The 127,440-nt window shown below is 47.0% G+C and overlaps 1 protein-coding gene across 1 annotated transcript; it reads right to left on the bottom strand.

Annotated features, from left to right (window-relative positions):
- Positions 1 to 14,108: 14,108 nt before the first annotated feature.
- Positions 14,109 to 84,864, bottom strand: ONECUT3 (one cut homeobox 3). Its single transcript, XM_054981722.1, has 2 exons — positions 83,802 to 84,864; positions 14,109 to 14,401 (listed from the first exon to the last, which is right to left on the bottom strand). Exons 1-2 carry the CDS (start codon positions 84,862 to 84,864, stop codon positions 14,109 to 14,111), a joined length of 1,356 nt encoding a protein of 451 aa, XP_054837697.1.
- Positions 84,865 to 127,440: the final 42,576 nt, after the last annotated feature.

Raw genomic sequence — 127,440 nt, 5'->3', positions numbered from 1 at the left:
GGGGATTCATACTGGGGATATGCAGATGGAACCAGATGCCGTTTCAAATTCCCTATGGAAAAGAAAGATACTGCCAAGAGCAGTCCAGAGTTCCCCAGAGAAACATTTCCCTTTGCTCTCCTCCGTTCAGAAGAATACATGCAAGAGAGATGATGTGAACAGACTTGCTATTAGCAGTGCACCAGATCTTGCTTTTGGGGGTAAATTTGACTCCTGAAAGTTTGCTTCTCTCCATCTCCGTGCTGAAGGCTGGTAATTTTTAAACTGGCATATTTTCACGGCACAGCTTTTGGGGTGTAAACATGAAATATATTTCCAATTCTTATTCAGAGCATAATTGTCTTTTCAGAAATACGGGGACCCCTTTCAGAACCATATCTGCTGTTGCAGGTTGGCCACACAATGCATATTAAACTAGAGGAGCGAAATTGAATGACAAAAAATAATTTATTGAAGAAACGGAAAGCAGTAGGAGCATACAACACAGTCATGGAACAGTAGATAACGACATGAACAAATAGAATTTCCCCCCTTTTCAAAAATCCCTTCAGAGGATGCAGCAGGGCGACCCGCGTGCTGGGGCCCCAGCTCCAAATGACACAGACCATTTCTGGGTTTTTTAATTTGATAAAGTGCCCAACACATAAGAATTCATCTTCCAAACAGCTATGAAGCAAACTGACATTTTCAAAAGAACAAAAATATAGAATTGCAAAAACGCAGGAGGAGATTTGCTGCCCAGTGTGACCAATAACGTAATACTTTTAAAAAAAGATATGAGAAAATGAGACCAGAATTCTCCCAGTGGGAGAAAAGCTGTGTTAAATCCAAAATTCAGAATTTTGGCCGTCCATATTCCTGCACCCAGCATGTCCTCTCCCCAGTAAAAAAAACAAATGGAATTAGCCAGCCCAGATTGGATGAAATGCACTTCAGTTAAAAAAAGAAAAGAAAAGAAAAGAAGAAGAAGGAACTCCGCACTATGCCACAAAACATCCTTGCTTGCTGGTGGCTGGAATTCCTTTGTCATCACCAAATGGTTCCCTTCCTCCCAGATAAAATAGGCATTGAAGATTCCACATCCCCCCTAAATTTGGTCATTTTGAATATGGAATATTTGTTGGATTGTTAAAGTGGATGAAAATGGCTCTCCATCAGAAGGACGCCACTCTCCGACCCTGACAATCCTGAATGGAAGGTACCTATGACAATTGCTCAAAATTGCTTGTCATGTGGGGAGCATTTGAAGCATTCCCCAGGGTACCCCATTCCCTTTTTGTGGCCCTTAGAGGTCCATTTCTCCCTTACTCCTTCCTTTTCTCCCCTTCTCCATCCAAAGAGAATCATTTTGTTAATGTATTTCTTATTTTATTTCCGCTCTCTTTCTTGTTCTCCCCCACCCTACAAAACAGAGTGGTCCAGAAAGCAGCAACCCCAAATTTCACCCTCCTCTTCTCACAATATGGAGTTACGGAAATGAGGAAGGAGATTTCATAAAGTTGTGTGTTTCTTCCTTCCCCAAGCACCGCAGCTCTAGCCACTTCTGTGACATTAGAAGAAGGATGGATAAGCGCAACATCATGTTGCCGGGTGATGATGACCAGAATTTTGGTAAATCAGCACCCTGTCAACATTTTCCTGTGGTAAAATCGTGGTGCTTATCAGAGCTTATTCTGCCATTACGGCTAGTGGAATGGAATCCTACCCTGTGGCTTGCACCTCTGATTAGCTGTATCCTCTAAAACAAGGGGAAGCGGTAGGATTTGGAGGTGGGCTCTGTTGGGGAGAGTCCACCATCCTCTTGAAAAAGCTGTCTGCAGAAGTTTCCCCTGGTTGCCTAGGGAATTGATTGATTGGCGCCAGGCTGTCTGCAGTGATGAACCGAAAAACGAACCAAATGATCCACCCTAAAGTTCGTAGCAGTTGGTCGAAAATGAGCTCCAACAAACCACCTGTTCACGAACCAAAAAACGGCCGGGTTGTCATGAACTTTGGTTCGTATATCGATTTGTGCCTATCTCTAATTACCATCTTGCCAACATAAATTGGTACAAAAAATAGAGGAGTACCGCGGTAAATCTACAATACAAAGAGAAACCCCACCGCAATAAGACTGGCGTCAAATAACAATGTAATGTACTTTATAGTGTTTACTGAAAGTGCTAGGTGCAAAATTCACAGGATACTAATGGTAATAATGGAAATAAACATTTCATTCCATCCATTTTCAATGTAAAAACAACACAATTCAAAGCATTTCATTCACCTAGCACTTTCAGTAAACACAATAAAGTACGTTATTTGTTATTTGACGCCAGTCTAATTGCGGTGGGGTTTCCCTTTGTATTGAACATAAATTGGGACCACAATACTTCTTGGCACCCCATCCACACAAACCTGCAGGATTTCTTACCCTTAGATTATGCAGCAGGCAAACTGATTCCCTTCACAAAGCCCTGTGCCAAAGTTCTATTGGAAATGTTTGGACCCAGGATGGCTGGTTTGCATAAGATTGCCCCGCAAAGAGTCATTCATGTGAGAACCAGCTCCTGGATTTTCTTTACCACTTTCCAAAGTACAACCAAGTTTGGGGCATGACAGGTGGGAAGGAATCAACGCTAAACAAACAGTTGGGACTTCTGCGTTTGGAAAGATGTGATTTAGATTCTACAGGCCTTGGGACAGACATGTACGTAACTACTTGTCCTTGTTTATCTCCTCCCATGCTTGCTTCCTTCACTGTCAGACTTGAGATTCTAAACCCTTTGGTGTATAGAGCCATCAGCTTGTTTACAATAAACACTGGAGCATTGATCGCTGTACGTGCTGCAATGCATTTTCACAGTTTCTGAGCTCTCCCTGACCGATTCAGCATTGGTGGCACCTCCGTTATTATTATTATTATTTCATTTTTATCCAACCATACCCAACTCTCCTTTTCTCCATTTTATTCTTACAACACTTTGAGAGAGGTTAGAGTAACTGGCCCAGGGTCACACAGTGAGTTTCATAACAGGCCAGGATTTGAATCTGGGGCTTTTCACCTCTGGTCCAACTCTCCAACTACTACGCTACCTGGCAGAGCATTGAACATGGATGCACGCATGGTCAATAGTGCACCTTCTTCCCATTGTATTGAATGAGGGTGACCTCTTGGCCAGGGGGAAACCAAACACCCGTCAGTGCTCCCCTACTCAGAGTAGACTACTGAACTGTAGCAAGGGTCTTCTGAACCCTCTTACTGATCACCAATGAGACATTTTATTTTCAGGCGCATCCGCAACTGAAGATCAAGTGCCAGAAATGAAAAAGCCCACCAAAGAGCCCGAGCGATTTTGCAGGGTCTGACCTGTTTGTCTCTCAAGATCCTTCAGCTTTCATCAGCCTCTCTATTCACCCTGAAGGAGCACTGCAGACAAGAGTCAGTGGTAAACCTTGCCGTATCTAGAAATGAACCAACGTTCCCTCCTGGGTTTCTTTTTAGATTTATATATTTTTGTCAGCCATTTTGTACACCTTGTTGGTACAGAAGATTGTACAGATTTGATGCACCGTGGATATAATACTTATAACTACCACATAGATTGCATGTATTTGTGCTGATTTTCTGACCTACAAATAACATCAGAAAAGGCATACAGTTTGTGATGGCACAAGGAAACAGGAAGAAGCAAAAAATAAAGCATCACAATTTCCATTTGCACCTGGGAAAAGCAAAACTGAAATGGCAGATTGTGTGTGCTTGCAGCATATCTTCACCAGCCCTGGAGTGCATCCAGGGCTGGTGAGGTCAACTTCAAAGCTTCACAAACAAGCTGTTTGTTGGAAGGCAACATTTGGCCACAATCGTTTTGGAAGTTTACACACAGCTCATCCCCTGACATGCTTTCATTGTTCGGTGGCTCCAGTTAAAAGACCATCCCAACCAGAGCTTTCAAGTTGCTTCTCAAACACAATACTTTCTTTGCCCGTTCAGCCTGTAATGGACAGCTGTGCACATGAGAACTGAATGACATACCATGCATGGAACTACAAGTGACAAAAGGCACAGGTTGGACACTTGTCAGCTTCCCTCAAGTTTTGATGGGAAATGTAGGCAGCTTGGCGGAATGTTGGACAAGTGACAGCTGAAAAGTCCATTGGACAGCAGTCGGAGAGCCAAGCTGCAAGACCAGGATGCCTACATTTCCCATCAAAACTTGAGGGAAGCTGACAAGTGTCCAATCTGTGCCTTTTGTCACTTGTAGTTCCGCTCCTAGAGATACTTCAAGACCTGCTGTAATAGTAGTGGGAAAACAAAGAAGGAGATCGCCTTTGGTCTTCGCATATTTCTTATTTTTCTGACTCCTGACTTTTTTCCTGCTGGTAACCTCAGATAAGAGCCATGCCAAATTTTCGCACAATTTGATGGTTGAGGGATGAAATGTGTCAGATCGGGGACTAGGTGCCACCACAAAGAGCCAAATGGCCTTCTGCATGCAGCCAAGTCCAATGCAAAGCACAGTATGATTCCACCCTCTTTCTTGACGAGTGCTTTACTAAAAGAAGTGCGGTTCCGTTCTTGGGGTGAGGTGGAACACTGCAGTTGCTACTTTAACGGAGGCAAATAATTTTGCCTTGATCATAACTTGAAAGATCCCCGAAACAGGGCCTCCATTTTCATGAAGAGGGAAAGAATCTCAGTTTCAGCTCCACACTGCCTCCAGTTATCCACTTCAGGTATCACCTCTGTATCTACCTCAACACAACTTGAGGTTTAGCCTTCCCCTGATTCCCAGGGATATGCTTACAAGGGATAAGGTTTAATATCTAAAACATCAACTAGTGGGGCTGAATGGGGGTGGCCAGTCTTCTGAACATCCAGAGAACAAAATGGAGCAGTGGGAAGTAACACCACACAACACTGTGACATTTTTCTTGTTGTACTTGGAAGGGACATTATGGCACTCTAGGAATTCCCCATTTCTCTATGGTTTTTATCATAGAGATTGGAGAAATCCTAGAGGGCCCTGACATCCCTTCTGGGTACAACTAAAAGTGACACTGGAAGGTTGTGTGGTGTTGCTGTCCCTCATTTTTGCTCCTGCTGGAGTGAAGTGGTGGCTTGCAACCCTAATCACAATCCATGTTACTGAATTGTGGTATTGTAGAAGAACAGTTTTAGTTTGTGAATCAAGATAATGGTTTAGTAGAGTTTGCTGTAGAAAAAAAAAGAAATTATGCACAAGTTAAGCATGGTTTATCTTTGTTTCTCTTCCATCACCATCCTATTCCCACCCCAACGTTTTATTGCATTGGAATTTGACCTTCTATAAATTCTGCAATCTTGTTGTCTCTTGTTAGGGGACTGGCTCTGTCTCACTGGTGGCTATTGACAAACCCTTATCGAGAAAAAAAAAGGGCTTCCCCTCTTCTTCCTTAAAGTTCCAAAAACGTGTACCTGAGGAACCACCCCACCACTTACAATTAAGAGAATTATCTTTAGGACAAGAGCTTATATTGTCGATACCTCAGTTTTAAACAATGAAAAAAAAAGGAATCTTTGGTCTGTTGAAACGATTGTTCTTGAAGCCAGGTTAGGAACTGCAAGGAAGAAGGGTAAAAGTTGTCAACAGCCAAGCAATGAAATTGAAGGAAGCTGTGATTGATGTTCATTTCATGAGTTCTACTTGGCTGGTAGCCAAACACTGTCTTTAGTCTCCAGGTCACCAAATTCCTGGGCATCAATGTTCAAAACTGATATATCTAATCTTGAGCCTTTCCAATATCTCCCCTTCTGTTGCAGTCACTTGTTTTGCATTGCGCTATAAAACTGGCTGGACAATCATCCTTGTGTGAATCTGTTTTGCAGCCTCTTGGTTTCCAGAGGCCAATGACCTGGTGTACTGTCATACAGTTTCTGGAGTTGCAGAAGACTTGGTACAAGGCTTATTCCAGACTTAATTCTGGTAAAGAGAAAATGAGCTTGGGTCTCAGATTGAACTGCTGGAATCGATAGTATATTCTGGGAAAGACCCAGAGAAACATTGCCCACCAGATCTAGAGAGTCATTACCAGGGCTTTTTTTCTGGGAAAAGAGGTGGCGGAACTCAGTGGGTTGCCCTCAGAGAAAATGGTCACATGGCTGGTGGCCCCACCCCCTGATCTCCAGGCAGAGGGGAGTTTAGATGGCCCTCCGCACCGCTTGGTGGCGTGGAGGGCAATCTGAACTCCCCTCTGTCGGGAGATCAGGGGGCGGGGCCACCAGCCATGTGACCATTTTCAAGAGGTTCCGGAACTCCATTCCACCGCATTTCTCCTGAAAAAAAGCCCTGGTCATTACCAAGCAGGTGGGGGTTAGATTGGGGGCAATGCTCTGATTCAATAGAAGACAGATCCAGATGTTCAAATTCACATTTGAATTTGTGGACGTTTAATTTTTTGGCCTCTGTTACTACTTGTCTGTCCCAGGGGTGCCATTCCTTTCATACCATATCTCTCTGGAAATATCCAAGCTACCCTCCAGTATGGAACTACTTGCCCAAGGCAAGGGGGGGCAAGCTTAGCTGCCCTACCACAACAGCTTCCACTTTAAAATCGCTTCACCTTTCTAATTATGAATACTTCTGGACTGAGGTTTTTAAAAACAAAACCAGGTTAAATAATACAGGATTTGGCATAGAGCGTTTTAGCGTTACTGGTTTTGCTTTGTGATCTACAAGATTTGGGTTTTCTGTTTGCCACATTTTGGGTTCAAACTGCTTCCTCCTCCCTCCTTCCAACCCCCCTCCCAGATTTTGTGAAAAATTTCAACTCTGCTTTAACATATGAATATAGTCCTTAAATGATTATTTTGTGGGCATCAGAGACCCCCCAAAGGTGGTTGAAAAGGATTGTCCCTCAGAGAGATAAGAGGAGGGATCTCCATTGTGACCAATCCAAAATGCCTGTCAAATTTCTTTCTTTCCTTAGCTGGGAATTTTCAATACATCTACAAAGGTCTAAAAGTATTATAGCATGGATATCTTTAAACAGGGTTTTTTCTGGGAAAAGAGGTGGTGGAACTCAGTGGGTTGCCCTCAGAGAAAATGGTCACATGGCTGGTGGCCCCGCCCCCTGATCTCCAGACAGAGGGGAGTTTAGATTGCCCTCCACGCTGCCGAGCGGCCAAGCGGCACAGAGGGCAATCTAAACTCCCCTCTGTCTGGAGATCAGGGGGCGGGGCCACCAGCCATGTGACCATTTTCAAGAGGTTCCGGAACTCCGTTCCTCCGCGTTCCCCCTGAAAAAAAGCCCTGCCTTTAAATGTTGCCCTGATACTATGGTGCAAGAGCCCAAGGAATTGTCTAAAAAATAGGTGCCGTTGTCTGAGATTTTTTGGTGGGAGATTCCCTTTGACAAAAGGTTGCCATTAGAGGAGACTCCTCCCAATGAAGCTACTGGATTAATTGCATTTTTTGCAAATGATTGTCTTTCTCTCTTCTGTATAAAGACACTTGTGATTGGATGCTAAAAGTGAACAAAGAGATCTGGATAAAATCACCAGTGATCACTGGCTGGAAAGGCGGAATGGATTGGGTTGGCTTTCACCAAAATCTTTTTTTTTTTGGTTGGTGCCCTGTGAGCATCATCATAGAGATCCAAGCCAACCCGACTCCTCCATGATTGCTTTGCCCCTCCGAACTCTTAGACAAGCATCTCCTAACACCCGCTGTTGTTTCTTACAACACAATGACGTAGAAAGGAAAGAAGACCGTGGAACCAAAAAAAAGTGACAAAAGAACATCTACAATCACAGGAAAAAAATACTGGCCCATGCAGAGACCTCCAAGTTAAAATAAAGTCTTATCAGACAAACAACATGTTTCCCCTCTCCTCCCGCCCCTCCCCTCCCCAATAATTATTACATTACTTCAAGAAAGAGTATATTTTTTCATGCATAAATCAAATTTTCATTTTGTCTATTTTTTTTGGTCTTTTTTCCTTCTTAAATTACATTTGAACACATAAACACATAAATACTCTTGTCAGACATGACTCAGCAGAAAAAGTAACACATCCCCAGAGCAATTAGTATTATTGGTGATTTTTTTTTAAAAGGACTTGTTTAAATATGAAATCTGTAAACTCCAAGGATCCTTCATTTCTCTCTCTCTCTCTCTCTTTCTCTCTCTCTTTTAAAAAATCACGAAACTAACCAGTTTCTCCTTGCCTAGCCAACATTCAATATGTCTCCCATTTGAGCACATCAATGAAATAACATGCCATCTTCTGCAAAATTATAATTTAACAGTATAAAGCTTCAAGTCGCAAATTCCAAAAACTAGCTAAGTAATTATTTTTTTTTGTCACATAAACTATACATTAAATATTTTTGAGGTATTTCAGAGAACATTGTCAAAACTTGCCAGGTTTGTGCTGGAGCAAAGGGTATAGGGGTGGTGGTTTTCCTCCTGCATGGAGAACATCTTTGGTATCAATAAGCCATTTGGGTACTGGGCCAAAGTGGTGGAGATGTTTCAGTTTGGGGAACAGTTTCCAGTAGAGAGATGGCTTGATCATTTGTGGTTTGAGGAGCATTAGGGATAGCCAAATCCTATTGGTGGCTTCGGTGGCTCAAATCCTATTGGTGGCTTCAAGAACCTCAAGGAGAAAACATGGCTGCTCTGCCCCAGAGTTTGGGGACCACTTGCACTCCACTCGATCAGACTCACGTGTATTCCTCCGTGTTCACTTGCACTCCACTTGCACTCCACTCGATCACTACGCGCAAGCGGAGTGCAAGTGGAGTGCAAGTGAACAGGGAGGAATACACGTGTGTCTGTTCACTTGCCGTTCAAGTGTAATTCATTGCTTCTAGCTTGGCCCTTAGTTGGAGGGGTGTTCCACATCTTTTGGCCTCACCCTCATATATTTCTCACTGATTTACTTCTGAAGCAGTGGGAAGGGACAACATTAAAGGAAAGCCTTCAGAACACCTAGCACCTCCCAGTTTCACAAACAACCAGTTGTGAGATGGGAAATTTGTGGCCATGTGGCTGGAGTTGCCTTTTCAAAAAGGCCGCCCAACTGGCTCTGCTTTGCAGGTTTCTTGAATGAATCTCAGGGTGGATCGAAACCCTTCTTGCCGCTGATCCAAGTGCTCAGAAAAAGAGAAGCCTGGTGCTTTCTTGGACATGGGATGCTTTGGAATGCAGGCGGAGGAAGGAACAGGCAAGGGTCTGAATGCTCCCTCCCGTTTCAGACGGAATGCTCTGCATACAGAAAGCAAACCTAGATGGGGAAAAGCAATTGTCATGTGATGCCCCCCACATCTGTATTTGAAAGTGGTCTGTGATGTTATATCGCTTCCAAATGATTAGAAGCTGTTTTAGATGCAATGTCTACAGGCTGGGCTATTTGGCTAATTAACCCAGGAAGCTTGGGCTGTGCCCTAAACTGGACCTTTGGGACTTGGGAGAGCATTACCGTAAGCATTATGCAGCATGCCGCTCACAGGTTGCGTGCTTCTTGTGGCACAGGCAGGTACTGGATTGGCACAAAAATGGGAACAATTGTCTGTGGAGATGGCAGGTGACCATCGAACATACCATGGTCTCCTTTTCAAAACTGCCTTTTGCATCCTTCTAGAAGAATGAAGGTATCTTATTACTCCAGAGAGGCAAGTCAAATGGCACTTAAAATTTCTTGTTTTTGTGAAAGGGGTGGGGGGCAGATCTCATTCTTGGTGAAGCAGAAATAAAATCTTTCACGCATTACAAAACAGGCAACCCATGTTTGGTACCAGTCTACAGAGGGGCAGAAGCAGATACTACTGACTCCGTGAGGATTGAAGGAGAAATGTATTTTTAAATGCTTGTTCTATTGCATTTTAGGTGCACGTTCCAAATATAACAGGTATGCACCATTGCAAACTAAATGAATAAAAGAATGAGGTTGGGTCCAAAACATCACACCAATTCATTTCATCCTCTCAGCATTTGGGGTTTCGAAGGAAGGAAGGACATTCTGAAAACACCAGGCTCTCCTTTTCCATACCTGTGTGCTTTTGATGCAAGAGGTTAAGGGCTGATTGTACCATCCAGTCAAGAATTCCATGAATGCCAGAAAGTCCAGTGCTATTTATTCTCAAAAACTAGAAATGTAAGAAGTTTCTCATAAGTAGTCCCCTCCCTCCAGGCAATGCTGTTTACACTGAAAGCTTCCCTAAGCTTGAAAACAGTTGCCGGCAGAAGCTGATCCTGTTTTAGATAGCTGTGCATTTTTTCTGCATTGCCGATGCTGGGCCCTCTGACCCATGCACCCAGAGGTCCATGTCGACTGAATGGTGCTGAATCAGACCATTAATCTCTCTAGCAAAGTAAAATAGCAAAGAGTCCAGTAGCATCTTTAAGACTAACTGACTTTATTGTAGCATAAGCTTTCAAGAGCCACAGCTCTCTTCGTCGGATGCATCATCTTTGCTATTTTGCTACTGCAGACTAACACGGCGAACTCCTCTGGATCTCTAGCAAAGTATCGTTTGCTCTGGTTGGTAAAAACATTCAGCGTCTCAAGAAGCAAAGCCCTTCTACCTGCTTTTAAACCTGGGACCTTGTAAAACAGATGCTCTGAGCCACAACTGATCACTTTGAAGGAGGGGCAACACCACATGCGCTCATGGATCTGAAGGGAGAGCATCGCCTCTACTGGCATGAACACCAAACCCATTTCTCACATGGAATCATTCTATGCACACAGTAAGACATGCATGGGATACCTCTGTGTGCAACAGGGTGTGCATGGAGCATTAGAGTGCTCCAGGGCAGTGATAAGGACACAAGACAGAGGTTGGAAAGATTGCTTTCTGTCCCATTACCCAGAGGCTATGGGAGTCACCAGAATTCACTGGATTAAGAGAACTGAGGTAAGATCATGTGAGTTTATAGGATAAAAAGCAGGAAGGAAATGGTTTTACACCTTTGGTACAAGGAAAAGGCACTCATCTACCACTCTCAAGATCATGTTCGCTTTCTCTCTCTCTCACTCTCTGGGGATGGAAAGTTTGGAAAGAGTTGGGAGATCCTGGTAAAAGGAAGGGGAGGGGGGTACTGGAGGCATGTTTGCAAAGACAGTGAGGGAACAGGACAAGGGTGTGTGTGTGTGTGTGGTCCAGCACAAACCAGGTAAGAGGAACAAAATCTTTGGTATCAGACGTGATTTTCAAATCACAAAAATCGAAAATTCAAGTGAGGTAGCCTATATTTTTGGGTTCTCACTAAAAATGTCTTTGCATGTTCAGGACCTATTGTGTTTTCGCACTGTTTCTCTTTCTGGCGGTGTTCTTCTTGCTCAACGTCAGGCCCTGGGTTCTTGTTGTTGTGTTGTTATTATTTTTTGGGGGGGGGTGGCTTCTCAGCCCTTAAATATTTCACAAAACCAGGTTTGGGAATCCACCGTCCTCCTTTTCTTCCTCCTCCATCGTTCGTTCGCATTGACACATCACGACAAGACAAGAAGACACGGCGGGGTAGGGGTGGGGGGACACTTGAGGGGCTGGACTGGGGGGACCGAACATTTTGTTTGGCTTCCTCCCCTTATTATCCTTTGGCAAAACATCCCTTGGCATTTGCTACATGTTCCTCTTGCAGCTCGGTTCTCTCTTTGGAAGCTGTTTCCGTTGGTCCAGCTGCCTCCTCCTGCCCTACATCCTACACCCTGACGACTGCACCCGATAGCCATGATTGGGACAGAATTGGTTTTCAGATAGGATATATTGGTACAATCATGTCGTATATGTATAGTGGTCTGTTTTGTTATTCCCTTCCTCCTTTCTGCTTTAGTAATAACATGTTGGTAGTAGTTTCCTTTTTTATTTCTCCTCCCAGAAAGTGCCTAGCAGTTGCTTGACACATTGTCTTCAGCGTAAAGTGAAATCAAGAAACTTTTGAACATGGATGGTACTCGTTTACCCGCATCAATTTGATATTGTACCATTATTATTTTTTTTAAAAAAAAGAATCCCATGTTACTTGGAGGGTGGCTAGGGTGGAATTCTCCCACCTGTGCCTCTTCTGACCTCATTTCCTCCTATCGTCCAAAGCAAAGTTGCTGTTCAAATGTTGGCAGCCAAGTCTTGGGAGATTTGATTGGTGGTGGCATTGCATGTCTGCCCAGCCATGTCATTTTTTTGCCTTGCAAACTCCTCGGACTCATAACTACAAGCCACCATCGATAACTCAGAGGAAATGCTGTTTCTGTCGCTGAAGAGAAATACCATCATGTATCCATTTTTCATTATTTAAGGCAGCCTGTTGATTGGCACACACACAAAAAAATCGGTCGTCTTTCATACATTGCCAGAGATTCTTTTGAGCATTTCGGAGAGTTTCTTATTTTGGAGAGTGAGGATGAGGGAGTGCATTTCCTTTCCTTCTCCTCCTCCATGCTGTGTGTGCGCGCACATGCATGTGTGTGTGTGTGTGTGTGTGTCACATATATGTGTGTGTATATATGAAACACAACACAGATTTAAGGTCCTGCCACCCTCCCCAGACTTCCCAATATGGATTCTTTTGTGTATATAATTTCTGTTGTTGATAACAGAGACAAGGAAAGGAGGCAGAAAGTGGGGTTGGTTGGGCATTCAGGGAGGAGGCAGACTAAAATCCAGCTTGCTTGAAGACTGGAACAAAACCAAAATCCTACAGAAGGTCAGCTGCCAACCCAGTGCCTGGGAAAGAAATCGCAATTCCTCCTTGTCCAATGTCTTCTTTCCTTTTATTTCTTTAAAGCAATTCTTTTTTTTTTTAATACCCGATTTATGTACCTAAAATGTGCTTCGTGACCCGCTTTAATTCTCGGTGACACAGTGCAACTTAGCTTGGATTCCCCAGGACTGATTCCAGAAGGGGGGAGAGCGGAGAGGGGGTTGGTTCCTTCGAGTGTCTGCTCCCCCTCCCCCTCCACACACTTTGGCTTGGAATTTCTTTGAGAGGAACGATCAAAGAAGAAGATATTTTCTCTTGGGTGAGTCAGTTGATTTGGTACCATGTTGGGTTTTCATGGATAGATAACACTTCTGTGAATGAACTAGAGATGCATGGGATGAATCGAGGCCCAGGTTAGATGTAGGTGTGAGAAGGCCATGGTGATAGTCAGATGGAGAATGCTTTTGGAAATGCCCATACTTTCCTCCATGGGTACTACAAATGCATTGGATCCTCTCCCCCTCTAACCCCCCCTCCTCATGCATATTTGGTTTGGAAATGGAAGAACGTGCCTGGACCACTCAAGTGCATGTTGCACTTGCCTCAAGATTATAAATTTATTCCCACACAACTCAATCAGTTGCCTTTTCCCATACTGGAAATGCATCCCAGCTCCCTGCTTGAAACAGAGGCTAGTTACTGGATATTTCAAAACCTGGAATGCAGTGCACACTTGATTCACTCAGGTGTCAACATGACCATTGTGGGAAAAAGTCTGACTTTAATGTCTGGGAATCAGGGGTTGGAAAGCTAGTTGATGTCTCCGCCTCTTGGCAAGCTGTGCTTGTTTTATGTGGAACCAGATCTTCCTATTCCTCGTCCTCCAGTGATCACTTTTGGGTGCTGGGCTGTTTTTAAGGCATACACCACCCACTGCAGATGCCCAAGACATCTGTCATCAAACAACGAGAGTGTCGCTTCTGTTGTGACAACTTCTGCACATGCTCTCTCGAAAGCATCCTCAATGAAATCTGCCCACCATATTCTCAAAGGGTTTGAGGAAGGAAGAATCCCACATATTCTAAAAAGTCAAGGAATGTTTCTCCCTCCCCACTCCCAATCAGAAACCAAAGTGAGAAGGCGCACATACTCTCGGGCACAGAAGCCACTTAACTTCCTGTTTCTAAGGGATTGCCTGCCCATGAGATGAAATGGAGCATCCAAATCACTTGTGAGTTTGGGTAGAATTTTAGATGGAGACAGAAGCTACATGTTTGCTTCCGATGCCCCCAAAGCATCCAACCGTGGATGGTTGTGAGGGGTGTTTTGGGTCCTGGTTGCTGTTTCAATGTGTGTGTGTTTGTGTGAGTAGAGAAGGGAATGGACGCTTTGCTTTGTGGAGTCAGAGAGATAGGGCATGTGTGTGTGTGAAGAGAGACATTATGCTTTGGAAAAAGTGCTTGTTGATGAAGAAGGGACTCCGGGGTTGGTTCCGGGCTCCTCCTGCCAGCGATTCATACACCGTCGGCGAGCATTCATGAAGAAATTGCTGACTGTGTTCAGCTCCAGACCGAGCTGCTGGGAGATGGTCATCTGCATTTCTTTGGAGGGCCTCTTGTTCTCCTTGAAGATGGCAATCAGGGTGCGGCGTTGGAGGTCTGTGAAGACCAAACGTTGCTTTTTGGGCTGCAGGTTCCTGTCTTTCTGCTGTTCCTGTTCTTTACGTTTGCACGCTATAGGTTCAAGAGAAAGAAAAAAATGTGAGGAAGAACATCACCATTAAATCAATACAGATTGAAGCTGCTTCCAAATTTTCCAAAGCTCCCACAAAATAGGTAACTGCAGTTTCCCTCCCCAGGTGTCAGACCCTCTCCCCAGTCGGCATCTCTTACTTCTGTGACCTTTCCTTTGGGAATCTGTACGTTATCTTTAAAAAAAAAACTTAATCCAAGAATTCTGATTTCTGCACCTTGGGGTAAATTTGTTCATATTTCTTTATTTCCCCGTAATCATTTTGCCTCCTGTTCTCCAGGGAGAATTATGTGAGGAACTCTGGCCACACCTTCTGACCATTACAAATCGTAGCAAACCTCATTGTGGCTTCAGAAGGCATGGCCGATGCACTTTCCCATTGATAAGGGCTGGAACCATTTTTCCCCTAATACAAAACACAAAATTCTCTCAGGATGCAGACTTCTGTTCTCAATCCCATCTTGATATGTCAACTCAGGGACTTTCAGTTCATCACACTTCTGCTAGATGATGCATATCCTATGGTGGCATCCTCTCTTTCTAGTTCTCCGCTGTGTCAGTTGCAATTAGGGTGCTTCTGAATTTTTCCTCCTGTAACTCTGTCCCTGGATATTGGGATTTTAAATTACCTGGCTCTGTTTCCTCTATTTTTTTGTTTTTTATGTCCAGATTTTGCAGTGTGCGCTGCACATGTCTTTACTTTACATTAACAATGTGCTTGTGTGCATTGCCATAAAGCAATTCTGATGTGTGCATATAACAGTGTCAAGATTCCTTGGATGCCCTCTTCTACTGATGCACACACTTTTGTGTCTTCCTAAAATGCCACACAAAAACAGCCTGGATGGGACTATATGGCAGGTCATCTCAAGATCACTTTGGTGCATGTTTCACACATGCGCAGGACCATTGAATGTCAATAAAATGCCACCCGAAAAGAACCATATGTAACATTGGCTCACAACCGCTTTCTTGGCAGTGATTCATCAATGTACATTGTTCAAAAATGCAGCAACGTGAGAAGATGCAAATTCATTACAAGCCATGAGCAAGCCATGTTCAAATACTTGAATTATCTGAAGACATTCTTCTAATTAAAGAGGTATTCAAGAGAGCTGGAATGCATGACAGAAGGATAAAGAAATAGAACAGGAGAAATCCACTCATCTTAAATTACAATAGAGTTTTTGTAATTTAAAAAAAAAGAGTTTTGATGAATGGTTTTGTTCTGTTTTCAGTTTACTTCCCAAATCTAGAACTTTCAGCTGGACATGGACAATAGATTTTTTCCCCTTCAGAGACCTGAAAGCAAATAGAAAGAGAGATGCTGTTGAATGCGCAAAATTTTGCCTCTGCTAAACAAGTTCAGCAAGTTTTCACACTGTCTCAAAAACCAGCAGCACCTGTTCAAACAGAGGGCAAAGGGAAAAAAAAGTGTAACGCCAAAAGAAGCAATCAACTTTCAGTTCTGTTCAGGGCTATTCTCCACCTCCAGCTTTCTTTACAGCCTTCTGAATTTTTGACTCCATTCCTCAATCAAACCCACAGCAGATGAATGAAAAACCTACCCTATGACCATCAGATGCTTGCAAAGGAAACAAACAAATATAAACCTTTTTGGCATACAATAGTCACTTGGAAAAAAAAAAGACAGATTTGCAAATTAGAACTTGGAGCATAGCATTTGCTACAGTCAAAAAGGTTTCATTTCACCCTTTCCCACCCCCTCCCACCTTCCCATAAACCCCTCTCACAAAACAATCTGACCATTGATTGACTTTGATGTCACAAGTGGTGGGGGGATAGAGAAGAGAAACCCCAGTCCAGAGCATGGCACATTTTGAGTCGACCTTCTGCATGCGGAAGAGATGATTGCCACAGAGATACTTCTGAATAACACTTTCTGTGTTCAGCTGCAGAATGCAGGGGCCAGGAACGCCTGCAGCTGAGCCAGGGCCATCCATCCATTACATGCATCTAGGTCATGGAGGTAAAGGGTGCCAAAACCCAGACCAGTCACCGCCCCACCTGCCCTGGGAATTGTGGTCTGCTGGGGCAAGCGGCAAACCTAGGCATCACCTCCTCCCCTAGAGGCACGCCTGCCCTCCCTGTCAGGGGGGAGGGGATGGACCAGGACTTCTTCTGCGTTCCCTTCCCCTTCCACCAGGGGGCAGGGATGGTTGGAGGACCGCACTCAAAGAGTGGTGGTCAACGGTGTTTCATCAGATTGGAGGGAGGTGTCCAGTGGGGTGCCGCAGGGCTCGGTTTTGGGCCCGGTACTTTTCAATATTTTTATCAATGATCTGGATGAAGGAGTGGAAGGGCTGCTCATTAAATTTGCTGATGATACCAAATTGGGAGGAGTAGCAAACACCCAAGAAGATAGAATTAAAATTCAACAAGACCTGAATACTCTGGAGAAGTGGGCAGCTGTGAATAGGATGCAATTCAACAAAGACAAGTGCACAGTATTACATCTGGGCCACAAAAATGGGAAGCACAAATCCTGGATGGGGGATACACTTCTGGGCAGTAGTATATGCGAAAGGGATCTTGGGGTAAGAGTGGACTGTAAACTAAATATGAGCAGTCAGTGTGATGCGGTGGCAAAAAAGGCTAATTCAATCTTGGGTTGTATCAAAGGGGCCATAGCGTCGAAATCGGAGGAGGTCATAGCCCCTCTCTACACTGCCTTGGTCAGGCCACACCTAGAGTATTGTGTGCAGTTCTGGAGGCCTCACTTCAAAAAGGATGTGGACAAAATCGAATGGGTACAGAGGAGAGTGACAAGGATGATCAGGGGTCTGGAGACTGAGCCCTACGAGGAAAGGCTGAGGGCCTTGGGAATGTTTAGTTTGGAGAAGAGGAGGTTGGGGGGGGGACATGATTGCTCTCTTTAAATATTTGAAAGGCTGTCATTTGGAGGAGGGCGGGGAGCTGTTCCAGTTGGCAGCAGAGGGTAGGACCCAAAGCAATGGGCTAAAACTACGTGCACAAAGGTACCAGCTGGATATTAGGAAAAACTTTTTCACGGTCAGAGTAGTTCAAAAGCGGAATCAGCTGCCTAGGGAGGTCGTGGTTAGCTCCCCCTCACTGGCAGTTTACAAGAAGAGGCTGGATGAATACTTGTCAGAGATGCTTTAGGCTCATCCTGCACTGGGCAGGGGGTTGGACTAGATGGTCTGTATGGCCCCTTCCAACTCTATGATTCTCTGATTCTATGACAGCCCAGGTCCCTTCTCCAGATTGTTTTGTCCTCCAAATTGACCCTTTTGGGAACTCGTGGCACTGCATCAAGCCACAGCCACAGCCTCAGCGAGGAAAGCATGAGTAGGAGCGGCTGCCTCATGGTGCAGGTAGGGGGAGGAAGGCAGCGGCTTTCCCCCAGTGTGTCTGGAGGGGAGAAAGGCAGTGGCAACTTCCCTAGTACATGGGGTAGGAGGGTAGGTGGTAGCTTCCCCCAGTGTGTGTGGTTGAGGGGAGAAGGCAATGTTGGCGTTATCACCACTGCATGATGTGTGTGTGAAGTATTAGGGTGCCAAAAATCTTTGCACCAGCCTTGACCAGAGCCAGCCTGCCTTGCCTGCTGCTCATACTAAGCCTCTGAGCCAGCCAGCGGATGCCCGCTTCCCATCCTTTTTCTTTCAGTTATAATAACTGTCCACCTATCACTCACCCTAAAGGCCAGTATCATGGGCACAATGCGTTTTCCAGCCATTTTTAATTTTATATTTTATTTTTATTTATTTGACTTTTAGTCTGCCCACCCTGTAAGCAGGCTCTGAGTGGATTACAACAATATAAAATTTAAAACAGGGTAGCGTAACAGTAAAATCACTCAATGTCAACAGTAAATTCTGCAAGGGATGTCAGCTTCCAGGTGAGACCTGGAGAACTCCCGGAATTACAACAGACTTCAGAGATCCATTCCCCTGGAGAAAATAGCAGCTTTGGAGGGTGGACTCTGGGCAGGGTTCCTTCCTGTCCCTAAACTCTGCCCTTCCCAGGCTCTGCTCTCAAATCTCCAGGCATTTCCCAACCCAGAGTTAACAATCAGACTGTATTGCTGCAAAGTGCTATATGGGAGACTGCCTTTGGAGACTATTTTTAAAAATCACTGGTTCAAAGCGTGGCAGGAATGAGGCATTTGGAATGAATCGGCTTGGTGCCAAAAACTCTCCAGGCATCTACATTTTCTTTCCAGGCCTGATTCAACAGGCGTGTTTGGGCTTCTAAATAGGGACGCGTGCGTGTTCCCTATTTTTTGTTGTTGTTGTCCGTGTTATTCATGCACAAAGATTGTTAAAGTGCATATGTTTATGGGGGAAAGCAAAGAACAGAAAATGTCACCAGAATCGAGACTCACAGGTTCAATACATGCAAGGGAGAAGGAAAATTGAAACGGGCATTTTTGGGTGACAACAACAGGAATGAGAAAGTTGAAGGCTGTTGATAAAATCCTAAGCAGCCCCATACCAAGGCGTCTCATGGGCCACTTGCTCCTATTCTTGTGTGGCAGAGTTTAGAGAGCAGGATTAAGGTCTCCTTGTGTGATCTGGGAACCAGTCACTCTGCCTAACCTACCTCACCAAATGGTTACTACGAGGGTTCAGTGGCGCAGTGTAGGTTAAGAGCGCCCCAGGCAAGGCAAGTATCCTGCCTTTTCTTTTTTGATCTCCTGTGTGTGCGCACGCTCCTGCGCAATGATGTCACTTCCAGTGATCTTATCACAGAAGTGGCCGCCCCCATCCGCAGCAGCTGCCTGCCCCACTGCAGCCAGCTGGGCTGCTGCAGGATGGCCGGCTCAGTGCCCAGCGAGCCGGCCACCCTGTCAGCATGCAGGCGGTGCGGGTGGCCTCTTCAAGGGTGCGGCGCAGTCTCTTGCACCTCTACGAATTTTGTGTCCAGGGCAACCACCCCTCTGGCCCCCCCATGCTACACTTCTGCGAGGGTTGTATGAGGAGGGAAGAATGATGTTATAAGCCACTTTAGGTCCCCACTGGGTATAAACATATAAGTGATAAATAACAAATAAATTTTATGTAATAGTCAACAGCTATGGCCTTGTGCAGATTTTTTAAAAAAAATATAGTAGAGCCAGTTATGGCTACAACGTAGGATTCGCTAAGTCCAGGATAATCCTCAGGTTAGGAAGGGGGAAAATGCTTTGTAAAAAAAATTGGGAGGTTTAAAAAAATATCTTCACACACACAAAGCCAAAATTGCAAGATCAGGCAGCAGTTTGGGTTTGCTAGTAAACCAAAATGATGCGCAACTTTTCAGCAGTGGCCACAAGTGAGTGTAGTGGTTAAAAACGGCCGGACTCTAATCTGGCGAGCCGTGTTTGATTCCCCACTCCTCCGCTTGAAGCCAGCTGGGTGACCTTGGGTCAGTCACAGCTCTCTCAGAGCTCTCTTAGCCCCACCCACCTCACAGGGGGATTGTCGTGAGGAGGATAACAACACACTATGTAAACCGGTCTGAGTGGGCGTTAAGCTGTCCAGAACGGTGGTATATAAATCAAATGTTGTTGTTGTTGTTGCTATTATTATTAAAAGAGACAATGGCAGGGAGCCAGAGGCAGCGTGGGAGGTACAGAGTTGGACCGGCCACATTCCCCTCCCTCATAAATCCTTTCAGCTCCCCTGATTGTCTTAAATATCTTTCCAGTGACCTTCTATGTTGAGAAGTGGGAGAATGGCCTGGTCAGTGGCATGCTCCCCCACCCCCAAATTGTAGCACCCCCTTCCCAGAGAGGTTCGGTAGACCCTCATTTTACTAAAATTCTCAGTCTACTGAAGGCAATAGGCTTAGAAAAATGTCACTCTGCTTCAGAGGCCACAGTCGGGTACCATGAAGAAATGATATCATTTTAATTAAGCAGCAGCTTCTTTCTTTCATTTGAATATTTTCATAATCAGCAGGGCTTTTTTTCAGCTGGAACGTGGTGGAACGGAGTTCCAGCACCTCTTGAAAATGGTCACATGGCCGGTGGCCCCGCCCCCTGATCTCCAGACAGAGGGGAGTTTAGATTGCCCTCTGCGCCACTTGGCGGCGCGGAGGGCAATCTAAACTCCACTCTGTCTGGAGATCAGGGGGCGGGGCCACCGGCCATGTGACCATTTTCACCAAGGGAGATTTAAACTTTTAAAAACTCCCCCCTTGTTCCAGCTGACCCAAAGTGACATCGTTGTGTGGTCCTGAGTTCCACCACTGAGTTCCACCACCTCTTTTCCCAGAAAAAAAGCCCTGATAATCAGCCATTTTAATTCTTACCATCAGGTGTTTTAAAACCTGCAGTTGGTGTTGTGATTTTATTGCATGTTTATCTTTCTCCAGAAGTCAATTAAAGAGGACAAAATGAGAAGGAGGTGTGGGGATGATCTCAATAAATCAGCAGAGATCTCTTGTCCCGTGCTCCTGAATTGGGGGTGTTAGGAGAGCGGATGCCGGCAATTAATTGAATGTTTGGGAATAGCATGGTGCGAACATCCCTCATTTCATTTCATTTCATTTCGTATTCATTTTTGGTTTTGACAACGGCTTCGCTTCTCTGTTGGTTTTGTTGATTTGCATATAGCGTGTACACTCATTTTCCCGTTATATATACTAGAGATAACAGAATACTGGGATGCGGGGGAGGGGGGGTGTTTTAATGACCAAATAATGTATTTGCTCTTTGTAAGAGCAAATGTGGTCTACTCTTTCCACCCATGTACAGAAGCAAATTCTGGGTTCTGCACAGTTTGTAGGAAGGGATAGTGTCATGTGGCTCAGTGATAGTGAGGACTCCTCAGGAGGAGAGGAGCCTCGTGTAGCCAGCCCTGACCCAGCAGAGGCCAGTGATCAGGAAGAGCAGCTGCCAGCTGATCAGCATCCACAGCCAGCAGCTGAGGCAGAGGCACCGACACCCTCCAGCTCCAACACCACAGGTGAAGCACAGCCCGGGACTCCTAAACCTCCAGCGTCACCCAGAGAGCGCCGCAGACAAAGGCAGCATATGGGGCTGCAGGAGAGGCAGAGAAGCGCACGCCTCGTGGGTCGACGCCAGTTGCTTGTGGATAGTGATGAGGAGTAACCACAGGATAGCTCCCAAGCAGCTGGCTGCAAGCCCAGCCTCACTATAAAACCCAGCCACAGAAGACCAGGAGGCGTGGGAGTGATATGGTGGAGTCTTGCTCCTCCTGTGGCTGGTCCCTTGAACCTGGCCTTGCTCCTGTAGCTCTTGGACTGTGCCCTGTCTCTAGACCTGACCTTACTGGTAACTGACCTCCTGACTTGGCTTTTGGACTTTGGACTCACCCCTGGCTTTGGACTCATGCTCTGACTTTGGACCGGACAGATAGTATCGCCTGGACAATGGAAGACTTGTAAGAAGCTCGTTGACTTGCAGCAATCACGGGGTCCTTCAGCCTCAGCTGCTGAGAGCCCCCCAAGGGCCACAGACAAAGAGACCATCTGGGCCCCCCCGTACCAACCAGATCCAAACCAAGCACCACGAGAAAACGAATCACCTGACTCACTGTTTCCATCAATAGCTTAAGGATTGTTCTTCTGGTTAAGGAGAAGGGGAAAGAAGTAAGTTTTGCCTAAATATGAATCCCACCAGCGATTTCTCACGATTGGAGGGCATGTAGCACCCCTCACCCCGGGGAAATCCCATCTGTGGGTGACAGGCGTTCACTTGGTATCCAATCTAAGCACCCCTTAAAATCAATCTCTAGATTTGCTAGTTAACTGTGCCAGTTTGTGCTGCTTCTACTCTGTTTTGCAAAAGATTTGTGTGATGGAGTTTGCCCTGGAGGCAAATCCAAGGCAAGGGTGGCCGGGTCTGTTTTCAACGGGAGAATTATTCCTTCATTATCCAGGCAGAATTCAGTGCAACGTGGCCTCTTTTTTGCATCGAGTATAATTAAACTAATTCAGGCTGCAATCCGATGTGCGCTTTCCTGGGAGTAAGCCCCATGGAACTAGGGTTGCCAGCCTCCAGGTGGTGTCTGGAGATCTCCCGGAATTACAGCTGATCTCTTGGCCATAGAGATTAGTTCCCCTGGAGAAAATGGCTGCTGTGAAGGGAGAACTCTATGGCATTATACCCTGCTGAGGTCCTTCCCCTCCCCAAAATCCATGCTCTCCATGCTCCACCCCGCCAAATCTCCAGGAATTTTCCAGCCTGGACCTGGCAACCCTACAGAACACAATGAGCCTTACTTCTGAGTAAACATGCTTAAGATTACGCTGTGTAAAATCTCAGTTCTGTTTTAAAACTATTACAAACCACTGCCTCAGCCTGGGACTTCGATATCATGACCTAGAATAGTCTCCCTCCCCTCCCCCACTTTTATGGTTTCTTGCTTTCAAGACAATCTAATGAAGAATTCTGACGAACGTACTATTTATTTTTTGGTTTTCAATTTTTTAAATACTGCTTTTCCCTCAAAAGAAGCCTGAAGCAGTTGACGGTTAAAATGTCAATAAATAATATACATTAAAATTGGGAAGATCCTGGTTGCCAGCCTCCAGGTGGTGGCTGGAGATCTCCCGGAATTACAACTAATCTCCAGCTGACAGGGATCAGTTCCCCTGGAGAAAATGGCTGCTTTGGAGGGTGGACTCTATGGCAATATACCATTCTGAGGCCCTTCCCCTTCCTCTCCCCCAACCCCACCCTCTCCAGGCTCCACCTCCAAAATCTCCAGGAATTTCCCAACCTGGACCTGGCCACCCTAGAGTACAGCCAGTAAAACAACATAATCCCAGTCACTGGGACAACCCTAAATCCAGCCCTATGCCTGCCAGCATTTAATTGGGAGGGGGGAGGCAAAACAGAGCTTATGAAACTAACCAGCAAAGATTCAACAGAGCAAGTACAAAGTACCAGTTAGAGTGCTGGCCTGGAGAGACCCAGATTTGATCCCCAGTCAGCCACAAAGCTCTCTTGGTACCCTTGGGCTGGTAATTCCTGCTCAGCGTAACCTACCTTGACGCAAGGACAATGCCGAAGTGGGAACTAGGAACACTCTCCTACTTGGAGGAAGGCGTGGGACAAAAAATGGATAAATATCCATAGGCTTAGAGAATATTTAATGCCCAAAGCGAATTCCTGCAATGCTGGAGGAATTCCTTGCTTCCTGGACCCCACACCATGCGGGATTGCCCAGCAATTCTGCTCTTGTGGACCATGAAGCACATCAGGATTAAGAGTTCTAGAAATGACTTTGTGGTTTGGAAATAAAACCAGTTTGACGGCGCATATTCCGTCATTCCCCATCTTGCCAGAAGTGAGTTCTGCTTGCTGCATAAGGAGGCCCGCCAATTAGCAATATAGCATCAGAGAGGTAGACGCATGGTTTCCCGAGGGAAGAGCTGGCTGCCTTCCCTAAAGCAATACTAAGAGATGGGCTCAGAGAACTCAATACGGACTGCCCGTGCTGGCCTAGGTGCTTAACGGCAGTGTGGAATTGCTCAGTCCCATTCCACTAACAGTGGAACTTGTATGGCGGAAGAGGCCTGTTCCGTCAGAGGTCTCCTGGCACCAGATGTGGTGGAACAGTCAATAAGGCAGCCAATGCAATGCAAGGGCTACTCCATTGCCTGAAGAGTGGAGGGGGAGCGTGAGTTCAAACCCTCATGAAGTTCATTGGAGTGATTTGGGGCCAATCACGCTCTGTCTCCATCAGATCTGCCTCACAGGGTTGTTGTGAAAGTAAAACTGAGGAGGGGAGAGCCGTGCTACACCACCCTGAGTTCCTTGGACTAAGGGTGGGATAAAAATGAAAGAAACACTTCTCCACCTCGGAAAAGAGAGACACATCCCTTTCAAACTCCAGTTTTGATATACTTTTCCCCTCTTGAATATTGCAGGTAATGGGGGCAGGGAGGTCAAAAGAAAAGGCTGCTTGGAAATGTGGTCTCTTTGTGGTGAAACAAAGGCACTCTGCACCTGCTCAGAGGCAACTTCAGATCTTTTCCCCATGCTGAGAACTGAGTCCTAGGAATGAGAAAGCATCTTAAAGCTCCGCCGCATGTAAAAAGTGGCCCCCTTGTGAAGAGAGAAGAACATCAGAGCGTATGCAAAGCGCCTTCCTGTGCTGCTGAGAAATTAGCCTGAAAACACTGAGAGCTTCTCAGCACAGCTTTCCAGGTAGGGAAGGTGTGCTTTCTGGTATCCTGCCCCCATCCTGTAAACAAAGCACTGCTAACAATGAATCTCAATTCTCTACTTGCTTTGTTGGGGGGGGATACAAAAATCCTTTTTTCAGAAGCAGCGCACACGCCTCTTTGCAGCTCAATATGATTACAGCGCCACAGAGCAGGAATCAATAGCAGCTGTTGTCGAATCGAGAGGCGGAGGCGGTCTGAAGCCACAAATGAGGGGCCGCTTTCACATTTCCAATCCCCTGCAGGCTAGCTTGATCCACTGACAGAAGCCGACAGAAGACTTGGGGTCACTTATGTTGGAAACAACCATCTCTTTCCAGTCTGTAGATGCACCAAGCAAAATAATGGCATCGAAGGAATTTTTTTAAAAAGAGTGCCCAGAAAACACATCATCTGTACAACAGTCCTGTAAGGTAGGCCAGCATTCCATGGTGGATTTGGGCATGTGCTGATGACGTCATTTTTGTGTGCCATGGGCATAGAGACAGGCCTAGAGAGGTTTGCTCAACAGGAGCCTCGGGCGCTTCTGCATCCCACATTCTATTGAATAAGCTGCTGCAAAAACCAAGCAAATACATGGCGTAGAGAATTCTACTGAATTTGTTTGGTGGTTTGGTAAATTGCAGGGCTATGGAATCTTCTTTGCGGCTAAGATGGTCTGAAAGAGCTGAACAGAGTTCCAGAAGAGGAAAACTGCACCAGGAATAACATATTCGAAATACCCCCCAGATCTTGGCGGGCGCTTAGGATTTGAACCCAGCTCCTTGGCTGCCAGGATTGTGTGTCATCAGCACCTTCTTCAGATATAGAAAAGAACTGCAGTCTTAGCATGAAGCTTCTAGACTGGCCCAGCCGGGTATAAATACTCAAACGTTCTGCCTCATACACTGCAGTCTTTTCTTATGGAAAGAAAAGAAAGATAGAAGAGAAAATGACAGAGAATAGGAAGAAAGAGGGAAGAAGGAGAAAATATAAAGGAAGAGGAAGAAAGGACGGAAAAATGGTAGAAAACAGGAAAGATGACAGGAAAGAAGGAAAGAAAAAGGGAAATGACTGAGAATGAGATGGAAGAAAAAGAACAGTAAAGAAGGAACATGATGAAAAAAAGGAAAGAAGGAAGAAAAATAAACAACAAGAAAGAAGAAAGGATAGAACAGAAAATAAAGAAAACAGAGACCAGGGAGAAGTGAAAAGTGGCAGAGGAAGATAAGATTCCTCTTGAGTTTCTTTTCTTATCTGTATTTTTTAAAGAAACAGTCTTGCTCCTTTTTAATGCCCTCCCCGTGTCCAACTGCACAGCAACTTTGTTCCCATTACAACATAATCCTTGCCCCCACCCCACCACTGCCCCGGATTATGTCCAGCTGCCTCGCCCAGCTTGTCATATATGCCTCCTGCATATCTGCCTTGAATGTATATGGGCTCTGCCTCTGGTCTCTGTGGGTACGGGAAGTTCTTTATTGCTGTAATGCCAGCAGGTTATCTCGCAAATGTTTACTTTCTCTTTCTCGCTCCACTGAGCCAGCGTCCTTGACTGCCAGCTGAAACTGGCTCGAAATGTATCCTTCTTGAGAACCAAAGATAAGTTCATCTTTCTAACTGTCTACTCTAAAACAATGTCTCATGCTGCCCCCCCCCCTTAACAGTCCTCTTTCCCAAGGTGGGAAGATTCCCTATAACTAACATTGCTAGCCCCACATACGTCACTTCTGCCAATTCCACTGTCTGAGCACCTTGTACTGAATGGATCTCTAATAAAGTTTCTTCAACTGGAACACCTATGTGTTAGCTGTGGAGAACTTGGGGATCTAACTTCCAGGGACTGACACAGCTTGGACCACAGGGAGAGAAGGCGCATTGGTGGTTTCTCAGTATCACCGTCCCCCCAAGCATTTGAGGCCAGGCTTGCCAACTCTGGGTTAGGAAATTCCAGGAGATTTGGGGTGCAGCCTGTGGAGGTGTGGTTTTGGGGAGGGGGGATCAGTGGCGTATGATGTATGAGTCCTCCCTCCAAGGCAGTCATTTTCTCCAGGAGAACTGAGCAATGTGGCCTGGAGATCAATTGTAATTCTGGGAGAATTGCAGGCCCCACATGGCATTTGGCAAGCCTAGGGCCCAGTGGCAGCATTCCCCAGCCCCAGCCTCTAAACCAAAACCAAGCTTGGACCCATCCATTTTTTGCAACGCTGCTTGGGACAGCGAACAATTCCCCCCTGCCACTCCTTCAGCTTTCCCCCCTTCCCTTCTCCAAGCAAAAGTCTCCACTGAATCATTTCGAACATGGGGGATAGGGATAATGGGCACAATCAGGGGGTGGCCATTAGAGTTCCCTGCGTGAGCTCTTCCAGGCATTTTGCTAAATATACCTGATGGTTCGAGGCATGCTGGATGACCAGGAAACCAGCCGCTCCCCCCATTGTGTCTCCAAACATTTCTCTTTTTCTTGGCCCTCTTGTGACACAACCTGTAATTTCCCCGGCCCCCCTTCACATTAAGTATCAGCAATTTTGAGCAGGCACAAAAGATCACCAAGGGATTTCAATACACACACGCTGGCTGTAAGTGGGGCAAGGGGGCAGGCTCAGAGGAGGAGTTCTCCTTCCCCTCTTTGTGTTGTCAAAAAGAATTGTAGTTGGTGCAGAAGTGAACCGTCCCGTTACTGTGAATCGGCAGGGCTGGGATTTGGCTTCCAGTCTGAAACACAATCTTCTCACCTAGGGAGGGCATGTCCTCCAATGCTGGGGGAGGATCCAGGTTTGGGGGACAAGATGTCTTCCAACAGCCCGTCTGGCTAAGTGTGGTGCCCCTCCTCCTGGAGGAGAAGGCAGAATGGGACTCTCGTTCACATTCTTCAAAGCCCTCTTGGCAAGACCGAAAGGAGCACCCGAGAGCTCCCAAAGACCAATCTCCCAGCATAAAACAGGAGATAAAACAGGAGATGACATCAAAAGTTCCTTTGGGGGTCGAGTGTCTCCCATTTCTGATACGCCATGTCCACATGTTACCAAGAACAACCCAAATATTACATGAGAACAAACAAACGAATCTCTCACCTCCCTGCCCCTCCCAGAGTGAGGAGGGCCCTGGGATTTTACCCCCTCCATCTGCCCCTCTCCACAGCTGTGTTGAACCCAACCCTGTTCTAGCATTTTGCAGGTGATCATAGTGAAACACGTGAATTTTTAATCCAGCTAAAGATTTCTTGATCGCACCCACAGGGACACGTGCCCTTTGTCTCTTATACAGTGCTGAATGCTTGCTCCTGCCCCCTCTCTGGGACTGCCTATCCCTAAACCTGCCACTGCCAGTGTGCCTTTAACGGTTGTCTGGTCACGGCATGGAGATCAACATGTTTCAATTGCTTGATGCTGCAGATGATGTGGCCATACATCGCACAGCTACTGGGACCAGCTGAAAAGCCGGCTGCCCCAGGGACTGGCCTTTGAAGCAGTAAAGAGATGCCCCTCCCAGTCTCATTTGGGTGTCCATGCTAGAAGGGAAGCTGGCGTATCATTGGGAAGCAAGGTCTTTTTAGACGGGCATCTTCGAAAAGCAAAATTAGGGTGGCTCTTTGCCAGATGGAGGGACCAGAAAGTGGAGACTGTCCTTGGCAAATAGATATGGGATTGCACCGCTTCAAAATTTATTTTGCTAACTGACCAGGTTGATAACTTAAGAGACACTCTGGTAGTTTTTGTTCCTTGGTGATTATCTGTGTCACCATTACCGTCCTTGTGTTTGTTGCTGCCATTAATGATTCCTTTCTCTTTTTTTATGCCCATGACACAAAACAATAAACATGGGGAAATGTATTCATTTAAATGGGAAAAAAATGGCTTGAGGAAACAGAAGCAGATGTGAATTTTTAAAATTTATTTAGAATTAGCTTGATACCTATGATTCGCTATGGTATTTAACTACTTTAAATCCAGTTATAATACTTATGCATATGTAACTCTTTTTTTTTGAGTTGGCAATCCTAGTGAACTTTTCGGGGAAGACTGAGAGGTGCATTTGACCTCAGGACACATTCAAATACTCCCAATAGCAACTGCAGACTGTTTAGAATGTGGGGGATGAGGACCAATCAGGCTGCATATGCAAATGACCTCTGTGTTCCAAATGTCTGGGGGGGGGAATGAGATGTGGAATATTGTGAACCCCAATCAGCCTGCATATGCAAATGACCTTGAAAGACTGGCCCAATGAGGGTAGAGTGGCCAAGCTGGCAGTGGGCGGGGACGCAAGCAGGCAGTAGCCTGCCAGCCACACAGGGAAGCTGTATCCCTTTGGGAAAACACATTTGACCCCTTTTGACCCCCTTAGGGGGCGAATTTCATAAAATCCCTTCTTAGTGGGTGTTTACATCATGAAAGGAATGTTCTCCCCAAATTTCATGTTTCTAGGTCCAGGGGTTTGGGCTGGGTGATGCTGAGTCAGTCAGGACACCTCTCTCTCTCTTTCTCTCTTTCTCTCTTTCTCTCTCTCTCTCTCTCTCTCTCTCTCTCTCTCTGCTGCCTCTTCAAAGTCCTACTTAAGGTGGCTTCCAATTGAAAACCAAACTATTAAAAAACCAGCCGTTAGACAAATTCTCACAAGGGAGAAACAAAATGGAAATGTGGATAGATTGGAGCAGATAACTTTACAAACTGGGCCTCATCACCTGGTTAACGGCTGGATCTAGGAGGGCTGATCAAGAAGTGGGCATTGACAGGTGCTCAGAGGATCAGGTCAAGGGATGCCAATTGAGAAAATGTTTGAAACTACCACAGCACAAACTTCCTAGTTTATTCAAAACATCTGATACCAAAACTTCAGAATGTGGAGCTCCTTGTCCAAGAAACCTGGAAAAGGCCCTTCCTCTAGCCGAGGACGTCACTGTTGTTTCTCCTCCTAGTCACTAGAGGGAGATAGCATGGTGAAGAAGGAGCAGCAGCTGTTGCTGCTGGCCAGCCAACTTCCTGCTCCTCTGTTTGCAATCTCTCTGTTTTTGTTTGCATGGAAAGGAGCAGGTGGGCAGATAGTTGGCCAGCGGCTTCTCCATTTCCCCTTCCTTACTGCCACACAGGTAATGGTAACTACACCACCTAACCAGGGCTTTTTTTCTGGGGAAAGAGGTGGTGGAACTTAGTGGGTTGCCCTTGGAGAAAATGGTCACATGGCTGGTGGCCCTGCCCCCTGATCTCCAGACAGAGGGGAGTTTAGATTGCCCGGTGCAGAGGGCAAGCTAAACTCCCCTCTGTCTGGAGATCAGGGGGCGGGGCCACCAGCCATGTGACCATTTTCAAGAGGTTCCGGAACTCCGTTCCCCTGCATTTCCTGCTGAAAAAAAGCCCTGCACCTAACCACTCTAGCCTTGCTCTGAACATGAGGCAAACATATTGAATTGGTCAAACACGTTACAGCTGACAAATCCTTTTAGCTCTGCCTCTCGATGAGTACCACCCCTACACCCCTGCCAGCTCCTCAGCAGAAAGTAAGCCCAGGTGAGCCTGAACTCTTCAGATCTCAGAAGCTAAGTAGGGTTGGCCTTGGTTAGTAATTGGATGGGAGACCCCCAACAAAGACAAGATTTCCAGGTTATAAGCTTTCAAGCTCTTGTCCTTGGATACAGGAAGAGTTCAGCCATTATTTCTCCAACATTAGGGCTCCAATCAGGACCCTTCGTAACTGGGCTTTAGGACCAAATCACACACCTGGAGTTCCAGTCATGGAGTACTGGCATCACACATAGTCTGGCCCAGGTTTAAGCCCCCAGCATGGACAGTCTTTTTTCATTTTGGATTGTCTCATCATAGGGTTTTCCCCTATAATGAGGACAATTTGGAGGTCTTTCCTTCATAGGGTCACCATAGGTCAGAGGTGACTTGACAGCACATAACCCACACACACATTGTCCTTTGTTTGTAATGAGTCATACTGGCCACTTGGTGGCAATGTTGATATATAGCCAAACACAACATCCTCTTCTGTGTGTGTGAGAGAGAGACAGAGACAGAGAGAGAGGGGGCCGGGGGGAGCTGAGATTTTGTATTGGGTAAAAATAATGCAACCACACACAACAAATGCACACTGGAATGTTTTGCACATATAGTGATCAGCTTGCATGGGAGTCAGACATAAGAACCAGAGGAGTTAGCCGTGTTAGTCTGTGGTAGCAACATCAAAAAGAGTCCAGTAGCACCTTTAAGACTAACCAATTTTATTGCAGCATAAGCTTTCGAGAATCAAGTTCTCATAAGAACAGCGCTGCGAGGTCAGGCCAAAGATCCAGCATCCCTTTTCCAGCAGCCAGGCACCTCCAAAGCACACAGGAGCGGGACAGAATGGTGCCCCCCCACAAAGCTCTTTGCCTCAGCCTCTGGTATTTTAGAGGCAAACTGCTTCTGAGTAAAGATTGAGTTTCGCTACTGTGGCAGATGCACTATGAACAGACCCATCCTCTGTATGTTTGCCTAATGCTTTTTCAAGCTCTTTTTTCAAGCAAAAGCAGACATCCATCGGCACCGAAGAATATTTCAGTACAAGATTTTGTGAGTAACAACCCACTTCATCAGATAGATATGTGAAGGGATAATCTTACTGGGGAAATTTACACCAAGCTTTGATTCCTCCCATGTAGCCTTGAGCCTTCCCCATAAAATTTCTCAATCGTTTTTAAGGTACCACTGGACTCTTTGTTTGCTTTGTGGTGCAACAGGCAAACACAGGTACTGCTTTGCAATCATCCTAAACTACCTCACAGGATTGTTTTGAGGGTAAAAGTGGGTGGTGGTTATGCACACCTCCCCGGAGTCTTTGGAGGACAAGCAGGATAAAAATGAAATCAATAACCATGCATGCCCCTAAAAAAAGGACGTTGTGATTCTTTCATCTGTATTGATAGTGTTATTCTTTTTTATTTTTAAGGCGCTCCACCCAGTGTTATTAAAACACACTTCCTTTCTTTCTTTCTTTCTTTCTTTCTTTTTCTTTTGCAATTGCTTCCAAATCTTGCATTCCCATTCCTTCCCCCCGCCCCCATACACACACCCTGTGCATGCATCCATGCACAGCTGCACCAATAGAAAGAAATGCAGGCGAGGATATCAGTTTCATAGTCAAGAAGGGAGTTTTCCTTACCTCCCCCCCACACGGTTATATTTGTGCTGGAAATCGCTTCGATAGCCTCAGGAGACAACCTGTGACTCCTTTAGAACATTTCCCCCTATTTTCCTTGTGGTTGAAATAAAACATCCTCTGTGATCTTGTTTGTGGCAGTGGCTTTGAAACTGCCCTGTGGGTGACTTAGTAGAGATCTGACACTTACAGTGCAGTCTGAGACAGAGTTGATTTCCTTGGACTCAGACGGGACTTAATTTGCTAGGGTTTCGCTGTTGACAGGTAAAAGGGGAGGAGCTGCAAAGATCATCTCAGAAGGGGGCCTGCCTATTCTTTGTCTAAGGGGGGAATGGGGAATGGTCCTCTAAGGCTTGGAGGGTGGGTTTCCCATCTGAGATTAGGTGTGGTGCACCAATTAAAAGGGAAGATCAGGAAATCAGTGACAATTAGAACAAATGGAGCCTCCATGTGCAGAAGAATCTTTCTGCTGATTTCCAAAGGATGCTGAGAGAGGCAGGCCCTTGGACTGATGGACACGGCTTAAAGTATGTGCAGACGTGTCCATTTCAGATATTCACCCCTTCAAGGAAGAACACTTTGACAGTGGCCATGTTCTCATACAAAGGATTGCGATCCATCCCATCTGGCTGGTCTCGAACCCATATCCTGCCTCTCCCTACTTATTTCTGTGAAATGAAATCCTACCATCAAGTGACTTATGGCAATCCCTGGTGCAGTTCTCAAGGCAAGATACTAACAGAGGTGGTTGCCATTGCCTGCCTCTGCAACCCTGGTCTTCATTGGAGGTCTCCCATCCAATTACTAACCAAGGCCGACCCTGCTTAGCTTCTGAGGTCTGACAAGATCAAGCTCACTTGAGCTATCCAGGGCTGCTCATTTCTGTGCTGCACAGCAAAAGAAGGCAGTTTGGTTTGGCTTGGCTGAATCTATGCTAAGAAAAGACTGTTGGCTCATAGCTTACTACTCTGCACAGCAAAGTTTGTGGCCTGCCTTCCTCCAACTCAAGAGGCACGAAGAGCCACTCGAGTGAGAAAGGCTTCATGCATTTGTAAGCGGTGTGGCAAGACTCAGGCCTTTGCACATCAGAATACGCACCACCGTGGCTCTGATGGAAGCAGAAAAGATGGCTATCAACAGGGCTTTTTTTCGACCGGAACACAGGGGGGTGGAGTTCCAGAACCTCTTGAAAATGGTCACATGGCTGTTGGCCCCGCCCCCTGATCTCCAGACAGAGGGGAGTTGAGATTGCCCTCTGTGGAGGGCAATCTCAACTCCCCTCTGCCTGGAGATCAGGGGGCGGGGCCAACAGCCATGTGACCATTTTCTCCAAGGACAACCCACTGAGTTCCACCACATCTTTTCCCAGAAAAAAGCCCTGGCTATCAATGTAGCAAATAAAAAAATAAACATACTAAGCATTATTACTTTCAGCCGTTCGAATAAACTCGCGGGCTTTCCCTATCCATGGTGGTGTATAAACGGCAGCCATTGTGAGGGGGAGCTTCGCTAGGGTTTTATTTTATTTATTTGTAAATCGTAACTTTTTAATTGTGACTCAGAAGACATCTTGAGCCACAAAGAAAGGAGACAAATATTTTAATAAATCAAGGAATAAAATAAATACATAAAGATTTTTATTTTGAACTATTCTTGGTGGCTCTGTGGTGTCTCCATGGTTTTAGAACCTCGAAGGCTTTGAAACCCAAATCTGTATATTTTTTTTAAATAGAACAGAGTATATTTTACACAAAGAAATGAAATGAAACATTGAAATTCTGTTGAAACGGCACTTGCTTCCTGATAGGTTGCCAACCTCCAAGTGGGGCCTGGAGATCTCCTGGAATTACAACTGATCTCCGAGCCACACAGGGCTGTTCCCCTGGAGAAAACGGATGCTTTGGAGGGTGGACTCTATGCCATTATACCTCATCGAGGTCCCTCTGATCCTCAAAACCCACCTTTCCCATCCCTGAATCCCCAGAAATTTCCCCAGCCAGAGATGACAGCCCTGTACCTGAAACCTACAACTTCTGAACTGCTCTGGCCCCATACCCCATCTCCTCATGCCCCCTTTTAGAACAAGCAGGACTCTTGCATCGGCAAAGAGGTAGCAGGTGTGTGTGTCTGCATTTGTGTGTGAAAAGATAGGAAAGGCTTTGCCTTCAATGTTGGAAGAACCCTGCTGGATCGGACCACGTTGGACCCATCCAGTCCAGCATCCTGCTTTTCTCAGCACTTCAGCAGATGCCTCTGGAAAGTCTGCAAGCAAGGCACCACGGCTCAGAGCTTCCTCCCCTTGTTCCCCTACAACTAGCATTTAGAGATACACTACCTCTGGACATGGAGGTTCTACTTAGCCATCAAGGCTGAGAGCCTCTGATGAAACCTCTCCTCCTCTGTGAAGTGAATGGGCATCACTCTGTCTTGAGGCAGTGAATCCCACAATTATGCACTCTTTGGAGAAACACTTTCTTTTGTCAGTCCTGAATCTACAGCGCATCAGTGGCTTCTAGTATTATGGGGTGTCATTTCCCCCCACTTTACACCTAATTCTATCATACCAAGCAGTTGTCCTTTATTCCAAACTGGAAATCTCCACGCTCTTGAGCTGTTTTCCATCAGGAAAGCGCTTCAGCTCCTCTTGATTGTTGTGGGGTAGTTGAGGAGGCAGATAATATCAACCGGTGGTGTTCCCATCCCTAGTCCTCTTAAGTAGCCCCCATTGGAGACAGGATACTGGGTCAGAACATCTGTTGGGACTGGAGTCGTGGGAATAGCAGAGAGAGTTCCCTGGCTATTGGTATGCAGCTGGCGTCTCTTGCATAAGCGTGCTCTCCCAAGCAGACTGTCTGCAGTGAGGCAAATTAAATCTTCTTCTGAACTCTGCAAATTAGGATGTAAGACAATACAAAAAGCTCTCGAGCCTGGCTCTGAATGTATTTTTGCCTCCTTTGAAGGAAACTTAGTCAACTGAGGCGAGAGGAGAGGAGAGAAGAAGAACAGAGGGAGGGAAGGAATTTATTTACTTCATTTATACCTCTGCTTTCTCACAAATGGGGACCCCAAAAAAGCTTATCTCGCCTCCATTTTATCCTCACAACAAACCTATGAGGTATGTTAGGCTGGGAGTGTGTCTGGCCCAAGGCCACCCAGCAAGCTACCATGGCAGAGTGGGGTTTTGAACTTGGGTCTCCCGTATCCTGGTTGGACATGCTGGCGAAGGAAGGAAGGAAGGAAGGAAGGAAGGAAGGAAGGAAGGAAGGAAGGAAGGAAGGAAGGAAGGGAAAATGACAGAGATAGGAAAGAGAAAGCAGGGGATGGAAGGAAGGAAAGAAAAGTGGACAATGGAATAAAGGAGAACAAATTACTGAGGGACAAGGAAATGAAGATGAAGGAAGGAAAATCACTTGTCTTTCTTTCTTTCTTTCTTTCTTTCTTTCTTTCTTTCTTTATTCCTTTCTTTATTCCTTTCTTTCTTTCTTTCCTCCCAGCCCCCTTTGCCTTTCCATCCATCCTTCTCCCTCAATGCACCTTCTGAGCCCACGCCAGCTAATGTGACAAGAGCCAATTGCTCCTAATAAACTGCCACAGTAACACAACATGGCAGGCGAAGTCTGCCTCAGTGCCAGAGGGTACCTGGAGATATGTGTGACAGCTCAATTTATACCTGGTGTGAGAGGAAAGGGAGACGTGGGGATAGCTGGGGGTTCGAGAGGCAAGCGAGGGAGCGTGTATGTGGGGAGGGGAAGGCTGCAGCTTTGAATGTGGACAGTCCAAAAACTGCTGATTTCATTTTAACTTGATCTTTCCAGACTAAAAGATTTTTACATGAGAAAACTTTGAACAGCTCATATTTGTAAGGGGTTCTTCAGGAAGCTTCTGAAATCCTCCTCACTTGAATTTCTACCCACCTTTTGGAGCTCCAAATTTCAGGCTCTTCTTTCTGATATGGAACGGATGCATTGCCCTCATTTTTTATTGCCAAATTTTGACCTGAGTGGGTTCCTTCTGTTCATTCATGCACCCCACTTCACACAGTATTGATGCGCAGATATGCATTGATCATTCTCTGCCTGAAATCAATTGTGGGGTGACTCTGCAATGGCTTCTATAAATAGGAGATTTGGGGAAGTCTGATCTTTTGCCAATGTTCAGGACAGAGCACATGTGCGCATGGAGGCCTCCATAAAACATTGCATGAAAAAGTATGCTACAAGGCTCAGGGCATGACGGGGGGAGGGTCTGTGGCTATGGGCCTCCACCTTGAATGCAGAAGGCCCCAGGTTCAATCTCCAGCATCTCCAATTGAAAGTAAGTGTAATGATTTTAAGTAAATGAGTGCATGTGTCTTTAAATGCTTGGTGTGGTATAGACAAAGAGTGAGGGTGAAAGAGAGGGATGAGGGAGGGAGATGATTGGCTGATGACTGAGAGGGTGGGCGGAGTGAAGACAGTTTTGGACTGAAAGTGGAGAGAAAAGATCCAGTTAGGGCAAGAGAGGCAAGCTGTGTGCAGCCTGAGCATGTTTAAGCATTTCTGAGAGAAATATGACCTGTGTGGAAACCTGAACTGTGTGTTTGTGAAATAACATTCAGTCAGGGAAAAGCAGGCAAACTGTGTGTGCGCCTGAGAAAAGGGCTTGCTTGTAACTGAGAGAGAAATTAATATCAAAAGCAGGCAAACTGTGTGTGAAGCCTGAGAGAAGATCTGTGTGACTGGGTTTAAGTAAAGTAACTTTAAGAATTGAGAACTACTCCTTTGAAACCATCAAGTTTTAGAAATAATATGAAACCGATACACTTATAAAAATAAAAGTTTACTTTGTTTTTGTTATATCCCAGAGTATCTGTCATTCCTATATCCCATTCCTATCCTCAGGGCCACATAGTACCACGAAAAAGCCTGACCCTTGGGCATGTTACTAAAAGGAGAAATTTAAGTTATTCTGGAATTTAATTCCTAGTGGCAGCAATTTACCAAGAGGGGGCAAGAATAAAAGGCTTAAAGACTAAATCTACCCAAGAAAAAAAAAAGGGGTCGTAACAATAAGTGATGTGAAAGATCTCTGCCTGAGACCCTGGAGAGATGCTGCTACTCTGAGTAGACAAGACTGACCTTGATGGACCAAAGGTCTAATTCAGTAGAAGGCAACTTCGTGTATGGGCTAAGGAGGTATATTTCCTGGATCCGTGTGGCTTATCAGTGGCTGAGATGTAAATCAAGGGAATCACAGAATCACGGAGTTGGAAGGGGCCATGCAGACCTTCTAGTCCAACCCCCTGCCCAGTGCAGGATCAGCCTAAAGCATCTCTGACAAGTATTCATCCAGCCTCTTCTTGAAAACTGCCAGTGAGGGGGAGCTCACCACCTCCCTAGGCAGCTGATTCCACTTTTGAACTACTCTGACCGTGAAAAAGTTCTTCCTAATATCCAGCCGGTACCTTTTCGCATGTAATTTAAGCCCATCCTCTGCTGCCAACTGGAACAGCTCCTTGCCCTCCTCCAAATGACAGCCTTTCAAATATTTAAAGAGAGCAATCGCGTCCCCCCCTCAATCTCCTCTTCTCCAAACTAAACATTCCCAAGGCCCTCAGCCTTTCCTCGTAGGGCCCAGTCTGCAGAAAACCACACACAATCCAATGTTGGAGTGAATGTGAAAAATTCTCCTAGAGAAGGAGGAACAAAGGGGGCACCTGAGTACAAGAGCCATAAAAAATTCCAGAACAAGAACATAATCGGAGGGGGTCCTCTGATCCTTGGTGAGGGGACATCAATGACATTTTGCCTAAAGCCTGATTCAGGGCAAATTTGTGGGTGGGTGGTGGAATGTTGGAATATTTGCTAGGAAAATTAATGATTTTTAATTAAATGGCATTCATTTCAGGTGGGAAGGAGAGTTTGTGCTTCGGCATAACCCTAAATTTGGACTCAGGCCAGATCTAGATGAGCATTTGGGGCTTTTGCATGAGCTGCAAACCGTGAGGTTTTAGCCAGAAAAATTTCTTTGGAGGGCAACAGCTTTGGATGTTGGACTGAAGGGAGCTGCATATACAGTGGCAACAAACCTCTGGCTACTAGTGTGGGGAGGCCACAGCAGGGAAGGCCTCAGCCTCTATGGCCTGTGGGTGGCCCTCCAGGGCAGCTTGTTGGCTACCTTGCTGGCCTAGAGGGACTGCTGGTCTGACCCAGCTGGGCTCTTTCGATGTTCTTCACAAAATTTGGTACTGGAATGAACGTTCTGCAATACAAGTTCTCTAAAACTGTGGGAAGAAAAGGCTGTTGCTCTTGAGTGGAACCAGTTCAGAGGTTTGGCCAAAGCAACGATGGGGCAAATGCCCCAGCCCAGGTGCCTGCTACCAATCCTTGGTATGAAGTGGCCCAACACCCACCTTGAGGCAGGGCGATAGCAGAGTCGTGCCCCCTCAGCTCTGCTAGATGTTGTTTCACCCCTGTGGTGGCAGCAACTGCTTCTCCCTCTCTTCGTTTGCGTGGATGATGAAGATCACAAGTGGCTTCCTTTCCCTGGGAAGTGGCTGCTGCTAGCCAATGTGAGCCAGTCATGTGGGGAGCCGCTGCTCCTTCCCCCAAAGGCCACGAATCCTGGCTCTTGCTAGGATCGGGCTCCTCGGGGATGAGGCCTGCCCTGGCCAATTGCACCCTCAGCATTTGGTCATACGGCGATCACTGACAGCAGCCGCGCCTGTCTCCTCATCGGCCTCCAGGCCAGCCCTTCCCTTGCCCACTCCATCTTGCTGGAACAACTTTATTTTTCTCATCCTTGATGTTCCAGGCTGAGAATCCCGCTTTTTTACTTCCATGTGTACAAATCGAGCCAACAGTTCTTTTATTTTTTTTCACCTTGCTCAAAATCCCTCCCATAAAACTGGCATTTTCCCAATGTGCTTCAATAAATTGTCCTGGATCAATGCCGTGCATTGTATAAATAGGTGGCATAGCTACTAGGACTGCCAGCCTCCCAGTAGGAGATCAGCTCTCCGGAAGAAAATGGCTGCTTTGGTGGGTGGAGTCTATGGCATTATACCCTGCTAAGGTCTCTCCCCGAACCCCTCCCTCCCCAGGCTCCCCCAAATCTCCAGGAATTTCCCAAGCCAGAGATGGCAACCCTATAGCCTGCAATGCGCATACGCCACTGGAATGAATTGGCCAAACCAACAGCAAAAGGTGGAGAAAATAGAAAAAGGAAAATAAACAGGAGAAGTTTTGCTCCCCCTAGAGGGTGGTTCAGCACTCACTTCAGCAGGGAACAGCTCCTTGGAGGTAGAGTAGGAGCCCCCACTCAGTCGCTTGCTCCCAGGGCCCATTCCTCTCCCAACAGCCATTGCCGAGAGGGGCACCAAGCCCAGCGGAAGAGGGGCACCAAGCCCACTGCCACCTGAGTGCAGAGGGGACAGACGAGGACAACGGCCACCCCCCTCCCCAAATTCCTGCAGCATCATGCCATTTATTTGGAGGAGGGCTTGCACAGAGAGCCACTGCGAGGTCATGGCTAAAGCGGTCGCAATTCACAATTCCCACTCTGCCAGGATGCACATTATCAACCGGGCCCTGCCTGTTTCTCTCTCTCAGCCTATTCTACCTTGCAGGGCCGCTGTGAGGATGAAATGAAGGAGGGGAGAATCATGCATGAGCCCCACCAGCTCCGCTTCTCAGAAGACGAGCAGAATAAAATTGGGATAGGGTAGCTTGCCCAGGAATCCCCTGAGCTGGCCCTGGATTTGGGCAAGCTTCATTCAAGGCTGCCTTTTCTTTTAAAAAAAGAATCATTCTGTTTTTTATTTTATTGATTGATGATGATGTTTTTAGCCCACCCTCCTCACAAGCAGGCTCAGAGTGGGTTGCAACAGAGTATTAATACATTTTAAAATCACAATAAAAGCCACATCATGACGACCATAAAATACAGTTCCCATGATAGCATCCCATACCATCCACCCCTGTCAATTCGGGGGAGGGAGAGAGGAGCTCTCCTCCCTGCTTGTCATGTGACTGTTGGCGACCATGAGCCTGAAGCAAGAGAGATTTGCAGCTGGCACTGCTGTTCTTCTCCGGAGTCCAAAAGCCATCAGCTTGACAGGGATTGGCAAAGCCAAACGTCAAGTTTTGCATTCACACCTCCTAACAAGCATTCCCAGTGCATTAAAAGCCGCCGAGAGGCTGGGCGAGGTTGCAGACTGTTCCCAGGTGCCTGGCACAAAACCCCATGCGATAGATTGATGGGGGAACATTTCCTCTTGGCACAACACACAGCACGGGGCCCAGACGCTGGGGCTTCCCAATAAATCTGCATGTGGCACAGTCCTCTAGCAAGAAATACCCCAAGCCAAAGCGATTCATTAGAGGGGCCGATCAATGTTGGGTTTTTTATGATTATGCATCCGCCGAGTGCATCCCAAGGCCGAGAACGGCAAGTATGTCAGAGTAATTAGACTCGGGGAGAAGCACTTTGGAAGTCAGGCATCATCCCTTGGCTGGGCTATTTTTGATCAGGTATATGAATATCTGCACAGAATGATTGGTATTTAACTGATCATTAAGAAACATTAAATGCTTCTTTTTCAGCCTGGTTTTTCCATGAAAGGAGCCTGCGTTGGAGCTAATAGCTTCCCTCAAATGAGGACTCCACTCACTTGGGCTGAACGCCAAAGCTGTTCAGCTTGCTCTTTCTGAAAATGGGTCTAGCCCTGAGCTCTTTCTTTCTTTCTTTCTTTCTTTCTTTCTTTCTTTCTTTCTTTCTTTCTTTCTTTCTTTCTTTCTTTCTTTCTTTCTTTCTTTCTTTCTTTCTTTCTTTCTTTCTTTCTTTCTTTCTTTCTTTCTTTCTTTCTTTCTTTCTTAAAAACTTAAAAACTTAAAGGTGCCAAAAGACTCCTGTTTATTTGTGGTCAGGGCTTTTTTTCAGCTGGAACGCGGTGGAACGGAGTTCCGGAACCTCTTCAAAATGGTCACATGGCTGGTGGCCCTGCCCCCTGATCTCCAGACAGAGGGGAGTTGAGATTGCCCTCTGCGCTGCCAAGCGGCGCAGAGGGCAATCTCAACTCCCCTCTGTCTGGAGATCAGGGAGCGGGGCCACCAGCCATGTGACCATTTTCTCCGAGGGCAACCCACTGAGTTCCACCATCTCTTTCCCCAGAAAAAAGCCCTGTTTGTGGTGCAACCACTGTCATGGGCAAACACCCCTTTTTTCCAAGCAGCCTTCTTGAGCATTCAAAACATTCAGTGGACATTTGCAAAATGCATGCTCACACACACACACACACAGAGGTATAGTACCCTCCCTGCCTTTGGTTTTTGGAAGACTGGAGAATAACCTGCCATGGCGGATTAATGAAAAAAATTAGGCACCAGACAGTAGCTTTCTTTTCTGTCAACAAATCGCACCGTTCCCCCAGAATTATTTCTTGCCCGGGCTGATGAGAATTGGGTCCTCCCAAAATGGACCAGAAACACGATGAAACCATAGTTCCTATAGGCTTATCGACCCCCAGGTGGGGCTTGGAATTCTCCTAGAATGACAACTGATCCCCTGAAGGGATCAGTTCCCCCGAAGGAAATGGCGGTTTGGAGGACGGACTTTATGGCATCACGTTCCTGCTGAGCTCCCTCCCTTCCCTAAACTCCCCCCTCCCCAGGTTCTGCCCCCAAATTTCCAGGAATTTCCAAGCTGGAGCCAACAACCTTACATCAATATCAGCAATCCAGCAAATTCTAAGCATGCGCCAACAAGAGCCAGGTGCCTTTGTGACAAGGAATACCACCACTGCACAGACACAAACCCGATCCAAATATCGCTCATTTTGAAAGGCTAATAAATTATCAATATAGGCCCTCAACTGAAGAGAAAAAACGAACATGGTGAGCAAAATGAGCTCATGTTTACAGCAGCCTTCTTGCAAGGGTCAGAAGACCACTATTAAATAATCCATTTATTCAGGGCTTTTTTTCTGGGAAAAGAGGTGGTGGAACTCAGTGGTGGAACTCAAGACTGCACAATGACGTCACTTTGGGTCAGCTGGAACAAGGGGGGAGTTTTTTAAAGTTTAAATTGCCCTCGGTGAAAATGGTCACATGGCCGGTGGCCCCGCCCCCTGATCTCCAGACAGAGGGGAGTTGAGATTGCCCTCCACGCTGCTGAGCAGCACGGAGGGCAATCTCAACTCCCCTCTGTCTGGAGATTTTTAAGCGGTGCCAGAACTTCGTTCCACCGCGTTCTCGCTGAAAAAAAGCCCTGCGTTTATTCACAGATGGCACTCAGTGGGCAATGCCAAAGCAACATCAGCAGTCTATTTTTTAAAAACATTACAAAAGCCACTGAATTAGCCCTGCCTTCCTTGCTGCCCTTAAAACTCTAATCTGGGCAGAAAGGTGTGACGCTAGGCATAGCCCATTAGCCAATTGGTTCCCCACAAAACAGTAGACTGGGCAAAAACTCCCTTAGAAATCGATCTTCACACAACAGACCTACGTGGTCCTAAGAGGATGCGAGTGATCTCCCAGTTTGGATACTAGACTGAGCAGCCTCTACAAAGCCTCTGAAACAAGCACGTAGGATGCAGACTTGCCAGCCTCCAGGAGTTCTCCCAGAAGGTCAGCTGATCTCCAGACCACAGAGATCAGTCCTTCTGGAGAAAAGGGCCGCTTTGAGGGGAGGGGGCTTTATGGCATTAAATCCCTGATGATCTCTCTCCCCTCTCCAGAGACACTGCCCCCCGCCCCCGCAATTGCCAGGAATTTCCCACACCAAGGTGGCAATGGAAGCCATGCTCCATTACAGCACAGCAGTGTCAGGAACTGGAAGTATCTTGTGGCTCCGTTGCTGGAGTCTATTATTGTTGTTATGTTTCTAATCCATTCTCCCCATGGATGGGCTCAGAGCAGAATACAACATATATAAAATATATAAACATGTTCATTTAAAACCAGATAAAAACGTTAATAAATACAACAATACAATTTCTAAAAGACAGCAGCGCACATATTGCACGACCCAAAGAAGCAATCCATGGGTCGGATGGCCAGCTACTAGAAGTTAACAGAACAGGGCATAACCCTACCCTCGTGGCAGGAGGGCAGTTTTACAGCCCACCCACTCAAACACCATATGCCTGGTGGAACATCAATGGGCCAAGCTAGAAGTGACGAATTACACTTGAATGGCAAGTGAACAGACTTCGGTGGCATCATTCAAGAACCTCAAGGAGAAAACATAGCTGCTTGCACTCCACTCGATCAGACTCATGTGTATTCCTCCCTGTTCACTTGCACTCCACTTGCACTCCACGTAGTGATCGAGTGGAGTGCAAGTGGAGCTCAAGTGAACAGGGAGGAATACACGTGAGTCTGTTCACTTGCCATCCAAGTGTCATTTGTCACTTCTAGCTTGGCCCTCTGTCTTACAGACTCGATGGAAAGATAACAATTCCTGCTGGGCCCAGGTCTCCACAGAGAGAGAGAGTTCTACCAGGCAGGAGCCAGAGCCAAGAAGGCCCTGGTCCTAGTCACGCTCAGTATAAATATGAAGTGCTTGTCTTTCTGTCTTTGCCTGATTCATACTTTCTGATCACCGACAAGCCCTGTCGTCAAAAGCAGAATCATCCACGTAGAAACCCATTTATTTCCATGGACTTAGAAAGGTGTAACTCTACTTACGATTGTTCTCTCCCTTCGGGCCATGTTCCACCCTCCCGGTCACGTCCGACCTTCCCAGGGCTTTGTCAGAAGTTCCGTGAAGATGATTTAGCAGAAGCGTTCCAAGTTGGGTTTGGTATATGGGTTGTTGTGAAGAACTGATGCCTTCTTGCACTGATTTTTATATTTTAATGTGTTTAAATGTGCTTAACATATTTAACGTATTTTACTGTGATTTTATTGATTGGCGTTACTCGCTCTGAGCCCGCTTGCGGGGAGAGCGGGTTGTAAATTTAATAAAATAAAATAAAACCTATCACCCCTCCCTTCTGCTTCCCATAGTACATCCTGTTCTATCAAACTCAATGGGATCCAGCCCCCTCCTTTAAAACGGCCTTCATCTGTGTAGCGCCGCCCTGCCCAGTGAAGAGGAAGTCGTTTAAAACCAGTCAAGCCCTGGGGAATGGGTGGATTCAAGGATTCAAAGCGCTCATCATAACACATAACATGGCAGCCAATTTGGTCTAGCTTGAAATTAGTGTATTTTAATACACTGTTGGCTGCTATTAGGGTTTTCCCCCTGCGGCCTTTCAGAGAGTAATTGCAGAGATCTGGGAGGGTTTTTCCCCCCCAGCTTACAGTGTGGTGGATTATAATGGATAATGTTTTAATTTGTTCGGGAGATATTAAAGAGGCAGAGGAAAGATGGAGGAAGGAGAGAAAGACAGATGCTTGTCAAGAAGCATCAAATTCACCAGCACTGAAAAGAGTGGTCTGAAACTATCAGGTGCTTGTATGGGTTATCGCAGACCAGGAGCCAGGGTGAGTTCTGTAGCCTCTTAGTTGCAGCTTGTCACTCATTGCATGTTTCGCATGCAAGATGTCCCAGATTCAGTCAGTAGAAGGAGTTGAGGAAGACCTTTTTCCTGTCTCAGGGCCCAGATGTTAGCAGTCAGACCCTCCTCTGGAATATCATGGAATATGGACCCTCCTGTGGAATATCATAAACACCCCTTCCTCATATATCATAAGTCCAAGGCACTGCCTGGCCCAGAGTGGGTGCCAGCCGGCAGGAACCTGGAAAATTACCAGAGAATGACTCAGAGCAACTGACTGACTGATGCCCCTCCACGCCCCGGAGAGAGAGAAACATAACTTAGGACAATGAGGTCTTCCAAGAAACTCTTGACTTATCTTGTCAACACTCAATCTCACTTCGCCTCAACCACCTACCCTAATCAAGCTATTCAGCAAACCTGGTAACTTTCCCCAACTGTTGCTTAAAGGGTCATCAAGCACTTTTTCACCTATACTCTACCTCAGATAGGAACCGTCAATCTTCTTCCAACTTATTGTCCAACCTCCGGACAACCCATTAAGTTATTGTTTTGGGGGCAAAGATGTCAGCTTGCCCCAGAGAGCATTTCGCCCTATAATTGGGCTCCCTAGCCACCACTGAGTGTGTGTGTGTCTTGGGACCCACCATACACCATTTGGGCTCCTTCTCTTCTGCGTGAAGCATTGGTTGTTTTGCTGCTGTCTTCATCTTTGTTACTGGTAACTATCACCCTTCCTGAAACGGCTTTCTCTCTCTTTCCTCCCTGATTTTCTTAATTAACCTTGTATGTGTGCTGTGTGTAGTTTTTGTATGTTTGCCCTTTTACATCTTGTAAATAAAAAACCTTTCCAGTTAGACATCAGCCTGATTTATTTAGGAGTCCTCTAAGGAATAATCCCCATAACCATAGGTGGAGAATCCCAGTTACCTCTTCTCACTTGTTTCCTAAAAGCTAATTCCTCCAACTAATTAAGGAGACCGCCTATTTGGGTAACACAGATGGAGTTTGTACTCTCTGGAAGGCAGTTTCAGGTGAGTAGCCATTGTTGGTCTGCAGTAGAAGAGCAAGACTTGAATCCAGTAGCACCTGAAAGACCATCATGATTTCTAGGATATAACCTTTCAAGAGTCAAGCAGGTATCTGATGAAGGGAATAGCTGGTACCTGACAAAGGGAGTTGACTCTAAAAAGCTTATATTCTGGAAATCTTGTTGATCTTTAAGGTGCTATCAGGCTCAAATCTGGAAGGCAGGCAGCAGCGGATGGGAACAGAGAGGGAGAGGGAGAGAGCCAAACTACAAGTGACGTCTTACCCAGGTTGGACACTTGTCGGCTTCCCTCAAGTTTCGATGGGAAATGTAGGCGTCCTGGTTTTACAGCTTGGCTCTCCATTACAGCTGCAAGATCAGGATGCCTACATTTCCCATCAAAACTTGAGGGAAGCCGACTAGTGTCCAACCTGTGTAAGACGTCACTTGTAGTTTGGCTCAGAGTTTAGCCAAAGGATAAACAAAGAGAAACAAATATGTTTCTTGTTCCCTCTGGCTAGCAGGCGGGCAGGCGGGCAGATGGGCAGGGAGTTGATGTCAGAGATAAAGGGGAATGCTCCCTCCCACGCCTTTTTAGAGATTCTTGAATCACATTTCCCGATAACTTCTGGTGTTGGCCTTTCCGGGAGAAGTCTATTTCCGACACCTCAGTACTGTAAGTCATGGGACGGGAATCGGTTTCCCTCACCTGATAGAGATGTGAATGCCAGGGAGAAAAAAACAGTTGTGAGAAGGCAGTATTTTTTCCATTTCCCCCAGGACCCTTCTCCCTTTTTTCCCAATAGAAAACATAGAAAATCTTGGGAAGTACTGAAGAAAAAGCCAATTATTTATTATTAAATTTGATTTCTATTCTGCTCTCTCCACAAGCAGGCACAGAGCAGATCACAACATTTAAAAATATACAATAAATATAGTAAAACTGCAGCAATATAACATTAATTACGCCTAGATTATAAAACAGCCACGCACATTTTGCCCCATCCCTCAGACTAAATAACCCCCGGGGCAAGGGGGGCCAGTTATAGACGGTTACAGCGCCCAGGGAGATATACTCCCCCCCTTTGACAGGAGGCTGATACCGTACTGTAACTGGCCTGCCCGCCCCAACCACCAAATGCCTGGTGGAACATCTCTGTCTTGCAGACCCAATAGAAGGATAACAAGTCCAACTGGGCCTGTGTTGACACAGACAGAGAGTTCCACCAGGTTGGGGCCAGGCCTGAAAAAAGGATTTTTTTTTTCTTTTGGAATGAATGAAATGCTTTTTAAGACAAGATTTTACTCTCTCAAAATCTGTAGCATGAAAATTATTTTTATGTCAGACCATCTGTGGCATTAGATAATTCATATGTATTCAATATACATATAAAACATACGTTTATTGCTTAAATGTGAATAATTTTGTTATGTAATATGTGTATGATGATGATCAGGGTTTTCTATCTGGGAAAAGAGGTGGTGGAACTCAGTGGCTTGCCCTTAGAGAAAATGGTCACATGGCTGGTGGCGTGGAGGGCAATCTCAACTCCCCTCTGTCTGGAGATCAGGGGGTGGGGCCACCAGCCATGTGACCATTTTCAAGAGGTTCCGGAACTCCGTTCCCCCACATTCCCCCTGAAAAAAAGTCCTGATGATGATGATGCACTATTAAGAAGGCCAGTGTTTCCAGCGTTTGAAATCTGATGATGGAGAGTGCCCTCAAGTCATAGCTGACTTATGGCAACCCCTGCTGGGGTTTTCATGGCAAGAGACTAACAGAGGTGGTTTTCCATTGCCTGCCTCTGCAACCCTGGTCTTCACTGGAGGTCTCCCATCCGGTTACCAACCAAGACGGCCCTGCTTAGCTTCTGAGATCTGACGAGATTAGGTTCACCACTATATCTAAATATGCTGAGAGTGGTATTGTGAGTGCATAAAATTGCTCTTGTCCAAATTACACCTGCTTTTGTTCACTGCCATTCTTTTTCTAATTCCAGCTTCTATTTCCCCCTACCTCTCCAGTAATGGCAGAAGTTAAGACACGTGCTGAAATAGCTTAACATGAGAGCAGTTTGCATCTCTCTCTCTCTCTCTCTCTCTCTCTCTCTCTCTCTCTCTCTCTCTCTCTCTCCTCTCTCAGGTATTAGTATATTTGCATTTTTGTTTGCAGAAAACTACCAGTGTAGTCCTCAACAAAGTTACACACTCCTAGATCCATTGAGCCACTAGTATTAGAAGGATGCAACTCTACTTAAGATTGCACAGAAAGGCATTCAATTTATGCTTTTAAATTCCAGAAACAGGCCCAACAAAAGTCCAATTTTATATTTTATTTTATAGGTTTTTTTAAAGGTTGCTATTAAAGCAGTGAACCAAATTTAGTTTTGAAAGGAAAAGAGAGTGTGCAACCAGTTGCCTTTGGCTTATGCCACTGAAGCCAAGGGTTCAACTCCACCTGTCTCCATGTTGAGAGCTTTCAAATGCCAGGAAATTGAATACATTTTAAAGAAGGCCAGTAGCAAATGCAAAGTTTTGTTGTTGTTAAATTTCTGGTTTGTTTCATTCTTTATTGTATTAATTTTGGGATAACCTTGGGCCAGTCATTCTCTCTAAGCCTAGCCTACCTTTCAGCGTCCTTGTGAGAATAACGTGGAGCAGGGGGAACCACGTGTGCTCCTTTGCTCTAAATGTAAATGCTGTTTCATTACAGATCTCCTCTTCTGGGCGCTTTGGCCTACCCTGCCTTTGTCTCCATCTCCACAGCCCCATCAAAACCCTCTTCTGGCGTCTGTGAGCAATGAATCAATTTCCTTGTTAAGCTGTCAAGCTATTTAACAGATATTACAGCAAGGGAAAACCTCCACCGCCAGCCAGAAAGAAAAATGACAGGGCTGGCTTCACAACTGCAATGCAAATGAGGAGCTGCCTTTAGCTCCTGGGTGCCAAAATTTCGGCAATACAAGGCCAGGAGGAGGTAAGGCGGTGGGGATGGGGGTGGGGGGATGATTGCCAGACTATGTGGAATAGCAACAGGTCGTCCCTAGCTGATGTTCAGGGTGGAGAGGAAAAGCAGGTCTAAGGAAGTGGGAGGCGACTGGGTTCTCTGGGTTCTCAACTGACTCCCTATTAGGGGTGCCAGCACTGCCTCTGCAATTGCTGGGAGATTTGAAGGGCAAGGACAGCGATGGCTCTGTGTTCTGGCAAAACACCCTTTCACCTGCACAGGAAACCTGCTGTAGAGACACACTATCAGAAGGATAAGAGAGGACCTTTTTCTTCGATGGGCGATTTTTGAGCAGGATCTGCCAAGGCTCATCAGTGCCTTTGTTCACAGTAATCAGGGAAGGGCAATGCCCAAGCTTTGCTCAAGAGTCAGGGGCTGCAAGTATCAAGCAGCTTATAAACATGCTGGGGCCCACAAAGAACCTCTCTCCAATACCCACATTTCACAAGTTTTGATTCCTAGGATTCTTTAATTTCATTTCCTTCTTAGACTAAATGACTATTTTCACACCCTCTTTCTTTGTGCCGATTCCCCCCATTACAATGGAGCCATTTTTCCAACGTTGGGAGTGCCTCAGTGATGTAAAAATGGTGCAGATGTGGCATAAAAGAAGCAAACAACAGCACAGAAACGATGTGCAATGAAACCGGTGGCCAGGACAACATCTGGAATTTGAAAGGAATGCAAATGGGTAGCTCTTGTCTGTTTTCACACACCCCCAACTTTTAATCAAAGCAAAATGTGTTTGCTTGCAGTTTCAGATGGACAGAAAAGAAGCAATGAACCTCTGTGTGTCTTTTGATTTGTGAGCTGATCCAGAGACCAAATGACCAGGCAAGGTTGCTGCAGCATTCCCTCACTAATGGGGTGGGGCTTCTCTGGTAGGGGAAGACCCTCCCCATCCAATTTGCAAGGGGTGGTGGTGACATCACAGCCGGGGGAGTCTGGTCCCTCCTCTCCTCCCTGGCCGGGGAGAATCTGGCCTTCAGGATGAAGGAGTTTCCCAGCCTGGCTTTAATTTAACCTTCACCCCTTTCCAGCACTCTCCTTCTAGTTAAAGAAAGATGTTTATTTAAGCAGATTTTTTTTTCTGTTCTGATAGCTACCATTGAGATGTACAACACATTAAAAGCCTAATTTTATTTTTTTTTTAAATTAAAAAGAGATTGGGTGAACCAAGACTCCAGAGGGGGCCATTGGTGTTGCCATCCTCCAGATGGGGCCTGGAGATCTCCTGGAATTATAAATGATCTCCAGGCCACAGAGATCAGTTCCCCTGGAGAAAATGGCTGCTTTGAAGGGTGGACTCTGTGCTGTTATACCCCACGGAGGTCCCTCCTCTCACCAAACTCTGCTCTCTCCAGACTCCACCCCCCAAATTTCCAGGAATTTCCCAACCTGCAGTTGGCAACCCTAGAGACCATGCGTCAACTGGGGTGCACCCTATCTGCAACACTAGAAATATGTGCTTCCCTGTCTATGCCTATACTTTTGCCTATGTTTTGAACTCAAGAGATGGTATTAAGAAAACACACTCTCTGAGGGCCAAGCTACAAGTGAGGAATGACACTTGAATGGCAAGTGAACAGTCTCACGTGTATTCCTCCCTGTTCACTTGCACTCCACTTTCCCTCCACTCAATCACTACGTGGCAGGTGGAGTGCAAGTGAACAAGGAGGAATACACGTGAGTCTGTTCACTTGCCGTCCAAGTGTCATTCCTCACTTGTAGCTTGGCCCTCAGCCTCATTCTTCATCATCTTCAATATGGGAGTAATAATATCAGTTTACATTCAGGCATGTTCGAAGCCTTGCATTGTTGAGGTGTATGGAGTGCTTTGGGCATTGAAAAATGTTAAGGTTTATTATGATAATCAATCAAGGTCATTGGGGTTTTTTTTAACTTTTATTGATTAACCAAAACAAAACACACAAAATGTACAATACAATACCCATAATATCTTTAAAAAATTAAAATTAAAAAATTAAAAGCAAAGGGAAAAGAACAAATTTTTAAATTCAATTAATTCAAAACACATCATAATCCTTCCTATTTGGGATAATATTGTTACACTTTAGGGTTTTTTATAGTTATATTGGCAGATCTACCCTCACTAGTACACATGAATTGAATGAGTTGGGGAACTTATGAGTAGGACATGGGGAAAGACTTTGGACTGGAAGAAAGGCCCAAAGGGAGACCATGTTTTCAATCCTGAGAAGATATTGCAGGTAAAAACACAGGCTACATGGTCCAGGAACCAGAGGGTTGCTTTGGATCGTGTGTACTCGAACCTCAGTGCCAGGGCTTTTTTTCAGTGGGAACATGGTGGAACAGAGTTCTGGCACCTCTTAAAAATGGTCACATGGCCGGTGGCCCCGCCCCCTGATCTCCAGACAGAGGGGAGTTGAGATTGCCCTCCGCGCCGCTTGGCGGCGCGGAGGGCAATCTCAACTCCCCTCTGTCTGGAGATCAGGGGGCGGGGCCACCGGCCATGTGACCATTTTCGCCGAGGCAATTTAAACTTTAAAAAACTTGTTCCAGTTGACCCATTGTGCGGTCTTGAGTTCCACCACCTCTTTTCCCAGAAAAAAAGCCCTGCTCGGTGCCTTCTTCAGGCAGGCAAAGATGTAGCAGCAAGCAACATTGTCTACTGTGACTAGCAGACAATATAATGACTCTGGATTGGCAGGAGCAGATATACATCCAAGAATCTTGGCCTTCAAGTCAACAGAACTGTATCTTCCTCCTGCGGATACTGGCTTTCCCCACATTTCTGAGTAGAGTTGCCAACTGTCCAGCAGCAAATCAGCTCCTGTGCCTCTAACAGAGGTTTGATATCAGCAGGTGAAGCTTTTTTGATGGCGCACCTCCCTGTTTCTGAAAGCAAATCAAGCAGCAGATGCCCAGAGTCATTGGTGGTTGCCGTCCAGGAACTTCTAAGCCTTTAGATGGAGAAGCTGGAGGAATAATCATCTGCTCGGGCAATTCTCTTGCCCCCCCCCATACCACTAAGGCTGCATAGCCCTGAACCCAGGGTCTCCACCCCCTCCTTCATTATACACCCTGCTAGGTTCTGTTTGCCTGATCAAAGCAGTGATACAGCAACATTCAACATGCTCCGACTTAAAGCTTCTCTCTGGGGTTTCGATAACATTGACAGGTTCAGGGATCAATGGTCCGTCCTGAGCTTTCTCTCCGCCCACCAGTGTCCACAGAAGTTGGGGGCTGGAGGGAGGGGAGGGGGGAGAGAGGACAAGTCCTGCAGATAGAGTGGAGGGGGTGTGTGGGAAGAGAAGTTTGATTGGAAATCTATCACCTACTTCCCATGATTTATAGCTCCTTTACCCGAAGATACAGCTCCATATGGGGGTCATTTTTAAAGGCACATCAGTCGGGAAGTTTCTTTTTCCAAAGCGTTTTCAAGCCATGCTCAGCTCAGGGGATATTTTTGCCCCCTCTGGGTGAAGTTTTTCTTCCTCCCACACCCACCCGCATAGGCAGAATGACCGACTCATTCGGCATAACCTTGTGCATGAAGAATAATGTAACCCTAAAAATCAGCCACAACAGAGGGCCCAAAGTGTATTAAAAGCCACAGCTCTCAGAAATGCAGAGGAGTTAGCCGTGTTCGTCTGTGGTAGCAAAATCAAAAAGAGTCCAGTAGCACCTTTAAGACTAACCAATTTTATTGTAGCATAAGCTTTCGAGAATCAAGTTCTCTTCGTCAGACACATGGTACACGAAGAGAACTTGATTCTCGAAAGCTTATGCTACAATAAAATTGGTTAGTCTTAAAGGTGCTACTGGACTCTTTTTGATTTAGCTCTCAGAAAGAAAGGGTTCACTCTCCCCTTCCTAAACCCCTCTAGTGCCTTTATCTCTAATGAGGAAAAAGACAGATCCTAGTATTGTGCCTGTCTTTTTTGTTTGTATATAGAGTCTTAAAACATCCCAATGGAAGCATTTTTAATAGGGAAATGGCATAGTGGGTAACACCAAAAAACCTCATTATTCATGGCCCAAATTCTCATTGCCCCCCTCTAGATGTTTTCTGATGAACAATTGGTACATTTAGAGTTCTAATCACAACCTCCACCACATTATTACGCACTGAACTAATGTGGCTTGTGAGGTAGATATACGCCACCACTAGAGCTGATATGATTCTCCTCTTCTTCATTTTAATCTCACAACAACCCTGCAAGGTAAGCTTGCTGAGAGCTCAACTGAACTTCATGGCAAAGTCTCCCCAGTTCTCGTCTAACAACAGTATTGTCCAGGTTCTATAGGTAGACATATAAATCAAAGAGTCTTCCTAAAGAAATGTATAAAGGCACTAGAGATGGACTGAGGCCACTGGAAAGGACTTCTGATTCACACCAGCCTTATAAGGTAGGACAGTTTATTAACACTGCCCTGTGAGTTGTGATCTCACCAGCAAAAAAAAGCCAGCCTGATGTATTCCTCAAGCTGGGCAGTGGTGTTAGTCTGTCTGTAGCAATAGAAAAGGGAAAGCATCCAGTAGTACCTATAAGACTAACAAAATTTGTGGGAGGGTCTGAGGTTTTGTGAGTGTGACTCGCGAAAGCTCATATCCTCCCACAAATTTAGTTAGCCTTATAGGCAGGGCTTTTTTTCAGTGGGAACACGGTGGAACTGAGTTCTGGCACCTCTTAAAAATGGTCACATGGCTGGTGGCCCCACCCCCTGATCTCCAGACAGAGGGGAGTTTAGATTACCCTCCGCACCACCAAGCGGTGCGGAGGGCAAGCTAAACTCCCCTCTGTCCGGAGATCAGGGGGCGGGGCCACCAGCCATGTGACCATATTCGCCGAGGGCAATTTAAACTTTAAAAAACTCCCCCCTTGTTCCAGCTGACCCAAAGTGACGTCATTGTGCGGTCTTGAGTTCCACCACTGAGTTCCACCACCTCTTTACCCAGAAAAAAGGCCCTGTTTATAGGTGCTACTAGACTCTTGCTCTTTTCTACTGGTGTATTCCTGTCCTTCTCACAAGAGCTTGCTCAGAAGGAACCAGCCGGCAAATCTTTTCCCAACACAGACACACCAAATGCCATTGTCTGCTGATGCCCACAAGGCCAGCTGCCAATTCAATCCCAGGAGCAGAAGTTGCTTGAAAACCTGACAACCCTCATGAGATTCTACGGGACCAGTCTGAGGGACTGGCATCATCACACGGTTGCTGGGGCCTTAGTGGGCCATGGCAGAGCCCACTGCCATGGACCCCAGCCCACTTCTGCTTGCTCTTTCTCTCTGGGTGAGGGCAATGAGGCCGTGAGCCTGGCAGGACTGGGCCCTCTGCCTTCCCTTGATGCATGGGCTCCTCCTCACACACCCTCCATCAGACTTTAAGTAACTGGCAAGGCATAAACTAAAGGGGACCCAATCCACCACATCTCCTGCTGCTGTATAGGCAAGTGCGTGTGTGTGGGAGGGGGTTAAATAGAAGCTGTTGTTGCTCCTAGCTTGCATTCGACATTCAAGCGAGAGTGGGGCTTGATTCAGCACCCAGGTGAGATCACCTACTATTCCAGCAGCTACTGCCCACACCAACACTATTTCCCCTACCCCTGCCCCAGGCAGCTAGTGTTTCCACCTATCATCAGAGGGCTTGGATTTGTTTGTTTTTAATGAACCAGCTTTTGGTATATTGCAATAGCACGAAGCTACAGCAATGGATCAGTGACTGGTTTTAAGCTATAGTAATATCTCAATGGCCAGATAAAACTGACATATTACTATATAATATAACAGAAAATGAAATCTTGCCCTCAAGTCCAAGCTGACTTATGGCAATCCCTGGTGGGATTTTTATGGCAAGAGACTAACAGAGGTGGCTTGCCATTACCTGCCTCTGCAACCCTGGTCTCCCTTCCAATTACTAACCAAGTCCAATCCTGCTTAGCTTCTGAGAGCCAAAGAGATCAGGCTCTTCTAGACTATCCAAGTCAGGGTGTATAATATACTTACATATATATATAGCTATAGGAGTATGTCAGGGAGGTAAAGCCATGTGGTACACTCTGGTCTTGTCAGATCTCGGAAGCTAAAGCAGGTCAGGACTTGGATGGGCCACCCTCAAGGAAGACAGTACCTTTGCCAGTACCTTCCCAGAGGAAGGTACTGGCAAACCAGCTCTGCTTCCCACTTGCTTTAAAAGCCCCTTGCTGGAGTTGCCATAGATCAGTTACAACCTGACGACACCTAAGCAATATGTTGATTTCTGTTTGTTTGTTTTTTAAAGCCCCCAAAGGCCCTCTAGTAGAAGAAGGAATAGCAGCCCCGGCAGCTGGGACAAGTAAAGTCCATGGGAAACCACTCTGTGTGCAAATCTATGTTTCAAGTAGGATCCTACTGGGTAGTTCTGTGTTGTCTAATGTCAGTCCTACAATTGCTTATGCCCTGTTTCAGCATTTCTTCAACTCTGTATTGGATTCCTGCTAATGCTATGGCTTCGTAAACTTGTATTTATGTACCCAGTGGTATTGTTTATAGAAATGTCGATATTAAGTGTACTAATCTCGCATTGTGTAATCCACCATGAGTCTCAGTGAGAAAGGCGGACTATAAATGACAATTTTTTTAAAAAAAAAATGTCTCTGCAATAAAAGCTGTAGGAAGAATTGTTGCCATGTGGAAGAGCATGTTCCTGACCAAGAGGAAAGCCATTTTGGAGGCCAACTTGCCCAGAGCTCCTGAAAACATGAAACCCTGAATTTGTTACTGAAGTAGGAGTCTTCTAGCTCATAGCTTCTCCTGTGAAAACCAGTGCCTTTAGAACATTCCTAGTTATCTAACTGGCCTCTGTTAGAATACTGAGTTTGCTGTGATTCAGAACTATGAATGGCATGAATGCTCAATAGAATTTCCATGGCCAAAGGCAGTCTACCCTAAATACCCGGTGCTGGGAATCAAGGGGGGGGGGTGGATTGCCGCTTTCAGCTCCACCTGTGGGATTTCCAGAGGCTCCTATGAAGTAAGATGTAAGACCAGAGAGAGTTTGGGTTTAATTCAGAAATTTGTTGAGCATTCAAAAGATTTTCAAATATCCAGTTTCAACATACTCTGGCCATTATCCCGGGGTTCCTTCGAAGACAACAAGTTCTCTCATATCCAGAAGCAAAAGCGAAACTGATTTATGTTTGATGGTGTAGACACACACATCTCCTTATGTCATTTTTCTCCAGCAAATTCTTATCCCTCCCTGCCCAGGCTGACTCCAGTTTTGCCAGGATCCCTTGAGCAAATGTGTCCAAGAAAGGCCCTTTAAGTATCCAGGTGGAGGAGGAGCGATGTCATGGACAGAAGAAGCTGGGAAGTGAGATGGGCTTATGCGTTAAAGAGATCATGCCAACCGTTTGCACCATCAGAAGGGGCTCTGGGTGGCAGGTGCCAAGATGGCATCACTGACGGTCAGTCAGTGGGCCCCAGAATGGACCCATATACTTTCCTGTGACAACCTCTGATGCCCTCCCATCCCCTCAGCAATACAAATTCCATTTTGGCTTTATGAGAGATGTATTTTAAAGATCCAAGAGGTGTTAAAGCCCATCAGTCACTCGCTGGCCGAGCTTAAATCTTCTTCCAGATGATCTATATCACTTGAGGTATTAACGAGTTTTCCAATTTCCATTCAATCAGCAAATCCTGGCTGTCTCTTGGCACAGGCCTTGCGTTAGGTCATTAATAATTGCAGCAGAAAGCGATGGCTACACACACACACACACACACACACACACCATAGTGTGGCATTATTTACAGTGCGATTCCCCTTTAACGCCCAGTTTCACTGGTTTGTTTATAAAACAGCCGTTTCCTCTTTGATGTGGCAGTGGACCTGTGTCTGTTTCTAGAAACGCGTGCAAAAATAAAAACTCGCAAGTTCGTTTCTCATAAGGGGCTGGCAAGATGAGAATGGAGATACTGGGATCAAACTAGGCAGCTCTCCAAATTTGGTCTCATCTTTGTTTATAACCTAGCATATATTAACTGACATATCAGAAACTCAAGACTGCGGCTGAAAAACAGCAGTTCTGTACTGGGTGGCGCCTTCCCTCTCCATAATTTCAATTGAAGTTGCTTTGTGTCGTGGCCTCATGGCATTCCATGTCTCCTTTCCTCTACCTCCAAATTATATGGCGCATGGCAATGATCTCCTGGATCTTACAAAGGGAGGAGAAACTAAGCACGCAGCTGCCATTTTAGGCGGCAACTTCACATTTTGCCATATCAATGAAGGCTATCAATAAAAGGCCTTGTTGGCGAAGACATAGAGTTCATGGGGTCAAGAATTCAGTTTCCATTGATGGTGAGCTGGATGCCTCTGAAAAACCCATAAGAAGGGCATAAAGGCAGCATACTTTGTTTCCCCCAGCAACTAGTATACAGAGGTAAACTACCTCTGAAAATAGAGGTTCAGTTTAACTCATGTGTGTACATAACTGCACCTTGCTGGACCAGAGCAAAGGGCCATCTAGTCCTGCACCTTGATTTCTGAAGTGACCAGCCAGAAGTCTCTGGTATGTTCACATGTAAGCCGCAAATGTGGCGGCCTTTGTCTGGATTAACCCTGGGACAAATGCTCTTGTGTGAAACACTGATTTGCCTCTTCCACATGTTACTTTTTGAAAATGAAAGGTTAGGGAAGATGACAGAAAGCTTATCTTGGGAGTAATTAATTAGAAGAGAACTCCCTCACTGATTGGGTCCCCCCCACACACACATACATCTAATCAGGGCTTTTTTTCTGGGAAAAGAGGTGGTGGAACTCAAGACGGCACAATGACATCACTTTGGGTCAGCTGGAACAAGGGGGGAGTTTTTAAAAGTTTAAATTGCCCTTGGAGAAAATGGTCACATAGCTGGTGGCCCCGCCCCCTAATCTCCCGACAGAGGGGAGTTTAGATTGCCCTTCGCTCCGCATGGCACGGAGGGCAATCTCAACTCCCCTCTGTCTGGAGATCAGGGGGTAGGGCCACCGGCCATGTGACCATTTTCAAGAGGAGCCGGAACTCCATTCCACTACATTCCTGCTGAAAAAAGCCCTGCATCTAATTCCATTGGAATGTAGATTCTCCAAAACATGATTCCTCACTGCCCCTAAATCCCCTTATTGGGTGGGGGACCAAGATGCCATCTCACGGATGTTTTACAATTCATCGGGAAGGTTGACATTGTTTTAAAAAAAAACACTCCAAGACTAGCGTTTAGTATATTTAACTTCAGAATCTGTATCCTGCCTTCCTGCAATTAGGCTAACATTCAAGGTGGCTGATGAAGACAGAGAGAAAAATGGTACAACTCCAATGCACGACCTAAAAAAAAAAATCACCCATAAAACACTGCTAAGAAATATAGACAGAGGAAAGGAGCAATCAATAAAAGATCATAAAACCAGCATCACCAGAAAGCCACTAAAAGAGATGAAAATAATAAGAAATCATGGAATCAAAGCTCTGCAGAACAAAGGAATTTCAATAGCTTCCAGAAGTGGTTGTGGTGTAGTGATTAGATTGTTCATCTGTGATCCAGGAGGCCTGAGTTCAAATCTCCATACTGCCTTAAAAATCACTGGGTGACATCGGTCTAGTTACAATTTCTCAGCATAACCTGCCTCACAGGGTTGTTGTAAGGATACACGTGAGTAAGAGAGAGCCGTGTATGGAGTTCTAAGCTGTTCAGAGGACGGATCTGGTCAAATGTATTAGACAGCATTAGGGAACATCATGGCAGAAGAGCCCCGTGGCACAGACTGGTAAGCGGCAGTACTGCAGCCCAAGCTCTGCTCACGACCTGAGTTCAATCCAGGCGGAAGCCGGGTTCAGATACCTGGCTCTAGGTTGACTCAGCCTTCCATCCTTTCGAGGTCAGTAAAATGAGTACCCAGTTTCCTGGGGGTAAAGTGTAGATGACTGGAGAAGGCAACGGCAAACCACCCCGTAAAAAGTCTGCCAAGAAAACGTCATGATGCGACATCCCCCCATGGGTCAGTAATAACTCGGTGCTTGCACAGGGGACTACCTTTACCTTTTTTTAAGGGAACATCATGAGATAGACAGTTCCATGAGGCAGAGTTCACTACTCAAAAGGTGCTGGCAAACACACCCGCCTCAGCTGTGTCAATACGAATTCAGTAGGCATGTGCAAACATTCCCTACTTAATTTAATTTTTCTATTCATGTATATTTTAGTCACTGGTTAAAGGTCTTTGTTGTTGGTTCTGTAGATACCTACTGCATGCTCATTTTGCATGTTTTTAAAAAATTCATAATTTATAGGGTATTTATCCATGGAATGGACATTGTGCATGCATACAATACACCTTTCATGCTAATTTATTGATGCATAAATGTGGTAATAAAGAATCACAGGTCCAATTTGCACAAGGATGAAGCAAAATCAAAACCAGCAGCGTGGAGATCAGGACTGCAGGAAGGAGATATTCAAAATCATCCCTCAGTTACTAGCAGTTGATCTTGAGCAGGTTGATAGGGGAAGGCACTTCTTCCCGTACTTTGGACCTACGTCGGTTAGCGCTTCAAAGGTCAAAACTAGGACTTTAAGCTGGCCCATAAACAAACTGGCAGCCAGCAAGTGACACGGAAAAATTGGCATGAGAGGAACAAAGTTGTACTGGAAAAGATGCGGAGAGCAAAATGAGAAATGGCAAAGTCACCAATACAGGGCCAAGCTACAAGCGACGAATGACACTTGAACGGCAAGTGAACAGACTCATGTGTATTCCTCCCCGTTCATTTGCGCTCCACTTGCACTCCACTTCATTAAGTGGAGCGCAAGTGGAGCGCAAGACTGATCACTTGCCATTCAAGTGTCAATATGCATTCTCTTAGCCATTATACTGTACAAGTTTCTTACAAGGGACTGGATCCAATCAACATTATCACAGGTGCACAAGAGAGGAGTGCACCTGTGCTCTCTTGTGCACCTGTGATAATGTTGATTGGATCCAGTCCCTTGTAAGTGAACAGACTCTTGTGTATTCCTCCCCGTTCACTTGCGCTCCACTTGCACTCCACTTGATTAAGTGGAGCGCAAGTGGAGCACAAGACTGATCACTTTCAGGAACGACCCGTGCATTTGCACTTTCGTGCACAAGATAGGAATCCAAAGGGATCCAGTTCACTTCCAGTATCGGTTGTGATGTCCCTACTGTGAAATAGTCCCTTAGCGCTTTCTTTTTCAGCATGTCTTTATTTCATAAACTCTGCTTTTTGTACTGGCTATGCCTAGGGGAAGCATGTGTCCTTCATGGGAAAAAGCAATACAGGATGGTACGTGGTGAGGAAAGAAACTGGGCGAGAGCACCACTTCTCTTTTGTGCACCAGTGATAACGTTGATCGGATCTAGTCCCTTGTAAGAAACTTGTACAGTGTAATGGCTAAGAGAATGCATATTCATGATATTTATACTGGGTCCTCCAGTTTGCCGGACCCAAGCAAGGCTGTCAATGATAGGACATTTTGGAGGTCATTAATTCATAGGGTGGCCATAAGTCAGAAGCACACACACATTTGGGTATTAAAAATGGGTTTTGCTACAATTGTTATTGTTATGGAGGACACCAGCTATTAATAATACTACAGAGCCATCAATGCGCTTTACAGAGAATCCATTCCTTGATTTGATCCTAGCCACTGAACTGTTATTTTTCAGACTGCCTTTTCTTCCTGATGCTTTCAGCTGCTGGGCAGCTACAATGCCAATCACCTGACTGTGAGTACGCTGAATAGTGTACACCAGGGCTTTTTTTTCTGGGAAAGGGGTGGTGGAAGTGTGGGTTGCCCTCGGAGAAAATGGTCACATGGCTGGTAGCCCCGCCCCCTGATCTCCAGACAGAGGGGAGTTGAGATTGCAATCTAAACTCCCCTCTGCCTGGAGATCAGGGGGCGGGGCCACCAGCCATGTGACCATTTTCAAGAGGTTCTGGAACTCCGTTCCCCCGCGTTCCAGCTGGAAAAAAAGCCCTGGTATACTCCCAAGGCTGCTAGTGCAATTCTCTGCTTCAATCTCAGCCTCTGGCTGAGAATAACATCTCTGGCCTACCCTGTGGGGCTGTCGCTAGGTTGCCAGAGAGCTCTTTCAACAGATCTGTCACCATGATAGTGGGTGTAGGTGGCTTTCAGGGAAATGTTTTACCATTTGAAAAAAAATCCCCCTGTTTTGGTGGCTATTTGGGGAGGGTGCAAAAATGTGGCAAAGACATTTACCTCCTTTCAAGAGCCTGTCCCCTTTTAGAGGAGGCGCTCACAGCCAAGGCACAGCATTATGCAGTTGTTGGAGCCAGACTGTATTCTGCCCTAAAGCTCATGGGGTGATCTTGGATCAATTGCTCACTTTTAAACCAACCTACCACACAAGATTGTTGTGAATATAAAATGGAGGGAGGTGAAGACTGAGTGTATGTATCACTCTGAGACCCAGGAAGGAAGAGCAGAACAAAAATAACAGAAATTTGATATGAGGAGCAAATAGTTCATAATTTTTAAAGCAAGAGATCGTTCCGGTCACCCCCTGGAAGATGCTGCTCTCTTCTATATGTGTACACACACAATGCACACACACACAAAGAGAGAGAAAAGTGATTGTTTGCTGTAGTTTTTTTTTGTTCACAAGCTAAATATCTTTGAATCTAGAGATCAAACTTTGGAGAAAACTTCATCTAGTGAACTAGGGTGCTGTGAACCAATCCAGAGGGTCTGTTCTTTCCTCCAAGGTCTCCAGTTCAAATCTTACCTCTGCCACAAGCTCACTACAGGGTTTTTAAGCAAGCTGCTCTCTCTCTCTCTCTCTCTCTCTCTCTCTCTCTCTCTCTCTCTCTCACACACACACACACACACACACACACACACACACACACACCTGTGATAAGAAGGTAGTCTACGTCACAATGTTATTGTAAGGATTACAAAACAATGTGTCGGAAGTGCTTTGATCACCAAACGTTATTTATGATTGGCCCGTCCCGTTTTTAAATGTTCATTTATTTAACTTACAAATTCTTTGGTACAGCAAGTCAAACAGACCAATGTAAAAAAGACAGAAAAAGAAAGGAAAAAAGTTACACATATTCTGCCAAGGCTTCTAAGGAAAGACCCGTCCTGTTTTTATCCCACCTTGTCTCCCTAGAGACTGGTGGCATGCGTGGTTCGCCCGCCTTCCATTGGATCCCCACAAACATCTTCTGCTGAGAGGGTGTGACCAGCCCTAACAGAGTGGGGATTGGGACCCACCCTAAACCACTTCCCCCATCTTTCCTGCTGGCTTTCCCCCTATTTTAACCTCACAGCAATCCTGCAAGGTGGGCTAAGTTCTGAGAGTCCAAAGGTCACTCTGGGAGTTTGCTAGCAAAGCACCGATTTGAAGCCAGATGTCCCCATCTCAGCACTATAACCACTATACCACACCAAGTCCTCCAGAACGTGTTCCAGAAGCAGGGCAGCAATGGAATCGACACAACTCTTGCAGGGAAAGATACCCCCCCCACACACACACACACATACACACACAAAGGCCCTTAGATCACTGCTTTCCATTCAGCTAAGTCCAGCCTCACTGTTAAAACTTATCTAAATAATAACGTATTGGATTTACTTAAAATCCAATATTCTGTCTCTCGGGTTCCTGGGGGAAATGAATGCTTGCTGGCCAACCTCCTCCATTAAGTTACAGCAGGAAAGAGGCCTCTGTTTCCTTTAGCCCCCATCCTTACCCACCCCCACCAAGCTAAGTATGATTTCTTTGTTGACCATCCATGCAAAGGGCCGTGGCCCCAAGAGCAGACAGGGTGGCGGGCGTGCACCTCCTGGCCGCCCCTCCTCGCCCTGCACTGGCATCAGCAATGGGATTTTAATAGATGTATTTTCAAATTAGTTCTGGGGCTTTCAGGACTTATCAGTTAAATGAGCTTTTTCAAATTGATTCAAAGGTCACCAGGAGAAGTTTTCCCCGTCTCTGTTATCTTTCTTTTTAAGGTTCCAGGGGCAACTGGTGAAGGTGGGAAAGGGGGAGGGAGGTGAGGGGGAGAGAGAGAGAGAGAGAGAGAGAGAGAGAGAGAGAGAGAGAGAGAGAGAGAAAGAAAGAAAGAAAGAAAGAAAGAAAGAAAGAAAGAAAGAAAGAAAGAAAGAAAGAAAGAAAGAAAGAGAGGAAGAGAGGAAGAGAGGAAGAGAGGAAGAGAGGAAGTGGGGAGAGGAAGAAGGAAAACTTGAAGGGGGAAGCTGGAGGGAGGGAGGGAAGGAGAAAAAGAAGAATGAGAAGTGAGAAAGAAGGGCATAGGGGAGAGAAAAGATGGAGGAAAGAGAGGACATGGGGAGGGAATAGAAAGGGGGAAGGCAGTTTGATTCTGGAAAGAGGTCCAAAATCACAAAGGAAAAATAGGAATGGGGGAGAGGGGGAAGATTCAGAAAGGAAAAGAGGGAGGGGGAGGTTTGGATTGAGAGGGTAAGGTTATGGGAAGGGCTCTTTTGTCGTATGTTGTGTACCCTACAGAGAACATACACACAACCAGAGGGAAGCAAAGGTGACAGGTGCAGGCAAATAAGCCTCCATAAATTTCAGGTGCCGAAGACAGTTTTTTCCTGATAAGCGGCGGAAATAGAATTGAAAAGACGGGGTATTCTGGTGATAGGAAGTGGGGGAGGGGGGGTCTGATGGACGAGAAGAAACAGACTGGGAGGAAAAAGAGAGAAGGAGCTCTGGCCTGGAGCTCCCAGGGCGAACGAACAAGCAGGCAGCAAAAATATAGTCCCTTCCGTCGGTGCATTGACTACATATGCAGATATGAATTTGACCGGCCCTTTGGAAGAGCCATGCAAAGATTTATCCCTTAATTATTTATCATAATTAAGTCCCGCTAATAGATTGGGCTGTTGCGGTTCTGAGGATATTTCTATGTATAATTAATGCCCTGGTGGGGGACAAACGAGCTGGGGCTTAAGTGGATTTTTCCCAGGGCGCGGGTGAGCGGCCTTCTCCGCCTTTTCTTTTTAATAATTCGGCGCCGTGTAAACGGGAAACAAATTCGGATTGGCTCCTAAGTATGCAGCACTAGTTGCTTATTCAGAAACCGAACGCAAAGGGGCTTGGCTTCCGAAGAGCAAGGATCAAGCCCAACTACATTTCCAGGGTAGGAGAATTCAAGAGTCGGAGCTCCCTTCGGGCCCAACCTTGCTCTTCTACTGCAGAGACCAACACGGCTAAAAACCTGGAACTATACTCCTGAAGAATCACCGATGGAAGGTTAGGATGTGGGGGGTTTCACCCAGGAAACGGTTTTGCTTTGATTTTTTCCCCATCTGACGAAGAGAGCTGTGGTTTTCGAAAGCTTATGCTACAATAAAGTAGGTTAGTCCTAAAGGTGCTACTGGACTCTTTACTATTTTTTTTAAAAGGTTTCGCTTAGCATCGTAGTCGCTCAGGGTTGCCTGGTTGCCCCGAAGAAATATTCGAAACCATCGACAGAATATCCTTAGCCTCTCACCGCAAAACTTAAACCGGTCAACACCGAATTCATAGGGCGATCTCGGATTCTCGACTTCTCCCGGCACCTTCAACAAAGCATTACCTGCTATGGGGTATCTGAAGAAGTGAGCTGTGACTCAGGAAAGCTCCTGCCCTACTCCAAATGTTGTTAGTCTTATAGGTACTACTGGACTCTTGCTCTTTTCTACTGCTATGGGGTGTCAACTGTGCAAGGCGCTGTACTCTCTTCTAACCACGCTGCTCCCGAACGCCAAGGCTGTCGATAGACGAGCTGCTGATATTGTCTTGTGAACCGCCCGGAGCCCTTACTGGGGACAGGCGGCATATAAAAACGGAAATGAATGAAAACGAGCAGGCGCAGATATGTCTAATTTGGAGCTTCCTTTGTATTGCTGGCAAGGAGCAGGGAGGGAAGAAAAATCGGATGGGTGGAGTGGGTTCCGAAAGGAAGAGAGGATCGAATTGCCAGGGGGAGCCAGTGGTTCCGACCTGTTCTGGTTCTTGACCGAGGGGACCTAGCTGGTTTTCAAAAGCTTTGCAAACCGCCCCGAACTGCAGCCGTGGAGGCTGCTATAGGGTCAATGACCCTATTGACCGAAGCCATCGGATGGCAATTAGGCGAATCCCTACCTGAGCAAATTAATGTGGGCTGCAGTCCTAAGGACACTTTACAGGGAGGAAACCCCATTGATTAATACGGGCCTTACTTCCAAGTAGACCTGCTTAGGATTGCTCATGGAGACTGGAAATTATAGGAGTAGTAACAGAAGGGAAGGGGCGTTTGAAAACCTTAATCATTTGTATTGACTATTACTATTACTACTATTAATAACAAGGATAGCTCTTCGGTCCATGCAATGTGAGTCCACCCCACCTTTCCCTAGCCAATATATGGTAGCCAAATAATTTTACGGGGCTTTTAATATAACCGGCTGGGCCCTTTTGACCCCCTCCAATCCTAAAAACTCAATCTCATCCACAACTAGTACAGAATTGGACTGCAGAGAAGTTTAAAGTAGGATTTTAAAATTCGCTTGTAATACAGAGATAAGGAAATCTTCTGAGCGTCGTGTGGCTTTTTAAATTCAAACGCTTATTGGAAAGGAGGGCCTTTGAGGAATGGGCGATCTTTCAGCCGTTGGGGAGGTTGCATTCGAGGGGAGAGTACCCCCCCCAAAAAAAGCTAAACAAAGCCCTACATTCATACCTACTTGTAAAAGGGGAACAAACCGTATCCATTTGGACACAATGTTTTTTAAACGCCTCCCCTCCTAGTTTGGAGGACAAGGTCTCCCCAACTTAAAGGACTTAAAAAGAAAAGGAACCTGGGGAAATGGTCTAGTTATTCAGTAGGTGCAATAAAAATCGAATCATAGTAATTCCTACATTAATTATATGAACTCACGAAGGAAGGAAGAATTTCCAGACCATAGGCTGAAAACCCTTTACTTTTTTGCCTTTCTTCTCTCTTTTCTTTTTTCCCTCTCTCATATCCCCTTCATCTTCTTCTCCTCTGGAAAAAGCAGCTTTCCAAATTCCCCACTAATTTTTACACACCACCCTTTTCCCAGGAATTTTGGGAAGCGCGCCCAAAGGCCTTGGAAGACTAGTCGCCTCGCTGACACGAAACTGGATTAAATCTAAATCGTTCAGTTCAACCGGTTTACCAGCTGCTCTCTCCAGCTGGCGTTTAAACAGAGCTTTACCCACTCTGGCTTCCTCTAGTGTAACACCCGCACCCCTTGTAGGAAAGGTGACATTTCCCATTAACGGCATGTGCAAATTAGATCTTTATGGACGCATAATAAAAGAAAACAAGCGTAATTCACCAGCAGGTTCTCTGAGAAAGAGGGAGGGGGGCGTATTCTTGCAGGAAAAATTCACAGCCAAATGAAATCTCCTTCATTGCATAAAGCACTTGAATAAAATTTGTGATCGTATTTAGATTAAGATACAAAATAATCTAAGATCCAGAGGAATTAGCCGTGTTAGTCTGTAGTTGCAAAATACTAAAGAGTCCAGTAGCACCTTTAAGACTAACCGACTTTATTGTAGCATAAGCTTTTGGGAACCACAGCTCTCTTTGTCAGATGCAACTTTATTGTAGCATAAGCTTTCGAGAACCACATCTGACGATGCATCTGACGAAGAGAGCTGTGATTCTCGAAAGCTTATGCTACAATAAAGTTGGTTAGCCTTAAAGGTGCTACTGGACTCTTTACTATAAAATAATCTAAGTATTCCTGGTTTCCCGGGAAGCTGGAGGAAGGATATCGCTTTCTCTGTTGTTTCCTTTCCTTCCCGAACGGGTTGGGGCTCTTTGTCAAAGCAAAATCGGCACCGTCGAGGACTAGAAGGGGACGAAAAAACGCTCCACGAGCCCCACACTCATATATCTAATTCTTCGTCGAATGGCTTCCCGAATTAATCCTTTAGTTGTAACTTGACTATTGATTATTGAGAACTGAGAGAGATAATTCTTGTTGATGGTCTCGGGTAGCTGTTTTTAAAGTGGCCGTTTTAGAAGTTCGGCAACTTTGCTGTATTGGTGTGGGTGCGCGCGTGCATGCAGGGACGCGCTTCACAAAATATTCTTTTAAAAATATACTTACATCTACCCAGAAATGTTTTATGACAAGCTGCAGCTTGTCTATGCAAAGTGAATTGGGAGAAAGCCCCATGAAATATGCTGAGACTTAGGGCCAAGCTACAAGTGACGAATTACGCTTGAATGGCAAGTGAACAGACTCACCTGTATTCCTCCCTGTTCTACGTGATCGAGTGGCGTGCAAGTGAACAGGGAGGAATACATGTGAGTCTGTTCACTTGCCATTCAAGCGTAACTTGTCACTTCTAGCTTGGCCCTTACTTCCGAGTAATCATGCACATGGGTTAAGCAGCAGGAGGTCAACAAGAAGCCCAATCCAGCGTCCCTTCTAAATCGTTCCGTAATTAGGTGCTCAGGTATTCTCGGAGGGAAGTGCTTATGAAGTCAGTGGGACTTACTCCCAAGTAAGCAAGCAGGGCTGCGACCTTAAACAATGCTCACCGGGTCTTGTAATCATATGGAAATAATAGCACCGGCCTATTCCACAGGGGTGTTGTTACACTTAACTTTATTTGAATGCGTGCAGCAGGGCATTTAAACGTTGATTTGTTTTCCGGTATGGGGAGGGGGCGACACATTGAGGACTCGGCCTGGTGGGGGGAGAGTTCCTCGGTCTTGATCTTGTCCATCAAAGCATGGGCGGTTTGTGCCACAATTGGTTTGCTTGCACTTTAATGGTAAAGTTAAAGTGCTGATGGGGGGGGGGGCGAGTTTAGACTGCAGAACCCTGGATTGCACTGCATCCTGCACACACACGCGCACACACACACACACACTTCCCCCCTGCTTCTCTCTACCCCAGGGTCTATACCCCACCCTGATCTCTTCAGCGCCCCACACCTTTGGGGAAGCTGTTTCCTAATGTTAACTGCTGCTTGCTTCTTTCCTGACGAGTTTCGGGCCCCCTCCCGCGACTCCAGAGGGATTCCCTGTACCCCCGGTGCTGTTTGGATATTCCTAGGGGGGAGCCAGTTTGGAAATCGGTTCCTCCAGTGCAGCGACCGAGTCATGGGAGGTGGCGGCGGCCCAAGGCGGGTGCCCGCCCTGGATGGTCGGCGTTTGGTCGAGAAAGAGCCCCGGGTCGCTTCTTGCGAGGTTCGAGAGCGAACACTTCCAAAGGGGGCCAGCGTGCGCCAGATCCCCTTCGACGTGTGCCAGAAGCTTTAAAAAAGCATCTAAATCCCAGCCCCTTATCCGAACCCAACCAGGCTCGGGCGCGCCGCGGAGCCCCCTTCTTAGCCAAATGAAAATAAATACAGAAATCCAGTCGCGATCGACCGGCTCGTAAATTCTCGCCCGCGCATCAAACGCCTCCTAAGTCCGCCTTAATTCCTTGCTCCGCATCAGCCCCTGCCAAGATCGACCCGCTCGGAGCCAACTCGATGTGAGGCCAAGGAAAGGCGGAGCGGGGCCATTTTCACACGGGAAAGGCGCTTGGCGGGCTCCTCTGAAGCCCGGGATGCGCGTTGGCTTTCCGTCCCGTGTCAGAACATCCACACGTTAGCATTGCAGCACCAGAGAGACGTTCCCCCTTCCCTTCAGGGGTGAACACCTGGTGGACTTTCGAGCTGGATGATAGAGCTGTGTTATAAGAAACAGAAAGATGCCTTCCTAGCAACAGGGAATATACTCTACGCTATTGGGTACTGCCTGCTGATATTAGACATAAGGAGATTCCACGTTGCTAAACATGCCATGGAAAATGTTTTTAAATTTTTTTTTTAATTCCTCTTTATACTTGTTTTCAAATTTTCTGCCACCATACCCTGTTGTATCTGTTTCACTGGATGTCCTGTTGTTCATTATTGTACTTTGCACTTTAGCATTATGTACTTTATTATTATTTATCATTATTATTGTACTTTGTACATTACTTTTGTACTTTTGTCAGTGAGTGTCCTCGCTGTTGATTATATGGTATTCACTCGCACTGTGTGATCCGCCTTGGGTTTCAGTGAGAAAGGCGGACTAACAACAACCGCAACAATAACTTGCAGTGGGAATCCTGTACATGTTTAGGACTTACCCTAGCAGAACACAACGGGGCTTAGTCCCAAGGAAGTCGACCTGCTCATGCTGTGTGTCCGTGCCTGCAGAAGAACGAAATGGTAGAGTCCTTGGGAGGCGGAGTGGACTTTACCACTGTAAGGGGAGAGCGCGCTTTAAAAATACTTCCATACCTTTACAAAAAAATCGTGCAAGTGGAAAACTAACATAACAAGGAGCTGATTTGCTAGCTTTCTACATGCATTTTTTTTTTTACATCGGGACATTCAATATTGGTATTTCCCCCCGCGGCTCGAATGGTGCAGCCCCGGCTACAGCCTCAGGATTCTACCACGCTTCTCTTACTACAGACTTTGAATGTGGATTCCGCCTTGGTTTCAACAAAGGTGTTTTCACAACGTGGAACCAAGTAGGATCGGGTCCAAGTTGGATTTGTCCAGCAGCGAAGCTTTATGAGACCATGAATATCGCCTTAAACCCCAGAGTTTCGGTTTCTCTGACTTGAGATAGGATTGGCTCTGTAGTAATAAATCTGGACTCTTCCATAAGGGTGTTTAGGAGAGTTTGGCGTAGATGGGGGGGGGGGGGCGCGGCGTCCAGGGAAAGGCGGCGACGAAACAGGTTCGAGTGTCAGGATGGGAACCAAAGGCCGGGAGGAAAAGAGACAAGCAGGTCTGTATTTATCTGAAGCGTGTCTCATCCAAGTTTTCTGTCGAAACTCGAGGCCGCACAGCTGAAAACAATAAAAGGGGCGCTGTGAAAACTCTCCAAGGCAGAAGAAAGCCAGACTGTTCCAGGCCTCCAACCAGCCTCCGTCTATTTCATGGGAAAGTACTGCGAGGCCAGCACCGCCCAGGACCTCGATCTTATGTAATCCAGTACGAGAGGAGACGAAGAAGCAAGGAAGCAAATCGGAAGGGAAGAAGGAGCAAGCAAGCCTTAGTGGAAACTGTATTTTAGGAGAGAGTAAAGGGATTCGGGGCTGTGGCTCTTTCCTGCCTCTGCCCCCCCCCCAGCAAAAGTATTTAAACGCCCATTCCTGCCTCCTGGTCCCACCGTAGTTTCATTCCACCCCCCCCCCCAGCTTGCCTATCATATTTGTCTGCCTTAAATCCCCACCCTGCCCCCTCCCTTTGTCCTTTTCCCAACTCCCCCCCCCCGCTTTTATTCTCTCCCAGATTGGGAGGGGAGGGGGTCGAGGAGATGTGTTTGTCAATATCCCTGCTTGCTGTTTTGTGCTCCGAATCGATCGCTGGGCTGATTTTTAGATTTCTGGGCTATTCATTTCATCTAGCAGTATATAGGTTTGATTTTCTCTCTCTCTCTCTCTCGCCCCCTCCCCATCGCTCTAAAGTCCAAGGGAAATGCGGAAACAAACAAACACGCACCTCTGAAGAATGCCCCCCCCTCAAGTCCCTGTGTGTAAGAAAACAATGTGGCCTGAAGACTGGAACCAGGGATATCCTGCCGTTAAAATTGCGACACTGAAGGAAGGCAAGAGACAGAAAGGAAACTGGGAGAGGGCCGCCAGACGACAAAAGCTCTGCCAGACAAACCCCAGAAGAACACCACGTCATTCCCCCCCCCTCCAAAAAAAACTCCATAGTGTGTCGACGTCCCACTCCCTCCGTTCCTTCTGGAAAACCAAAGCCTTCGGTATTGTCTCAAAAGATGGATCAATGCGGGAGAACTGCAACTTTCTTAGGGAATACAGTGGACCTGAGCATGTGCAGAGAGCAAGTTGTAGTTACAGGTCCCCCCCTTCCCAGTCTGAGGTGAGACGAGATGGGTTTTTTAAAAGTTATCTTTTCACTCTAGAATTGTTTTGGTCAACGAAAAACGAGGAGGTCCCGAAAATCAGTCTAAGGACATCTGAGAAGTTCCACTACTGGTCCGCTCCCCTCCGCCCATTTCCATTCCTGGGGGAGGAACTAAAATTTGCCTCTTGATATACTTTCCTGCCTTGCTGGTGTTTGTTTTTGCAGAAAACTAGACACCCTCCCCCCTTTTTTTAGCCATGCGTGACTTTTCCTTTGTACTTTCTCTGCATCTTGGGTTCTGTGGTCTTTTAAACGACGTACGCCTGCCGATGCCCTCCTTCTCAAGGCAATGAAAGGCGCTTGAAAGGTCTTTGAAATTGATCATACTGACCCATACTGTGAATATGCCTTGAGTCTCCTAGATAAAGGAGTACCATAAATAAGATAAGATAAAATAAAATAAAATAAAATAAAATAAAACAGCCCTGACCTAGATAGCCCAGGAGAGCGTGATCCCGTCAGATCTCAGAAGCTAAGCAGGGTCAGCCTTGGTTAGTAATTGGATGGGAGACCTCCAAGAAAGACCAGTGTTGTGGTGGCAGGTAATGGCAAACCATCTTTGGTAATGTCTTGCCATGGAAACCCCACCAGGATTTCCCGTAAGCCAGCTATGACTCGAGGGCCGGATTTTGTTCTTTCCAAACAAATCCAGAGCAGGAACCCAGGACAGCCCTGGCAAACAGTACTTGGGAACGCGACCCTCCCGAGACTTCCGTGGCCCAAGTTTTAAATAATGATCTTGATCTCTGGCTGGTGTGAAAACGCCTTTGGGTTTGAGATTTCAGCTAAACTGGAGCTGGGCAGCATGGAGTGGGGAGGCAGAGGACGGACTCTTCTGCGCCTTTGCATCAAACTGAGTACTTTCTACACCCTTGGCAGACTGCCCAGTAGTTGCGCCTGCACCCTTAGAGCCCGAGGGCACACCGCCGGACTGCAACCAGGGCTCCTCACTCGTGTTCCGTGTAGCTGCGCCGTTGCTGCCCAGGAAGCCAAGTACCTTCTGGGACTCTCCCTTTTAAAAATATCCCAGGCCTCCTGCCCAGCGAGCACTAGTAGACTCAGATGATCCCTTGAGTTCTTATCCGGCCAGGCACTGCTCTGGCGTTAGGCCCGCTGGCAAAGCGAGTGGGCTCTCCAGAATCCCTTGGAGAGGACAAGGAGCTTGGCACATGCTCACAGCTCCTCTCCTACCCTTTCTCGGGACTCCCCCCCCCCCTTAATTCCCCGTACGAATTGGCTAGGGGACATCAAGTCCTGCTCGCATACCCAAAGATCGCGCCTGCGCGGGCACCCCCCCCCCCCAAAAACCCCTCCCCAAGCAACCATACCCTATGGGAGAAAAATCGCACGAAGCCCGGAAATTTCATCAGCAACACTCCCCCCCCCCATTTTTATTTATTAACTTTATCTATAGCCCGCCTTTCTCACTGGAGTTCAAGGAGCATTACACTGGGTGTATTACACTATGTGATCCAGTAGAGTGCAAGTGAACAGGGAGGAATACACGTGAGTCTGTTCACTTGCCATTCAAGTGTAACTTGCCACGTCTAGCTTGGCCCTGAGTTGGGTTTTACCTCCTTTCCTTCCTGCTTGGGACTTACTAATAAAGTCCCAGTTCCAACTATGTGGGGGAAAATCTTCATTGTAGGTGGAAGTAAATAATTGCATTTTATCTGCTTGCGGTTGTTAAAGGAGAGATCTGTTCTATTTTTACTATCTGAACCTATATGTATCTTCATATATCAGATATTTGAACTTCGTTGGGGGGTTTTTGGGTGGGGGTCAAAATTGCAGAATGATTTCAATACCAGGTAGAGAGCTGGGTGCAAACTTTTTGGGGTTGCTGAGACGGGATTTGAGGATGGTTAAGGTATGTCCTAACCTATTGTGGTGGGAAGTGCCGTCAAGTCGTAGCAGACTTATGACGACCCCTGCTGGGGCTTTCAAGGCAAGAGACTACAGAGGCGGTTTGCCAGCGCCTGCCTCGGCCCTGTTCTATTCACCGCCTGGAATTTAAAGCACGCATAAAGCGGTTGTTGAGAAACTCCTCTATGGTGCTTTCCACACGAGACAGCCTCCACGCCGGAATCGTTTTCTGCGCCTTAGCCGGGCATCACACTCCCCAGCTCCGGAGCTCCGGCTGGAGAAGGAGCAGCAGGCCCTGGCTGGGTGCTGGCAGAGCTGCCGAGGGCCCGAAGGAGGCGGGGGGAAGCAACCTTATTGGAGCCAGCAAATCACGACGCTTGTCCCGTTCCTCACCCCCCCCCCAAGATTTCCTTTCTTCCTTCCTCAATCTCTTCCTTCCTCCCTCCCTCCTTCCCTTTCGTTCTCCCTCTCTCTTTCCTTCTTCCTTCCTCGAATGAGCCGCGCTTGTCCAGCTGGTCTTCTTTACCCCCACAAAACAGCTGTGCTTACAAATTCGAGAATGCTATCATAATTGGGAGGTTCACCATCCTCGGCAGTACCATTGCTATGATTTCGACTAAGACTACAAATAATAATATCATCAACGACCACAAACATTCCCGGGTACAATCCGCAAAGGCCCCCTAGACTCTGCCAGAGTCTTGTTGAAACGAACTGATTGCAGAAAAAAAATCCTTTAAAAAAAGGAACCCCCGCCCAGACCCCTCCTCAATTTCAAGAATGGGGCCGCTATTTCTGATGATCCCCGAACTCTCTGGGGTGGCTCCCAGACTTCCATTTCTTGTTCTGGTGGGGGTTTGAAAGAAAAGAAAGCCTCCATTCCTTTGCAAGAATCATTCTCTCGTTTGTTTTTTGGTAGTTTAGCTCGTTTTGCAGTGATGTGCATGAGAATCTGGAAAGTTTCTTCCTTTCCCCTTTTCAAATGGCTCTCAGCGAGGGAAGGGAGGGAGGGAATTAACCTTCCCGAAAGGAAATTAATTTTATTACAAATGTACGTGATGTACGCTGTCACACCGAAGTTCTGATATGTGTAGCGGGGAGAGAGATGTTTAGCCACGGAAATTGATGCAATTTGCTTTCATCTAAGATGCTCGAGAGCCCGGCTGCAAGGGAAAACCAGAGCTCACCGGCTGCGCATAAAAGTTTCCAAAATTTCACAGGGGCACCCTCGAAATCTTGGTGACTTGCATTTAAACGTTTTCTTTCATCAGTATGGATGTAAAGCAGTTCAGAATGGCTTCTCAAAATTGAATATCTAACCACATTTCTTTTTCTTTCTTTCTTTCTTTCTTTCTTTCTTTCTTTCTTTCTTTCTTTCTTTCTTTCTTTCTTTCTTTCTTTCTTTCTTTCTTTCTCTCTCCCGCATTCACCTATCTCTTTTCTCTCTCCCCCTTCTTTCCTTCCCTCCCAAACACGTGTATACACCTTATTTTTCCACGCACACTTCAGTGATGCTAATTATTAAAACAAAGACCATCGCATGTCATGGCCAGATAGCTCCCTCCCCCCTCCCCAATACACACAGTCGGCTGGCTGCACTTATCCTGTGTCTCTTTTCAAGGCGGAACCGGCATCAGAACTCCAGTCTGTTCACCCAGCCGCTACTCTAAAGTAGTACAGGTCGCTCTCACCTAATTACATTTGTGGATGTTTGCCGATTTCTTTGCAAGATATGCGCACGATCTGCGATTTCTTTTTTCCCAGATAGTTACTAAAAAGAACTTTCCTGCAAAGATCTTAGAGCCGTCTCCTCGGAAGTAAAGGCCCACTGAAGTCTTACCAAGGTTCCTCCTCAGGCTTTTCAGAGATTCCAAGTAAGACTTCAATTGGTGGTCAGAAAGTGTAATTTACACAAACACAAACGTGTACCGCACAATTGAGATGCATCTTGTTATATGTAGTGTACGTTTTTATAAATAGACGTATAAAAATGCCATTGATCGCTCCTCTTCTTCAAGTGTGAGATTCTTTTAAAACAGATTGAGGGAGCAATCCTAAGCAGGTCGACTCAGAAGTAAGTTCCATCTTATTCAATGGGGCTTACTCCCAGGAAAGCGACCTTAGGATTGCACCCTTAGTCTCCATTCCTTCCAAACTGCATTTTTTTCTAAATGAAGGTATTTATTTTCTCCAAACTACAGTATAAATCGCATTTGTGGCGGGAGAGAGGGTGACTGGGCCACTTTGACTCTTAAAAATGATTTTTCATTATTATTTTTAATTTCGAAGGAAAAGTGCATTTCTCCCTTACGAAAAAAATTAAAAATTGGAAAGCAAGAAAATTGTCGTCTCTTTGTATTTCTCCCTTTCTGAAAAGATAATATAAACAGGGCTGAACATTGCAGGATCGATTTCAGACCGGATTGGGTACCCCTTCCCCGCAAAAAAGAAAAAAAAAATCTGGTAGTATTTGGATTTCTAGGAGGGGGAGGGAGACTAGTACTTCTGGCCGGTTACAATTTCCATGAATTTGAAAAACAAACCCAGATTTTTGTGTTTACTCCTGATTCAAAACGGAATAAACTTTACTTTACTCTCCTCATCTGGGAGGGAGGCCCCTGGGGCGAGTGGGACTTACTCCCGAGTAAGCGGGCCTAGTATTCTCTCTCTTCTATTTTTAAAAAAAATCCACATTTTCCTTCATTGCGATTTCGCTTTACTTTCGTTTTTACAATAAAACCGACCGGACGAGAAAGAGAAAACGGAACGGATCCAGTCTGTTGCCATCAGCGCTGCCAGCAATATGGGAACTGGTGACGTCGCTGCACTTTCACTTAGGTGACACGGGAGTGGGAAATTTAGCCTTCAAAGACCCGTGCTTACTCAGAATTAAGCCGTACTGTGCTCAGCGGCTCCTGCTCTCCAGTAAGGCCTGCAGCGTGCACCTGACTAGCATTGCTTTCCCGTTCAGTCCGACCTCGTTTAATGTTGGCCTGAATGGCTAACCCCGAGCGTTTTGTCTCGTTGCAGCTCTCAGTCCGAAGGGTGCATTTGGCAGGAGAAATATGTGCGGTAGTCGAATAAAGAGGGTAAAGGCGCAAGAAACAAACGCTTTCACGAACCTGTTGCAACGTGCATTTAAAAAATAATCTTTTTTTTTTACTCCTAAGAAACTGTAACCCCCAGAATGCTCGGAGGTGTATCTCTGATCATGGATACCTGGAAAGTCCTTGGCAATGTTGCTGATTTAGAGGCAGAGATAGCTGTGATTATTACTCCCCGGAAAGAGGAAGAAGGGCATTTGGAAAGGCACCTGCACAGACACAAAAGCATGTGTCTGCACCACTAAGAGGCACATGCTTTTAAAAAATGTGTGCACTTTTATGTGGCCTCCACCAGTTGCCAAAATGTACCAGTTATCCCCGGACCCTGAACAAGAATGTACTGTGGTAGAACATGCCATGCACCCCAGTGAGGACATGTGCTTAACACGCATGCTCTTCCACATCCTCCCCACCGCTGACAAAAATTCCGCAGCTGTACCTGAATAAGGGATATGCACAGGCCTGCAGTTGCAAAGCAGACTATGCACACCAGTTGCCAGTGCATGCTTAACAAGCCTACACCCCACATCCGCCCCAGTCTCAGCAGCCACCTTGGAACAACGTGTGGTGTAGCAGAGCACATTATGCACACTCATAATAGGCGCATGCTCAAAAATGCTCGCCCTCTCACATATGCTCCCAAACTTCCAGTACTCAGCCAACCCTGAAGGCAGGGGCCGGCAAAGATATACTGCAGCCGAGCAAGCGATTGTGTGCACAGTGCACACCAACGAGGGGAGGGTGGGTAACATGCATGCACCCTCCCAGAGCATCAACTCCAAACTCCGGGCCTTTCACCCTTCTAAATTGTCATGGGGGTAAAAATTCTCAGAGGTAAGAGTTCTCCAGAGGTGTGCATAAAGCTTTGGGCATTACACGTCTCACAGTTCTAAAGGGAAAGAGTTTGCAGCTTACACGGCGACTGTTTCTACACCCATTCTGATCCCTGGCGGTATTTCTCCAGAAGAATGGGGTGGCCCCGTGTTAGAAAGATCAATGACTTCCGTGTATGCACCCATTTCAACTCGCGTGTTTCCTTCTTCTTTCCCCTCCCACTGTGTGTCTGTTCGGGGGGTTATCCCCCCCACCCCGCCTTTTAAATTATTATTTATTTGGTGGGATCGGAAATAAAACACGCACGGCTCAATTAGACTGAACAACGGGGGTACTTAAAGAGCCAATTGTGACGAGTGTTTAAATCTTTATTCACCAGAACCTTGTAAAGGCAGGGGGACAATTTGCATGCTATTAACGGCTTTTCAATAGGGCATTGACTGGAACTAAAGGATGCCACTCGCCCTCCCTAATTAAACACCAACGGAATTACTCTAAATACATATGAATACCGGTGGGCCCCCATAAATAATTCTCCCAGACATCTTGGCAAGACCGCGAGCGGGGAGGGGGGCGAGGATCTGGGCAGCCACCAACCTCCCAGCCCAAGGACCTGAGGCTGAGAGGAGAAGGAGGCCCTCCATAAGTCTCTGAGACTGAGGAAAATCGAAAGCCAAGGAGGAAGGAATCAGAGCGAGCTTTTCTTTTTCTTTCTTTCTCTCTCTCTCTCTCTCTCTCTCTCTCTCTCTCCTCCCTGTGTCTGTCTGTCTGTCTTTTTTTCTTAACATATGATTGCGCACACACAGGACAGAAAGACAAACGCGTGCGTTATGTGGCTGCCTGTGGCAGTATAGGTAGTACGTACATCCTTATAACACCAGTTGCTGCTGTTGTTTTAAATAATACACGCTGGAGATGTTGTGATATGTAAAACACAAACGGGATCATTCGGCCAAGGTTTACCACTTTTAAATCTCGCTGAGTTTAATAGGCGAGAGCCACCGAGGCTTGGATCACATACACGCCGAGATATACCTTTGGAAGCGCCCATCTTTTTCTATTGCGTTTCATGTTTTTTTTAAAAAACCCTGCAAATAATGCAATCTATTTCTCTGACGCTGCGCTCCCGGGCGCGCTATCTTGTGGAAATGAGACCCAGTCCGGTTCTTAGACACCCTCGCTCGCCAGAAAATCCCTTAGAAACCACTGGTGGGGGGGGGGGGAGGCTGGAAGATTTCTTCCTGTGCAACTACCCCCCTCCCCGCCCCTGTAGAGAAAGAGAGGACCGTGCACGCCGCAAGGAGTGAAGCCGGGTCCCTCGTGGGGTTCGAGGCTGCGGGGGAAAGCTCTGTATCCAGACCTTCTTTGGGCATATTTGGGGGGGAGGCCGGTTGGAGCGCGGCCATTGGTTCTCCAGAGAGAAGGGCTGAGCCCGGTCCCTTAGGATGAGGGGTCAAGAAGACCTCTGAACAGCACCTGGGGCAGAAACTGAGTTGAAATCGGCTGGCAAAAAGCTTTGCTGAAAAGCGCTCCCTTACTACACAACACAACACAGAGAGAGTCGCCGAAGTGTGTTTCTTCTTAGCGCTTCTCAAGGAAACTGTGTTACACCAGAAATACATTTGATACGAGCTATTTCCGAGCCCAAAGCTGTCACCTACGGAAGAAGTTGCCCCTTGCAGCTCTGTATGAGTTAGTGCTCCGGGTCTGCCTTCTCTTTGACAACGGTATGGTTGTAGAGAGGGGCAGCAGAACTACTCATCCTCAGACATTGCCTGTTGCATATCGGCACGAGTCCCAGTTCTGGGCTCCTCCCAATCAGCCTGAGCTGCCACTTCCCCCCGCCCCGTGACTGGATAATTCAATTAACCCCCCACCCCCACCCCACCCCTCCACCGCCAGGGAAGGCCCAGCCCAGTCGACAACCTCTAGAAGACACTGCGGTTGTGTCTTTGCATAAGTCCCAGCTCTGCGCTCTAGCGGCCTCCTACCTACCGCTAGGCCTTAGCCGGTGCTCTGGATTCCAGAGTAAGGCTGTCTTCCGAGTCTCCGCGTGAGTCTCTGCTCTGGATCGGACTTCATCCAATCAGAAGCCACACTCAGAACAGTAACTCATGCTGAACCATCGGAGCTGGGCTCTACTTTAGCGGAAAATACACTGTTTTTTTCCCCAGCGCGTAGGAGAGACGGATGCCTCCAATTCTTATTCAGCACTGAAGTGTTTCTTCTGCGAATGCACCAGCTCTCTGCACCCCCCTACAGCCAACCAGTCTTTCAGACATACCGGCTGTAGAGTAGTCACCACGGTGGGCTCCATGGAGTCTGGGGGGCGAAATTCTGCCTCTAGGTGTAAGAAGATACCATGGGTGTAACGGACAAAGAGACCCGATCTTCTAACGCTCCTGCTATCCACTGCCCCACCCCCAGCTTGTTCTATTGCTGCAAAGCAAATGCAAGGACCGTTTCGTTCTCTTCTTTTGTATTTCACGCAGTCCTCAAGGGCAATTACGTTAAGAACCTTCGAGCTGCCTTGCTGGATCCAGCCAGAGGTCCATGTAATCGGGCATTCCGTTTCCAACAGCAGACGCCCACCCTCTTCTGTCCCAAGCATGGCGGGACACTGCCCCACGTATCCACGTATTTAGCTATCCACGTATTTAGCTATCTAGATCGGTAGTTGTTGGCATTTCGACCCCCGTCCCACCCCCCACCTCCACCCACCTGTGTAGGCCCCAAACTAGACGACTTGCAATAGGGGCTAACTCCCATGGGAAGCTTTACGAGTTCACACGTGGCCCTTTAAGATAAATGTAATTAAAGCAGAGAAATGAAGGAGGGGGAAGAAAAGAAGGGGGAGGCAGGGGCTCGGCTCCCCCCTCCCCATCCCCAGCCACACGCCCCGAGGCAACGCATTTCTGATCGCCCCTTCTTCACCTCCCAATTCAGAATCCATCTTGGAAGCTACCAGAATCACAAAAGGAACTTTACTTTTTTATCTCCTGCTCACTGTTAGTACGGTTGCAGAGGGATAGTTATTCCAATCGAAGCTCATTGAAATCAATGGCCGTAGACTGGAGTAACTGTTTCGGATTGCACTGAAAGCCAGGGACCAAGGACCCTTTCTGACGTTGCCGGTACCGTGTTTATTCCCATCATCCAATTCTCTCCTGCCTCAGAGAACAATTCTGGCCTTTATTCAGTCCTGATTGCACAGACAACAATAACAACAACGAAAATTCTTGCATCCCAGTCCTGACGCCTCCCCAAAACGTTCAAGTTTTGACACCACAGACTATTCGCAAGTTCAGCCTGGTAGTCCGTGAACACCTTCTAGATTTTATCCACCACTCACAATTAGAATAGAGGTGTCCCCCTCTTAAACTTTCAGCCATAAATGTACATGTAAAGGGAAGACAACCCCTTTCGACTCTTCTGTAACCACACTAATTATGAGGATAGCAATAACAAGGTTGTTGAAAACTGATAAATTTAACAGTCTAGCTGGATGGATAGAGACAGAAAGAGAGCGATCTGTATTAAAATCAGGTTAAGGCTACACATCTAGTCACATTGACTCGGAAACAAGTAAACATGCTTGGAAAGAGAGGATCCTCCCGAGCAATGTTTTTAAATCGCCAGTTTCCTTTGTCCGACAAGCGCCTTGGAATTCCTGATGTTTAGGTCGGAGAGGTTTAAGTAAGTTGTCTGCCACAGAATTGAGTGGGATTTTTAAAAACCATAAAAACGGTTGTATTATTGAGATGATGATCAGAATTACAGTATTCGTTCTAAAACGTCCCCCAATGTCTATACAGAGTATTGTTTCCCTCAGTATTAGCGTGGACCCGGTAGGTGGTACTGTATACCAAGCTAGTAACCAGAAGGCAAGCCCCGAGGAGCTTCCTTTTTCCAGGAAAAAGGGGGAATCCCCGATAACGAAGACCTCTGCTTGGCTCTATCCATCTTTCTCTCTTGGTTCTAATGGGGTTCTGGAAAATCCATTTGCACACCTCGATCTAGCCACACGGGACTGCGGGAAGGGGTGTGTGTTGCGTTGAGGGTCAGCAAACGCAGGCAGATATGCGGGCCACCATTGCAATATCCTTAGAAACCTAAATAGGAGGGCAGGAAAGGGGGGTGGGTGGGAGAGGAAGCGAAAGGCAGAGGCTAGCACTAAAATGCTTGGCCTGGCCACCCGAGAAATGCTTCGCCTTGTTTCCCTCCAGAGTGCCATACCAGCAGAGATACGATCAATACTAAAACAGTTGATACACGCACAATCTTATCCAGGCTGCTTCGGTGCGGGGTAGACAAGCCTGTTACTCAAAGGTCTGTATGGCAAGCACACGCGTGTTTCCGGTAACGTCTGCAGGCGTCCCTACTGCGTGCCTTCCCTGCCAGGCGCGCTGTCATTCGTATTACACTGCACTAGAAAACCGCTTTGCATTTTTATAAGGCCCTTTGACTCTTTTGAGCTTTCTGCAGTGGAAGCTTGGGCGGGGGGGGGGGGGCATCCCAAGCTCAAGCGTCGAGGGTTTTAAAGAGACGGTTTTAGAAAATTATGAATGGTTTGGAGAGAAGGAACTGTGTTCACCGTCTGCCATAGGTTCGTGGATCAAAGCAAGAAGGCCTGGCAAAGGAACCAGACCAAATGTCGTGGAGGTGTAATCACCGGCTACTGGACACGACAGTTAAGAATGGATCCTCCAGGCTCCAACGCTGTCTACCTCCGAGCACCAGATGCAAAGAACAAGAGCTGGATGTTGCTTTCCCTGTGGGCTTCCCGGGGCATCTGGACTTTGGTCGGATTTAGCGGGGCGAGTCTCGATTTCCCTGAGTAAATAACAAGTATGGTGTAACGGACTTCCCCTCGCCTTCGTTTTCCACAGGCACCGAGTAAACAGGGTTTTTTTTTTTTAACTGAACAAAATAAAATAGGATTTGGTAGGGGCGAACCACACGGAGTCACTGCGGCAGCAAATCCATATAATTTCATGGGCGAGAAGCCTCGATGGCGAGGTGGTGGTGTGAGAGCAACCTCCACAAGCCGGTTTCTTAAATCGGATTAAACGCGACCCCCAGATTCTGGAGAGGAGAGCTGATTCAAGCTGGTGGCCTCCCGGTCAGAAGGCAGCTTTGGCCCGGCCCGGCTGCCCTTCCAGACGCACAAGCGTTGCCTTGGTTATAGATCATTGATCGGCGCCGCCATTTCTAAAATGAAGGAGCTATACTATCGATCCGCCTGGAAGGCCACGGGGGAAGGGAGGGGGGGTCAGTCCGATCAGCTGGTTCTGGACTATTCAGCAACATCCAGGCCTAGGGGTGGGGGTGGGGGGCATGCTGTGTATGTAAGAGGACTGGTTCAACCCTCCCACTACCTGTGTGTATGGGGGGTCAGTTTTTTGGGGGGGGGGAGAGGAAAGGCTCAGAAAGGGAGGGAGGGAGGGAGACACACCGTAGCAGGAGCCAGCTTTCTCACACAACTGGGGGGGGGGGGTCACCCCGATGGCATTGGAGGTCTGGGATTTGTCCCCTCAAACCCTCTTTCATATAACCTGCCAGCGACTTTTAGCCATGACTAAATGGGATTTCCAGGTCCAGCGGACCTATGACTCTGAACGGCATAGCTGATTCCTGCGTGTGACTTTCCACGATTCCTTTTGGTAATAAGATGCGGGAGTGTTTATTTAATCACCCACCCGCGGTTTGATGCCGCAGAACCCCCGTTTGATCCTGAAAGGGAGGAGGGCGGATCTGCGCCCAAGCGATTTTTTCTCTGCCCCGCCAGGCCTCCCCGGAGTGCCGTGAATCCTGCACGGAAAACAGCCCCGTACAGTCCACCCCGAGACAGGGGGCGAGGGGCAGCGTGCTGGCCTTGCCCTGGTGAGACCCGTGTCAGAAGAAAAGGTCTGGTTGAAACGCAGCCCCGGAGCTGACCCGCTTGGCCTGAGGCGTTCCTGCTCGGCAGCCTTTCGCTGAGACAAACGCGAACGTGTGAATGGTTCAAATTAAGAGTTGCAAGCTTTTCTTACAGGAACTGGCGTCCAAAATCCGCAACAGCAATCGAAACGCCTTTTTAAAAAATGCGCTGGGGGGCAAAGAAAGAGATGGCGGGCGTTTAAGCAACACCGTCCAGGTTTCGGAGGACCTCTCAGGCGCTCAGAAACGTCCAGGGATCGGCCGACCCCTGGCTGGTGCGTGCCCCTTGCTGGAGCCGCGCTGCATCACCGGGGCTCGCCCAGGCACACCGCCCGGAAGGAAAGGCTCCATCCGGAGAGGTCAGACCCACATGCTGCCGGGAAGGGGGGGGGAGACTGGGCTTACTGGGTTCTTCCTGCATTGGGCCGATTTGTGGATGGACCCTCTGGGAACACAAGAGCGTTCACCTACGGCGGGCTGGACCTCTGGAGACGGGTCGCCGGTCGCCCTGCACTGGCCTCAAGGCGAGTGGGCACCAGTGTCTTTGCTGGGCGGCTCCTCTCTCCCCGTGGCCCAGTTACAGTTATAGACTGGAAGCTGCTGGGAGACAGAGAGCGGCGTATAAAGCTCGCCAGCCGAGTCCTTGAGTTTTGCAAGCCTGGAAGTGACATCTCGGCACGACCTCTGCCGGGGCCCGGCGCCTGAAGCCCAGGACTACAACGCCTCCCCTCCTTTCATTCTCTATCTAGGTACACAGAGGAATAAACTCGAGGGGTGGGAGATCGCTCTCAGGCGAGCGAGAAGCTGCAAGCCACCCAAGGCCAGCAGGCTGGGAAGGAGCACCAGGTCCCGGGGGGGTGGGGGGTGGGGGGTATTTTTGCTCTCTGCAAATGCTGCCCTGCACGCTGGGCGAGGCATGAAAGCTTCCCCCCCCCATATTTTCCTGTTCATGTTGTGTATAATGGGGGGGGGTAGAGGCGGAGAGGAGAGAAGAACTGACAGGGGAAGGGACTAGGCTTGTCTCTCGTGTATGTGTGTGTGTATGTGAGTGTGTGTGTGTGTGTGTGTGAGTGTGTGTGTGTGTGTGAGAGAGAGAGAGAGAGAGAGAGAGAGAGAGAGAGAGAGAGAGAGAGAGAGAGAGAGAGAGAGAGACCACAGCCTTGTCAACCTTTCCCATACCCGTAAAAATGCAGCCAGCCTTGCGAACGCGTTGCCTTTGTGACTTTCGGATCGCTTGTGTGTGTGTGTGTCGGGAAGAGGGGGCCTTCCTCGACCTTTGAGAGGCTGGAAGAGCGGCGAGGAAGCCGAGGGCTCGGGGCTTCCCGACCTTGCTGAGGAGCGGGCAGGGGCTGGCGCGCCTTGCGCCGGGCATTTTAAATGCGGCCTCAATCCTCGGGGCGGCAATAAACACGGCTAACAAAACCTGCTCATAAAAAGTACCACCATATGAATTCGCGCAGATGAATGAAAGGAGAGCCAGGGAGAGAGAAGGTGGCGATATCTAATAACAATCGACCGGCTGGATCCGCCTGCGTGCGAGCGAACCCATCTTTCCACCGCGCAGATTTCTATACCGGGGCCGGCAGCAGAACGTGTGGACTGCGCGCCCTTTCGAAGCGTTGCGTTTCCGAGGCTACCGGCAAAGTTCTGCAGTCCCCGAGCTGCCCGAGTCCCTCGGGACGCGCACGCCGTCCCAGCCGGGCAGCTCTCAAGGCTCCCCCCAGGCATCTCCCCCCGCCGGTTTTCTCTGGACCCCCCCTTTCCCCCTCTTAGTCCAGGGGCGCAGGTGCAAAAGAAGCGAAACCACAAGGCGACGGTGTCAAAGCGCTGGGTCCTAGTCCCCCTCCCAGCCAGCTCTTTCCACAGTGGGGGGGGGTCCTGCCCTCCTCCTCCCCGCGCCTACCTGCCAACCGGAGGGCCGACATCCGCTGGAATTCGGGCTCCTGCAGCCATTTCCACATCCTGCGGAAGGTCTCCCGCCCAGACTTGAGTTTACTCCAGGGTTTGGGGTTCCTCAGCAGGTCGGAGAGGGTGCCCTGGGAGCGGCACAAGATCCGCTGGGCGAAGATGGCCTGGGGGATGCTGTAGCGCTTCAGCTCGGCCGTGATGCGCTGGGCCACCTCCTTGGTGTTGATCTCCTCCACCTGGCCCGAGGCGCCGGCCTGCGAGCCGGACGCCGCCGCCTGCCGCTCGCGCTCGCCCAGGAGGGCGCCGTTGGCCTGCCCGTGGGGGTGCCCGTGCGGGTGCATGCCGTTGAGGGCGGGCATCATGCCGGCGCCGGGCCCGGCCAAGCCGCGGGCCAGGTGCTCCTCGCTGCGGGAGAGCATGTGCGCCTCGAAGCCGTTGGGCGAGAGCAGCTTGTCGCCGGCCAGGTGGCCCCCGGGCCCGTAGGGCGCCAGGCTCTGCTGGCTGTTGTGCAGGGCGCCCAGGCCGTTGGAGAGGGGCGAGAGCGGCTGGCCCATGGCGGGCATCTCCTTGGGGTAGTGGCCGTAGAGGTTGCCCATGGAGGCGGCCAGGCTGCGCTCCTCCCGCATGAGCGCGAAGCTGCCGCTGACGTTGCCGGAGAGGCGCTGGTGCGGGGCGTGGTGGTGGTGGTGGTGGTGGTGGTGGTGCGGGTGGTGGAACTTCTCGGAGACGGTGGAGATGGGCGGCAGGTGCTGCAGCGGCGTCAGCGTGGTGTAGGTGCTCATGCCCGAGGGCGACTCGCAGGCCATGCTCATGGCCGGGTGCAGCGGCGCGCCCAGGCTGTGCTCGGGCCGGTACTCGCCCGCACCGTCCAGGATGGAGGCCATGCTGGAGACCATGGCCGGCCGCCCGTGCGAGGAGACCAGGTTGCGGTGCGCCGAGGGCGGCGGCGGGGGCGGAGGCGGCGGCGGCGGGGGCGGCTGGCGGGCGTGCGCCCCCGCCGGGCTCAGCAGCTCGCCGGCCTGGTGCAGGTTGGCCAGCCCGTCGAGGTTCAGCTCCATGGCGCGCCCGCGGCCCGGCCCGGCCCCCGCGCGCCTCCGCCGCCCGCCGCCGCCGCCGCCGCCTCCGCGCCTCCCGCCCTGCGGCCGCCGCCGCCTGCCGCCGCCGCCGCCGCCGCCTCAGGCCAGCGCGCCGGCCATCTCCGGGGCTGGCCGGGCGGCTCGGGGCGCGCAGGAGCCACCCCGGCGGGTCCGCTGCCGAGCCTGCGGGTGGGGCGCCCTGGCCGCGCCGCGCCTCTCGCCTGGCTCCGGCCGCCGCGCTGGCTGCCTCGCCTCCTCCGCCGCCGACGTCCGCGGTGGCTGCGAATCGCGGCTCTGCCTGCCAGCGCTGCCTCCTCGCTCGCCTTGACGTCACGGCCCCCGGCGCGGCCGCCGCCGCCCCGCCCCTCCCCTCCCCCGCCGCTGCCCCGCCGCCCCGAGCGCACAGCCGCCGCGCCGAGCCCAGCCGAGCCCAGCCGGCCCTGCGCCCACCTGCCCACCTGGCGCGCCCCGCCGCCTCCTGCGCTCCGAGGGGAAGGCAGCCGGGGAGGGGAGCCCAGAGCGCGGGGGGGCGCGGGGGGGCGGGGAGGGAGCGCATAGGACGGGGAGGGCGGCAGAAAGGCAGGCGGGAGGGAAGCTGGAAGGGAAACTGAGGCACGGGGGAGGGAGGGAGGGGGAGGGAAGGAAACTGAGGCAGGGGGAGGGAGGGAGGGGGAGGGAAGGAAACTGAGGCAGGGGGAGGGAGGGAGGAGGGAAACTGAGTCACCGGGAGGGAAGGAAGGAAGAGGGAAACTGAGGCACGGGGAAGGAAGGAGGGAGGGAAAGAAGGGGGAAACTGAGGCACCGGAAGGAAGGGAGGGAGGGAAGTTGAGACACGGGGAAGGAAGGAAGGATGGAAGGAAGACAGGAAGGAGGAAGAAAGGAAGGAAGAGAGAGGGAAACTGAGGCACGGGAAGGCGGGGAGGGAGGGAGGGAGGGAGGGAGGAGGGAGGGAAACAGGCACGGGAAGGAAGGGAAGGAGGGAAGGAAGGAGGAAGGAAGGAAGAGAGAGGGAAACTGAGGCACGGGGAAGGAAGGAGGGAGGGAGGGAAACTGAGGCACGGGAAGGAGGAAAGGGAGGGAAGGAGGAAGGAAGGAGGGAGGGAGAGGGAAACTGAGGCACGGGAAGGGAGGAAGGGAGGGAAGAAGGAAGGAAGGAAAGAAGGGAGGGAGGGAAACAGGCACAGGAGGAAGGAAGGGAGAGAGGGAGAAAAACTGAGGTGGAAGGAAACTGAAGGGAGAGAGAGAAGGAACAAGATGGAAGGGAACTATGGTAGGGAAGGAAGGAAACAAGCAAACTGGAGGGGAACCTGACGCACACGGGGCAAGAAAAGAAAAGCGCACGCTGGAAGGGAAACGGTGCCGGCTTGGGGGGGGCAGTGGCGGCGGTGCTGCCCCCTCGGCCCCGGCCCCTCCCTCCGCGGCCCGCCTCCCTGGGACTGTATCAGCGGGCCGCGCATCACGGCACTCCATCCCGCCTCAGCTCTGCCTCCATCTATCACAGGCGTTTCTGCCTTCTCGCTCTGTGCAGCCGGGCAGGGCGGACTGCCAGCTCGGCCTCCAGCGCCCGCACTTGAGAGCGCAAATCCCCGCCGCTTCGTGCCGGCGCCTTTGTGGGGCTGAGGCTGCCCCCGCCCCCAGTCCCAAGCTGACCTCTCTCTCCTTTCTTCCCAGAGCTCCCCCCCCCATACACACCCCGCCGTCGCCTTCCTTCGCCTGCGGAGCTAGCTAGGGGGCGCAGGGAAAGAGGCTCCCTCGCCACCAGATCCCCCCCCCCTTTATCGATCGCCCCAGCTCCAAGGGATGGAGGAGGGGACGGTAACCTTCTGTTATGGACTGGAGAAGCGATGTGGAAAGCGCGGGCGGGGCGGGGGCGATGGAGGCCGAAGGTTTCCCGGGCCTGGCGAGATCCCCGAGGCTCAGGCCCTCCCACTCCACGGTGTCGGTCCCTGACAGTTGTCCCCTGGGGGGCGGGGGCAATTCGGAGTCCTTCCCGCCCCAGGCTCAGAGACAAATGCAGTCTGCCCATGCTCAGAAGCCTCCGAGTCGACCATGTCGTGCCAAAGCCGCCAGAGGCACACCCGCGCAGTCCTTTCTGCCGCCGCTCAGATTGTAACATCCCTCTTTGCGCTCAGGCTTTGAGCCAAAAATGAAAAGCGCTGGAGTGCAACAAATAGCCGAGAGAACAGATACGGGCCTGGTTGGGGCAAATTAAAAGGTGAGGAAGGTTCTGAATATCACAGAACTCTTCGGCAGTCTGGATGTTGAAAGAGAGAGCATGCAAAACCAGTCATTCACCGCTGTCTTCAGTCTTAGTCCCACACACTCCAAAGGCAAAGAGGAAAAGTAAAGGTTTCCCTTATATTAGCCACACTAAGTGATAGGACAGAAAGAGTCTGCGGAATCCAGATGCAGCCGTGTTACCTAGTGGCTGAAAAACACCTGCTCTCCTGGACACGGCTTAGGTTAGTTCCAGGTTCCTTATTTGTAGTTCCTAGCTCCTTATTCGGGAATCCAGCCACATATTGATGATATGTAAGAAGCTCTGGGTCCAGAAATAAGCTTTGGACCAGTCCAGACAGTACATCATTAGACTCAGAGGGCTCTGCCCCGCAAGGAAAACCTATGCTGAGACCCGGTCCGAAGCCTGCTTCTGACAACATGAGCTTCCAAGTCAGGCCCCGCCCCCCTCCAATCCCAATGGATGGTGTTCAGATGTACTGGATGAGGCACTGGGGCAGCGGCCTCCGTTCTGGGCCACGTCACTTGATGCAGCTGTCCTGGTTCATTCTACACATCAATTCAATACTACCTAGTGGGGTTTCGGGGGGGGGGGCTTCGCTCTGGGGGCTCATGGTAATGGAAAGAGGATCTGGGCCAAGGAACCGCCTGTACCCTGCGGGGCTCCAACCCCAGAGTCTGGTAGTGTTTTCCAGTGGCCCAAAACTTATTTGGGTATGTGGCTGCTCCCAGTTGCTTAACCTTCATGTCTCCTGGTGGCACAGTTAGTACAACAACCAGACTTTGGGTGCAAGAATAGCATAGGTTCCCTAGCAGGGTAGAGCCCCCAAGGCATAGGTTGTGTGATTTGGGATAGGCCAAAGCTTATTTGGGGGTGCACGGCTTTTAAAAAATATTATTAACATTTGTGGATGAACTCATGAATCCTAGGCACTGCAAATAAGGTAGTGGGCGCTGGAAACCAACATCAGCCACATATCCCACCATATAGATAGTTTCAAGTGGGTAGCTATGTTGGACCGTAGTAGAAGAGCTACTGTAGTCCAATAGCACCTTACAGACCGACTAGATTTCCAGGGCATGAGCTCTTGAGACTCTCAAAAGCTCACATCCCACCATTATGCTGAAAGGGATAATCTCCTTCTGTTTGTTGGACCACTTACTTTGGTATTTTCCAAAATAGTAAGAAATTGCAGAAAGTAATTTCTAAGCACTTAGATTTGGGTCCTGCCCCTCACATGAATTTTAAAACAATTGGGGGGAAAGCCCCTTCCTATCTACCTACCATATCTCTCTCCCCTCGTCTCATTTCCTTCCTTGCTTCCTTCTTTCCTTCTCTTTAACAGTAGTAGAACAATCCTAACCAGGTTTACTCATAACTAAAACCCATTGAGTCCAATAGGACTTCATCCAAACAAAGCATGCATTGATTTGTTATTTTGAATACTACAGGAGGAAGGCACACAGTGAGCCGTCCAGAAGTCCATCCCTCACAAAGGACACACTTCCTTGGCCTCTGCTGTGGCCCCTTCATAACAACCCCAAGAAATGCTTGCTGCTTTGCCTGCTCAACCCACTTCCCTGCCAGGCTCCTCTTCTTCACATCAAGGTTCATCCTTGGATCGAGTTAGCTAATAAATGCTGAAGAACATACCTCTGAACCTGTGCAGAGTGTGGATAATCACAACAACCAAAGTGTACCAAAACCTAGGATTGGCAGGTTAGATTGCAGCTCTGCATCCCCCAGAGGAGTGTCTGCAGAGGAGCTTTTAGTCACTGATGTTTCACCCCAGTGGTCAACACAAGGTTAAAGAATCTGACCAAAAGAAAGCAGGGGCAGGTAGGAAGGTAGGTAGGCAGGCATATAGTGATCATTTTGAACACAGTGTCATCAATGCACCTGTGTGCCTAAATGTTACCTATAAACAACTCATACCGTTAACAAGTTGTTGCTGTTGTTATTAATGACATATTGTTTGTTCCTTGAGAACCTGTCTTTTTTTTAATGATAACCCTCCCCAAAGCATCCACTTCCGCCCTCCAATGACACAATAATCAACATCATCTCATAGTGGTTAAGTGGCTGGATTGTGAATCAGCACTCTGCTGGTTTGAATTCCGTTGCTGCCATAAGTTCAGTAGGTGGCCTTGGGCAAGCCACTCCTTTCAGCCCCAGCTCCCCAGCTGTATTGTGGGGGTAATAATAACACCGACTTTGTTCACTGCTTTGTGGGGCACTAATCTGTCTAGAAAAGTGATATATAAGCACAGATTATTCGTATTAATGTTGTCTCAAACATTGTGGTGTGGCCTCAGATCCCTTCTAACAACCTGAGTGACGATCATTCTACTCAAATGGTCTCATGTGTTCAGAATATGTCATATCCTGGCAGAGTCCTTTAAGGAGGACAAATTCCCCCACCCTGAAACTGGGAGAGGCATTCCTGAGAATCTCTCCACTCTTCTAGGCCCTGACCCTTGCACTGGGGAAAAGTACAACCTGAGCCCCCTTCTTCATTAGCCCATCCCACAGTGTCACCCCTTACGATTTCCTGCAGCTTCTCTTGAGCAGTGGGGGGTCTGGCAGCCATCAAATCATGCTTGTGGATGTGCAGACTCAGGTGAGGCTAATTTATCAACATCTGCTTTCCCTAGGAGCTTTCCGTGGTCCTGAAAATCTGGCTTGACTGTTCCTGGAAGCTTCCACTGAAGGGCAAGACCTGCCAAGATTCTGTGGGGTTACAACCAGAACAGAATGAGACCACAATTAGCAGCTGAATTTGTCCCTACAATCCTCTAATCAACTGCTGAGAAATTAGGTAATTTGCAAACCAACCCTTTGCACAGGGGTCTTTGATGTTTACCTACTGTGGAAATCAAGCACCATAACCTCCCCTTTTCTGGAAAATGGCCTGATTCTATTTCATGGCTAGGAAACCAGTCCTCCCCTTTCTGTAATGCCTTTTGAGCTCTGTTGGTAGAATCATCTCCTCTTGCTGCAGCTCTGCAAAGAGGGCCATCAGCTCAGTAATTAATAAAATATAATTGAGCTATGTTTGCTTGCTCGCCTTTCCAGTGGCCAACGACACCCCGTTGCTCCAGCTCAATCAATACAATGTCATTAGGCAAAAGGCAGGAAAATGTGCTAAAGCACTGGGAGGGGGTGGACTGAAGTGAGGGGCATCTTTTCTAGAAGAACAGTGCAAACCCCAGTGGAACTATGGGGGCACTGGAGGCATTGTTAAATTATGTCCTCCACAGGCACGGCAACAAAGAGGGTTATTCCCCTTTATTCTCCCCCTTTCCAATCTATACATCACAGATTTAGCATGATATTATATCTTCTTGCAGACAGAAACTAATCTGTGTCGATAATTTCAGTTTGCTCAGTCAGAGGAATTGCGATACTTTTCTGGGCTGTACTTTAAGCTGTAGGTGGAGGCCTGTTTTTCAGTGCCTCTGTCCCTTAAAAAAACCCTTCCCTATACACAAAAGCTAGCATGATGCTAGCTTTCGCTGATGCTCCTATTTTGCCTATGAAGGATGGGTGTCTTCAGTTGGGGATATTTGAGAATGCAACTCATCTAGACCCACACAGTCTTTCTCTCCCCTACATGCTATTTGGAATGGTGCATGCAGGGAAAAACCTGAGCACTACAGCCTGCTGATGGCACAAAGAGATATTGCTGGTAAGCTGTAGGTTCCACTTTTGGCAAAAGGAACATCTGGCTACAAGAGTAACACAAGAATCGCGGGGAGGATATCTTAATGGAAGCTGAAGTTATTACTGTAGAAACACTTCTAGTACTCATCTTTTCTTTGTATGATTATGCCTCAGGCAGAGGAATTAATAGGTGGCATTTTAATGGATAAGTCTTCTGAGGACAACTCCCTCTCTTAAAGACATGCACATGAGAAATTGCTGCTCTCCTTTTTCAAATCTCACCAACTAGAAGCCTGCAAACTTGTTTGGAAGGTTTCATTTGGGAGCATGGGGCAATAGCACATAATTTGTCAGCGCATACGGAGTAACTTTCCCAAGGTCAACCTAATGTGCAATATGGCACACTGCACATATTTATTTATTTATTTATTTATTTATTTATTTATTTATTTATTTACTTACTTACTTACTTACTTACTTACTTACTTACTTACTTACTTACTTACTTACTTATTTATTTATTTATTTATTTATTTATTTATTTATTTATTTATTTATAGTTTGCCTTTCTCTCTGAGACTCCAGGCAGATAATGCAGTGTAAGACAATATGCTCAGCAACTGGGATATTCAATTTAAAATACAATCGAGTAGGGATTGAAGAAATCTGAAAAAGAAGCATTACATTCAAATACAGGAACACAGAGAGGAAGCACTGCTGAAACAGAACAAATAATTTAATGAGACAAATTATGCAGAAACTTAGTAGGAGCACATTTACATCAACAGACAGTACTTGGTACGGTCTGCGGTCCCTGTAGCGTGCAGTTGTGGGGGTGGATCTGCAGTTGAGAACTAAACATTTGAACAGTTGGCAAAGAAGGTTTCAGAAGAGTTTCTTTAAAAGAGATAAGTGAGGAAAGGAATCCTTCCATTCTCTGCCATTTTCTCTTTCTTATTTTCATTCTTATTTCCTCTTTCATTCCATTCTCTTTTTCATTCTGTCATTTTCCTTCTTCCAGTCTTTATTTCTTTCCTCCTTTCTTTCCTTTTTTCTGTCTTTCCCCCCTCGACCCATCCCTTAACTTCTCTTTTCTGTTCAGTATCATTTCCATTTCTTTCTGGTTAGAGAAAATTCTGATCGCATACTGGGGACTGGGCAAGGAAGGAAGAAGCTCGATGTTTATGTGGTGGAAGAAGGGAAAGGCTAAGAACTGTCTCAGATCCTTTCCCTCTACCTTTGGGAAACAACCGTTGTTGTTACACATTAGAGTTTGGGTTTCCAGAGTGTTTTTTTTTCCAGGAAGAAGAAAGAGGAGGAGGAGGAGGAGGACATACAACTTCCAAGGTGTCACACCTCTGATCAGGAAGTCACAACTTCAAGCTTAGAAGCCACACACCCCGGTCTGGCCAGTGTTATGAAAGCCCCTGTCACAGGTCATCCTGGCCTTGGATGACGACAAAGTCTGGGGGCTTGACTCAGTGGCAGAGCACCTGCTTGGCATGCAGAAGGTCCCAGGTTCAATCCCCGGAATCTCCAGCTGAAAGGATCAGATAGCAAGTAATGCAAAAGGCCCCTATGAAAGACCCTGGGGAGCTGCTCCCAATCTGAGTAGACAGTTCCACACACGTTGGATAATGCACTTCCAATCCTCTTTATAGATCATTGGGAACAGATGTTTTCGTATACAAAACAAAAAATTCACCTCAAACGATTGATAAAGTGCATTGAAAGTGCATTATCCAACGTGTGCGGAATCAGCTTGATGGACCAGCAGTCCGTCAGTTTCATATGTCCACCTGTCATATGAGGCCTTCTTCTAGGATTTCCCACAGAAGATTAGTTCCCACCAGCCAATGCCAAAGGAGTTTCTGAGAATCACAGCCCCATCCCAAGTGCCAGGCTACCACCACCCTTGGGGGGCCAGCCCCTAATCTCCTCCCAGTTTCATATTCAGGATCATCGGAGGCCAGAAGTCTTGGAGGAGGCAATCTGTTGAGCATGACAAGGTCCAGCAAAGAAGATGCCCACATCTGTGTAGGGCCAAGAGGTCGCTGAGCATCATTCTTTTTTTAAAAAAAATTAATATTATGTTTTATTAAAACAGAAAAGGGAATACAGGAAAAAAGGGACAAAAGAAGGGGACAAGAAAAAAGAATACAAAGCTGTGTGCTGCAAGAATTGTCAAAATACAGAGTACAAAAATCATAACCTTTAAAAGCATTAGAATAATATTTGAGACTATTTAAGGTATATATTTTCAAAAAAACAACACACGCAGATTTCAAACTTGTTTCTACTCCTTATCTTAAAAAAATTAAAAACTGATTATTACCCCATCTTATCATTACCTTCTACTTGGTGCATTTCTTGACAATAACAATGCTCACTTCTTAACAATATTTCAATGTTTTCTATCATACATTCCATTCTACCAGTTATATTAATGCAACTAATTAGAGACAGTTTGGTGTAGCGGTTAAGAGGGCAGGACTCTAATCTGGAGAGCCAGGTTTGATTCCCCACTCCTCCACTTGAAGCCAGCTGGGTGACCTTGGGTCAGTCACAGCTCTCTCAGAGCTCTCTCAGCCCCACCCACCTCACAGGGTGTTTGTTGTGGGGATAATAATAGCATACTTTGTAAACTGCTTTGAGTGGACATTAAGTTGTCCTGAAGGGTGGTATATAAATCAAATGTTATTATTATTATTAATCATCATAACCTAAGGATCATTCTCGAACTTCACCTCATAGACACACGGTCTTCATGATGTCCTGTACCCTGAGAGCTCTCTGGGCCCTGAGAGACACTGTCTACCTTCAGGACTTTGGGCCAGTTCTCTGTGCCCAACAAGCTCCTGCCTTCTTTTCCCTGCAGTTTTCCCTTATGCTAATTGTCTTTTGTCTTCGTTGCTTGAGCAGCTGCTGGATTCATTTATTCACTTGGTCATCCCCCCCTTTTATTTTTGCATTGCTTGATCTTTTGGCCTGACTTTATGAATGGGAAGCAACACATTTTCTCTTCCTCTGCAAATAGGGTATATATAATTCATTTATTTCATATACCATGAATTAATAATTAACAATTCATTTATTTCATATTTATTTCATATAGGGTGTATATAATTAATTTCATATACCAGGCAGAATGTGTTATGGTGCAATAAATGCATTAATCATAATGAACCACACATTTCTATGTTTTGTTCCACTTACAGGAGGTTAAAGCCAGTTCTCAGAATCCCCACTCTGGACCTACTCAATCACAACAGAAATCCTCCCTCGATAAAGTGTTTGCAAAAATTTTTATAGTTATTCTGGAAGGAGCAAAAAGGCACTCTGTGCATGCTCAAGACCTCTTTTTTCCAACTTCAAGGGCCTACAAGTTTCAATCAGTTTTTAATTGCTCATCAACTAAAGCTTTATCTACCATCTGAAGGACAGCTTTGTAGGATCCCGTATCTATTGTAGGGCCCATATCTATTGGCACAGTTCAGATTAGAATGCCCAGATTTAAATAAACAAAAATCCTTTTTATTTGGCAAAATTTTTACTTTTTATAAACACTGGTATTCCTTGTATGCTGAGAAAACTTCATTGCATTCCCTCCCCCAAATAGTTTTAGATTTACAGTACAACCCTAAGAAAATAGATCAAGATGGGTAGCCAAGTTAGTCTGTCTATAGCAGTGGAAAAGAACAAGAGTCCAGTAGCATCTATAAGACTAACAAAATTGGTGGTAGGGTATGAGTGTTCGTGAGCCACAGCTCGCTTCTTCAGATATGAGCTGTGGCTCATGAATGCTCATACCCTACCACCAATTTTGTTAGTCTTATAGGTGCTACTGGACTCCATGCTGCGAAACATGGACTTTACTTTCACACCAGTTTTTCTTTCCTTATGCTGATTTTTTCCCTGTTTGTGTTATTTTTCTCCAATGTTACTGGCAAACCAGTGTAGTGTGGTGGTTACAGTGTTGGACTAAGAGCCGAGAGACCCAGATTCAAACCTCCGCTCTGCCACAGATGCTTGTTGGGTGACCTTGGGCCAGTTTCACACTCTCAACCTAACCTTCCTCACAGGGTTGTTGAGAGGATAAAATGGAGGACAGGAGAACAACATAAAGTGCTTTGCAAGCCCATTGGGGAGAAAGGAGAAGTATAAATTAAGTAAATAAATTGTGCAATCACTTGTGAAAAAAGAGCAAAAGAATCATAAATAACAAAATACAGTGTTACTGTAGTAAGATGAAATGAAAATGGGATATCATCTTGTCTCTAACCTTCTGGATATCTCATCAGCTTTAATTCTTTGCACGAAGATCCACTGACTTTCACAGTGCAGGACTCTGGGGCTTCCACAATACTGATCGGTCTTGAATTTGTTTGTATCAGAAATCACTTGTGGTCTCTGGCGTGCCACTGTTCTCTACCGCAGTTAGATACAGCAGAGGCCTGAACGTATGTGCAAACCACACCAGACTGCACACCACAGACAGGGCCTTCACACAACCTCAGCTGTAATGCGTTTCTGGGGAGGAGGTCCATGCATTCTCCTGTAAGTCAGCGAAGCCATGCATGCACACATGGGAACAAGCCCTTGAAACAAACACGTGGCTTACCTATTCCCTGGTCAGGCGTTCAGGGAAGCCAGAGGGAAAAGAATCAATCAGGGATCGGCGAGTGGGGGTGCTTCATGTCTTGTCAGAAGAGCTTCCCTGACTGGGGTAAAGGATATGGGTGAGGATCCTGATAATTCATCATCCTCATAGGAAGGGGGGGGGAAATGACCAAGAACAGGAAATAAGGAAAGAAAGATTCCACAAAACAGGAAGGAAGGAAGGAAGGAAGGAAGGAAGGAAGGAAGGAAGGAAGGAAGGAAGGAAGGAAGGAAGGAAGGAAGGAAGGAAGGAAGGAAGGAAAAGTTTCTTGCTTCCTCCTCTCCTCTTTTCTGCTTTCCTTGCCTCCACAGATCTATCATAAACGCGTCACCTCCTGACACATAAAGATCTGTTTTCTCTGCTGGGGCAATCAATAGTTGCCCTGGGAAAATCTTTCGCGGCGCCTCTGGAGCTATCCAAAGGAAACCACAAGCCGGGGCCAAGTCTTCCTGCCGGGGCCACAGTCGGCTGGGGAGGGGGGCGTTGTCCGTGGCACCCTGCAGGCTGAGAAAGCTTTGGAAGAGGGGGGAGAGGAAATACTCAAAGGGATCTCCTTCGCCTTGCGGAGTTACATTTTGTCCAGTCTTCATCATCATCATCCAATGAAGCTGAAAAATGTAACGTCACTGGGGCAGGCGACTGTTTCTCGTGCAGCGCAAGCGCTATCTACCTTGATGGTGCTGTATGGCGGTAATTAATCCGAGGCTGGGGTGGCAAACAGGGATGCTTAGACTAAGAAACACACGAATGGCAACCAGACCTTTAAAGATAATGAGCAGAAGGAGAAGAACAACAAGCATCTTTCACCGCAGTTCCTATTTTAAGGGTCTATGTATTCCTGCTAGGAAGCCCTGATGGTTATTAGTTCATTATTATAGTTGTTGCTGCGGCTGTTATTATCTCCTCTAAATTGCAGAACGTGTAAGATATAAGGTGGCTCGAATATTTCTCCGTGTGTTTATCTGGCTACAATTATATATAAGACATATACATATTCATGCATGCATGAGTTACAAAAAGCTATAATCCAGTCTGTAAGAAAGTACATTTTAGCACGTAAATATGTACTTTGAGGGACGCTGGGTGTCAAAATTGTGCTTCCTGCGATTTAATTAGATGAGGGTATCCTGGGCATACAAATAGCCCTCCCCCCAAACTTCTTCGTAGCTAGAAAACATCTTTATTCAAACATGAAATAAACAGTTTTCACACATTCTGTGGGACTTCTTTTTACTTTTTTGAAGTTCCAACTTTTGCAGTTATAAAGATTCTGAAAGTGTGTGGGAAATAACCCAGGTTTTATTTTTATCATTATTATCAGAAAGTTTTTCTCCCTTCTTGTAAAAATACCCAGCTGTGAGATTTAAAATCAAATTATTAATTATTATGTATGTACTAATCATTAAATTAATACACCTTATTGTTGTTAATAATAAATAATGCAGCCCGCATAAATATTATTTTTCCCTTTTTTAAAAAAAGTATTCATAACGCATTTGATTTCCCTCCTCAGCAATTACGTTAAAAAGAAGAAAAAGAAATTGAAACCTCTCTATGAAACCGCTCCATTATCTCGAACCGTACGAAGCAGCTACCCTATACGCTGGGAGCAATTTTGTGCAGGTCTACTCAGAAGTAACTCCCATGTTATTCAATAGGGCTTCCATCCATGAAAGTGTCCTCGGGATTGCAGCCTTTTCCCCCTTACGTGTAAACCAGATTAAACGCGGTAGTAAGAAAATATCCTAAAATACACTTCCTAGAAAGTAAGTCTTTCGTGTCGCCTCAGGGCGACTTACTCCCCTGTAAAGATGTTTACAATTGTAGGTGCAAGGCCCGGGGAGACTTACTTCCGAGTAAACCTGGTTAGCATCACTTTGCAAGAAAGACTACACTGGGTTGGTGCAACTTGCACACACCCCTGATTATGTTTTACTCTCAAGGAAACACCATTGATTTCAATGGGGCTTACTCCCAGGAAAATATGCGTAGCTGTGCAGGCGGAGAAAGCCGTTGCAAATGCGTGTTTTTTTCCAGTTCCTTACATCGTTGCATACTTTTAAAAGTATCTATCCAGGAAATCGTCTCCTGCGTTTTAATCCCCCCTTTCTAATGACGAGCGACAGCTTTTATCCTACCCGCCCCGCCATTGGTGTCCGCCTCCCCCCAACAAAAAACAACCTATCAAAAACTGATGGAGGTGGGTCGGACTCCGAAGTGACTCTCAGACCCGGCGGGAGAAATAATTTAACAAAGCGACTAAGAAAATGATTGACGAAACAGAAATATCTGGTTTGCGAGTCCCCACCCCCAGACCCACGGGAAGGGGCGCTTCAGAAATCCAAAAAGGAAGCCGACCCGTAAGTGAAAGATGCCTCCCTTTCTCCACTGGAAGCCCCGCGGGGCGGAGCTGCTTTGCCTGGCTGCCTTTCCTGCCGCTGTCTGGCGGGACGCCAGTGGATGGCATTCGGGACCCAATAGCTCCCAAATGAAGGTGGATCCATGACTCGAAGTCCTTAGGAAATTCTTTTCGATCTGTGACTCTCTCTCCTGCATAGTTCTTTGAGAAACGGGATCTGGCCTGTCTCTTAATATTTTTATAGCATTTAAACGCGTTCCATATAATGGTTTCTATCCCGTTTACAGAACGCGTTCTTGGGGAAATACGAAAAAAGAACATAATGAACTAAAGACCGCCCGACGGGCGATTGCAAGTGGAGAACTGAAAAGTTTGTTAGATTTCCTCGCAGCTCCGGATCGCTCGAACTATTTTATTTTTTAATGACGCGACTGCAATTGTTTGCAGTCGGGCTGCCAGATCCAAAAGCAGGCAGCTGGGATGGGGCTGAGAAAGGGATCTTCAAGCTGGGTACGACCGGCGACTTGCCAGCCAGAAATAAACCTCTTGCTCAGCCGGAGTCTCGGCAGAGCTCCTCTAAAGTAACTCCCGCTGAACTCAGTTGTGACTTACGCCCAAGTAAGCTGGGTGGGCTGCCGCAGACATCTGGATAGATTTGTTGGCGAGACGCCCCCGCCGGTACCAGTACATGCGCCCCAAATCCCTGCGTCCTAAGCAGCGGCGAAGGCGCGTGTGGCTTTGGAGGTGCTCCTTGAGCCCCACCTTTCCGGGAGGAAAATGTACCCAAGGCAGCTTATCGGGGGCGCCCCAGTAGGGGGCCTTGACCTTCCTATCCGCCACATCTCGGCTTCCTGCCTGCCCAGGAAGACCCCTGAAGGATGAGTGAAGGAGACCCCTGCGGAAAATATTGGGGTTTTTCTGCCCCGACTGGGAAGCTCCCTTCGCCCGGCCTCCCCGAGGCCCACCCTTGGCTCTCCTCTTTGCTGGCGCCCTGATCCAAGCGGTGTCACGTTTCCTTTCCCAGATGCCCGCGTTGGAAACCCCCGGCGCCCGGAGCTGTTATTAGACGGGGCAAAGTCCGAGTTTTGAAATTCGGAGGTGGCAAATGGCCAGCAGCAGCTGGGGTGGCGGTGGTGACCCGGGAACTGGGGGACAAGAGAAGAGCGGGAAACACGCTTTGACATTGCTGTTTTTTTAGAAATAGGTACAACTGGGGCTCTGAGCAATAGCCTTTCGGCGTCTTTCCCCCCTTCAGGGTGGGAGAAGTTATGCGGAAGGTCTGCGGTGAAGTTTGTTAAGAAGGCGTGCGAGAGGGGTCCACTCCTCTCCCCCCTCGGATACCCCAAATACGGGCTCGTTCCCAATTCTGCTAGTACTCTTCGCGGTTCCTCCTCTACGGAACAACTGGGATTTATTATGGTCAAAGTGCTTGGCTGTTGCTGCTGCAGAGACTGGCGGGTCTCCTGGACTTGGAAAAGGCGAGAAGGCTCCGTTTAGGCCGCAATCCGACCCGGGAAGTAAGCCTGCCTGGTTGCAGCGGGCTTTACTTCCGAGTCATCATTGCACAGACTGGATCGGGGTGGTCCCTTCAGTTCTCGCGTCTTCCTTTCTGTCTTCTCCCTGGATTCCCGGGGCTGATCTTTCTTTCTTTCTTTCTTTCTTTCTTTCTTTCTTTCTTTCTTTCTTTCTTTCTTTCTTTCTTTCTTTCTTTCTTTCTTTCTTTCTTTCTTTCTTTCTTTCTTTCTTTCTTTCTTTCTTTCTTTCTTTCTTTCTTGAGAGAGAGAGAGAGAGAGAGAGAGAGAGAGAGAGACCCCTAGCATGTTTACTCGGAAGAAAGGCCGCCTGCGAGTCAACCGAGCTTCCGTGTGAATGAGCACAAGCTTCCCATCCTGACACGCCTGAGCCTGAATATGTTTACTCGGAAGCCAGTCCCATTATGTTCATTCAGATTTACTCCCAAGTAAGGGAGCTTGGGCTCTAACTCGCGTGTCCCCATGGCTCAGTTTCCCCCGCGTGTCCTTCTCTTGGAAGATTGCTTTTATCTGTCCCCCCTCCAGACTTGCGCGCTCGCCTTCCCGTCCCCTCTCTTCTTCCTTCCGTCCCCATAATTCCACCCCCAACGTCATTATCTTGCAAAACGAGCTTGGCAGTGGGGCAGTCAAAGCTGATTTCCTGATCCCCCCCCCCGGCTCGGCCTCGCCCGCTCGGCAAAGGTTGGAAGCAAAGTCCAAGGCTTCGGTCTGCCCAGCCCAGAGCGAATTGTAGATCTCTCCCCCCCCCTTGCGAATCTTTGACTCCCCCCCCCAACTCCCTATCCGATCAGAGCGGGTAGGGGAGAGCGGGTTGGCAAGCCTGAAACAGCACTCACCAAAAACTCTCTGGAAGTATGGAAAGGTAAGTGGGGTTGCCTGGCGCGCCCAGGAGTTTCTGCCTATTTTGTCGTCCCCCCCGCCCATATGCGTGTGTGTTAAGCCTTCCATTACTTCTGTTCAGCACTGTGGATTCGACGGAAAGTAATCTCCCCATTTTAACCCCCCCCCCCCCAGTTATTTCTTAAATAATCCATTTACTATCAAGACTGGAGCGATTCTACCGGAGCTTTCCTACGCCAGTAAAATTAGCTCCTTCCAGCTTTCCTCCCTCCCAGTGCTGCCACGTCAAAATGGATACTCGGGCGATTTCTCCTTCTTTTTATGTTCAAGGAGACTGGATTGGGTTATTTTTGTAAAATCAAATCAGACATACACACGTAAGCCCGCTCCAAAAAGCCACCCAAACACACCCCAGTGCCCGGCTTCCGATTAAACTCTAGCCGAATTAGTCACTCCCCACCTGAGATGAAATTGACAAGGATTTGTCAATTTCACCTGCTGGTCGAGCTCCCTTCTCTTCTCTTTCTCTCGGCTTGAAATAGACACGAGCTAGTAAATTTCTTTCTGGGTTGGGGAGGGAAGGCCCGATCCTGCGCCAAATTGATCGAAATGGGAGTTTCATTGATCGGGTTTCGTATTGATTCGTATTGATCTCCTTCCCGTCTCTTAGCAAGCCTCGCACACTCCCCCCCCCCCCATGCAGCAACGCAAAAGGGGGGAATCAATCGGCGGGGCTTGTATGTCTGTGTGTTTCCTTCCATGGGGACAGAAACAGCTTCTTTGGTTGCTGGGAATCCCTTATTTTAACCCTTCCACAAAAATCTAAAGATTCCAATGGGACCCTTGACTGTAAAAGTTTGTTTTTTAAAAAAAGAGAGGGGGGGGAGAGGGAAATAGAGATTGTGTGATATTAAACACAACTGAACATTTGAAGCTGACAATAGCTAGGAACAGCCTTATTGATTTCAGTGGGAATACTCTGGAGAAAATTGATCTGTGGGTTTCAACTCTCGTTCCACTGTTTACATCTGATGTAGGATGAGTGTGTGTACATTCTTAAAGACAAAATTTTGCATTTAAAAAAATAAGAATTTTGTTATTATTATTACCGTGTTTATTTGCTCAGCAAATAGTAACACATACTTCACATATGGCATATGGAATGCACAAAAAATCCAGTATTACAAAATAAAAAGTTCTTCAAACTCTTTATCCCCAAATCTCTCCTTCTATTCCCCCCTCCACCTTTCTGCCTTCCCTTGTTTTCTTTATAGTGCATGCGTTGGTTGTGAAAATAATTTTGTTGTTGCTATGCAACTTGCTTAAGAAGAAAAGCAAAGAAACAACTCGGCCGATGAATTATACTATTATTTATCTGTTTAGTTATTAAATCGCCTGAATCATATACAGTAGATACAAATATGTACAGTGTAGTATAATCTTCCCTCTTTTCCAGAAAATGGAGGAGGGGGGAAAGGGCCATGGGAAATCTATACAGAATTTATCTTGGGGAGTAAAAAGGAGCTGTCATTGATAAAGTGAGGCAGTGTGTGTGAGCGAATGAAACTGCAGGAACTTTGCACACCTCTCTGAGTGGAAATCTGTTCCCAGTGTTTGCCTCCACAGGGGGTGAGCAAGGGCTGCGGTCTATTAATTCATGTCCCTCACAGCATAGAGAGAGCAGCAAACCAACCGGGTCGGGGGAGGGAGGGAGGGCAAAGCAGGCTGAAGGGACACCATGAGAATAGCAGTTACGCAATGTCTTGGCATTGATGAAGACAGGGGGGCCAGACCGTGTGGGGCAGGGCTGAGCTCCAGGGAAGAAGCCCAGGATGTCCACAGAAGCACACAAACACTAGGGAGCAAGTCCCGGGGCACTCATCGGCAACAACTTCTGAGTAAACACGCTAGCACCCTCAGTGGGAGAATCTGAACATGCCTACTCAAATATCTTCTTAACTTTGGCCAGATCGCGCCCATTACGTTTCCTTTTCAATGCGGGATGATTATATACCTTTTCCAAAATAGCAAAGAGCCCAGTTGCACCTTTAAGACTAACCGGCTTTATTGTAGCATAAGCTTTCGAGAACCACACCTCTCTTCGTCAGATCTGACGAAGAGAGCTGTGGGTCTCGAAAGCTTATGCTATAATAAAGTCGGCTAGTCTTAAAGGTGCAATTGGGCTCTTTGCTATTTTGCAACTACCAGCTAACACGGCTAGCTCCTCTGGATCGATAGCTTTTCCAAGACAGTGTTAACATAAAAATAATTTTTCCTTTCTTCCCACTTCGTCTTGCTTTAACTCTTCTGTTAATTTATATATACTTTCCGCCTCGTGTTCACAACACCCTTTGCTTCTTTTGTGGGCAGGGGGGTGTTGATGGGAAGTCAGACATGCACCCATTGCACATTTTGTGCGGGCAAAGAGGTGAGTGTCCCACCAGAAACATAACTACAAGCCCCTCCCAGAATGACTAATACATCCAAATCAAGTTGGGTTTAAAAACCCTGCTGCTCTCCCCAGGAGCTCAGAGCAGCAGACGTGGTTCTGTCTTCCTCCTTTTAAGCGGAGGTGCTGTACGAACATATAAAGATGCCTTACGCCGCATCGGGCCCTTGGGGCTTCATTCCTGTCTACTCTGACTGGCAATGACTCTCCAGGATCTTGGGGGAGAGAAAGGCGTTTCCTTGCCCATCTGCATGCCAAGCAGGTGCTCCTGCGCCAGGCCAAGCCAGAGAGTGTCTGCCCCAAGGAGGATTTGAACCCAGGTCTCGCGAGTCCTATTTGTCAAGCAAGTGGAACCTAAACTGAAAATACCGGAGGTTGGTGTGTTGGAGCTGGAGAGGGGGAGGAATCAGCAGCTGTAGGGAGAGTCCAGGGCTAACCACCAATTGCTCATATAAACACACGTCATTTTCGTGGCCAATTGGGAGGCTTTATACTATCCACCAATCACAGGGGTCCGTGTTGTACTTTACTGTTCCAGTCTACAACTGAAGAAGATCTGAGCAGGCACAGTCTGTGGCAGTTTACCCAGACATACGGCCGGATTCCTTCCTTCCTTCCTTCCTTCCTTCCTTCCTTCCTTCCTTCCTTCCTTCCTTCCTTCCTTCCTTCCTTTTTTTCTTTCTTTCTTCATAAATCTCCCAGCTCGTCTTTTCTTTGTATTGAAAACTAATTAAATAATCCGTTAGCTAACACGTTAAATTAAGATCCACTGCTAGCTTTAATGATGTCGACAGCGAAATTGACAGGGACCCAGAGACAGGCTGTCAATATTGCCCTTCCCTGGTTATGCTGGAGACAGAGGGGAGAAAGGGGTCCCCCGGGGCAGTGCCCACTAGCCTAGGATACTCTTGGACAAGGAGCTAGGGGAACCAGTCATGGTGCAGGGATAATATCAGACCGAAAGTCTAGCTAGCCCTCATCTTCCCACAGTGGCCAGATGAGTGACTTCAGAAAGTAGGGCATGAAGGTTCTCCCATGTTGCTTGCCCCCCACCCACCCCAACTTCCACTAATTAGAGGTAGACTACTTCTGAATGTGGAGGCTCTATTTTTTGTCATCTTGGGTAGCTGCTTTTAATAAACTTCACATAGCCGACGTTTTCTCGACAGCACTTCTTTCTGGGCAGTTTTTAAAAAAAATTATAGGCGCAGACTCCTAAAAACCCTTTTTCATCGTCTCCAGTTTCCAGGAGCTGGAAATCTGGGCAACAAAGCAGGCTGCAACAGAAAGAGTTTGGTTGGAAAATTTTGTGAATTGTATTGTCGGTACGAGAAAATTCTGGTGAAGTGTTCCAGGAATGTTATTGTTCCTACCTGGACGTAATGTAATTTTAAAAAATAAACCTTTTTTAATGCACTTTCAAATTTATTCAATTTAGGAAGAAGGGGCAGATGCAAAATCAAACAGTGAGAAAATATTCTAACTCCATAAAGGCTGGGAATCATTTGATTGATTGAACAATCTTTTTTCAGCAGTGGCCTCTGAGAAGTGAAGAGGGCGTGAAACTCTTCCTTATTGTTTGATGTCCCCCTCCAAAAAACTCTGATATTTAGAGTTATACCACTTCTGAACATTGATGTTTCTTTAGTTATCATTTTCAAGAAAATGGGTAGACTTGTCATCCATGAATCCAACATACCTCTTTTTTTAGAAAAGCCACCGAAACCAGCAGCCAGCCATTACATCTTGTGGCCCTGAGTTCCATTAACTAATTATGCGTTTGTGCAGAAAACAGAGAAGGAAAGAGGATTTGATAAGGCACTCTTGAAGAATTATGAGTTAAAGAAAAAACAGCTCATTTCTCTAAGAAGCTTGAAGTCAAAACAAGGGCTGGATATGATCAGGGGAGAAGGCCTTCTTTCCAGTTTGAATGGGGACTTGGCTGGAAGTGCTATGATGGGCATTCCAGATGGGTAATGGGATGGGAATAGATCATGGTCAGGATGCCAGAGAAGGAATCTTTTAATCTCCTCATGCCAAATGCTCCTCCAACGCTTTTAAACCCCAGCAGGGAGAAATTTAGGCACAACTTTCCATTACTGCATAAAACGTCCTGGGGAGTGGGCATTTCTGATTTCTCTTTCTGGGTATAATTCAGAATTCCCTAAATGGCTTTTGGGGGGGAGGGCAGGGAACTTCAAGGATTTCTTCTTCCTGAAATGTCCAGCCCGCTAGTTAAGATCCTTTTACTAAGCCCAAATTTCCTGCACGAGTGAGGCAGACAGCAACAGAAACGGGGCAAAACATGGCTTTTGGGTGGTGGCACATCTTTAAAATGCCATCACCCTTGAAATTCACTGGGCACCTACTGCATTATGTTTTAGGCACCAGACCCAAATATTTGTTTTGGTCCAGGCTTTTTTGTTTATCTGTTCTTATAGTTTTTTCCTAGCCAAATGAGTATTTTATGGGTATCAGTTTAAGTCTGTATGTTGTTTTTTATGGCTTATTTTATTATTCATAGCTTCTTGCACTGTGTTTTTTATGATGTTATGGTATGGTTTTATTTTGTGAGCTACACTGAGCAGGTTTCTGGCAAGGCAGTATACACATTTTCTAAATAAATTGATTAATCGTGGAAATGGGGTGGATTGTGGGAAGACAGAGTGAAAGTCTCTATTCTCTACCAGCATGATCTTGATTTGGGCCGAACTGTTAGCTGTCTACTTTCAGGGTACAATCCAGAGTTCAAAATCCAGAACTCTGAAGTCACCCGTAGTTCTCTTGGGAAATTGCTAAGCACCTCCGTTTCTGAAGGTATCAACTATGAGATAAGTGAGGCTGAGAGCAAGTGACTGGGGAATGGCCGTGGCTCGATGGCAGAGCCACTGCTTTGCATGCAAAAGGTTCCAGGTTCAATACCTAGCAACTCCAGTTAAAGTACCTGGTAGTAGGCCATGTGAAAGACCTCTGCCTGAGACCCTGAAGAGCTGCTGCTGGTCTGAATAGAGAATAGTGGCTGTGATGAATGAAGGGTTTGATTCAGTAGAAGGCCGCTCGCTCGCTCTCTCTTTGTGTGTGCATATATGTGTATGCATGGCTGTGCATGATAGCAGCTGTGGACAAGTTTACATCGGGACCACAAAGCGTAGCATCCAGACAAGAATAAAAGAACATGAAAGACACTGCAGACTTGGACAGCCTGAAAAATCAGCAGTGGCTGAACATAGCCTAACTCAAACAGGGCACAGTATCTTATTCCAGGACACCAAAATACTGGACAACACTTCCAACTACTTTGTCAGACTGCACAGGGAAGCCATTGAAATTCACAAGCATAAGCAAAACTTCAACAGGAAAGAAGAAACCTTAAGAATGAACAGAGCATGGGCTCCAGTTCTGAAAAACACCAGGCCAACAAAACACTCCACACCCGACAATAGCCCTGCAGAGAAGATTAGCACATCAAGCACCAATCCATATGCAAAAGAACCGCCTCAGGATACAGTGAAGCCTCCCGCCATTAGCATTCCACACCCTGGGAAACTCTTACAGAATGACTCAGCTCAACCCCACCCCTCCTGAGTAGATACAAATGACCTACATCTTTTCCACACTGTGACACTGAGAGATCTCTGTCTTTTGGTGCTACACCTCTGAAGATGCCAGCCACAGCTGCTGGCGAAACGTCAGGAACTACAATGCCAAGACCACGACAAGACAGCCCGGAAAACCCCCAACAACCATCGTTCTCCGGCCGTGAAAGCCTTCGACAATACATATAACCATTTAGCTTGGCTAAGAGACTTTTTTATTTCCCAAAACTGGCACTAAGAAAAATTAAATCCGCATTATTTTAAAAAATGGTTCATTTTCATTTCAAAAGACTTTAATTTACTTCTGTCAACACATGCATTTACTTTTCTCTTACAGAGTTTTGTTTCCATTGATTTGGGTGGGAAGCACCCCCTTGAGCTCATACACCAGTTTGGCTTCTGATCTGGTTTCCTCATCTGCTTTGGTGATCTTAGTGAAGGACGGATGCTAAGTTACTACACTCTCAGGAAAATACAGCCGCAGCAGAATCACTATCCATTTGAGAAGCACTGCCTGTTGTATCTCTGCATGAAGTCTCAGTTTTAGATTCAAGTCCTTGCAACCAGGATGGAGGCTCAGAACAGTGCTGCAGTAGCATAGTGGTTAAGTGGTTGGGTTGCAAGGCAGCACTCTGCTGGTTCGAATTCCACTCCTGCCGTAAGCTCTGCAGGTGGCCTTGGGTAAGCCATTCCTCTCAGCCCCAGCTCCCCAGCTGTATTGTGGGGATAATAACAACACTGACTTTGTTCACCACTCTGGGCGAGGCACTAATCTATCTAGAAGAGTGGTATATAAGCACAGTTATTATTAACATGCAGAAATGGAGGAAGGCGGATTCCTATGGCAATAGGTAGTATTCCCTTGTTTAGATGAATTATGAACCACCTCTCCAGATACCTGCTCAAGGCAGCTTGCAAAAGAAAAGAAAAAGAAAGAATGCAATACATTTAAGACATTAATGCAGCCATCAGTCCCCTCCTAGAAAACTTTTAAAGTACCTTCAGATTTACCAACCATAATCCAAGAAGTTACAAAATGTCATTGCTTCTCTGATTTAATTTCATAATTGGAGCTCCTTTTATGATTTCTATGGCAGCCAAAATACCATCAGAGACAATTCAGGTCTAAAAAATATAACAAGTGAGCAGTTACACCATTCTAAGTCTCTTGAAGTCAATGGTGTAATTTTATTTAGACTGCCTTGCCTATCAAATAAAACACACAACTGTAGGTAAATCCACTTATCTCAGAGATAAACAGTTAAGTATAAAGTCCAGGGTCAATACCAGTGTTTTGATCTGACATATTAAGTATAGCAAAAAAGGCACGACAAAACCGCAGCATTGAGGACATTGCATAATTGCGGGGCCACTACTGGAAAAGTCCTGCCACAGCTGCCACCAGCCTCACCTCCAAAGGTTCTTTTGTTTGTTTGAAACATTTATTAGCTGCTTTGCTACCTTGCAGTAATTTAAACCAGCTTACTACATACACGAAATAACAATCATACAGTGAATAAAAACACAGTTTTAAAAAGCCAATAAAACATAGAACCAAAGTTAATTAAAAGAAGTCCTAAATGAAAATGTTTTCAGTTGCCTCTTGAAGATGGAAAGTGAGGGAGCCAAGTGCACCCCCCATGAGAATGTTGTTCTGTAATTGTGGGATTGCCACTGAAAAGACCCTCTCTTGTGTGAGCTTCTCTAGTGGATGGGACACTACTACTTTACCCTTTACCCTTCCCCCCTATCCTTCCCCCTTATCTTTACCCTTACCCTTAAGATCATAGGGAGAAGAGGGCCTCTCTCTGTGATCTTAATTCCCAGGAAGGACCATATGGAAGAAGACGGTCCTTCAGATACCGAGTCCCAAGCCATGTAGGGTTTTAAAGGCCAAACCAACACCATGAACTTTGCTTGGGAGTGGATTGGTAGCCACTGCAATTGCTGTAATATTGGGGGTTATCTGTTCCTGATTGTTGAGCCCAACCAGATGCCTAACTGGAGCATTCTGCACTAGCTTCAGCTTCCAAACGCTTTCAAGGGCAGCCCCAAGTACAGTGCCTTACAGTAATCCAGTCTAGCTGTAAATAAGGCATGGATCATTGTGGCTTTTGCACATTAAGTATGAAGTATTTGGAGCACAGGGTCAGCATGCACCTTTAACTTTTTAAAAAAATGACATAATTAGAGGAACTGTTTCCGCTTTTGTCCTCTTTTCATAACAGCCTCTTCTCCTACTTGTGGTAGGTCCTCAAGTGACCCAGGACAGGGAATCCTCAGTGGGTTCCTTCCCTTGTTGATCCGAACAGATATAGAAGCCAACATACACCTATCGCTTTTCGGTAAAGGTTACCTTAGCCATCTGGGGCGGGGGAGAGAAAGAAATCAATGTTTGCTATAGTGTGAGATTGAGACAGACAACATCCATCTATCACTTAGGGCTTTGATGGGATTAGAATAGTCTTGTCAACAACTGATGGCTTAAAGAGACCTTTTCGGCTGCTTCCCCCTCCCTCCCTGATTTATCAGGGCTGCAACAACAGTACGGTTATTCTGTCAAGCCAGGGCTGCAAAATAGGGCATATCACAGGGGCATGTGGCCAGGATTCATTAGAGCACGGGATGCACTAGAGGCCGAACTCAGCTTTATGATGGAGGCAGAGGGAAGGGCCTTCGTAGTGGAGATAAGGTGAGGGGCAGGAGGCAGTGATCTAGGCCAGCAGTCTTCAACCCTTGGGCTACTTTGGGGTGGGTAGCCGTGAGAACCGCAGGATTTGAGCTCGGTGGCACCTTAGAGACCAACAAGATTTTCAGGGTGTAAGCTTTGGTGAGTTGGAGGCGTCTGAAAAAGGGAGCCCTGACTCTCAAAAGCTAACAACAACAACCACAACAACCATGTGCTTATATAATGCTCTGTTGGACAGGTTTTAGTGCTCCACTCAGAGCGGTGAACAAAGTCAGTGTTATTATTATCTATCTCCACAAAACAGACGGGGATCTGAACTGAACGGAGAGGAACAGCTTCCCCAAGGCCACCTGCCGAGTTCATGGCAGTCATGGGAGTCAAACCAGCGGAGTACTGCCTTGGAGCCCAGCCACTTAACCACTATGGCGCAGCAACTTAAACCCTGAAAACCTTGTTGGTCTCTAAAGTGCTCCTGGACTCAAACGCTTGGGCTGTGACTTTTAAGTGGGTCACAGAGCAGCCAATTTTTTGCTGCCCTGTGGAAGGACCTGCTGCTCAAGCACACGAGTGGAGGGAAAGGATGCCAGCATTCCTGCTTCTCTTTGTGCGCCCATACTACGAAGAGCGGCAGGATGGTGATCACTCAGCAGTGGAGAGGAATCCTCCATGGCTCTGGCCCTTGGCTTGCTCCTCACCATGGTACACCTCCTGGCTTTCCACCAGCAAGGCTATAATGCTGGCTCCCTCTCTTCCTGTCATGTGACACTGATGTCATGTGCTTGCAACTCACTGGCTCCCCACTTCTGGAAATAGGGAGGGCCACTATCTGAGGCCACTGTCAATATGCACATACCCAGAAGGAGGTGCCAGAAGGGGGCTTCTTTGCAAAAGCGCCTTGCATAGTTGAGGAATGATGGGAAGTTTTTTGTCCAGGCTGTTTCAACCCCCAGATCTGCATTTTGATTTCGCTTCTCCCTTGTGCAAATTTAAATCTTCAGTTTTGTGATTTCTTCATTTTGTGTTCCTCCCCACTCACCCATGATACACGTTATTTGCCCATCAAGATTATCAGCAAAACTAAGCCAGTTAGTCCTGAAGGTGGCACCTTCAGGACTAACCAGATCTTATTCCAGCAGAGGTTTTCATGGCCTCCTTTGCTCCATGCACAATCTAATATAATATAATTATCGTTCCGCTGGGCCTGTAAGGCAGAGCTGTTCCGCCAGGCGTTCGGTGGTTGAAGGGGGCGGTGCCATGTCGGCCTCCCACCTTTGGGGTGGGGGGTTTCTCCCCACCATTGCACTTGGTTAATTTATTTCATTATTGTTTTGTATGTTGATTTTAGTATTGTTGTTTTCTTGTTTTTATCAATTTTAACTTGTTCACTGCCCAGAACCCCTGAGGATGGGCGGTATATAAATTGAAATATAAAATATAAAAAATAAATATAACCATATGGATATTAATTATGCAATAACACCAGCATATCTATGTATAAATGACACGCAATGTATGTATAAACACGGTATAAATTGACCATCAGAACCAAACAGCATACATACGTGATACAAACAAATACATTGAACTAGTAGCAAAAAGCAGAGCGCCCAAATAGTTGGGGAAAATCTCCCACTGAATATAGCAAAAATGAAATGGAGAACATTTCCCCATCTGTGAGGCCACAGACACAAGGAAGGGGAACCAACCTGGCCAGTGAGCTTCATAGCTGAACAGGAATTTGGACAAAGAATCTGGCCATCTAAGCCTACCCTTATGGGCCATCTTACACTTCCTAGTATATGCTTAAAGCCTGGGAAAATCTCAAGAGCTAGAAGAAGGGTAGCTGAACAAAATTTCCTTCGGTCAGGACAGAGGACTTCTGTGTCCTGCTTGCCTTTTTCCCCCCTTCCTTGTGACCGGCAAAATCAAATTACACATAATAGTAGAACTAAGTATGCAAAATCAAAATCATGCCCGGGCTTTTTTTCAGCTGGAATGTGGTGGAACGGAGTTCCGGAACCTCTTGAAAATGGTCACATGGCTGGTGGCCCCGCCCCCTGATCTCCAGACAGAGGGGAGTTGAGATTGCCCTCCGGGGGAGGGCAATCTCAACTCCCCTCTGTCTGGAGATCAGGGGGCGGGGCCACCAGCCATGTGACCATTTTCTCCGAGGGCAACCCACTGAGTTCCACCACATCTTTTCCCAGAAAAAAAGCCCTGATCATGCCAATGTGCTTAATTTATCCACAGACTTCCCTTTCCCTGGTGGAACTGTTGGAAGATGTATACGGCCTTGTGAAGGAATGTCTTTATGACCAAGGCACTGGAAGAGGTGGAGGGGAAAGGGACAACATCTTTCCCCTTGCTTAAAAAACCAAGATGGAGCCGCGCCAAGGGGAGGGGAGGGAGAGAGGCAGGCATTGAGTGTGTTTGTCAATATTTCTCCTGAAAATGTATAATGCATTTTCTTTTCTGAAAAATTAATAACCTTGCTTTGTTTCTATCGACTTTTTCCTCCGGCTTGCAGTGGACGTCCACTGGAAATCAAGCCGAGAGAGTGAAAAGACTGGTTGACCCTTGGCTGTTTGGCTCTGGAACCTTTTCAGTGGCTGCAGAAGAGCCTGCATTTCCAGACACCGAGTCTCTCTGGGATCGCGGGAGCTGGGGAAATCTGAGTCTTGGGGAGGCTGTTTGGGAACACTATTCATTCCTCACTCGATGTTTGTTGCACGTGACTCCAGTTTGATCCCTGGTGCAATTTGTGAGAGGCTAAGAAGATGCTCACTTTTGCACTTATTTTACGAAGCTGCCTTTTATCAAGTCAAATGTCTGGTCTATCTTGACAGCAGCTCTACAAGATGTCAAGCAGAGAAGGGTCTTTTTCAACACTTGATCATTGAGATCCTTCTACTAGAGTGAGTTTGGGGTCCTGGAAAGCATCTAACCTACCACTGAGCTGTGGCCTTCACACCAAGGAATTTGGTGTGCCACCGCTTAAACACATAAAACTGCTCAATAGTGAATGAGAGTCCTGGTCCGTCTAGCTTGTAACCTTGAGGAACAGAAAATTCTCTAGGGTCTTGAGGCCTTTCCCAGTCTTGATAACTGAGATGCTGGAGATTGATCTAGGAGGTGCTCCACCACAGAGCTTAGACCATTCTCCAAAGCAAAACAACCTAATCTACAGTGCAAAGTGACAGGAAAACATGGGTTTCAGTCCTGCTGGACATTTCTGCTGGTGGAAGGATTTCTGTGAACGGAGCTCAGTTTCCTTGGCTCCTCTCTATGTGATCATGTGAATGGAGCTCAGTTTCCTTGGCTTCTCACTACATGATCAAGTGGAGCGCAAGTGGAGCACGAGTGAACAGGAAGGAATACACGTGAGTCTGTTCACTTGCCGTTCAAGTGTCATTTTTCACTTGTAGCTTGGCTCTGAGATGTCTCCTGAAATGCTGCTTCTGGGGGATTTGGGGGGGAGTGCACAGGAGCAGCTTGAGGAGAGGCGGGGAGGGGGGAATGAGCAAATATCTTCTTTCCTTCAGAGGAAATTCTCTATGGGATTTAGCCCAGTAAGTTGCCTTATGCAGAATCTGATCACAGATCCATATTGGCCCAGTACTGTTTGCTTTGACTGGCAGCAACCCCCCACCCCACTCCCCAGCTCACAGCCATACAAGAAGTTTTTACCATCAGCTGCTACCTGATGCCTTTTTATTGGGGGTGCTACAGGATTGGATCTGGGGCTTTCTGCATGCAGAGCATTTGCTCTGTCCCTGAGCCACGGCATCTCCAAATTGAAATCTAAATCCCCTCTGATCTTCTAGATAATTATTCTGTTTCCACAGGAGCCTGCTTTCATTGTTTGGAATCAGATTATCGGTCTCTTCTCAGCAACAGCGATTTTCCAAATCTGCAGGCTGAGAAAAGTCTATCATTTAAGCGATGCCAGGGACAGAAGCCTGAACTTGCACCTTTCAAGACACCTGCTTTGCCACTGAGCTACACCCCCTCCACAGGAAAGCTTTAGTCCATCCAGCCCAGTTCCACTGAGTCTGACTGGTAGCTTCTCTCCGGGGTCCCCAACAGAGAAATGTCTTTTTCAAGCCTGCTGAAACCTGAACTGAACTTGGGATCTTCTACATGCATGTGAAAAAGCTATTTATTTCAGTGCCTCTCTCATAGATCTCAAGGTCATCTTTGGAGGCCTTGCTTCTGAGGCTAGAGGGGTGGCACCCTGGGGCCTTCTCACGCATGGACCCAGCACTTTGGAACTCCATCCCCAAGGAGATTCACCTGTCTCCCTCTCTCGTTGCCTTCCACCAGTGAGTGAAGACATTTTTGGTCTCATTTGGAGTACCCTCAGTACTCAGTACTCCGTATTAGCCTCTTCTCTGGTTTTTGTGTGTGTTTGTTTATATGTCTATATATTTTTATTGCATTTTATTTCAATATACATTTAAAATGCTGGAATTTGCTGTTTGACTCCTCAGAGACCCTATTTTGGGTGGAGGAGTAGCACATGAATGCTTTAAATAAATAAATAAGATGCATGGTTTGGGTGCATGCGAGCATGTGTCTTTTTAAGGCTTCCCACTCCGGCAGTGCACAGACTCATATGTGCTTAGCTTTCATAAGATAGACTGCATCATGCGTCTTCCAACCAACCCTGAGTTTCTTGTATGTGTACTTCTATGATCATAGATTGGCAAAAAACACACAGCCTCATGTGGATCACTTGAAGTTGCCCCCTGCTGCTACTTGATATTCATTAACCTCTGATAACGTGCTTGGTGCTGTACAAAACACAAGGTGTAATATTGTCTCTCTCCAAAGGCCTTTGGTTCTTTGAGACTTGATGGCAAGCTACTGTCCACTGTCTGGGCCTCCGAAATACAACGATTGGTTTGTTTGTTCATTTAATTTATACCAGATCTTTCTCCTCAATGGGGACCCAAAGCAGCCTACATCATTCTCCTTCATTTCCTCTTTTCAAAGTGAATTAGGCTGAGAGTTTGTAGCTAGCATGACCTTCCAGGGCAGACTGGGGGTTTGAAAATCACCCTGGATCCTATTCCAACAGTCTAACCCCTCAGCCACACTGTCTTTCAATTACGGTAGGGAAGATTTGGTGATGGTTCATCTTGAAATTTTAGGACTGAATTACCTGCTGCAAAACATACACAAAGCTAAAGGAGGGTCGCCCAATTCCTCTTGCGAGTCTGCATGCGTCTCCCAAACAGTAACTTCTTTCTTTTCTGTACATGCTTGTGAACAGCGTTCTGGCCTCTTCCAGCTTCCTATTTAATGCCCAGCAGGGCTTTTTTTCAGCTGGAACGTGGGGGAATGGAGTTCCCGAACCTCTTGAAAATGGTCACATGGCTGGTGGCTCCGCCCCCTGATCTCCAGACAGAGGGGAGTTCAGATAGCCCTCCGTGCCGCTGAGCGGCGCGGAGGGCCATCTCAACTCCCCTCTGTCTGGAGATCAGGGGGTGGGGCCACCAGCCATGTGGCCATTTTCTCTGAGGGCAACCCACTGAGAGCAGAACTACAAGTGACAAAAGGCACAGGTTGGACACTTGTCAGCTTTCCTCAAGTTTTGATGGGAAATGTAGGCATCCTGGTCTTGCAGCTTGGCTCTCTGACTGCTGTCCAATGGACTTTTCAACTGTCACTTGTCCGACATTCCGCCAAGCTGCCTACATTTCCCATCAAAACTTGAGGGAAGCTGACAAGTGTCCAACCTGTGCCTTTTGTCACTTGTGGTTCCGCTCTGAGTTCCACTACCTCTTTTCCCAGAAAAAAAGCCCTGATGCCCAGGGATTCGTTGGTAAAGTATTCTTTTGTGACGTGATTCTCATGATTACTTTCACAAGGAAAGGTTTTAGTCTAGCATTGTCCATCTGCTTTGGTGTTCTGATCCGTAAACCAGATTCCTGATTCCTATTTGATCCTGCTTGTGCATTCAGTTCTGGAAAAAAAAATGTTTTCACTGTTTTCTTCCCCTCCATTTCACTCCCAAACAACCCTAGGAGGTAGTTTATGCTGAGAGAAAGGGAGAGTGATTAGCCCAAGGTCACACGGTGGGCTTTCTGGCTGAGTGGAGATTTAAATGTCGGTCTCCCATGATCTTCGCCTGACACTTAACCACTACACCACTCCAGCTCTCCATGCCTAATTCTTCTGCATTCTTTCCAACGAGGTGCAATTTTTGGATAATTTGTAAATGGTTGTTGAGAGAGGAACCACCATTGTGTGGAGGTGTCTCCAGGGTTAGGCATCTGTCCATGGTGCTGAAAGAAGCCCTATGGAGTGCGGCTATGTGGAAAATTTCGTCATCTGGTGGATCATCCCAGATGGCACAGTCCTGGTGGCAGAATTGACCAGAACAATCTTGAATGAGTCTGGAATCCTGAGGTTGATGGGCTGGAAACTAGGAATTCGGACTGTAAAGCAGCAGGGAAATCTTGCCAAAATAAGTATGTGCAAACTGCCCAGCCAGTCAGAGACTCACACTGGCCAACCAATCTGGGAACACATTGGCCAGCCAAAAAAGGACCAAAATGGCCAGCAAGGTAATGTTCATATTTGGATAAAGATTACCGGTAGCAGAGACAAGCAGGGTGTGCCAGAATGTGGGATAAATCCAAGTAAGACACAATGCTAGAGCAGAAGAACATATCGGGTGGTGAGAATGAGGCAAGAAATCAAGAGTGTTACAGCTGAAATGAAAAGTCTTCTCATGGACGTTAATGCTGAATATTGTCCAGATATTCTGTGGATGCTCAAATATATGCCAATCATTTTCTCAGTATTGGATATCTTTATTGGACAGCCTTTGGTATTTGGCAGGGATTGACTAGAATCTTGTGAACAGCGTCAGTCATTCCCTCCATCTCAAAATGGATCTGGAAAAGTTGCAGAAAAGTGCAAATGAAATGACCTTCCCTTTGAGGCAAGCCCAACATGTTTTTCTGGGATCTTCAATTCAGGGGAGAGGAGAGATAACTGAGGGACATGATATGAGTTTCTAAAATTATGCATTAAAGAACTTTTTCTCCCATTCCTGAAATACTAGAAGTCCAAGTACCCAAGAAAGGTGGAGGGCTGCCGATTTAATACAGGCAAAGGGAAGAACTTCACACAGCTCATAATGCACTTATGGACTTCACTGCCACAAGATGTAGTGATGACAACCAGGTTAGATAGCTTTAAGAGTGGCTCATACAAATTCATGGAGAAGTCCATCTCTGACCACTAGTCGTTTGCTTGCTTGTTTAGAAGATCTGTCTGCTGCTGCTTCAGAGACCTGATTGAGGTGGCTTACAAAGTAAAACTGTAAGTAAAACAACTTTTCTAAAAACAGCATAAAAGGATCCATAAAGGACAAATCATTTTAAAAAGCCATACAACCATTCTTCTAAAGCATTAAATATTGTTACAAGCCTTGAAATTGAATTCAAGATGGTATTTAACTCCTTTGAACTTATTTTATTACAAAATGAATAATGACCCCAGGTGTTGGAAGGGCTGTGGGCTGGTGGGAACATTTGTACATTGTTGGTGGTCTTGCCCAAAAGGTGCTTGATATAGTTGAAAAAATGACAGGATATCAAATCCCAAAATGCCCGGAAACTGTGTTACTCAATTTGTGGAATAATTCATCCATACCAGTCTTTAGAAGAGATCTTATCTCATTATTGCTAGTAGCAGACAAATTTATGTTAGCCTAATACTGGAAGTTTGAAAAAAACCCTCAATAAAACAATGGCTACATAAGGGCTGTTTCCAGATGGCTTACCTGCACCCGGGACGTCGCGCCACGTTTTGGATCGTGCCGGGGAAAACGCGAAATATCGCGTTTTCTCGCATGAGCTTTGCACGACGTCGCGCAAAACTCGTGCAAGAAAATGCGATATTTCGCGTTTTCCCTGGCACGATCCGAAATGTCCCGGGTGCAGGTAAGCCGTCTGGAAACGGCCAAGGTTTGGGATTTGGTTGTAACAGATAAAATTTCATCACAAATAGCAATAATGGATAACCCAACGTACCAGTCAAGCTATTTGGAAAAATGGTTTCCACTTTTTGATTATACTTCAAATTATGCTACAATGGATATTTCCTTACCAAAGAAATATATTGATTTTGTACTTTATTAATCATCATGTATTGTTAAGTACCCTTCACTAATGTTGTAAACAAGGTTACTGTTAGTGTTAAATAACGTTATGATTACGTTATGTAAGGTTATTATATTGGAAAATTAAAATAAGGTGTTTTTTAAAAAAGGCATACAACCAGGGCTTTTTTTCAGCTGGAACGCAGGGGAACGGAGTTCCGGAACCTCTTGAAAATGGTCACAGTTTCCACCAGCCATGTGACCATTTTCTCCGAGGGCAACCCACTGAGTTCCACCACCTCTTTTCCCAGAAAAAAAGCCCTGCATACAACAACATTCAACATTAGGTATGGGACTGGATCCCATGGACGTGTTCAGGAGTGGAGGCACTTTGCACTTCCTTGCACTGGAGGAAAGTACCATCTCTAGTGGAACAGATCCGTGTAGGTCCAGCACATTGTGTCTAAATGGGACTTGATAGACACATGTAGTATCCCTCTGGATGCCAGCTGCTTTGACCTTTGTGCCAGGCTTGCGGGCCAACCAAAACAGCTGGTCTACCACTGTGTGAAGCATGGCCCTGGATTAGAGGAATGAAGATAGACAATTGGTGCAGAAGAAAAGGGATCTTTAATAATCGTACAACCCCTCTGCATTCCGCGTGCAGCTTTGTCAGGGGAAATCTTCCAGATTCTTTTTTGTTCCATTCCTGTATATACACTTTAGCAGAGTCTTCTTCACTGGATTAGAGGAACCTTTACTCAGATGGTACCTATAATACCACAATGGGCAGTTTTTGAGATTTCATACCAGCGGGTGCCAAAACAACTGAGAGATGCCAGCAAGCCTAAAGTACTCAGATTTCGAGGGAGACAATTGAAGAGCAGAAACCAACTTGCACATTGACAAAACTGGAACGTTTGTGACATTTCAAATATTTGCACATGTTCTGTTCAGCTTTGATGATTGCCAGGAGTTGGGAGAGGGGAAGGCTGACAAGGATGGAGAATAACCAAAGTCAAGGCAGGATATGGTTTTGGCAGGGTTCATTACTTCTTGCTCCCATTTAGCACCCATATTGGCTTCCTGAGCTCAGTGAATGTCATCTCTGTGCCTTAGGGCCAAGCTAGAAGTGACGAGTTACACTTGAATGGCAAGTGAACAGACTCACATGTATTCCTCCCAGTTCACTTGCGCTCCACTCGATCACGTAGTGGAGCACAAGCGAACAGGGAGGAATACACGTGAGTCTGTTCACTTGCCATTCAAGTGTAACTCGTCACTTCTAGCTTGGCCCTTAGAAACCCCAAAGCAAACTGCTTGCACAAAATACTCAGTTGGGCTAAACATTGGCAGTCACCCTCCCCTTCCAGCTGCAGATGAAGATACCATCACCCCCTCCCCCGCCACTTAAGTCTGCCGTGAATTTTCACAGGGTAGACACTGCCTCATTAGAAGGAGTTTGATGGCTGAAGCTCAGGATCAGAATGAAGATTTATGCTGAGGTTAAAGAACACCAGGATGTCTGGCTGAGATGTTGCTAAGATCTCTGCAGCTGACAGGGTCAGTGGATTGCCCGTCAAATATCGAGCAAAGACATCAATGATGTTCGCCCTAAGTGAAAAAAAAAAAAAGACGAGCAGTTAATGGTCTCCCGGAGACATTTTTTTGGCAAGGTGGGCTCTAGAAGTACCTGGAAGAAACATTATTCATGTCACAATGGAGTTGTGCTTAGTACATTGTTTGTTTCTTGGCTATTTGGACAACTATTTGAGATGGGAGGGGTGGAAAAATGGGATCTAACCGTAACAGCTTGATGCCTGCTCAGAGAAGCAAAGGGCTTATTTGTTTGTCCACTTATTTTAGAACATTTGTATTTGTATTCATTTTTTTAAAACAATCCTTGACAAAATAGGACCTACACAAGTAGGGTTGCCAAGTCAGGCTTGGATAACTCCTGGAGATTTGGGTGTGGCTTCTGGGGTGGGCAGAGTTTTGGGAGGGAGCTCAGCTGGGGTATAAGGTAGTGGAGTCCACCCTCCAAAGCAGCCATTTCCTTCAGGAGAACTGACCACCACTGTTTGGAGCTTAGTTGGTGTTCTGGGCGATCTCCTGGAGTCCGGCGTGCCTGCTTGCAAAAGGACAAATTGAAACACAACACCCAGCGGAAACGACCATTCTTTCTAATAAGATTAGTGGATAAAATAGAAGGACTGAATAAAAACCATCCCCAAGAACCAGGTTGCTCACTTGCTGCCAGGGCTTTTTTTCTGGGAAAAGAGGTGGTGGGACTCAGTGGGTTGCCCTCGGAGAAAATGGTCACATGGCTGGTGGCCCCGCCCCCTGATCTCCAGACAGAGGGGAGTTTAGATTGCCCTCCACTCCGCTCAGTGGCACGGAAGGCAATCTCAACTCCCCTCTGTCTGGAGACCAGGGGGCGGGGCCACCAGCCATGTGACCATTTTCAAGAGGTTCCGGAACTCCATTCCACTGCGTTCCCGCTGAAAAAAAGCCCTGCTTGCTGCTGAGGTGAGTGCCTCCTTTACGAACTTAGTAGTCCCATTCAGCAACACTGGAAGATAGCCTTCCTGCCCAAGCAGGAAGAAGAAGCTTCTGGAATGCAGAAAATTGCCCACACAGGTTCCTACTGGTGTAGTTGTCCTCAGATCTGTAAAAGCCCAGCATGAATCCCCATTGACCTTGGGCCACTCACACCCTCTCAGACTAACCTATTTCACAGGGTTGTTGCTGTGAAGACAAAGTGGAGGAAGGGAGAATAGTATTGTAAGCTGCTTTGGCTTTCTGTCGGGGAGAAAAACAGAGTTTGAAGGTGTGAGGGAGTGAGGGAGTGTTCCAAGCCACTCTTCCATAAGCCTCTGCCCAAGGTGGCTCCCAATGGAAGCAGAAGCGTAGATGGAGCCATAAATATTAGCAATAAGACTGCATAAGGTTGAAAAGATTAAGACCAAGATATAAAACCGGGGATGAGATTATAAAAATATATATAATTTTTATTTTAAAAAATCTTCAATTGATATTAGAAGGTCTGCAGTGAGGGGGGCCAAGAGTAACTCCTGAGGGGAAGGAAGGGATTCTTGAAGTCTAGGGGGGTAACCTAGACGCCCTTTGCATGCCCCCCAAACATACTACAGAGGGACAATGGGTCCCCACACCAGTCTCCTTAGATGACCTCAAAGCATGGATAGGTTCAGGAGGTAAAAAAGGGGGGTCTTTTGGTACTTTGGACCCAAGTTGTTTAGGTAGGAGGTTTGAAGACGCAAACTGGCACATTGTTAGTGACTTCATATACTTCAGCCTGGAGTGGTTTCAGGACTGACAACCTGAGGGATACTGGACTGTAGCTTGGATCAACGAGGGACCTAAAACAATGAGGAACAAAACTGACTTTTGCAAGCTTACTGGTTCGTTTTGAACATCCTCGTTTCGATTTGGCTGCTTCCTAATGAACCTGGGAGGTGATGTTTTCCCACTGATTTTCCCTGCTCCATCCCCGCCCCCCCCCGCCACTGTAAAAATGGACACATTTTCAACACTACTTACACTTCAGCTGCGTACAAAAGACGCACATGTATCCATGGTGCTTAAATGCCATTAAAATGGTGTAAAACAGCATACAAGAAACAAAAGGAACCATCAACAGAAAGAAAAATTAGGCAGAGCAGAACCAATGACTACATTTTAAAAAAATCAAAGAGGACCCCCCCACACACACACACAATTCTTAGCAATTATTTAGCATTCTCAAATGCTCAACACACTTCATATTCTAGGGGGCAGCTACCCCCTAGACTTCAGAACCTAAGAGCTGCTGTAGCACAGTGGTTAAGAGTGTGGCTGCGAATCAGCACTCTACTGGTTCGAATCTCACTACTGCCATGAGCTCAGTAGGTGGCCTTGGGTCAGCCCCTCCTCTCAGCCCCAGCTCTCCAGCTGCATTGTGGGGATAATAATAACACTAACTTGTTCACCGCTCTGGTTGAGGCATTAATCTGTCTAGAAGAGCGGTATATAAGTGCAGTTATCATCATCATCATCATCATCATATACATTATGCAGCAACAAACTTGCAAGGTAGGTCAGTGTGATTACCCTAATATTGTAAATGGGGGGCACTAGAGCAGATAAAGTGTGTTTTGCCTAAAGTCCAGTAGTGTCAGGCTATGGCAGATAGATTCCTATACCATTGCAACAAGAAATCCAGGCGCTTGGTTAAATGGCTTTATTCAGAAATCAAATCATTTCCATAGATATGTCCACAGGGTTACTCAGAAGCAAGGCAGGCACCTAAGCAGTAAGAGCAAGATTGACAGGAATAGTAACATGTGGGGAAATCTTTCCTCTTAACACACACGTTTGGTCCTTCCCCCTCCCAACAGTAAATAGGTCTTTGGGCGCGAATTAGCCCTGAGAACGTCTCGCATAGCTGTACTATCAAGCTGAGTCATTGAGAAAGCAAGACATAGCAATGCACGGGAGTGAGTAGTATACAAGGTCACAAGCACTGGAAGTTTCTACAGTCCGTTAGATAAGCACCTGCAATAAGCCTGTGAAAGAAACAGTTATGGCATTGGCAATATGATATCAAGTTACAGCTTGAAGCATTTGTTCAGAACAGCAGGTCTGCATTAGCCTTAGCATCAGCGTTGGCTTGGATGGGGCTCAGACATGACAAGTAGCACAGCCGGGATTTTAGCACAAGGCACATAATTGCGGTCCCTGCATCCCCCGTCCTTTGTAAACCTACAAACCAAAGGCTTTATTTCTCGACTGTGCCCATATTTAGGAACCTGCACAATTTTCCATCCGTTTTCCAATCCTCCTTCCCTTTTGCTTACCTAACAAGATTTCAAGAAAAAAAACGCATCGTTTCAAATGTGCTTTTATGTGCATACTTATATATTGATTACATTTATGACCCTGCTATCTGTCAAGGAAATCGAGATGACTTACATGGTGGGGGGGGGGGGGGCGTTCCCAGAAGGTTCCCCATTCAGGCACTGGCCAGGCCCTGGTTCTGCTTAACTTCAGCGGATGCCTTCAAGTTCTTCTGACATATTTAAATATTTGCATGACGCCTTTTATTTTTTAACAATTATTTTATTTCACTTATACTCCACTTTTCTCCCCAACAGGCATCCAAAGCGGCTTACATCCTTCTCCTCTCCTCCATTTTAGCCTCCCAACAACCCTGTGAGGTAGGTTAGAGAGACTGTGACCCAAAGTCACCCACTGAGCTTCCACAGCAGAATGGGTATTCAAACCTGACCTTCCCAGATCCTTGCCCACCATTCTAACCATTACACCACGCTGTCTGTCTGTCTGTCAGCAAAGGCATGTATTATATCTTGGTAGCCTGCCCAGGAGTTTGGTTCTTGGGAGGACCAATGGCTGTATTGCTAGGAACTGCCCAAATCCTTCAAGCCTAGCAGCTAGCTCCTGCTCTGAAGCAGCCAAGGCGAGATCCACAGATCCCAAACTGCTGAACAGGAGCCACTGCAGGAGACGGAATACCAACGCATTGCCTTGGTTGCTGCTACTGCTCTGAAGCAGCCAGGGCTGGACTTGCAACTCTGCCAGGGGTGGGAAATGTCCCTGCAGGGTGGACTCTCTACTAGGCAGCTACTGCTCCAAATGGCCACAGTAATCAGCCTAGAGCAGCAGCTGCAGTCAACAGCAGGATGCGGCAGTGGATCCCCCCACCCGGGGCAGTCTCCTGAGCCAAGCACCCCGGCATTGCTAAGGTTAGGTAGTGAGTTTATTGGTGAGATTTGCATCAAGGTCTTCCTCAGTTTTGTTGGACACAACTGGTGTCCCGAATGTCCCTTTAGCCAATCATAACAAGAGACAGACGCAAAGTCCTGCGGATGAAGCAATCGATAACCGTTTATTAAACGATGGAGGAACGGTGGTTACACAGAGAGCAAAAAAGGTCCCCTCGTGCCCAACGCTCATCAAAGCTACAATAGCAGTATAAAGCAATTAATACCTTTTGGTTAATTATAACATTTGTTATTCTATTGGCTCAGAAAATACGGTGGCCCCCATTGGCTCAAGTGGGTGACCACCTTTCATGATACAAGTGTCTGGGGGTATTCTTATTGGAAGAAACAACTTAGGTCAACAGCACAACAGCATTTATCTGTGGATAAATTAAGCACATTGGCATGATCAGGGCTTTTTTTCTGGGAAAAGACGTGGTGGAACTCAGTGGGTTGCCCTCGGAGAAAATGGCCACATGACTGGTGGCCCCGCCCCCTGATCTCCAGGCAGAGGGGAGTTTAGATTGCGCCATGCCGCTCGGTGGCACGGAGGTCAATCTCAACTCCTCTCTGTCTGGAGATCAGGGGGTGTGGCCACCAGCCATGTGACCATTGTCAAGAGGTTCTGGAACTCCGTTTCACTGCGTTCCCACTGAAAAAAAGCCCTGGTTGTGGGTGGCACACGCTTCTGTGACGCAGGGTTGGAGTGCTAAAATCAGATGTCTGAATGCAACAACTGGCTTCCAGGAATGTAAAGCTCAAGACTCCCCCATTTTATTTTCCCTGGAATATACACAGAAGAGGAGGCGCAGAAACTCCTGATCCCCCTCCTCAAATCAACACTTCCTTAGGTTCCATGCTGAAAATCTGTCCTGTGCTGATGTACCAAATCCGGTCTTGACCTATTGCCCTTTGACCCCTAACAGGGAGCAGCCCAGGGAAGCTGATAGGATGAAGCGAGTGGATAGATAGAGGCAGAAGGGTGAGGCTGGGGAGGAGGCTGGTGGACTCTTGTCCCTCAGTAATACCAGACAGAAAGTTGTGGCCACGCTGGTTGCAAAGGCAGAGGGACAGCCTGAATAGGAGGCAAGGAGGTACTCCAGGGACACAGGAAGGACCAGAACAAGAGAGCGTGTACAAAAGGAGGATGAGAGACGGGAAGGAAGGCATGGAAAGAAAGAAAGAAAGAAAGAAAGAAAGAAAGAAAGAAAGAAAGAAAGAAAGAAAGAAAGAAAGAAAGAAAGAAAGAAAGAAAGAAAGAAAGGGCAAGTTCGTGGACATCTTTCACCAAAGTTGGCATAAAGCTGTAGTTGTGTTCTGACTGCTGCCTGGCTCTATGCCACTGTGACCTCTGCAAAGGAGTGGGGTGGAAGCATTCCTCTTCACGGGCAGGAGGGAAAACACGCCTCTACCTACCTTGCCAAAGGCCAGAAAATGCATGGCAGAAAGTGGCCGGGAGCCTTCTCAGCTTTGCAGGAGAATGAAGCAGTTGGAAAGAGCACGTTTCAGGGAGCAGGAGCCCTCCTGCCCAAGCTGTGAAGCGATAAGGGACGGGTCAATATAGTTTTCTAGAAGTTTCTTTCTCCCCCCCCCAGAAAGGTTAAATGGGAAAGGCTATTGATTTCTTTCCCCCTCCCAGCCAGCCTGGAGGACAGATTGTGGCCTAAACTGACCAACTGACCACAAAAGGGGACATTGGAGACCAGGACCATGGATGCTGACCAATGGCTGCCCGCAGGAGCCTGTTGCCTAGCAACCTAGCTGGGAGAAGAGAGAGAGAAAGATGGATTTTTTCCGAATGCAGCCGGATCAATTCTGAAACATGGGCTACAGTGACCAAACGGGGCTGTTTTTTGCTCCAAGCACCTATTGATCACGTCCTGCTATGGGCATCGAGTGAGGTTTAATAAGCCCTCAGTAAGCAGGAAGAAGGGCTTGGGCCAGCGTCTGGCAGTCCAACATCAACCCCTTTTTGCCTTCCTTTTCCTTCTTGCTCTCCCTCTCCCCACCCCCATCCTTAATTGTTGAAGAGTTTGTAAGAAAGGGATAATAAAGTGCATCAATGGGGAAACAGAAGAGCCCCCAGACCTCACTTCATACCTGGTTCAAAGCCAGCTTTTTACAGGAGGAGGCTCATTCCCCAAACGTGGATCAAAGGGCTCTTGTGGGTAATCCTTAAAAGCTCCCGGGAGCCACTGCCTGCTGCAACTCTGAATGAGTCACTGGTCTTGCTTTGAGATCAGGCTGGAGTCTTTGCTCTGGCAGTTCTGCCACATCTGTGGATCCAGTGAAAGTATTCAGTGAACTCCTGAAGCACACGTGCAAAAGTGTGACCTGTCCTCAAAGGAGTCTAAAATACTGTGTCTCTGCATGAGATCTGGGCAATCAGAAGCTAAGTTCTGAACAGGGATTTTGTGCAGAAACACAAATAACAACAACAACATTCAATTTATATACCGCCCTTCAGGACAACTTAATGCCCACTCAGAGTTGTTTACAAAGTATGTCATTATTATCCCCCCAACAATCGCCCTGTGAGGTGGGTGGGGCTGAGAGAACCCTGAGAGAGCTGTGACTGACCCAAGGTCACCCAGCTGTCTTCAAGTGGAGGAGTGGGGAATCAAACCCAGTTCTCCAGATTAGAGTCCTGTCGCTCTTAACCCCTACACCAAACTGGAGAGAAACACTGGAGGGAAGCTGCTGAGAAGCTATACAACTGTAACTTTGCCACAATCTTTAAAGGTAAAAGAGTGAAGAGTGTGTTTCAAGTATCAGAAGCTCAAAAAACTATGAAAAAGAATATGGAAAAGGGCACTGCAAGGAAAATATATTTTCAGGTTACAAGACTGGGAAAGTGGAGAGTATTATGAATGATGTGCAGAGATTGGATAGAAATTTTTTCGCCTTTTTTTCTTGGGGGTCACCCAGTGAAATTGATGGGAAGTTGATAAAGGAAGTACTTTTTCACACACTTGTGGAACTCACTGCCACAAGGCGTAGCAGTAGCCGCTATAATAAATGCCTTTAAAAAGGGATTAGACACAGATGGAATGGATGGTCTAAATGAAACCTCCATGTTCAGAGGCAGTATATCTCTCAATGCCAGCAACTAGGGGCCACAAGTGGGAGAAGCTTTGGGCTGCTTGGGTGCTTGTTAGAGGCACTGTTGGAAACAGGATGCTGATCTAGAGGGAAATTTGTCCTGTTGTTTTCCAGTATTGAGGCTGCACTGCAGGATTCTTTTCAGGATTTGCAAAACATATCTTATTTGGGGTGGGGGTGGGGGTGGATTACTATATTTTTAAAATAGATCCAGAGGAGTTAGCTGTGTTAGTCTATAGTAGCAAAATAGTAAAGAGTCCAGTAGCACCTTTAAGACTAACCAACTGACGAAGAGAGCTGTGGTTCTCAAAGGCTTAAGCTACAGTAAAGTTGGTTAGTCTTAAAGGAGCTACTGGACGCTTTACTATATTTTTAAAATAATTCCTTCCTCAAAAGTCAGATATCATTGAACAGCCTAAACAGACCCTGGTTCAAATCCCTGCCCAGCCATGAAACCCACTTGGGCCATTCTCTCTCCCTCTCAATAGAGCTGTTGTGAAGATAAGATGGAGGAGAAGATGGAGGAGAAGGGATAGCCCTAGACCCCTTCCAGTCTGGTTTCCGCCCGGGACATGGGGTCGAGACATTGTTGGTCGCCCTCACAGACGATCTCCGCAGACATCTGGATCAGGGCGGATCAGCACTGCTGATTTTGCTGGATCTGTCAGCAGCGTTTAATACGGTCGATCATGAGCTTCTGACCCACCGCCTTGCCGATGTGGGGATTCAGGGGACAGCACTGCAGTGGCTGGTCTCCTTTCTCCACGATCGGGGACAGAGGGTGGCGCTCGGGGAGAGGGTGTCATCTCGTAGGCCACTGGTTTGTGGTGTGCCACAGGGAGCGATACTCTCTCCATTATCATTTAATATCTATATGCGCCCCCTCGCCCAGCTGGTGCGGAGTTTCGGGCTTGGGTGTCACCAATACGCGGATGACACCCAGCTTTATCTGTTGTTGGACGGGCAGCCTGGATCGGCCCCTGATGCCCTGGAGCGTGCTTTTGAGGCTGTGGCTGGTTGGTTGAGACAAAGTCGGCTGAAATTGAATCCCACGAAGACGGAGGTCCTGTGTGTGGGTCGTGGGGAGATGGCTTTGGGACCCCAGCTTCCTACACTTGATGGGGCAGCACTTACACTGGCCCCGAGGGTTAGGAGCCTGGGGGTGATTCTGGATTCCTCCTTGAAGATGGAGGACCAGATCACTGCAGTTGCCAGGTCTTCCTTTTATTATCTTCGGCAGGCCAGGCAGCTTGCCCCTTATTTGTCTCCCCGTGACATGACTACAGTGGTCCAAGCAATGGTCACGCTCTACGCTGGGCTTCCCATGGGCCTGATCCGGCGGTTACAGCTGGTACAGAATGCAGCAGCGCGGGTCATTGCTGGAGCACCAGTGTGGGAGCATATTACACCGGTGCTACGCCAGCTGCATTGGCTGCCAGTGGAGTACCGAATCAGGTTCAAGGTTTTGGTGTTAACCTACAAAGCCCTACGCGGACTGGGACCGACGTATCTGAGGGACCGTCTCTCACCATA

The sequence above is a fragment of the Eublepharis macularius genome, chromosome 5, assembly GCF_028583425.1.
Source record: "Eublepharis macularius isolate TG4126 chromosome 5, MPM_Emac_v1.0, whole genome shotgun sequence".
NCBI lineage: Eukaryota > Metazoa > Chordata > Lepidosauria > Squamata > Eublepharidae > Eublepharis > Eublepharis macularius.
Note: the sequence above shows the minus strand (reverse complement) of the source record. Positions and strands in the feature narration are given on the sequence as shown.

Excerpts from the sequence above, each read along its gene's own strand:
- ONECUT3 (XM_054981722.1), bottom strand. The coding sequence starts at position 84,864 with ATGGAGCTGAACCTCGACGGGCTGGCCAACCTGCACCAGGCCGGCGAG. Across the intron at positions 14,402-83,801 it reads GTCGGCCCTCCGGTTGGCAG|CGTGCAAACGTAAAGAACAG; the intron begins GTAGGCGCGGGG and ends TTGAACCTATAG.